The sequence below is a fragment of the Rhopalosiphum padi genome, chromosome 2, assembly GCF_020882245.1.
Source record: "Rhopalosiphum padi isolate XX-2018 chromosome 2, ASM2088224v1, whole genome shotgun sequence".
Taxonomy (NCBI): Eukaryota; Metazoa; Arthropoda; class Insecta; order Hemiptera; family Aphididae; genus Rhopalosiphum; species Rhopalosiphum padi.
In genome coordinates, this window is record NC_083598.1 from 21,591,651 (window position 1) to 21,692,833 (window position 101,183).

Consider the following 101,183-nt stretch of genomic DNA (forward strand, 5'->3'; position numbering starts at 1 on the left):
TAAGGAATTGTAAGAACTTCAATAAATTTATTTTAATTAAATATTATATTATTATTATTTATACATATTTTAATATTTATTTTTATGTTGATACATTGATTGGATTTTATTACGTAACACAATTTTATAGATTATATGTACGACAATGTAAAAATTAAAAGTACTTAAAATTATCGAAAAGTAATGTGAAGTAGTTACCTATATAATATTTAATTTATTTATTCAAGCATAATGTATATACAATTTATCATTGTAAACATATATTTTGCTACGCATAGATTAGGATAAAATTTATCTAGGTTGGTAGTGCTAAGAGAAGTAGGTATTTATTTTAGTGTTTATACTTTAAGTTAAAGCAACTCCTGTTCTGTATAAACCAAAACAAAGGTTAGTTATTTTTTGCTTAAATAATAAAATAAAATACTTTGCTCATATTATGCTATTAATTAGTGGTGCTAAGCAAAAGATTATTTAGATAAACATAATACTTAAACCAAAACGTGAATATAATAATTCATTAATATTTCTCCCTTCCTCTCAGAACATTTCACATCAACCATGATAGTTCAACATCCCCAATTACTTCTTCAATATCCTCAAACACAGTCACATAACATGTCTATTATTTAATATTACATTATTTATTATTTTATATATGTATATTTGAATGTTCAATTAATGTTATCCTATCTTAATATATAAAAAAATCACCTTTATTGTTATTTATTTTTGTTTTTTACCTTTGTGATATTAATCATAAATAATATTATTGAAACACAATAAATTTGAAAATTTCATAGCAAAAAAAATTATTTATTGATTATTGAAATATTAATAAACATTAATTAATTTAGCTACATTTAACTATCTGCCTGGACACGACATCCAGTATCACTACATCCAAATTTTTCATTCCATATCACATAATGGTTTAAATCTTCAGAAGATACACTAGGCATGACAATCTTTAATGCAGATAGAAAATCTTGTAAATTAATTGGACGTACCTATTAATATACATAAATATTATAGCGGCCGAGTTTTAGAATTAGATTTAAATAAACTTACTTGATCGGCTTCAATTTTATTAATCATATCAAAAGTCATTGATCGGATAGGTCCAAGAGATGCTTCTTGGCACAGACTTTTCATATCAGCACCAGAATAACCACTGCTTAGAGAAGCAATTTTTTCTAAGTCATCATCTGATAGAACATGGTTTTCAGAATCCACTAACTTTTTAATCATGTCTTTTCTAGCCTATAATAAAATTAAGTATTATTTTTTTTTGTTTATAAATATTTGTATTAATTACTTGTAGATCGGGCAATCTAATATAAAGTTTTTTTACAAGTCTTCTTCTGGCAGCTTCATCTAATTCTTGGGGTCTATTTGTAGCACCAATTATTAATATTCTATCATCATCACTTGTACCAGCTCCATCCTATAGTATTTTAATGTTTAAATATTGAGATTAGGGTAAAAATTAAATTATATATAATAGAATATAGTATTGACATATTATACAAATTAATTATGAGCAATTATTGATATAAGCTATGTCTTGTGTCTGTTAATATAATAGTGTACATAGTTGTGTTTGTATATGTATGTTATACTTTCCTCAGTATATAACTCAGAATTTTCATATTTCTCCCATAATTTTATAAATTTTGATTTGATCAACACAAAATATTTATATTTGAAAATTTAAAATTATTCATATTGTGTAAACTTTTAATTTTTTTTAAATTTACGGTCCGTTTTATATATTGATATTATTTTCTTTTGGAAAAAATAGAATCTATAATATTTGTAATAAGAATTTATGATAAACTGATAACATATATTTAATAAATTAACAGAGAAAAAGTTACTTGATAATTAGTTTCTTCCTCTGGCATCTGACATTTAAATTTATACATATATTTATATTTTTTGTTACTAGTGTTGCATTTTGTATTTTTAAGGTAACAGGGAGGATTTTTTGACAATGTGAATAATGATAATTTTTTTATGAGTCTGTTTGAATGATTTTAGAGACAGTTGTGGACATTTTTATAGATATATGGCAGGCTGATAAACTGTAGGCATGTTGAGATCCTTATGAGTTATGGACAGTTTCATTAGAAAAGTAAGGAGCAGCATTAGTATGAAGCAAAGGAATTTATTAATGTTTGAAATCTTGGCAGCATTCCAATGTTCAATTTCGTAGGACTACATTTGATCTGGGATTTATAAATTATTAGTTTAGCGTGTAGGTTAGTTTTCAGAAGCATAAATAGACAAAAACATAAAACAGATGTTCATACTAGTTGAATAAGAAACTCAGTTTTAATTTTTCTAGAACTATCATGTTCTTGTTCGCTTCTCTGACATAATAATGAATCAATTTCATCAATAAAAATAACTGCAGGCTGATGACATCTATTCATAAAAAAATTAAAAGTTTTTTTATTGTTTTATTTATAAGTTTTATTTAAAAAATATAATACCTGGCTACTGCAAATAAAGCTCTTACAGATTTCTCCCCTTCTCCAATCCATTTAGATGTAATAGTTGATGCACTTATACTGAAAAATGTTGAGTTGGACTGAGAAGCGATACATTTACCTAAAGTATACACACCAAATTAAAAAAAAAAAAAAAAAAAAAAAAAAAAAAATATTTTAGTAAATAATAATTACAATACCAATTAAAGTTTTTCCAGTGCCAGGTGGACCAAAAAGTAATATGCCTTTAGGTGGTCTTCGAATTCCTTTGAATATATCTGGTCTTAAAAGAGGCCAAATTACAGATTCCTTATAAACCAAAATGTATAATTAAACAAAATTAATTAAAATAAATATTATGCATGATATACTTGAATAGTATTTTTAGCAAATTGTAATCCAGAAATGTCATCCCAGGTTATTAGATTTTTGCATTCAATTATTTCATTTCTAATCATTTCAACCATTTTAGAATCAATATTTTTTAAATATGGATTTTCATCAATAATTGTTGATTCATTTCTTACTTCATCTTTTCTCTGGAGACTAAAGAAAAAAGATATGATACAATTTGATATAACATCTTGTAGCATTTTTTTTTTATATAAAATATTACTGCTGTACACTGTACAATATATTTTGTTAAGAATAAATATAAGCATTGATAATTTACTTTTGATTATCAGTAGACGGATTGACAAATTTGCTAATAACACTACGGGATTTATTCACACCCAGTGATTTTTTAATTAATGTTTCTGAAGTATTAGAATTAACATTGTTTTGTTTTTTAATTTGAATATGCTAGAAATCAAAAGTTGATTAAAATTTAATTTCTATATACCTAAGTAATATTTATTATTATTTAACTTGCCAATTCTGTTTTTGCAGTATGAAAGCCATTAAATTGAGATTGATTACTATAGGAAGGTTCTTCACATTTATTTTTTATGCTTGGGTGTATGTGTGGAGGTGAATCTTCATCATATTTACTAGTATTAAAAATATATATTTTAATAAAATGTCTAAGTATATGTATATATACTATGTAGGTATACAAATTTCATAAAATACCTTCTTTTTCTATTATTAATAGGCTGAATTGTAATAGGTGTCTTATTAAATGTTTTATGATCATCAATCTGAAATGTCTGAGTAGCTAAAAAAAATATGTTATTTAAAAATTAATTATACTAAAAAATATAATGTAATGTAGGATTATTACTTGATTCATTTTTAAATGATTTTGTATGAATAATATGATTATTAGAAATATTTGTATTTTGAGTAACATTGTTATTTTTTGGAAAACTCAAGTATAATTCTTTGCTTGGTTCAATCTTACAATTATGGAGATCTGGACATTTAATTGATTTCTTAAAATCATTAATAGGTTTTATTACATCAAACTTGGTCTTCATCTTCCAATTTTTTGCTTCTATATAAAAAATGTATGAAAAAATATTAAGTAGTTTGGAATAAATTCACTTCAGTTACCAAGAGGATATTTTCTTTTTTTAAATCATAAATATAGATTATTTTAAAGTATTCAAAAATGATGCTGCAAAAAAACAATTACTTTAACCACCTAAGTACAAAGTGTAATGTAATAATATAAAAAAAAAAATAATGTGCTAACCATAGTGAATTTATGCTAGTATTTGTATTAATATATTTTAATTCTGATTATAGTTTTATAACTTAGTATGATAAATTACACTAAGTTTTAAAAAGTAATTTATTTACATTTTTCTAAAAAATTAAAAAAAAATTAATAAATATAAAGTATAAAGTTTATTTAAGTACATACGGTTAGATTTTTTTAAAGTCAAAGACAATGTATCAATAGCTGATATAAAATTATTGACAACATTTTTATTGTCAATAAGATTTGAGTAAGATTTTAATTCAGATCGCATGTGGCTCCATATCCAATCAGTTTCTTTTCTTAAAAATCAAAAATATAATTATTCAAATTCATATATTTATAAATTTATATGATAGATTCAAACATTAAACTGAATATTATTTATTAACATAAAAATTTAAAGATATAAGTATAACTAACTTATGTACATACTAAATATGCACATTTCTCATATAAAAGCACTTACAAAGAGTTGGCCAAAGAATATGCTTGATACAAGCATTTTCTTTTTGAACTAGCTGTTTTCAAATCGTTGTTTAGGTCTTCTTCAAACTTGCTGTGCAAATAAACATCTCTAAATTTGTTTGTCGTTTCATTTATGTCATTGGACATGATGTTCACGATCTCGCTACAAGTCTCAACAGTAAGTGGAAAAATTGTAAGCACGTCCGACAAATGTAAATAAATATAAATTACGAATAATGGGTATTCAAAAATTAAAATAATTAGCTTATTAGTTAATTGTTATCAAGAACCATTGTCTTCGCAAATTTCGCAAATAGAAACTATAATCAAAGTTAGCATAATATCACACCGTACTAACATATTACAAAGCAACAACAACCAGATCATAGAGTACTCTATGTATCAGACTAATACACTGAATACAGTAGATTCAGTTAGTACACATAAACACATTCGATGTCACAGATATATATAGATCTTTTCTAGTATTGCGAGTAGAAAATACCACTTTTATCTTACATTTTTTTTAAAGAAATTTATGGCATATTGGCGGGAAATTCATATTATTATTATTACTATTATCATCAATGATTTGGTTGGATCCGTTGAGTTGGCAGTGACGGTTAGGCGGCCTCAGTGGTGCCATTCTACCGGCGAAATGCGTGGGGACATTGTTTCTATTTTCAATTTTCATTGTTTCATAGCAGCTCCCTACCATCAACTACTCGGAGTGCGTCATTGTGACAGTGTTGTTATTATAGCAGTTGTCCGTGGTTGCCGACGACGTCTTACTGCCGAGTGGTATTTCTTACAACTGCACTGTCTACCGCGGTGTACCAGTGTACCACTACTTCTACTACCGTCGATCGCCGCTGACCCTACAACTACTGTCTACTACCACTACTTCGGTGTATTGCGTAATCCTCGTGTGCGGCTGCTCGTGGGTCTGTGGAAGTGTTCGCGTGTGGTGCAAGGAAGAAAACGATAATAATTAAAACATAATATTAAATTAATTCGCACGGAAAACGCCGTGCGTTAAGGATCCAGCTGCTGCCACCGAGGAGTGTTCTTTTGTCAGGCGAACTACGCGGAGGAGGACTACGATTAGGACGAGGAGGAAGACGACAACGAAGTTCGAACGCCGCGGCAACTGCAGCTCTACCGGCGGAGCACCTCTACTCAACAATTTACTGTACACACTTGCCAAGATGGCTGACAATTGCTGCGTTTCGCAGAATGACAATTTTATTTGTGGTGTTGTTGAAGGTACGTTTTTAGTCTTTTTTTTCTTTACTTAACACTTGGCGGGTGCATTCGTTGTTGCGTGCGAGACCGGGCCCTCCGGTGTCGCGCGATTGTCATAATAATATACTGTTAATCGGTATTAGTGGTATTATACTATTACGTCGTCGAATATTTGACTTATTCTGCGCGCGCGTGTGCGTGTGTGTTTGTGTGATTAGTGTATACCGTGTGGGTGTGCCTTTATAGGATACAGATACAGCAAACTCTTGTCATCGATATGATTATATTATACGAGTTGAGCAGTTAAGCTATCAGAACTCTAAAAGATGCTATGGCGCTCGGCGACATCCCTGGCCCCCTCCCCTCTTCGAGATTTTGATCGCCCGGCTCGTAGTTTTTTCTCGACGGCCTATGATATCGATTTCGGGGGGACATAAATCATAGAAATACCTAGTATTGTTATGTAATTGACCTGAAAAATATTCACGTTATTACTTATTATTGTTATTTTGATCAACGTTTAGCGTTTTCTGTTTTTTTTTTTTTTTTAACGTGTTCAGGTATGAGACCGCGAAAATAAAAGTAATCAACCGATTAATGATTTCACAGACAGTCATTGTATTGTGATTGAGTGATTGTTTAGTTGTTTTCTTGTTGGCTTCACATAAAATATGTTTTTTTTTGTCATAACTAATTTTTTTTATTCATATTTTATTAACATATCTAACCTATAAAAATTGTAACCTAACATAACTGCACACAGGTTCTATTTATTTATGCAACTGAATAAACAGTTGAAGTTCACACAAAATACAAATTTAGATAGTGTGCTCAAATGTTTGCAGATAAAAAATTTGAAAAAAATAAATTGATTGCCTGTAAAGTAGTTTTATACTTTAGGACAGGGGTCGCCAACCTTTTCAAACAAGTGAGCTACATTAAAAATGTTAAGTCCCTGGTGATTGGCATAGAGGAGAATTTAGGTCTTTAGGAAGAGATTTGTTTGATGAGCAAAAAAAAAAAAGGTCTAAGCTTTAAAGAATAATTATTTGAGAATATTTTACATCATGCGATTTTTTATTACGCAATCGACCGATAGTAATAAAATTAATCGACCTATATTCCTAGAAATATTGACCAGTTGATCGCGATCGATTATAAGAAGTATTATTGGTTATTTTTAGTAGTAGTATTAAAATAAATAAGCATACAGGGTCTGGCAATAAAACTTCTATTTCAAAAATTAGTTTTAATCTCAGTTATAACTTACAAAGATACAGAAAAATATCAAATACTATGCAATTTAAAATTGCATGGTTAAATACTATGTCCGATTTGCATGAGACCAAACTTTAAATTTATTTAATGAATAGTTTTATTGAACCGTTAAATATTTTTACAGACGTATTTGGGCTGCACAAATCGTACATTAAAAATATATTGGTATTAAACACGATACCAAGATTTGTGTAGAAGTTTAAGCTTATCACAGAAAAAGTACTATAAGGTCTATGGTGACAATGTACTACTGATACGTACATGTGATTACTGGAAGATTATCGAATGATTAAAATTTAAAGAGCCGAAATCGACCATTAGTTCAATGAGCTGGTAATCTATATTTTAACGGCCCAATAAAACTATTGAACGTTTAAAAATTGTTTAACGAATGAATAAAATTTTAATCGTTCGTTAGGGCGCTAATGGCTTGCTAAACATTTAGTGAACGTTCATGCAACCCGGCATTATGAATATGTGTGATAAATGGTTTCCTCCATTGTTGACACATTGATGAGATACAAAATACGAAAGGTTTTTTCGCTAAATCCTATTAGGTATAATTGTACATACTCAAGATTTTTGTAATACATTTTGAACCATTGTGGAAAAATATTATATATTTAATAAGTGTTTTTAGGCTAAAATATAAAGTTCAGTTTAAATGGATTTTGTGAACAAAATGTATCCATAAGATAGTGCGAGCTATCATAATGAATTTACTTAACTAATAATATGGACTATTACTATTTACTATGAATCATTATAGTCAATATTTATAAAACAAAGTACCATTACATAGTTTTATTATTAATAATAGTGTAGTTATCACTAAAAACAAGGATTTTTTTATGTAATAAATTGTTGCCCACATTAATTATACTTTATTTGGAATTTTTTCATCATTTAGATTTTTTGGTTTGATTTCAAAATTATTTTTAGCTTTAGCTATTTTCTTTTGCATTTTACTTCAGTGTTCAATATATTTGAATACATTATTTATTATAATAACTTATCCTAAAACCTATAATTCTTGCTTTGTTCTAAACATTTTATGTAATAATATAATGCCATGTTGATTATCAAATTATAATTTAATACATTTAAATTCCATTCATATTATGTTATGACAATTTCTTATTTTTATTTTTTGTTAAAATCTGTAATATAAAATCTATTTTAAATTTGTAATTGATAAAACTTCAGAAATTTTATTTTTTAGTTCTTTCTCATGTATTTTTAAACATCATTCTGGCATTAGTATCTGCTGTCACATATGTTAATCAGATGTTTTGTTTTTAGTGCCAAAACATAATTTTTTTATAATATTTTTCAATTTTAAAGCCACCATATTATACCATACATATTATATTTTTAATGTTAATTAATTAAATATTGTTTAATCTTGAACTGAGGGGGTTTGTTTTCATACTGATTCCCCTTGATTATTAACCAATATTAAAAAGTAAAGTATAGAAATTATGTGATTCCAATAATTATGTTTTTATTTATTTTATTTTGTTAACACGAGATGATATTTGATAGAACCTTAGGTAATGGTTCTTTTTTAATTTTTGAAAATTTGTCAAGATTTAATTTTGCTTAACTTATATTATTTTATATAATATATACTAAGACTAACTAAGTATTTAAGTAGTGTATTTAAAACAAATAACATTTTAATTTAATATTATTTGTTTTAGGATTTTATGGAAGACCATGGACTACTGAACAACGTAAAGACTTGTTTCAAAAGTGAGTAGTTTTCCAAGCTGTTTTGTTATAATTCGCTTTGCAAGCTAATTGTGTTTACCTTTATCTTATCTAGTATAAGTAGGTCTACCATAACTCCTTTTTTCATTAGAAATATATACATTTATAAAATTAAGTGATAATTTAGAATAACATTTCTTCAAAACGCTTTTGAAAAACTATAAATTTTAATTTAAATCCTTATGGACAAACAAATCACTAAACTAGTGTCCTTTTAAATTGTTCCTTGGATTTATTGTGAATTTATTAAATTAGATACCTATATATTTAAGTTGCAGTAATTTCTATTTTTAAGAAGTAACATTTGTATATCATACAATCATTTATTAGAGTTTGATTTATAAGACAAAAAATGGCTGTTGTTAACATGAATAGTTTAATGAATGGGAAAGACTCACGGTGGCTGCAACTAGAAGTATGTCGTGAATTTCAACGTAATAAATGTTCGCGTAGTGATACAGAATGTAAATTTGCTCATCCAGCTGCTAATGTGGATGTTCAGAATGGCAAAGTAACTGCTTGTTATGATAGCATTAAAGGGCGGTGTAATAGAACAAAACCACCTTGCAAATATTTTCATCCTCCACAACATTTAAAAGATCAACTTTTAATTAATGGAAGAAATCATTTGGCTCTCAAAAATGCCTTAGTACAGCAAATGGGCTTAGTGGCTAATCAACCAATGGTTCCTGGACAAGTTTCTGCTCCCATGCCAAACCCAGCTTACTTAGCTCAGTTACCCAGTACTCAGATTGGAAATGCATTTAACCCCTATTTCAGTCATACTAATCCACTCATGAATCCTTTGTCACAATTTTTTGCTCCCAACCCTAACAACTTGACAATGGCAATGCAACAAACAGTCGTACAACAAAATCTACAACCACCAGAACGTTTAGATATGGATTTAAGTAAAATTTCTCCTTTTTATTACGAGAATTTGTCATTGCCTGGTTTAATGCCTTTTAAAAGGCCTTCAGGCGATAAAGCAGGTTTACCAATGTTTCAACCAAGTGCAGCAGCAGCAGCGTACCAACAACTATTTCAATTTGTCCCACAACAAGCTGACTATCCTCCTACATCATCTGCAGCAGCTTTATCTGTTATGCCAAAACCACAATCTCAGGCAGTAGCGCAGCAACAACAACAACAACAACAACAACAAACTCAACAGTCTATAGCCCCTCAAAAATCTCAGACTCCTGAATTACCTGCAACACAAACTCAATTACAGTCACAGCAACTTGCTGCATTTCATCAATTGCTTGCTATGTCTCCTCAACAACAATTACAACAACAGCAAATACAACAACAACATCTACAACAACAGCAATCGTTACAACAGCAACACCAATCTTTACAACAGCAACATCAACAACAACAAGCTCAATTAGCTCAAGCTCAAAACCAAGCTCAAGCTCATTTAGTCCAATCACAAGCCCAAGTACAGAATCAATTACAGGATCCTAATCAACAAGCTCAATTGCAACAACATCAAGCATTTGCCGCAGTATTCAACCAATTGATTGCTATGCGACCGCCACCTCCACCATTAGCGTTCCAAGCTCCGCAACTAGCGCCTAATCCAAATTTGATGACATCACCATCTATGAAACAATTTATTGCAGCACAAATACAACATCACATACATAATACTAATTTAAATGGTAATTTAAATCCAGCTGCTATTAATGGTAATATTAATACCAAGAGTGATGAAGAGGTTCAACAACCATTTAAGAAAATGAAAACTGCTTGACAATTTTGGACTTTTCATTCTTAATAATTGATTTTATAGAATCATTGAAATTTTCTTATTAAGGTCAGATTATTGAACCCCAAGATAAATGTTCTTAATTTTTTTGGAACTACATTTTTTCTCCCATTAAGCCTGTTAATCAGGTAAAACATTTTATTTTAAGTATATTAATCCTTATTATTTTGAGTTATTTTAATATTAAGTTATCTTACTTATGCCATCATTAGACTATTTGTGTTTTTAACATTTATTATTAAATTATTATACTTATTTTAATTCTATTGCGCTTAAACTTTAATCTACTCGCTTATAACCAGTTATTGCAATATTTAACCTACCTATATTATTGTTTAATCATTACTATATTATTGTAATTCATAATTATATTTAAACTATTGTATCGTATAGTTCCTTGTATAAGTGCTTTCAAGCCACATTATTTTTTTAAATTAATAACTGCATTTTAATCCGTTAATAATTAGTTTAGTGATTTGAGTCCATTATTGTTTTTACGTGCATTTGCATTTAGCAAATTAAATGTTTGTGTAATTAAGTGATTATGTTAAAATAAATTTTGTAAACTGTAAATCAAATATTATTTTTGAATATGTAGAACATATATGTTCTAATTAATTTTTTACAAATGTTATAAACAATAGATATTAACATTCTATTTTTAATTAAAATTACTAAAAGTATGTTTTTATGTCTTTTATAATCTGTTATAGATTTTGAACTATAATACTGTGTAATTTAAGAATTTTTGAATTGTGATAAAATAGGTATTGCCTTAATCAATGTTATACTTAGATTTAAATCATCTACCTCTTTTTTTTTTTTTTTTTTTTTTTTCACTTAAATAATGTCATTCCAAATTCCAATCCTAATGTAATCTATAGCAACAATAATGTTTCTAATATATTTTTCATACTTATTGTGCATGTGCAATAAATAAAACACTGCTCTGCCAATATAATGCCCACCAAGCTTCCTTTTTTATGGAAACCTTGTGTTTTTTATATATATATAATTTACATATATATTTATTAAATACATTTATTTATTTAAACATACTAACTAAACTGTATTATGAACACTGAAAATTTGGGATTGGAGTTAAGCTTGTGTGGAAATATATTAGTTTAAATAGTATTTACTGTTAAAAAAGGCTATAAAGCTTTTACTAGCCATTATTTATCTTGGTTATTGGCTATTTTCAAATAAATAAAACATTTATCTAGGCCTACATGTATGTTGCAAATACTTATGGTAGAATTAAGGCTATTTTTCTATAGTAAAATGCTTAAAAAAACATTGTGAATAAAGTAGCTTGTACTTAATAAAGGTGGCATACCTAAGCTAGTCTTATTTTTATTTTTTTATCATCGTGTGTACCTACCCTTGCACTGGCTTCAACTATCTGTTTTTTAGCAAAACTCATACATGAACAAACATATAGCTTCTTTTATTGGTTGTCTCCATAACAAGGGTTGAAGTGTCAATGTTTTGCTACAAGCAGCCTACAACTACCATTATCATTTGCAATGCCTGTCATCTTCGTTTGTTTTAAGCGGACAACCTCTTGTTTGGATTGCTAGGTAGCAATATCTTCACAAAAATACAAAAAAAAAAAAAAAAATGAGAGGTCGTTTATTACTGTCTACCCAGCACTTGAGCTATGTTTTGTAAATTGTTTTAAAAATACTAGGCTTTTGAGTTCAAATAACTTGTTTTTATTTGTTTAGTGGTAAGTTGAAATATTGAAATAGTTGAATATATTTCTGATTTCATTATTTAGGCAGTGTTAAAATGCAATAATTTATTTGTAGATAGCACTGTAAAAACTCAACAATCTTTTTGTAAGTAAGCCTATATTTTTTTAGGTACATTTTAAATTCTAATTTATTTCTGTTTGCTTTATCATTAGACCTAGAAATAGTTATATTATATTTTGTTTGATATTAAAATGTTTAAAGTCTATTAAATTGTTAAATAATACTTTTTTTTTTTTTTTTTTTATCAAATAATAAATAAAGACTAAAAATATTTAAATTACGTTTCAATTTTATTACTGTGTACATAGTACTAAGAAAATACTTAAAATAACAAGTCAATTAAAATCATAAATAAAGTTTTACTTTCTAAATATCAATTATTTTTATATTTATTTATGATACTAAATCTTTAAGATCAAATGCCAGATTTCAATTTTTTTTGAACCCTAGTGTCAACTCTATATCGAAGTTTTAAAATAATAGATCAAAAACAAATATGCAAAATTGATTAGTTTCTATGCAACGATTATTATTTAAATACTTAATTTTATGAATTTAAAGTACTAATTAATGTATTTTCTATTGTATAAACTAAATATAGTTGCTTTACTTCTTCAGTATCTACATTCTGTACACCAAATAAAAAATAACTCACTATTTGTTATGCAAAACCACCGCGAAGAGGTCACTGGGTTTTGTACACCAATTTAAGGCCGTAATGTGTAATTACCATCGCTTATATAGTAGTATAATCTGCTGCACGGCCGTGCATAACACTAAAATCGCAAAATTAAAATACATATAACTTTTAAACTACTTATTTTTGCACAACTCTTTGCATATTTGTATTATCACAGATTTTTTTTTAAAAGTTGCCCTGTTAAAAATTTAAGCCATATTTAAAAAATTTATAAATAACTATTGATTTAGGTATCTAAACATTTAATATTTTGCCCTAGAAATATACATATTTATTTTCATGGTCACTAATGTTTTATATTTGATAATTTGTAAATTATAATAAATCTATGAGGACATGCATAATTAAATTTAACCATTAGCAACCACTTAACCTGCTTGTTCTCAAATGTATTTTTTTTTAACAAAGTATGCATGTATACAATAAGTTACATTTTTCAAAAAATATGTTGTAATTCAAATTTCTATAAATTATGATAGTGACCAAGAAAATAGTTTAGTGTATAATTTTTACTTTTCTTTAAAACACATTAAATAATTTTTTAACCCTACCTAGTTATATAAACATATCAAATGTATTGTTATCCTACTATTTTGCATGAATACATGATAATTAATAAAAGGTGAAATGGATACCTGTAATAGTTTGATATTGTTTATACTATTATGAGACTTAAGAATCATTGACCAAGTATAAATGAAAGAAATAACTTAATTTATTATTAGGTATTGTTTTAAAAAGTTATACTGATGGCTCTAGACACATTTGAATGGAGTATTCATCACATTGCAATATATTAATAAATAGTACATACTATTGTGTGTTTGAAAATTAGGTCAATTGCTATAGGTGTGGAAAACTGAGTAATTTATTTAATATTATGTTTGATTACATTTTTATTAATTTATGTCATAATGTAATCTTTAAGCAGTTATATAATATATTGAATCTGAATATGAAAAAATCAACTTAATTTTTAATACATACTTCTGTACATTACTCAGTAAGTTTTTTTTTATTTAATGCTCTTATATTATATAACTGTAAGATCAACATCTTATATTGAAATTAAGTGACATCAAACCAGATATTAAATATTTTTACTTATAATTAAAGTGGTATTCTAAAATAATATGGTTAATTATAAGAATAATATGTTAATTAACCATTTGAGTCAAGTATAATTCTTAATCTTATTTAACAATATTAATACAGAACAGTAAAGTTGATAATTGTATTTTAAGTATGACTGAAAATTTAAATAAATTAGAAGTATCAAATAATCAATTTAAAATTGATTAAATGTGTATGGGAACAGATAAATATATATTTGCATAAACAACAAATATTTAAACATTTTCATATACATGTGTGTGTGATTTGTGTATTGTAACAGCTTGGTTTAAACCAGGTTCTTAAAATGAACACTACTTTTTTGAACGCATGAAAACAATGTTGATTAGTACAGGTAGTTTATTACATTTGATACTAAGTATATTGAAACTACCTTTAATGAATTGTTGACCATCTGCTGCTCTCACTCTTCATTAGAGTATGTATACAAACAATATGTTTGTGCTGTATTTTTACATTGAAAAGTATAATCAGTGTAAGAACAAAAATAAAACAAAAAAATGACAGATTGTATGCAAAGAACGATTCATAAACTTATATTGTGTTTTGGTAATAGATTGTATTGTATTCAGTAACTATAAATTGAAGTACAAAATAATTATAACCTTTCTATTGTAGCTAACAAACTTGGTGAAAACTTGTGCATACAGTCTTAACTCAAATGGTTTATCTTATTTTGTGTCTTATTAGCTGAGCATGTTATTCTGGAGTAAAAATGAAAAATATTCACCCAAGTAATATATATATATGGCTTTGGCCCGTTTGTGCTACAAAAAAAATGTATATTATCAAACCCAGGCTGCTGTTACAAAACTTGTGAATGGATTCAATTCTAACCTGTCACCTCTCACTCGCATCTGCCTCTGTTTCACCCCAGTCTCCAATCCCTATGCACCAATTTCAGCCTGAAACCCTGCGATGTTTTCAATACTATGTATACATAATACATGCTATGGTGATTGTTGTTTACCGGTTACTATGCTGTTTTCTGGTCGCTAACGGTGGATTAAAAATAAATTAAAATAAAATATATAATGCCTCGCATTTACGAAACGCTATATCTGTGCATTTTTTTTTCGCCGTAATATTGTGACAATTGCAATTAAAAAGTGTTTCATAGTGAAAAAAAAATGTACAAGAGTGTCGCAGACGAACAGTCAACAGACAGCTATGTTATGATTTCATATCATTTTGATAGTAGACTCATGCTGTGCTTAGTTTATAATTTTGTTTTCTTTTATATATATATATATTTTTTTTTTTATACATTTAATCACCACCTAAATTAACAGTAGCAGAAAAATAATTGGTGCAGATACAAAAAAATAAACAAATTTTGGGTTGTATTCATTTTATTTAATACGCTTATTTTATATTGCTGTGTTTATATGCTTATTCGTTCAAAATAATTAAATAAATTCAAAGCTTAAATTTAAAAAATTTTTCTTAATATTTTAACATTACTTTATAATTTTTCTATATCAAAATTATATTTTAGGTTAAAAAAATGGGGAGTAGGGTGTTATGTGTATGCGCCCAAAGATGATTACAAACACAGGGCATATTGGAGAGATTTATATACAGTTGAAGAAGCCGAACAATTAGGTGGCTTAATTAGTGCCGCTAGAGACTGTGGTGTTACCCTCTATTATGCCTTGTCTCCAGGGCTTGACATGACTTATAGTAGTCAAAAAGAAATAGCTACTCTCAAACGAAAATTGGATCAAGTTGCTCAATGTGGTTGCAAAGCTTTTGCTCTATTGTTTGACGATATAGAACCAGATATGTCACCAGCTGATAAGGAAGTGTTTCAGTCATTTGCACATGCTCAGGTAATTTAACAATATTTTTTAAATATTTTATCTTTGGTTATTTAAACATATTCAATTTTTAGGTGTCGATTACCAATGAAATATTTCAGCACTTGGGTCAACCTAAATTTTTAGTGTGTCCAACTCAATATTGTTCAGCACGTGCTGTACCAAATGTTCAAAATTCTGATTATTTAAATACTTTGGGATCTAAATTGGCACCTCAAATTGACATAATGTGGACCGGTTAGCTTCTGTAAATTGAATCAAAAGTTCAAAGTTAAAAATTGTATGTATGTTCTTTGACTTATTTGTTTATATTTGTTTCAGGACAAAAAGTTATATCTCGTTCATTGACTACTGAATCTATTAGAGAAATCACTGAAGTATTAAGGCGACCTCCTGTTATATGGGACAATTTGCATGCTAATGACTATGACCAAAAGCGCGTATTCTTGGGACCATATCAGGGACGTTCTCCAGACTTAATATCACAATTAAGAGGAGTATTGACTAATCCAAACTGTGAATATGGTGCTAACTTTGTAGCTATTCATACGTTAGCTCAATGGAGTAAATGCACTTCTGATCCCCCAACAATCACACATGACAGTAAGTACAAATGTTCATATCAGTTTTCATTAATTTTAAGGCAACTGATTAAAATAATAGTCAAGTATATTGAATTTTAGTAAATTATTTATAATATTTTGTTTAATCTATGAAAATTAAAAATAAATATAATTTGTCTTCACTATTTAGTATAAAGTGTAACCAAAGAATTGAGTATTGCATAATTATAATATTTATTGTAATAATTATCTTTGGTATAGTAATTTTTATGAGTTTTTAATATACTATCCACAGTTATAACATAATGATTGTGTATAACTATTCATATACAGTATTTATTTACATACTGTAGTATTTGTCTTCACTATTTAGTATAAAGTGTAACCAAAGAATTGAGTATTGCATAATTATAATATTTATTGTAATAATTATCTTTGGTATAGTAATTTTTATGAGTTTTTAATATACTATCCATAGTCATAACATAATGATTGTGTATAACTATTCATATACAGTATTTATTTACATACTGTAGTATTTGTCTTCACTATTTAGTATAAAGTGTAACCAAAGAATTGAGTATTGCATAATTATAATATTTATTGTAATAATTATCTTTGGTATAGTAATTTTTATGAGTTGTTAATATACTATCCATAGTCATAACATAATGATTGTGTATAACTATTCATATACAGTATTTATTTACATACTGTAGTATTTGTCTTCACTATTTAGTATAAAGTGTAACCAAAGAATTGAGTATTGCATAATTATAATATTTATTGTAATAATTATCTTTGGTATAGTAATTTTTATGAGTTGTTAATATACTATCCATAGTCATAACATAATGATTGTGTATAACTATTCATATACAGTATTCATTTATATATTGTAGTACTCAATAAGTTATAGCATAAAATTTGTATTTTCCTTTCACATAAATTGATTAATGCACATTTTCTAATTTGTTGGTATTTAGTTATTTATATATTAAAAAAAAGTGGAAGGAAAAGGAAAGAGATAAGATCTTTAGTACATTATTTAATTTTTTTGCTACTAACTTAAAATTATATTAAATGTTGTAATAATTACAAATTTTATAATTTTTATACTGCACTTAATCATATAGTTAGTATAATGTATAAACTAACTAAAAGTATTTTTTTTAACTCTTGAGACTTGTATCGAGTTTATAAAAGATTAATTAATTTAACAGATTGCTACAATTTAATGGACCACTAAACCGTTATTTCACTATTGATTTATTAAATAATTAAGGATATTTATGCAACTTGACATTAATTTATTTTTAAAGTACTCACAAAATAAATCTATCTTAACTTATTTTGGTTTTTTTTAGATGAAAGTATGAAATTAGAGACTGAGAGTGATGAAGAAGGTATCATTGATCTTCCAGAGAATATTTACCATTCAAGAAGAGCATTACGTATAGCAATCAAAGAATGGATTCCAGAATTTCGCAGACAGAAACAAGCTCATGGTCCTATCATCAAACCACAACCTACCATATCTATTATGTCTCCTGTGGCCATACCTCTTGCATCGTTTAACACGTGTATGGCGACCTCAACAACTACTATTACAACATCTACATCTACTGCACCATTATCTTTGTCTACAACTAATAATGTTGAATCAATTTCATCAGCCAGTGTGAATGGTTGTCCTACTAATGTCTTACAAACTGCAGTAGCTGTCACCATGAATCCACCCTTAGTAATAATGAATTCTTTGGTATCTGAAAGTAAAGTTATCAGCGAGCCTATGGATTGTAACATATCACCAGCACCATCTCCACAGAGTTCAGATACAGCCATGAACACCGATAATGGATCAGTATGTATATTTTGTTTAAACATGTATGATATTATTTTATTATAAATTTATAACCTTATTTTTAATTGTTTTAGAGTGTTTCAATGCAAGTGGAAACACCTAGTCCTAGTGCAGATATGGTTGTTGATGTGATTCAAGATCAAAAACATTCATATGAAAGGTATAATTGTGTTAGATCGTGAATTTATTGATTTATATTACTATTTTATTTAATTATTTTGTTGATATTAGGGATCTAACAGAAGAAGATTTATTGCTTATGTGTGATTTATTTTATTTACCATTTGAACATGGTCCTCAAAGTGTTCAATATTTGACAGAATTTAATTGGCTAAAGAGCAATGCTTATTTGGTTTCCAATGAAAATCTTCGAAAATCAAAAAAAAAAAATTCAACTGACACTAAACCAGAAGTAAGTTTGATATTATTTATTGAATACATTTTAAATTGAATAGTTTTTCTATAAAATTTAAATAGGTAATATAATAATAATAATAATATTTTTAAAATAACAAATTACTTAAATTAGACTTATAAATTATGATTATATATTTATATTTTATATCAATTTATTTGGTGGACTTTTTTTTTTTTTTTTTCTATAACTAAAAATCTGACTTAACAAACATATTATAAAAGTATAAACCACAGTTACATGTTGGAGCTTGTGGCTTTATCATTTGTCAAAGTGGCTAGAGGAACTAATAGCGCTACCGATATGATAGAACATTTACCAGTTTTGTCACATAATTGTTGGTTTTGTTACAAAATATAACATATTACAGGAAATATCCTGTTAGAACGAATACCAATACAACGAAAAATCCTGTTATAACAAAAGTCATAGAAGTCCCCTGCCGAAAAGCAAGGCTTATAAAGAGCTTATTTGAATTTTCGTTATTACGAAATTTCCGTTATAACGAAAAGAAAAATTCAGTCCCCTGGAGTTTGTTGTAACGGGTTTTTACTGTATATGGTAGATCTAATAAACAACAGTCATATATAATTTTATCCAGAAATAATACAAATACTTAGTAACAGCAATAAAAGAAACAACTTGGTATATAATATATTATAATAAATAAATAAATAATATAATATTTTAATATTATATACTATATAGGATTTTACTATTATAATTATTTTTATAGAAAAATTAATTAATAAAGACTTTAATAAAATAAAACTTAATTTTATTTAAATCAAATAATAAGAGTATATTTATTATTATTAGATCAAGTTACTTTAAGTAAATTGTAATTTAATATTATTTATTATTTAACTTACTCAACAACATTGAACATCTATTCTATTGGACAAATCTTACTGGATTATGTAATGAAAAATTGAATAAATATAGAATTAAATCGAGTTACATTCACCATAATATGACAATAAGATTAAATTTACATAAAGCAATGGTTCCTAAAGTGTATGCTATAGCATCTTAAGTATTTCTTCATTATTGTGTCTTTTAGGGGTACCAAAGAATATTACCTGGCTTAATTAATTAAAAACCCATTAGAGAGTGGTGGCTTTCTTATGATTAGATTGGTTTTGCTTGGAGGCATTGGAAAACATTATTTGAATGATGGTGTTACAAGTTTTCACTAAATTACTTTTTTATTTAATGATATTAGAAAAATTCATACTAGTCATATTGTTTTGGAATTTATTTTGTACACAAATTAATTATTTAATTAATTCTGTTTTATGTTTTTACCAGATTGAAGAATGGTATGAAAGAGCAAAGAGAATGGATGAATTGACTGAACAAGTAAATGAGCTATTTCAAAGACTGACATTTAGTGCCAATAGAGAACTTGTTCATGATCTGTATCCTTATGTTTGGGATGTTAGGTGTGTTATATCATTACTAAACTTCTATGTTAAATGGCTATGTAAGTATATAAGTTTATTGCTTTTTAATATCTTGATGTATTTATATTTACTTAATTCTAGCTGATGGCCACTTTCCACAATCAATCACAAATTATACTCTTGGGTCTTATACATGTAAGTACATTTTAATTAAAATTACCTCAAAGTAGTTAATATTTTTTTTCTTTATTAGTAATTTGTTTTATCTTCAATAGAACTCAATATTGGTCAAATAAAACCAACAACTAATGTTTTCACTGTAAGTTGTATTAGTTAATCCTTTATATTATTGTTAATATTCTTAACCAGATTGCCTTAAAATGTTAAACTTTTAATTAAATGATTGCTTAAATTTTTTTTGTTTGCCTTTATTTTATTCTCCTCAGAAAATAAATTTGTTTTTGTCGCTTGTTGAAGATTTAGATAATTTTAACTGTCCAATAGTTGTTGGCTTGTATTGAACCAGATTGAGCTTTCTATATTAGTCATATTTTTAGCAATTTATTTTAATGAGATGATTAAATTACGATAATTATAATTTTAATGAATACTTATCAAATTTAATTTCTTTTATACGAATTGTTTTTCATGTTTCATTTGAGTTCTGTTAACTATGACTACGGATATAGATACTATGGTTGGACGACAGCCTATATTGGATCATGGCGTTGAGCGGCGCAGAATGTTTTTATCAAATCTGACAAAAAGTTGCGAACTACTAGTGCCCTCTACAGTCATTATTATAGGAATCTTGTACCATGTTACCACAGACTACATTTAGTTTGTGATGTTACCATAACTAATAACAATAATCGAGGCTATAGAGAGCGCTAGTATGACTCGACATTCTATTCATTCTTGATAGGAACATTCAGAGCCATCATATCTGTGCTCGTTGTGCAACCATAGTATCTATATCCGTGCTATTACCAATAATTAAAAACATTTGTAAATTTTAGGGTTTTCAAAAGGTTGGAAAGAAAGCTTTATGAGTGGCGATCAAGAACCCTGGGTTTTTAGAGGTGGTTTAGTTGCTGATTTACAAGTAAGTTAAACATTAATTTTTATTTTTGTATATAAATAAAGTAAATAATGTAGGACTTGATTATTATTGCCCAGCCACTAACACGTATACAATTTATCACTCTACAACCAGGCAATCTTAATCTAAAGTCTAAAATTTAGATATTCATGATCATTTTATTTTGTATCCTTATGATATTCTATGTGAAAGTTAGTCAAGTATGTGATATATTTTTATAAAAAGAGTTAATATTTATAATTTTTGAAATTATGTTTTAATTATATTATACTAACTACTATGATGTTAGTTTATTACTTTATATTGTGTTTAATTATAATTTAAAGTAATTTTAAAATATAATTAAAAAATAATATTGGGATATAATTTTTACAAAAAAAGTTATTACTAAAACAACTAAAATGTGAGATTTAAGAGATTATGCAGACAACTGTTTTATTTATGTGTAATTATTAATTATGCTACTACCATTAAGCTAATTATATGTGTTATTATTATGTATTGTTATTTACCATTATTTGAAATTATGCTATTTATAAAGTTTTGATTATAACTCTTATAAGAAATTCAAAGAAACAAATTATAAACATTTTAAAAATTATAACTAAAAAAAAAAGATGTGTCTACTTAATAAAATAATAATAAATAATAAGTAAATCTGTAACTTTATTTTTATCCTTAGAAAATATAATTTTCTTTGGGCACGTGAAAAATTTTCAAACCCTTGATTGGAAAAATTTGGCACTGACCCCAAAAATGTTTGCCACCTCTGGTATATAAATATATAAAAAATATATTATTATAGATGGTCATTTTATTAGGGGAGGGGGGTGATACATTTTATGTGGTGCGGCGTTACTGTGATAACAAGCAAGTACCAATAATGAAAACAGTTAATATTAAATTATTTAAATTTATGTATAGATTAAAAATGTAAATACTAAGATTGAGTTGTACCTATGACAGTAAAAATTTAATTTTAATTTTTTCTAAAAGTAACTGAAACGAAATATATTAAATATATTATAATTTTTTAACTTTTTATTGCCCATAAAATAGTATTTAAAAATAAGTAATAAATATATAAGTAAAAAGATACCTTCCTGATTTTCTAACTAATTTTAAAGTTATATTAATTATGTTTACATTGTTTTGAGTCTTTATAATATTCTATATTATTTAGTTATATAAATTAATAAAAAAAATATGTATATTTTTAGCGGTTAATGCCAGTTGATGCTGGTTCTGATTTATTTATTTATAAACCTCCTGATATACCCACAAATAAAATGTATAATGTACGGCCATATACTTTTGAAGATGAGTCAGCTGTATACAACATTTGCCGGTGTACTTGTTATACTAGTGTTGATGACCATACTATAAATAAATCTGATCTACCTGACTTAATACCTGACAGGTAATGTTTTATTTAGTTATAGAAAATTAATTTATATTCAAAATACATTTTCTTTCAGGCTTGTTGGTTCATATTTGACACTTAGTCCAGAACTTTGTTTTGTCGTTGAAGATAATGGCACTGTTATAGGTTATGCATTAGCTGCTTTAAATGCAAAAGAATTTTATCAAAAATTACAAGTTTCGTGGTTACCTGAAATATGTACTAAATATCCATTAGATAATTCCAGTGAAGAAATACAGTCAGCTTCGCAAGTAAGTTACCATAAAACAGATCTACTACATTAGATTTCTACTATTATACTAGTGTTTACCTAAATTTAATTTAATTTATTTTTTCAATTAATCATTTGTATTTAATGCATTTTGTTATTACTTCTATATTTTTAAAATATATTACTTTTTTAATGTTGTATATTTTAGTTTGTAAATATAATTAATGTTCAAAATAGAATGTCCACTTCCATGTACATTATAATTAAAAAGGCCACAAAATTGCTAATTTTCTCGATTTTTATGAATTTTGTCAAAATTTTCATTTTAAACATTTTTAAAAAAATATTGTGACTAGATTTTTATTATTATTTTTTTTAGTTAAGAAATTTACTACTTATATAAAGCTTTGTTTTTAATTTTCATATATTTCTATCCAGTAAATATATTTAATCAACATTTATAGAATAAAATTTAAAAATAATTAGAAAATGTTATCTGAAATAGAAATTGATAATATAAACATTTATTGAAAATTTCAATTATTTATTCTTTTTTTCAATTATTTTTACTGTCTCAATAAGTGATAATAAACAGATAAAAAAAACTTACCATTATAAAATTAAACAGTTCCTTTATCACTCTTCTCAGAATCTAAAAATAGAATTCTTTTTATATTTTTGTACTAAAAACAAGCAATTGAAATAAATTTATTTTTACTTAAAGTAAAAAGGTTTCATTGTATTTATATCCTTATTACAATAATTGTTTACTATTTCTAGATTTTTTTTTTTATATTTTGTATACCCAGCTAAAGTATATAATTGTTAATCTATATGTATCTTTAAAAATGTACTATAATATTATGTTTATATTTTTTTTAGGAAATCGTAAATTGGTTTCATTCATTTGATTTAAATAAAGAATTACCAGATTCTAATGCTTTGTCTCAACATCAATCAGTTATGACCTATGCAACATTACCTGTGAATAATGATGCATCAGTATCCAAACGATTAATCATTTGTCTTCTAGCAGCATTAAGAGCTAATGGTATTAATATTGCAATTTATATTAGTTTTATTATTTATAAAATTCACTTTTTTGGTTTATTATTATTAATTATGTAAATCCTCTTATAGGATCATTTGGTGTTCATGTACCTTTAAGAACCAAAGATCAACAAACATTGGAGTTTTACACGAAATTGGGATTTATGGAAATTTCACAAGGGCCTAATCTAAATCCTGGTTTTACATACTTAGGACGTGTTTTTTGAAAATTTTACCGTCTTACATTGCCTGCCAATAAATATTTAATATATTAATGAAAATGCATACATGGTGATACCTTTATAGTAATAATTTTAATTTATTGATGTTAAATACATTATTATACTTGTTATTACTTATTTCAGTATATTCTTATACATAAAATAGTCCAGTTTAGGTTACCCAATTTTTTGAAGGAAATTTAAATTTTCATGAGCTTTAATATTTTTTATTATTTCATATTGATTTGTAAGTGTTAACATTACATAATTGATAATTTTATAGATTATCTCATTTTTCATTATTTAATATTTTAGTTATTTTAAGATCTATTACATTTTGTATGTTGTTTTGTATGAAAATAAAATAAAATAAATTTTCTTTTGTATGTGTCAACAATTTAACAGAATTGTATATATTTTTCCTTGACATCATTTTTAGGATTAAATATTGTATTTTTTGTATAATGGCCCAAAGTATAAAAATTGGTGATTGTAAACACTGACTGGGCATTATATACAATACACATAATATTTGAGTAATGTAAAATTATAAATATATTTTTATTTTATTTTTTATTCTAAAATACAATTCGACAGAAAAAGCCATTAGTTGACATGTCTTAAAAATTAATTACAATTGTGATAAATTACATGATTATTTGGCTATAAATATTTATTTCCAATATAGTTGATCATTGTATATAATACTAACCGACTGGTACGATCATTATGTTTAATACATAGGGTAGTAGGTATTAAATGTATAAGTTTATTTCAGTATCTTATTATTATAAGACAACTTTTATCGATTTGAACTAAAAGAAGTATAATTTAATTATTAGGTACCTAATCTAGACACCAAACACATTATCAGAATATCTTTGGTAAGAAACCAAATTATCTACTATAGACTGTAGTTTATTGTTTAATGCCTTGTTGGTGTGTTCAATTTAACATTTTTATTTTAAAATGGAAATAATTTTAACAAAAATTTAAATAATATTTTAAAAGTGAAGAACCATAATAGTATATACATGACAAAATATATTTTGTCATGAGTATATATTTAGGTAAAATTGAATATGACAAAATTTAATACATTTGAAAGAAATTAAAGAATAATAAAAAAAATATACTAACATTTCAAATGATTATAAATTATAAAGAAATATAAAATGCTATTTTTGAACTCTAATGTGGAAAGAATTGTGCCAATAAATGAAGGTAATCAAATTAAATATTACACACATAATGAAGAACTGTTTCATATTCTGCATGAAACACATTTATCAGTATGACGTAGGAGAAAGGAACATGAGCTTAATAATAAATAAAAAAATACCTATAACAAGAAAAAAGACATACTAGACATTGGACTGATGGTTAATAAAAATAATAAAGAAAAAAAGCCGAGACAATTTGTTGTATTTGAAAAGGTTAAAAAAGGCTTAATGGTTAAGCTTATTATATCTAAGGAAATAAATTCACGTTGTCAAATAGACCTGATTGATATGCAGGCACTTTTTTTTCCGTGTTTCTCTCCTGGGATGTGTAGTCGTGTAGGCACTGCCTGATGATAATTATAAATTTATCTTGGTCTATCATTTAACCAAATTTGTGAACTTACTCATAAAGCTTAAGTACTTAAGACAACACTTTAATTTTAAATTCGTAAATGTGCCTATGAAATTGCGCATGTGTTATTGGATATTTTTACCATTTTCGATGCTCCAGCCATATTACAAAGTAACAACTGTGGAAAATTCGCAAACAAGATAGTAAAAGAACCTACATGCACAATATGGAAAAACTTGAAAATAGTAGGTACATAGAAAACCTCGCCATTCTTAAAGTCAAGGCTCATTAGGACGTACAAAGACATCGAGAATATGTTAGGACTTAGGAGCATGGTTAAATAGTATTTAGCATTGGTTAGGAGTATGGTTGTAAGATAAAACCAAAAAGTGGAGCAAAGAGGTCTGAAATTCATATAATTTATGAAAAATCGATCATTAAATGTTTGCATTATGAGGCTGTTTGGCTCTAAGACCATAATTGGTTTGAATAACTGTATACTCCCAATGCATGTAATAACAAAATTAAAAAGAGATCTAGGAAAAGCCTTGAAAAAAAAAATGAAAAAGGACGAAAAGGAAACGAAGGAAAAAATGATAATAAAGAAATCGTATTAATTCTACTAATTTTAGAAAATTTTCTATACTTACAAAAAGAAGGAAAAATTGGACAATCTTTAAAAATAAAATAATAAAAATACCAAATGTATACAGGGCTCAAAATCAGCTTATGATTGATTATGGAGTAATAATATCAACTCAATCAAGTATTAGGTATAACTTATAAGCAATAAATTTATTGTTACCTATTAACATAATTGTTCACTAATGTATAATTATTAACATTTGTTTGCAGTGGAAAACGAAAATTACAATTTAGGTACAACTAAAGGTAAACGACATCATTATTACAGTAATAATCAGTTTATTCAGTTTACAATTTGCAAGGAACAGTTTATTACTATTGATGATGTACACCGTAGTACCCGCCATTCAGTTATCACTTAAGGAAGTAGCTATAGGCATGATTTCCAACCTAAGAGGCCAAGGTTATAACCATTGCTGCTGGAATTTTATGCATCTCTAAATACCAAAATATAATTTTATTTATTTTAGTTGTTTTATGTAATTTAATTGCTAAATATTTTCCAATGTGTAAAATAAAATACGCAGTAAAAATAAGTATTACATTTAAACCTAATTTTTTTATTATTATTATTAAGTTCAGCTTATTATTAATTTTTTCTAACTGACACTTTCAGTACTGGTCATTGTATACAATGTTTAGTACTCTAGTCTATGATGCATAGGTATAATTATCCATATGGCTTGGAAAACTCGAGCTGTATACAACTGCTGGTCAGTGTTTACAATGACCATTTTCCCATTTTACTAGGTACCTACTGTTAAGGAATTCATACTTAGATATGTTATTTTATTCATTTTCAATAAGTATATATTTTTATTTATACTATTTTCAATTTATTTTTATTTTGCTCTTTGTAACTCTTATTAGTTATTTTCTTGTCATCCTTAATATTTGCTGATGTCATTAATTTCGATTTGATCATTAAAATCGACGTGTATGTTTATTACGATAAGTACCTACCTACTATTTGTCATTTGGACAATTCAAAATATAGAAATATATTTTTTCCTTATATAAAAGAGTAATAGTTGATGTTCAATAAATAACTAAATTTTAATAAAAGTACGTTATTTCTTATGTCCACGTTTTAGTTGAAATTCCTTTGTCGTGCGTGTACTAGTATAATGTTGTAATACAAGGCTTGCATCAAAAAAGATTAATACTGTCTATAAGTATGACACCTCCAAGCGTTTATCAATCATTTCGTCAAATTAATATTATATCCCGAATATTTGGTGTCATGCCGTTGAAAATGGTACCAGGAGACCAGATAAGTGGTCCTATTTGTTTAATATCTACATTTGATTACGTGTATTCAGTTGTTCTACTTATTGTAACCATTGCGCATGGGATATTGGCACCGTTTTATGTGTTGCATACAATCATGCCATACGTATATCAACACTCAATGTTTTCAGTGGAATCAGATGTACGACATCCCATCACTGAGAGTGAGATTCAATCAGAGCTCGACGAAGACGAAATCAGCGAAATGGCTACTGTCATGAAAATCCTTAATCCAATTATGATATCCTTGTCTAGTATTTGTAGCAGATTGGTTGCACTCACTTTTCTCCACCGGAGGTTAAGTGAGTTTATTACTGTTCTACACAATACTGATAGACTGATGGATGTTACCATAAAGTCGAATGTTTCCACTGCAAGCAAAACCTTCATACAAACTCTTGACAAGTATCTGTTATGATATTTTGTCCTGGTTGGCATGCCAGTAAATATTTTTTATCTATATACTGTATCAGCTGCAAATAGCAAGGCCGGTGTCATGTGGTGTGTCATACTTGCTTTCAATAATCTAGCCTGTTTTAGTACTGACATGCAGTTTATCCGTTGTGCATGCATGTTGCACTATCGTTTTAGAGTTATTAACAAAGAGCTTGAGACATTTGCATCCATATGGCATTTCAAACGTGGGTTAGTACCTATATAATAATAATAATAATAATAATAATAATAATAATATTTGTTGATTTTTTAAATTTTAATACTTTTATGAAGTATTAACAAGGGATTATCTTTTATATGAAATATGTACATATTTGTTGTAGGTACTTTGTACAAAAAAAAAATAATAAATCATAAATATTTGAATTTTACCGCGAATCTTTTAAATTTTAAACTAAATACAAAGGTACAGACCTATGTTACCACCTCCCGATTAACATTAAGTAAGAAGATAATTGTATACCATGCGTATTTTTATAAATTTGTATACCATTATTCATGTTTCGTATTTATCATAATTACCAGAAAAAGTGGGTTAATCAACTATATAGGTATATCTGCTCACGTAAAGGTAGTACGTACCTTTTCACAATTCACTAGGTATCGACTGTAGCTGAATTTATTATCATGTATCGTGATAATTAATTAAAAATAGATCATTTTTCAGTGCTTTGGTTGAAAGAAAAAATTGCCAATCATTTTTATGTGAACTATCATACGGCCACAATATATGTGATTCTATCGAAATGTATAGGTATGTATAGTTTATCAATAAAGCATCATACCTAATAGCCAATAGATATATTAAATTTGTTGACTACCTAACTGAATAAATTATAATACTATCCCTGATTTGACATCTCGTGTAATCAGCTTAAAAATAGCTCTATTAAAAGATAAAAGAGTCAATATTTATAGTGCAAACTGCAAAGTATAATTTACCTTTTCCTACTTATATTCGTATTTTTTATAGGAAGATGATTGACTGACAAGTGTATTATTTGTTCTTCTTAGATATTGTTATGGACAATTTTGCAACATGGTATGCCAATTGAATTCTACGTATCAATTGCATCTTTTGGGATGTATTTCAGCGTGTTTTTTAAAAATATTGTTCAATCTTTATTTTTCTATGTTTGGATATGTTATTGGAACTAATGGTCAAAGAGAACAAGATGAACTAATACGAGCTATATTTTGGAATGTATTTTATGGAATGAGATTCTTGACGATAATTTATGTAGCCAATGCTACGAGCAAACAAGTAAGTTCCATTTATGTGAGTGGTCAATAAGACTTGTACTAGGTGACAAATTAACAAGGTCTTTAGCTATTAATATTAAACATTTTTTACATTTTTAACTTCAAACAGATTTTAATCTTGTATAAAAGATTGACAAATTAATATATTCATTTTTCAAGCTTTTTTATCAAGAATAATGTTTTTGACCATTATTCATTGAAGAAAAATAATCTGACAATTTTAAATGCTTAAAACAGTTTAAATTTAGTCTAAATATTTTGAAAATTGTATTAACAGTAGAAAAATGATAATTCAAATAATAGTGGAATGTTAAAAGTTTTTTTTGTTAATATTTTTTAAAATAAAATAAAATATTAAAAATCGTTTAATAGAATAGGTATCGTTATTTTGCGTTAAATATCCAATGTTATCAACGTTTTTTATAATTTTTGTAAGGAGAAATTATGATCAACCTTGTATATTTTTATTTTCTGAAACAATTTCCTTCTAGGAGGCTTATTAATTTTTCTAGGTTTTTTACTTATTATAAAATTTAATAATCAATCGGAAAAATATTCAAATATTTCAAATATATATGTATATGATATTATATATTTATTTATTTATAGAAAATAGCTTATATGAATAATTGATGAACATTTCAAATCAAATATTTTTGAATTGCAAAAAAATATAAATTTGATTTTGTCAAAAACCAGTTTTGCTTTTGTGTACAAATTCACGTTTTCCCTGTTTTTTCTACTTTTTCTGATTAATAAGATATGTACTTACTGGTATTTTTACTATAAAACGTGCAAATATAATTGTAAAATCAATATATTTTCATCGCTTCGCTTAGATGTATTATTAAATACATTTATTAAAGGATTAACATGATGTTGAAATATATTAATCTGATTAAAAATAACTACTTAGGTTATCGTTTTATTATTTTAATTCATAGCTTAACAAAATGCAATCATTCGAGAATGTCCGTGATTAATTATTTTTTTAGATTTTTTAATATTAATTATAAGTATATTGTTAATTATTATAATATATATTGACCACATTGGCATATGAAAAATTGTACTTATATAATACGTTGGTCCTATATTATGTTATTTATGCTTAGTAGACAATATAGGTACCTGTCATAATAAAATGCAATCATTAAAATAGAACCTGAAAATCTATCAGTATAGTAGTATTATACATACACTACGCTTGTTTTTGTTAGGTGTACTTATAAAGAAATTTATAAATATCGGTAAAAATGAAAGTAGTGCAGTTGAACGAGCTTGTTTATTTTAATGAGTAAACAAAATAAGTAGCACATAAGTGATTATTAAAATCGTTGTTTATTTTTATTAAAAAAACTTTTTTGTACTTATAGGTAAATAACTTTAAATACAACGGTCGTTATTGTGTCAAGAAGTGAGTAGGTAGGCACTGTATGAACTTGTATATGAAATTAGAAGTAGTTTTAAGTAATTGTATTAATATATAGTAATGTATAATAGCTAGGTTGGTATGTGGCAAAAGGTGATTGTGGTTGCGATGTTTTATAATGTGTTCGACATAAAATATATATTTCGGTACAATTTTTCTGATAAGTATCAAATTAGTTTTTCTATTTTGATAATAATTACATGTATGTTCAACTTAATCAGTGCACCGTTGGTCGTGCAGTACATGGTGGACGACTGGTCTCATGTGTTGTCGACATCGTTGATGGTATTGCAGTCCAGGGTAGTGGCCGTTGTTTCCTTTATATCTAGAGGAATTGTGTTGTATAACGCACATTTTAACAAGTATCAAAAGTACAGGACGACGATGGAAAGTTTTGATATCTACTCGCCATTGACCGCTGTTGTTTGGAGCCAGTACAAATTGTATTCTGTCGTGACAATATCGCTGTGTCTGACGTTCATGCTGCCAACGAACTTCATAAAACTGTATAACTTGTATTACAAACACCCCGGTGGATCTCTGTTGGCAACACATTTCTTCTTTTTTTACTTACAAAATTTCAGTATGTATTTGATCGAAAATGATTTCACCAATCGGTGTTTTTTAGTCTATGCGACGTTCCGAGATATTAACGACGATTTAAACAAGTTGAAAACGGAATACATTAACCGTGGCAAATTTCCGTTCTTCGAGAAAGCTGCACATGACCTGTGGCCAAATGCTGCGTCGTGTGTCGTCGTTTACTCTAAAGATTTTTACTGTCCAAGGGACAAAATACACCCGTTGGCCAACATTGTAGAGATTTTAAAAATCAGACATTGGTTAACCCGCGAAGCCGTCATCGACATGAACTACTTGTTCGGCAATCATTTGGGACTGTCGATACTCTCTTTGAGTGTTCTTGTATTGTTGGACGTATATACTAACGTGTTCCATTCCTTTGCAGCTAATAACCGCATGGATAATAAAATATTTCTATCGAAGCTGTTATTCTTTGCGTGTGTACTGCAATACTCATATAGGTTCTGTGTAATAACTATTCTCTCAAATTTAACGACAAAACAGGTAAAGAAAAATTTATCAGTACCTAAATTATAGGTCTGCAAATAATATAGTATGATGACCATTTGACGGTCGAATAATGACAATTATTATTAATGACGTATGAGATACATTTGAGCTCAAAACATACTGTTGAATGTTGTCAATGTTGAGTGCTGACTTTGATCTTGAAATTCCTAGATTTATGATCAATATATGCGATTTGAGTGTTAAATAATCAAAGAAAAATCGGAATTTCAAAATATTAAATTATATTAAATTTGATTGTCATTTTAAAAAAGTAAACCTTTATATTTGATTACATTATAAACATTGGTTAGGATTGATTTACATCAACTTAGTGTTGTTAAACTATACTATTGTATTACACCAATATTATCCTATAAACAGTATAAACTATATAAGTAATTTTTTTGTTAGAAAATTATTACCGACCATTACCTATAATTAATGAATTAATCATTTTGTTTTAGGCGGTTAATGCAAAAACATTAATAACTGATATAAACAATAGGTATTTAGATACTAGTACACAGGAAGAGGTGAGGATACATAATACAATAATAGCATTTTTTCATTTATTATTAATTTCTATTAATGACTATTGATTAACTTACTAGCTTCAATTATTCTACTCTCAAATATCTAGTCGCTGCATCCAGTTCACTGCTTGTGATTTGTTCACTTTGAATACCCGTCTAATCACTTCAGTAAGTATACTTTTAATTTATATTAAAAACGAGAAATATGTTCTACAAATTATTTGTTTTTTTTTTATAGGCTATTGCCGCTGGTGCCACATATCTAGTTATTCTAGTGCAATTTCATTCTGGCAAAAATTGAATTTTTTAGCATTTTGCCTAATCAATTAAGAATTAAAATTAAACGTGTTTGATTTATGTAGACGAGCATAATTTAAATATTTAATCAATAATATATATTATAATTTATAGACAATATATATTTATTATAACTAGGAAAGATATTATTTTATTCTAGGTATTTGATACTTTATTCACCTATTTGATGATAGGAAAAAAGATAATCATTAGGCCATTAGGCGATATTTGATATAGGTATAAAATAATAGGTATATAGACTGTAGAGGCCTTTTGCATACGTAAGCATTAATGATTAAAAAATAAAATCTCAATCATATAATTATGTTCCTGATGTAAACAAAATTGAGGCTAAAATCTCTATCCTGAGGAAAATGAAAAAATATTATTAGAAAAAATTATTTATTAATAATTATTAATATTATTCACTATTAATAGTAAAGTACTCTATTTTCAAATAGTGAAAAACTATTGACACAAATTATTATTTTTCATTTAAATGTAAATGGATTGGGAAATTACAACGTGAATATTGTAGAGAACTGAATTTTTTTTTATTGTTTATTACTTAACTTTGATATAAATTGTAATTTAGGTAATATAAAAAGTTATAGCCGTTATAGGTAATAAAAAATAATAGCTAGTAAGAAAATAATTTTATTTTTAAGTATTCTATCAATTGTCTATTGAAAATTTCATCATCACTGGTTCAACGCGTATACCTATGCAATTTGCAATATGGTGCAATTTACATTAGGTGATAAAAAAAAAACGCTGTTTTTAAACGCGTTAGATGTGTGACTTGTAACGATATAGTGATGAGAAATTTATCTATAGACTGATAATAAATGAAAAATTGAAATATTTGTAATAAAGTTATTTTGAATTAATAATATATTTTTATTTTTTATTCATCAAAATCCATAGCGATATCCAAATCTAAAAATGGGATAATAAGTTATGATAGCTAAAGTATAATACATATAAGTTCAAGACTAGAGGTTATCTAAATATATAAAAATACTGTGTCGATAGTTGTTCCTGATCTTGTTCGATCTAACGATCGATTAATCAGCTTCAATTTCAATGTGTTACCTACAAGAAATAAATCAGTGGTTGTGCTTCTTTAGCGTAATTTCTATATTTTCAAATGGTGCTTAAGTTTCAATTGGTATTTTATCCCGATTTTTTTTTTAAATTAAATGCAAAAATATATACAAGCAAAATTTTGAGTATAAAAATCAACGATTCACTAATTTTTATAATTGATGATATATTATACATAATACACAGCCTCAACACTTCAACAGGAATTGTTTGATCACTTTTAACAGTACATGAGCATCGTTCACAGATACGATATCCATGTGTTTGATGTAAGAATCGCAAGATCAATGTATAACTAGTGACAGTAGTGTTCTACTATTAGTGAAATTATGAAACATTGAAACTTCGTGTCTTCGTCAACTCTTCCGTCAGGATTAAATTATTTAATCAAATAATTAGAACCTTATCTCATTTCTTCATTTTGCATTAAGTCTCAGAATGAACCAGCGTCTATTGTTGAATTTTGTGTCATTTCGGTAATTAAACCAGTTGTATGAAAATTTAAATTTTGACAGTTAAATGAATAAACTGGCAATTTAAATTTGTTGAAAGTGAGTACGAAACTCAGCTTACAATGTTATCATGGAACTTAAAATTGTTGATCTATGATAAAAATTGTAATTTTCATTAGTACAAATCCATTTATACTTGGACTCTAGATACAACAATTGCTGCAAATGAATCATTGCATATTTGATTTTGTTGAAGATTATTTTTTGTGTCTTATGTATATACCATAGATATATTTCATAGGTATATAACAAAGATTTTATTTAGCTTCAAAGGATATATTATTAAGAAATAATAAATAGTTGACGTTCTTTATTATCGGTACTGTTATTTTTTGTTTGACTAAAATAATTCTAATATTGTATCTAAGTGCGAACTTTTTCCCTAGTTTTACTCACCAATTTTTGGGGGAGAGTTAGAGAACTATAATCATGCACGTGTCACTTGTCCGACCTCGTTAGAATGTTAGATTTAATATGAATTAATTTACTAATTTCATCATTAGCAAAGTAATTTGACACTTCCACGTTTATTATGGAGTATAATATTATGTCTTGTAAGTTGTAATATTTGTTTAAAATAAATATAATTTTGTATGGAAAATTGCTGTCAATGACTGCCATTTTTCACAACTTTTATTGGAAAAATGTTTTCTATTATATATTTGTAATTTTACTTTCAGCTGAGCTCAAAATAGTTTGGATTTACATACTGGTTTTTAACCGAATTAGTATACCGGTTAGGTCTAACACCATCAAAACAGTTGCATTCCACAAGCCGCGAGGTTTATCAGAAGTCTATCAGCTTTTTATTTTGTGAAAATGATTCCAGAAATTTTAACTCATTTTCTTCTTTTTTCCATTATTCCATTATTCCATTATTCCAAAATTTGGTCATTAAATTTGAAAATATTCGATTTTGATTGTCTTGTAACACGAGTCTCATCATATAGTTCAATTAAAAAAAAATAATAATCTTGCAATAAAGTGGGACCGGATATTTGCTAATTAGGCAGCTAACAAGTTCACAAAAAATATAAATAATTTAGTTCTTCTATCCAGTAAAAATAATTATAATATATAAATATAAGTAAAAAGAAAAATAACATACTTAATACCTATAACCTATATACTCGAAAACTACATTAATATATTTATATAATTAATACGTAAGCCCACATTGGCCAGTTATACTATACCTATCGAAATTGTTACATTATAATAACAATAACATTAACATTCTACGTACATTTGATATTGTTTTATATTTACATAAAAATTAAATTAATAATTAATAAAAAGACACAAAATATGAACGAAAGAGGAAATATATATGTAAAATAATGGTTAATAATAATTAGGTATACGCCTAGTCTACGTGGGTTATTTCCATATAATACGCGTTGTTCTTTTTACTGTGTATTACAACCACTTTTTAGAACACGAAGGAAAGGTGTTTTTCTTAAGAATATATTATAAAGCAAAAAAAATAAAATGTGAAATAAAAATTATTATTATACTCGTCAATTTAATTGTTGACATATTTGAAGTATTCACAGTATGAGCATTGTAAATAACAACAGTCGAGTGTTTTGATCGGCCAAAAACAATTATTACAAACAATACAAACCAAAATTACATTATAATAATATATATTTATATATTATGGGTAAAATATTTATATTTATATTTTTGACAGCGGTTTTAGTTTCTCAATAATCATGCCTTGCTGTTTACACTGCACGTATATAATACTGGCTGCAGTGTCATAATAGGGTAATAATATAATAATGTAATAGGTATATAGTCTTTTTGTTTTAGCAGACACGTCTAAGTGCTTAGAAGCGTATAATACATATTATATTAATACTAAAATATTTTACACCTAAGCAGGTATACACTGCACTGTATGCGTTTCACACGGAATGTGGCTGATCCGAGTGTTTTGGACATTGTTCGGAGTGTTCACCATCGACATGTCGCACAACAAGTTCCAATACGCGTACTCGGCTTTGCTGATGGCCACATGCGTGTACAATTTTGCGAACGCGTCGCAGGTCATATGCAAACTGGACCACTGGTGCATCACATTCTCGTCGACGCTGACGGGCGTGTACGACAGAGTGTTGTCGTCCACTGCGTTTTTGTCTCGGATCGCCGTCGTGTACGAATGCGAGCCGAACATGTCCAGGTATCGGGCGACCATCAGGGCGTTCGAGGCGTATTCTCCACCGTCGCCCGCGGAGCTCCGGCGACACGGGGCGTTTTCGCTGACCGTGGTCGCCACGTGCCTGGCCGTCATCGTCCCCAGCAACGCGATCAGCATGTACTATTTGTGCCGGTACGAGCCCAATTCGGACACGTCGCTTTTCGTCTACCACCTGTTCATGTACGTCCAGAACCTGAGCATGTGTTGCATCGAGACGCAGTTCGTTGTGCAATGTTTCAAGGTGTACACCAAGTTTCGCGGCATCAATGACGATCTGAAGAGTCTGAGGGACGAAAACGTCAACCGCTCCGAGTATCCGTTCATGTCCCCCGCGGGCTCGTCGTCGTCGTCGTCGTCGCCGCTGCCACCGTCGCAATGCCATTTGCAACAGCCATCGTCCGCTATAATTTACGACAAAGACTTTTATCATTCGCAGTTTGCGAGTCACCCGACGGCCAACGCGGTCGAGTTGCTGAGGATCAAACACTGGCTCATTCGTCAGTCGATAGATGCGCTCAATAACCTGTTCGGCGTACACATGGGACTGTCGGTGTTCTATTTGTGGCTCATGGCCCTGTTCGATATTTACTACGAAATGTTCTACAACTCTCGGTCGGAACTACTGGTCTACTGTTGGTTACTACAATACACGCTGAGACTGTTAATGATCATATTGATGGCGCACTTCACGACGAAACAGGTACTTATAGGTATTCTGCATGTCTACAATGTAGGTATATATAATCTCTTTCCCTTTCAACTCTTTTTTCGATTTATAACATATTGTGTTACAGTTAAAGTGTTGAATTCCGTAATTTTATGAACTAGGTGGTTCATGAATTTACCCACGAATGTTAGCTAAAGTATGAAATAATAATACATGAAAATTATACTTTAACTCCATAGAATAGCTAGTTGTTCTGTATAATTTTAGTGCGTAATACTCGTTAAAATATACAGAATACATTGTGACGTCCAATAACGCAAATCACACACACACACTATATACTCGTTATAAATAGAAGGCCTAATTACAGGTGCATTGCGAGCTCGACGTGCGATAAGGCGACTTATCACATGTACCTCGAGTCTCCGCCGATCAATGACCGCACCGCCTGAGCAACCATCGCACCCTCGCATCCCTCCTTACCAATAATAATACCAGTATTATTATTATTATCATTGATTAATCTTCCGCGCGTATGTAACTCCCTATGTCGCCTGTCGTCTGTTCGTGTCAATCACATATCCTGGTATCGGCCGACAACGCAAAGGCACGGCATTTTCTCCCGTCCCAGCAAGATGATTCACCGTGAGTAGAAGCCGTTTTGCTGGTGCGCCGAGGGGCGACACATCCTCACACCTCGCTGGTATTTGGTAATGTTTCTGGTTAACACCATCATTTTTTTACTTACATATATAAATATATCACGGTGACCGGTACTTTACATGTTTTATTATTATTATTAAAAAAAGGTATTATTTATTAATAATAAATTATTATTATTGTCTATTCTGACCGAGTTTTGTGCCAGAGCCGGCACCAACTTACGCTTTTTAAGCAAATATTCAAATAAATATCTAAGCATTTCGTTCTCCTAGATTGGTGTTTTTTTTATTATATTACCGATTACACACATATCACTGTCTAAATGTCCCTATTATAAAACCTATTCCCTCGTGTAACTAAAAAAGAAAAATCACGGCACTCCGACTCCGGTCTTCGGGTCTTGGTCCGTAGTTGACGACTGTAGCAACTATTATGTTCGAGACGGCCACATGACTCTCGATAGAGAACATATGTACACATAACTAGTAATATACTTTACAGCAGGGACATATAATATAATGTATTAGTTATGTCATAAATTTAAGTACACCTTAATGATATTATGTTCACTGTGCAGGCACTTGAAGCGAAATCGCTTATCACGGATACCAATAACGGAATTATGGACAGTAGCACCAAAGAAGAGGTAATATTATGACTGTGCGTTATACTATAAACAACGAATCTGGGGATGATATTTTATTAAATCTAAATAATAAACAAGAAAATTAAAATATAAATATTTATTCAACAATTTGTATTTATATTTTAGATTCTAAGCAAAGTGATAATTTTACATTGATGTTTTTGTTTCTTTTTTTTTTTTATACAAGTTAAAATAGTTGAAAAAACTTCGATATTCCATTTTTGTGAGAGGTTCCTGGAAGAAAATTGAATCTATCTAAAGAAGTTAAAATTGAAAATTTTTATTATTTTTCTAAATAATTGGGAAAAAAAATTATTGTTAATAAAATCAATTTTTGATTAAATCTTTTTTGTTTTTTTTTTTGTGTGTAATTTTGAAAATGAATATCCGTAAAATGTTCATCAAATGTTTGTATGGTCATTTTTTAAACATTATATAATTTTCAAAATAAATTTTAGTTTTTTTAGCTATATTTATGGATGTTTGAAATTTTATTTTTTAATTTTAGTTTTATAAATGTTGATAAAAATAATTCGGTGGATGCTTGAAATGAAAAAGCTTCATTCATCAATTAAAATTAAAAAAAAATTTTTATGGTCATAATATTTTTATATAAGCGTTTAAATCTGTAATTTTGACAAAATCTCGAAAATTACCTATTATTTTGTAATTGAAAATCCATGAACCTTTTTTTATATCAATGATTTTAAATTAATGTAATATAACGTTCTTAATGAGTTTTTCAACCTATATAAAAAAAAAATGTCTATTGGTTATCTTTTATGAACATTTAAAGTTCAAATTTTTACAACATAAAATATTCATCTGTAAAATAACTATTTTTCTTTGAATGATTTTTGATATTGTGTTGTAATTATCAAAAAATTAAAATATTAATATAGCTTTAGATAGTTGAAATTTTCATCAAATGTTTATATGATGATTTTCTATAGGCGATACAGTAACCTAAAATTATGTCTTTTTGAATAATTTATACTTTATAGTCATGAAATTTTCAATTTTTATGATAAATGTCAAGATATTTTTTTTCGCGTAGTCCAAAAACTTAAAAAATTAGTATAAGATCCAACATAAATTATTTTTATAAAATATAAGCATATAAAAATATTTAAAATACATACGCATATTTTCGTATTTCAATTTTTATTTTTAGTTACAGTTGTTCATAAATCAAATATGTAGTTCCTCAACAGAATTTAATGCCTACGATTTCTTCACGTTGAACACACAAGTCATAAAATCGGTAAGTGACTTGTCCTAAAAACTGTACAATATTTTTGAAATTTAAATTTATTGATATACACTGAAAAGCAAATTAATATATTAAATAAACACACTCAAAATGAATACTGTGTGGACATTATATTATACTATTTATGTAATTACAAATTATAGTGTTTCATAAACAATTTAATTATTTTTTCTGCAGGCCATTGCTGCTGGTGCTACATGTCTTGTTATTTTGGTACAATTTCACTCTGGGAAAAATTGAATTAATTCAAATCAAGATATCTACATATTTAATATACACAAAATACCCGTGACAACAAAGTATATAGTTAATACCTCATCGGTATTATATATTTAAATATTTAATCAATTCTGCAAAATCTTTTATTTTTATTCCTACTTCTTTTAACTTATTTCCTTCACCAAAGAATAGTAAATTATTTTCAAGCATGTATCTAATGTAATGTAATACAATCCTATTGAACATTGTTTAATATTGTTATACACTAAAGTGTATTATGGCTATATTTTTTCAACAACATTTAATTTACTAAAATGCCCTTACTTTTTTAGGAATTTGTTTAAACTGCACAATTAATTAATAATTAATATAATTTTTACTCATAACAAAGTCTTAAAATGATGTAACTTTCCAAATTATTTATTGTTAGTTTTATTATATTCTCTACTGTTACGTTAAACTTTTATAAGAATATAAAAGTTTTGTGTATATTCTCTGTATTCTTTATTCCTGTCCTTTTTTTTTTAATTCTCTAATATTATTAATTTCTTTTTGCCGTGATATTAAATACTGAAAAATAATATCATAACCACTTAGTATTTTAAACTTAAAAATAAGATTTATACTTCAAACATAAGTACGTACTAGCTTAAAAGAGGTATGCAAAAAAACAATTATAACCTTAAATAAGTGTGTCTAATTTCTTTGTAATTTCTTTTGCAATAAATAAGTATACGACATTTTAAAAAAATATGCAAGTTACATACAATAACTAATGAGTATATGATATTATGAGTAATACATAGTACAGTTCGGATTTGGTTCAAGTCCGCGCATGGTCACACGTACTCATATCTATGATATACACGTAGATTTTATCTATTCTATAACCTGTCCTTATATTGTCATTATTTTTGAACTATGTAACGGCGTTACGCGCCTATTCGTCGAAAGACTGTTAAAAGTTAGTAGTTACATAAATCAAATATACACAACTCATGTATGTTTAATTCATGGTAATTGGTAATAAAGAACATAAATATCTATATTAGATAACTGTTGTTAGTATTTACCAAATTGAATATTAAATAATAAGATAAACAATAATCTATGAGGAGAGTATTAGCTGTGTCATCCATAAATATATACAGCACTGAGCACAGTCTTATATGTGAAGCCACAGGTATGCAATAATGTATAAATCCGAGTTCACAGCTGTGACGTAGTTATTTGTCGTGACGTTTCAAAAGTTGAACTCTGCCCAACTTACACGGGCGGATTATAGCAGCTAGTTTCATGGCTCTATGTACGCCGCACACACAAGCGTTGAACTGATTTTTTTGACCTTGATAATCGCCGTTAGTCGTTACTATTTAACGGAGAAATACGATTTTTATAATTTTATCCTATTTTAATTAAAATTATGTATTTTCCCAGGGACTTCCCGGCTAGAAACTCTGCTAATAGTTTATAATATATATATTGGATGATGGGTATTGAAATACTATGCACAAACTTAATATTTATAATGTATAAAATGTACACTTTAATGTTATATCGAGTACAGGAAAAATGGATAATGGGTTTTTATTGGTATGGATTTGAATTAATAGACAAGGTTATAATAGATTAACAATAAAAAGTAACTTTTTTATTTACTCCATATTTACCTTATTACTTACCTACATATTTTACCTTAAAATTATGATTTCATAATTATTTCCTTATTTTCTATTATTGTTTCCTAACTATTTGTGCCTACTTATGTAACGATTATTTATACTTTTATTTTTTATTAATTTTATCAATTATAATAATTAGTATATTATAATATTGCCAATTGGCTGCTTATAAGTCATAATGAATATAGCTTATTGGTGACATGATAATGCATATGTATCATAATATTAATAAGATTTAATTATTAAGTATTAAATTTAGTTATACAACAATATTTACATATTTCCACTTACAAGAGTTCACTAAATTAATATAAATTATTAGCAGAAATTTAATTATGATTATTTATAAAAATAACTATAATACAAATAAATAAAATATTATTAAAAGAAATACTGATGATTTATTATCCGTTATTATTATTATTCGTTATTAGATTCATTACCAATTTGATGTGTTATATTAATATTTTGTTTTTCATTTTTCATTATTTAAAAAATACTTAAACGTTAGTTCAGCCTACGGTTAAAATAATAAGAATGATAATAAAAAGCTTTTAAGTAGATAACCGTTCTGCTGTACAGTATAGATGTCGAGAAACACTTCGTCAGTTCGTCATTGAGTAGGTCAATCGTCAATGTAATGTAATGAATATTGTTAGTTGTTACGTCATGCTCAAAATGGTGCCGATTTTACAATATAGTATAACACGTTTTGATATGTTTCAATCACATCTTTCAGCGAACGGAATTATTGCGATGAACTAAAATAGATATAATTAGCGAAAACCTAGAACCAATGATTAAATATATATAATTAATGCTAGAACACTGCAGTAATGTACCTATTTTGCCTATACTATACGCCGGACAACACTTCATGTTTGCATTTAAGTATGTAAAGTAAACAATATATTATTTATATTAATATTTTATCAGTTCTTACAATGATTTTTATTAGCGTAGCTTATAAATGATATGTATAAAGTACTTTATAAGACGTGTTCATTTCAATTTGGAACATTGCAGTATAGTTACAAATTACAATCGTATATCTCGTCAGGCCGTTATTTTACTATCCAGATTGGTATACTTACTTACTTGTGCGATACAAATCGATTGGTCACTCGTACACTTTAGTTGTTAATTTCGTCGTGTTATTGCTAACTTATTAACTACACTATATTACTACGGTAAATATATATTTTAAAACAGAAATACCTACACAATATTTTTTGTTCGACGTTCTAAATAATTCTAATAATACAACAGAATATAGATAATAATCAAACAATAACAAATAGGTAACACTAAAATATGAGTTATTTTTATCATTTTTTATTGCATTACCTACTTTATTTTTATTCTAAAATAACTCTCTAATCACTATAGTCGCACACTCGCACTAGTAACTAGTGTACTATTCAGATGGTTGTCATTAGCTTATGGTTATATTTAATTTTTTACGGTTCAAGACTTCGAGTATCTACAAACTTTAACTGTGATTTTTTTGTTTAAATTTAAAAATTAACTTATAAATGAATACTTTATACTGCTAACGTCTTACATAGATATTCGTTTTTTATGTTACATATTTTTAATTACCAATTAAAAATAACAGCTTTATAAATATATTTGTGCAGTGTTTACTTACTGATAATATCTGCCCTCAATATTTTCGAGAAACAATGATGATAGTTATGGTAAATGAACAATCCCTTTTCAGGGAAATGATATGTTTGCAAACGTATTTAACCCTAATATGACATGACATTACGAAATGGGTGAATAAAAATATATTAAAACGTTGTAATGTTGTAACGTGTTCAACCATAATTTTTTTTATTGAATATTTAACAATACTTTTTATTAATTAATTAGGGTATCATTATTAGTAATTATTTACATAGGTATAGCTAAAACATTGCAGATTTTGCTATTTTTATAAGCTAATGAACTACTTTGTATGATTCAATTTGGAATGCGATGAACTACTAAAATAGAAAAATCAAATCACATAATTCTATAAAAAATCATAATATGATTTATCCATAGACCTTAGATTCAGTATAATTCATTATAAATTATAATTTATTTTTTATCTTTTTTTTATGTGTAAATATAACAATATCTTCTTTCTCGTTGTATGAATGGCGTTGGTGTATTAGGAGAAGCTGATGCATTTTGTTGACTAATAAAGGGATAAACAAAATATCTTAACACTGAAAACAACGTGGATTTTTACTTTTACCTATAATTAAAGGACGTTTTTTATCTACACTTGTCATGATGACGGCGGCATCTCACATCATCGTCTATAAAAACTCATAAACCACACAAAAACGCGCTCAGACGCTCATCCAGTTTTCACTCTACTATTGTTCACTCTACATTAAAATATTATTTCAATATATTTTCTTGTATTTTTTAACTCCTAAAACATCAACCAATTCAATATTCAATAAGATAATTTTGAAGTTCAAATTTTACAAAATGTAAGGTGACACCTGTATTCAATACGTATCACGCTTAGTTCTATTATATAATATATATACAATTATACAAAGGAAAACTCTTGTACTTATCCCTGTACTAAGATTATCATTTAAGTAATAATATTATAGCACCCCCTCCATCATAATGCCGAGCAGGCACGTAAACAAAAAAAAATTCGTGGGGGGGGGGGGGTTACAAAATATAGCAATACAAATTGTGCCGCAACATAATAAAACAATTTTTTCCTCGTTACTCGAAATTATTTCAGGGGGGGGGGGAGGTTGAACCCCCAAAACCCCTCCCCCCACCTGTATACGTGCCTGATGCCGAGTCAGATACGCTTCTGATATGTACATATTATAATGTATTGGGTATATATATATATATATTATATCATGAGTATCAGAGTATGAACTATGAATGCATGATAAGACATTTTATACATCAGATGATGGCGACTGGCGCAGACCGTTCATTTTCATTATAACGCATTGTCACGACACAGTGTGAGAATTTCAATATTAACAAAAAGAAAAATAGCGGGAACGTCAGCTATACGATAAGCAGATCGTTGTAAATAATATTTAGGAGGGGGAAATGATTAAATGCCTCTGTCACTAAGGAAACCGCCGAAACCGGTGTTCATTACACACAATACTACAATAAATTATAGTGCAATACACATACTTTATATTATTACACATGATATTAATATAATATTATTATCTTAAACGTAGACGGTTGAATGTCAAAAAACGACAGAAAATATAAAATGTGCATTTCTTCGTACACTGATATGTACATTTTATATCCCCATTTGTACACGTACACAAGTTTTTTATTGTTCTATGCTCGCAGTTTTCAATTTGTTGAGAAATAAATATATTACACACAATACAACTATAACATAATTTGTTCGAATACATTCTAGAGGTATAATATTCATCACATGTGCAATTATATTGTTATATAGTTTACGGTGTTTTTTAAGAACTCTCTAGTTTGGCTGTTTGGCAACACTGTAATCATTCAAGAGATAAAATATGTTGAGAATGATAAAATGATATAATTTTCGTGCAATTTTTTTCATTTTAAAAAGTAAATAAATAATAATGGTTTATTTTTGTTTAAAGTTACCTAAATCGTATTAATGTATAGTTTTTCCAACTGTCCTGCTACCAAAATTTATTTCATTGATGACGTGTTGTAGCAAAATCGTTTGTAAGTGTATTTACCGTTATTAGTTTTCTAGAATTTCAATTGGTTTTTGTTTGTACACAGTTTTACAGATTTCTATTAAAATATAATGGCAAGTGTCAGGGACAGCGACATTTCATTATGGTTGCACAATAAATTGGGCACCACCAGTGACACATGGATTAGTGGCTCGATATGTACACAATTAACGTCCGATGTGTTGCGCAATATAAAAGATTGCTTCCCCGATTTACAGACCCAAGTTAAACTCAAACTGTTACTATCATTTTTTCATATTCCAAGAAGAAATATTGCAGAAGTATTGATTTATTGGTTGTGTATTATGTGATTTTTTTCTAAACAATGTTTGTTTTATATATAGTGGCGAACAGAGCTCGAAGAGATCTTAGAAGTCGCATGTGTAGATAGTGAACAGTGGGTATCTATGTTAGCCGAAATGATGAAAACATTCCCATCGACCGGCAGTCTCAATGTTACAGAATTTTTTCATAATGAAGACAATAACAGAATATTCAATGATTTAATTACAGATTTAAAAAAATTAGGTATGCGTTTATACAATTCATCTTTAATTTAAATTTGAAAGCAAGTTATGATATTTATGTTATACATTTTATGTTTCTGTAGTACGAAAAAATATGGATTACACAATGTTGCCTTTAGAATGTCTTTATTTGAACAAAAATGCTCTAATTAATGTTGTAGGCCAACCGGTAAGTTATCGTAAATACAAATTATTAAATAAATATTAGTTCAATTTAGCATTTAACTATCAAATGGCATTATTATTAAGATAGTTGTCATTTGTCAGTGTTATTAATACAGTTACACAATTTATTTTATAATTTTAATGTGTCATTAATGTTAATTAAGAGACCAACAGTGATATAATTTTACACTATTTAATAGGATGCTAACCTATAATTAATGTAAAAAAATAGATTACATTGCTGGCTAATTTTTTTACATACTCGTAGTAGGTTTTAGATATTTATAGTATATCAATTGCATAAAAACATGATGCTACTGCCTGAAATCATAGTTAATGCCTACATTATAAGTTTTTACTCTTTACAACTTACTGTATTCAATTATTTTTTTATAAGTATTTCTCAAAACATATTTCTCCAGTTACTTGCTAAAATTATTTTTGCTTGCACCACTAAATCAATTTCAATTTTTTGAGTATTTATATCTTTTGATTAATTATGAATTGTATTTTTTTTTTGGCTGTAGCCTACTGCAATAAAACATTTTAATTTGAAAAGAAAACCTAAAGCAGCGGCTATTAAAGCTGAACTTTTACAAAAAGCTGCCGATGCTGCTAATCATATTAAGAAGCATGCAGCTCCAACTGTTCCAGTAAGATCGAGAGGCATGCCTCGTAAAATGACTGATACAAGTAATTTTTTATTAGTCTATACCTATAGGCTTATCAATATTATTCTTACTAAATATTTATTATATTTGTAGCTCCTTTAAAAGGCATACCAAGCCGCTCAATACCAAGTGGTGGATTCCGTTCTAATCCTATAAATAGCACTATGGCAACTCCCGCTAGACCAGGAGTGCGTAAAGACTGTGGTATTAAAATATTAGAAATAACTGAGCAACCTATAGGTTATGCTCAAGCTAAAAAGCGTAAGAAGGCTGGTAAGTTATTTTGTCAATTTAATTTTATTAAAGTTTATTAATAATTTATTGCTTCTTTCAGAAATGGAAGAAAACAAACGTCTTTTGGAAGCTAACAATGTATCAACTTCTGGAACAACTTGTCAGCCAATTACTAAAACTGAAGTTACATCTACAACACCAGACTATGCTGCTGGCTTAGCTCCTCTAAACCCACCAACTCCAGCACCATCTACACCTCAGCATGTACCTAGTTATATAGCGCCTGCTACGCCTATACCAGCAGAACCTTTAAATGAGCCTACAAGTATGTATAACTATAATAAAAATAATAATAACTTTATTTTCAAAGTATTTTTTTTTATTTCATGGTAAGTTATATTAAAGAGTATTGAAATTCCAAGCATATTAAATAAACAAAATACTCTTTTTTTATTTTATTAATATTTAGATAGTTATCAAAATAACTAATCTTATTAAACCATCTCTAATCAAACTACCTAAATAGTTCGATAATATTAACTTATAATTTTTCTTTTGATGAATTTTAATTATTTTAAAATAAGTTAACAGTTTTTTATTTTATTTATAAGATATTACTTTTTTATTTAATAATTTTTAGGTGTTTCAAGTGCTACTCAACCAGAAGCTGAATCTCCACCTGCTGCCCCTGCTGCATCAAAAGTTATTCATGTAAGCAGTTAATATTTTACTTAATGGATTTTATTTACATTTGCAATTCATTAAATACATTATAACCTTGCACAACTTTTAGATAGATATTTTATAGATAGTGAACAAAGCACATAATTTGTTGATTTAAAAAAAAATGTAATTTTTTTTGTATATAATTTTAGCCACCTATGGTACAAATGCAAGTGCGCTCACAAACTGCCCAAGTCGGAGTATCTACAACAACTACTTCAAATACTGCTGCTCCAACACAGCTTTCTCTAACGGTACACTTAAATTGTTTATCAAAAGTATAATATTGTTAATTTATTTCTATTTTAATCAAATTTTTTATACAGAGGAGTCAAATGGAAGAAGCACAGGACATGTTTAGAAATGCTAATAAAGTAACTCGTCCTGAAAAAGCATTAATATTAGGATTTATGGCAGGGAGTCGAGGTAATTAAAATTAAATTTTAAAAGAAATATATTTACATTTTTTCATTGCATTATTTGTTAATTTAGATAACCCGTGCCCTCAATTGGGCAGTCTAGTAACTGTTAAATTGAGTGAAGATCATGAGACTGTATTGCAAAATGATCACACCTTAGTTAACATGCTAGTTGAAACACACTTCCAAATGAATTATAATACAGGCGAATGGAAAAGAATAAAAAAATATATTGAGCTGGAAAGAACAAGTATGCCAGTAGCCAGTAGTCAACTCGCTGCATTAGCAGCTGCCGCCACTGCATTGCAAAATCAATCCTGACCTCACAATTTATGTCGACTGCTCCAAATTGACTTGATTGTTTTTTAGCTGCTTATTGTTAATTAATTTAAAAAAATACCATTTTTCCATCGTACAAAAAAGACATTTGTTTGTATCAAACAGTAAGTTTACATGATGTTTATTGAATGAGATGACATTTTTTTTTTTTTATACATAACAATCCTAAAATCTACAAACGAATAAATACATTACAAGACTAATGAACGTTATAAATAAATACACCCTAATTTTTTAACCTTTATTGTATAACTTTCCAACTACATATTGCTCTCTGGTCGTCTGGAGCTTCTCCGAATATTTTGTTACCATCAGGTGTTACATAATTATTAATCTGGTAATCATGAAGTATTTTATAACCGAATACGTTGGCTCCAAGTTGCTAAAAAAAAAATAATGCATATATATACATAATAAATAAATAATTTTAAAATGTATTTTTCCTATATTTAATAAATATATATTATCCTCCTTTCAATCTCACTTGTGTTAAAGGATTAGTGTTTGTTGTGAATATGCCTTCAAATCCATTGGTTTTTCCCAACTGTAAGACTTCTTGTTCCATGTAGGTTATGACTTCAACATTAGTTGGTGCGTCTAGGTTTTTGTCCGTGCCCATCATAAAACTATGCAATATACTGCCTTTAGTTTTAGGCAGATGATCTCTCCTGTTCAACGAAAATAGCATTATAATAGGAGTATAATAAATTATAATTTATCAGAAAAATACCTTATGGGACCTTCGAGGAATTCGAGGAACTCAAAAATCACTGTTAAACGGCCGTTAAACTCTATGTCAGGCTCGTCTAGAGCATCGAAATTTAACGCTGCTCCTATTAATCTATTGGACTCTTTGGATTGCACTACAAAACTATATAAATACACACATCGTTTTCGTTATTGCGTAATTATAAAAACTTTTGATATATCAAAAATATCGAGGCTCATTTACCTCAAATTTTTTTCCAGCAGTGGCTCCCATAGTAATTCAAGGACTTCGGTGTACTCGCTGTAGGGCACCTTTGGCACGATCCAGCTTTCGAGATCTGCTTTTTCGTAGAAACTGTCTGCAATTATCCTGCGAAAAATGAGTAGGTACACATAAGTTACCTATACAAGTATACAACCTTTACTTCCCTTAGACTTATCGTTTATATTCAGTAGAATCCGTTAAATTGGGACAAATTGGCATAGTCTTGAACGAATGTATTTAGGCAATTTAAATTCGTTTATTTGTGGCAAACTATCGGTTACAAGGGACAAAGATTAAAATGCCCAACTAGATATTCTATAACCTATATAGGTACCTACATTCATATTTTCTTATCGAAACTGTAGTCAAGTATCTAATCTTTTTATGGCTCAATTATATTTTATATATACGTATGTGTATGTAATAATTTTATTTTTATTAATTAATTCTTTTTCTCCTACTACCGCGTACTTCATTGATAGCTGAAATTAATTTCATGCATAATGGAAATGAAAATGACCCAAAAACTTCGTTAGACATTTGTGTAGACTTTGACCATAAGCAAAGTTTTAATAAATTATAACAAAGCAAAATGGACAATTTTCTGCAGCCAAACAAAGTATGAATTAACTATGAAGTGTGTAGGTATGTATTTTGTAAATAAAGTTTTATTGTGTATATGCACTTAAATAGTTTCAATTTATTAGTAGTTATTATACCTAGTTAATGGAGACATTGGGGACAAATAGGTTCCTGCTCAATGTAGATAATAACTCAATCAAGCGGATTCTACAATACATAAATGAAATGCTGTACGTTGGTATAACTTGGAAACGGATTGACTGATTGGGCTATTTTTCAAAGAAAAACATTCGTAATACTCGGAATATGGTTTTTACAGAAAAATAAACTATAAAATTAATTTGTTCGGAAAATTTGGCAAAAACTGAAAATGGTTTTTTGGATGAAATTTTTGTGCAAGTTTATGAGTGCCTATAAAGAATACCTAACTAATTAAATACTATAATAAGTATAATGTAATACATATTACATATTACATATTACATATTTTTCTCGGTATTTTCTTACTTGATCACATCATTTTTGTGCTTGGGTTCGAGCATTTGCCTGGTATATTTATCAGAGAGCCATTCTTCGTCGTTACAACATGCCTTTCGTTTACCACTAAACCTCATTTTGTTAATGACAATACCAAAATTGGGCGCTGTTATAAAATCACTGACAGCTATAAAAAATAAACACGCAGATATTAGTAATGCCGGTAAATATTTTCACTGTTTGAATTGCATTAGATATTTAAATAATATCAACATTTCGTGCGTACTTCACATTAACACGTTAGGTCGATGCATAAAAAAGGAACTGATTAAGATTTAAATTATTTAATAACAAAATAAAAGAGTTTTATATATAAGTAGATAACTTAATTATAAAATTAACTCATCATTTTTTAACTTAATTTTAAATCTTTAATAACCTAGACTATATCAGATTTTCTAATTTTTCTATGAACATATAACTTATAAGTACCTACCTATATCACACGTTTCGTAAATTATTTATTACATAATATTATAAACTAGCTTCCCGGGAACCCGAACAAACCAGCAGACATCTTAAGCGTGATTCGGACGTTTAAAAATTATAGTTAAGTTTGTTCCAACACGCGGTCAAATTATCATAGCCCATAGGTCTAACAGAAGCATGCACACTAGAGTCGCACAATAAGTCCAGAATAAACTTAATTTAAAGTCATCAGGTGTCTGGTGTCTCAATTGTGTGACTTATTTTTAAATGTTCTTTTTTTGTTTTTCTGATCCTACTTATAGTTTATTATAAATAAAAAAATTTTATTGTACGTTATTTCTACAGTTGTAGAAATCGAAATTTTTCAATAATAAAGATTATCTTTAATAAAATAAAAATATTTTAACTATGTAAATACTTATTGAAATTAAATCAATAAATATTATATTAACCAACTGCGTGATGCGCTCACCTATAAAATATCCTAGGTCGGCTAGTTTACTTATGGTGTAAATGGCGTTCAATGAGTTGCCACCGAGTGCGAAAAAGTTTGCGGCCGGCGAGATGTGTGACCGCAGCGAACTTCCTAGCACGCTGGATACGGTCTCGAACAGGTATTTAGCAGTTTCCATTTGGCTTGCATCGACACCAGTGTAGTCAATTTTCGATTTCTTGCAAATATCCGACACTGCACATTCAAAATATTTTATAAATTAAAAAAAACTCCAAAATATCACAATAATTATAAATATACACATAATATTATATAGGTCTACTACAGTGACGTATTTATTGATGCGCGAGTATGTGTGGTGGATGGGTATTTGGGTATATAGATACTTTTGTCCACTGCAGCAGGATTTTCGAACAAATTCATGTTAATTCAACGCGTTAATGTGCCTATTTACGGGCTTACGGTCGCCATATGACGGTCGTCATAAAAATTAATTTTTCAATTTATCAATTTATTAAAAATTGAAAAAATGTCATATTTTTCAAAGAATATAAGTAGGTACGTATAGATAATTTTATTGTTACTATATTTTGAAAGGCTTATTAAACCTAAGTACCTACCTACCTCCACAAACCCCACTAGGTATAATATATCCGTAAAAATTAAACTCAACAGTTGTCTTAGTGTCTCATACTCTTACCAGATATTTCCGAGTATTGACGCAATAATGTCTGTCGGTCGATTTTTCCGTTCACGAGATACGGCATAGATTCGATTGCAATCACCTAAATCAACAACGTGTAAGTAATGTAGATACTGTAATTAAAACTTTAATGTCGCTGACGTTGGTATCATGTACGCGTCAACGACATTTTCCATGATAGGCACGTACTTGCGGCAAAGCGTATTCCGGCAGTGTGTTTTTCAGCCGATCTTCTACGTCCGTGGCCGTCATTTTGGTGTTATTATCGAACACGACGAACGCCAACAGAGCCTATACATAAAATAAACAAAATGATTACCTTCGCATCATCGTTATTGATCGCCTTGAAGATCACTTTACGTTTTATTATACTATTACAGTGTCGTGTATACATTATACTAAATTAATTTACGCCAAACTAACAACGAATAGGTATTATACATTTAACTAAACGTGAATATTTATATAGTATTTCACTTTAATCGGAGTCTTACAAGCTATACAACTCGAAAATATATACCTATTATAAACAGATTTCGTTGTCATTTTGAAATGTTAGTGCAGATTAATGATTATAAAATAAAATTGTATAACTGTGCAATGATATTACCCATTCATAATATTATAAAATTTGCATTATTTTATATCTATCTATATAATATATGTATCTAATCAATTTATTAGAAGTTAAAACTGTAAATCAGAAATCTACGCTGCAGAGTGCAGATGATAAATGTTGTCCATTCATAAAGCAAACAGAACACTGGAAGTCATTCAAAACTTTTTTGAGACAACAGAAAATATTGATAAAAAGACATGAAATTTGAAAATTTCTCAAATTCTTTTACACGCATCTTGATTTTTTTTTTAGCTTATATTAGATTAGAAATATAAGAGTTAAATTAACTCAATATTCATATAGGTAATATACCTGTTCTGTTTCGCCAGGTTTGTAGCATTGTACGGTCAATTTGTCGATTCCCGAGTCCTGCAGTTGATGAATGGCGGTTTCGACTTCATTCAAATCGACTCGATGTCCTCTGACTTTGATTTGTGAATCGGTTCTGCCCTCATACAACAGCACGCCATTTACTACTTTTCCATAGTCTCCTGTCTGGTACATACGCTCCATGCCCATGCCTAAGTCATATGGACATAACGTTTTCTGTTATGACGATGCGTTTGTATAATTATAGGTAAATATAATATTATATTCTTTATATTATAATACATTATTTTAGTCAAAGTTTTGTTTGGTTATTTTGGATAAATATAATTTTGAAAAGTACATGCCACGGAGATATTAGTATATTACCTTGGTCGTATGGATGACAGTTTTTTACGAATCTGTGTGGGTCACGGTTGTTGACATAACCACTGGCCAAGTTCGCTCCGGCCACGTACAACTCACCCAAACATCCGGGTTCTACTGTCTGGCCTTTATTGTTCAATAAGTATAGGGTCGTATTGTCCACGGGAATGCCTTTAATACGACGATATAAATTATATAGTTGAATAGAAAGGTTATTATAAATTATTTTGGTGACTATAGTGCGATATTGGCGTATTTGTCCACATTTAAAAACTTTATAATGTTAAGGATTCTTCTATACATTTAAGTAGCTATTGGTTATTAGTCTATGTTTAATATAATTATATGTAAAACTATATGTAAATTAATTTAATTTAAGAAGTGCTGGTGTGTAAACTATATTATGCATTATATTATTGTATTATTTTCTAATAGATCATAGGTGAGCATGAGTGTAAGAACAAAAATAAATATAGTGAGACTTGGACTACGTTGTTTTTAAGTGCCCATGCCTCATAGTTAATGTAATGTTTGTATAGTGAGTAATGACTAATGACTTACCGATGGGAATTTTGTCACCAAAACACAAATCTTTGAATGATTTTATGGCATAGTATGACACGTCTGCCATGATTTCCGTACTTCCATAAAAGTTACACAGCGTATGACCAGAAAAAGTATCCAAAAATTGTTTGGCTAATGATACTGGTAGAGGTTCTCCGCTGCACACCCACAACTTCAAACTTGATAGAATTCCCCGTTCGTCGTTCTTAAACGAAAAGATTTATGTCTTAATGAATGGACTATATCAGCGTATCCCAAAGTGTGTTCCGCGGAACCTTAGGGTTCCATGGGACAATCTCAAGGGTTCCGCCAGATGTATGTGATTATTGAGAAAATTATTTTATATTATTAAAATTATTATTTTAAATTATTTAAAGAAGGGGGTTCCGTAAAACACAAATTATTTCTCAAGGGTGCCGTGGTCGTAAAAGTTTGGGAACCGCTGGACTATATAGTATGTAATTATTAGTTATTTTCAGCTTCCTACATCAATGGTAAATATATTATTATTTTAGTTATTTTTCATTGAAAAATAATTATAGATGAATATATTTTTTGATTTTGATGCAGTTATGTATAGTTAAAAAATAACATTGAGCATTGCAACAATTATACTTTATGATGTAAAAAGTTTTAATAACATTAAAACAATAGACGATAGACGAAGAAGATATTTGAATTTAGCACCCGCTTGGATACTAAAAGTGATAATTTTCTAATAAAAATAAGTAATTTTCGTGATTGGTTTAACTGGAAAAAAATAATAAAATTACCTATAGTGACTAGTGACAACTGATAAGTGTTATAGGTAATAGGTAATAATAAAATAATAATAATAGTTTAGGGATATAATACAATTTTAGCTAGGCGAACCTTGCAAGTTATAATTAAGTTTTGATTTGTTGGAAAGCAGTTAATCCTTTCGTTACATGAACAATTTTGCATGGATAAATGATGTTTTTATTATGAAGTAAATTCGACGAAAAAATAAAATCAATCATCAATTTACGTTCTAAAAAAAAAATCTACCAAAATAATACTTACTTGATTTATCATAGAAGATTGTTGTTCGTTGTTGTTAGAAATTCCCAAGTATAATAATATGGCACGTAATAGTGATGGTACCAATACTAAACGTTCAATCTAAAAACCAAGATGTTTTTGTTATAAATAAATATATTGGTATTCTATGAATAGTTAACTGTGGAAGAGAGAAGGATTTTTATTTGAAAAATACGCGAATATTTGGTGTTAAAGAGATAAAATGCATATTAAGTGAGAATGATAATATTCTTCTATATAATATAGAAGAATATACGACGGAAAACTTATCCCATTATTGAAAATTATTTTCCATACAAGGATATGTACCATAATAATTAATTTAAAAGCCGTATTTATATTTTATATACGCCATATCAATATCCAAAATAAGACTAAAGTGAAAACGTTTATGCCATGTAAATCTTGTAAAATCAAAAGATGAAATATATTTTAGACTTATAATCTATGCCAAATATTGAAGTATCATTATTATATATAATATTAATTATTATAGCTACCAGATAAAATTACTTGCGATCAATATATGTATAATTATATACTTTCCTGTTAAAATAAGATATTAAAAAAAAAATCAATACCTAACCGTTATTGCGTTATACTTGTTATATTTATCGAAATTCATTATGAGTAGATTTATATATTAATATCCAATATTACTTGTGTATGGTTATTTCGATCATGATAATATTATAGTAATGTAGTGGGTAGCACTATGGATGATTTATGATTTGTTTTAATCTAAATTTCTTATCGCCTACGTTCACAATTTTTCATTGTCCCTATTGACCGCTATATGTATACACCATGTGTTTTATTTTACCTTGTTTTCGTGAAGTATATTGATCAACCGTTCTGGATCTTTGGTAATGGCCTTGGGAATTACCATTAGGCATCTAGGTGCGTCATGTAACAATGGAGCCCAAATTTCTGCCACCGAATCCACGAATGTCAACGAAGTCTTGAAAACGCACGTATGTTCTGTATCACTGTAAGGGAACCGGTTCCATTGCCAGTTCAATCGATTGAAAATTACACAATGCGGAAGTCTCACGCCTGTAATATTATGCATTTCGTGTTAATATGTTTTCAGTTGTTTAAATAATTTAAGATATATGCATATATATATATAGTATAAAACTAGTTATGTTGGATTTTTAAACACGAATATAGGTACGTACTATGATACCGGACAATGCTCTTAAAAACGTTGAATTAATTTCAACCATAAATTACGATATCATCATATACTATCTACCTAACATTTAATTGAATATAATTTTAATGTGAATTTGTACGTGATATAAATAATATACAAGGTGCTTCACATAATATGCTCACCTCAATTTTTAGATATAATATTTTATACCATTACAAGACCATTTCTAAATGGTAAAAAATCTAAGGATTTAAAAATATGAACTCTAAGTTATCTAAAAGTTCCGAAAATAGGAATTTAAAAAAATGCATTTTCAATAAAAAAAAATACGATTACTGAACATTACAATTTTTATAAGTATCGATATCACTTAAAAACAATAATATTATTAGAAAAATAATTTAAATAAACTAAGTATTGGAGACATAATATATATATATTACAATCTGTTATATTTATTATTCATATCGGAATAGTAATAGTGAAAAGTGAACTGGAATACTGGAGAAATTTCGAGATTTGAATATGATGTATTGAGTTTTTGTTTTCTTAATGAGTTCTAAAAAAGCCTATTTCATAATAATTTTAGTGAAAAAAAATACAACTACTTCCTCCATTCACTGCAGGATCTCCTCAAAATGTAAATTGTATTAATTTAGTATATATTTCCTTTTAAATTTTATTGAAATGTATACGTTACTATTAAAATTTTTTAAATTAATGCAACAATATATAACTGGATAAATATATTAGCTTTTAACGAACATTAATTAATAATTTAACGTTAATAGAAAATCACAATAATCTATTGGGTGTGTACCATTCACATAATGTATACAGTATTTAGGTAATCATTATATTAAATGCATCTAATTAAATTCAATTAGTGTAACATGTATATGCGTAATAAAAATATTATACCTATATTATCTTATTAAAAACATATTTTTGTAGGAAATAAAAAAATAAATAATTATTTGCTGAACAAAAATATTGTCTTATGTCGAAACCAGTTTGATTTATTGTTATATATTACTAATAATAATATTCATAATAATTTGTGTTACTGAGCAGATAAACTTGGATAAGAAAAAAAGAAAAGAAAAAATTATATTATACACACGATTATAAAACTCAAAATAATGGTAAATGTATCCTTGAAGTTCATAAATCCTACATAATGAAACGAATAATAATAATTTTAATAGCCATGAAGAATGTTAGCGTAGAATATTAGAGTGTAATATTATAATAATATTATTTTAGATATTTTATCAAACAGGCAAACAGCTATTATAGTTTATTAATATGTACTTAGTTTGCCTATTCAAGACGCCGTCTAATAAATTATATCGACAAAATATTATACGCCTATTTTAGAAAATGTATAATAATCATTCTACATCTTAATCAATCATACCAATGGTATCAATAGTAAGTTTAAAAATAAATCTGTCGATATTTATTATTGATATATACATAATATTTTATGTTTTAAATTTCATATTTTTTTAAATAAATTATAATTTTAATCAATAAAAATTCAAATTTCTTTTTACAGTATTTACGACCTTGATGAATGTAAATAAATAAATATTTACTTATATTTATCATAATTTAATATATTTAGTGTTTAATAGAAACACTATGAAAATTTTTTTTTGAGTTATCAAGTTATAATAATTGTATTAATTTTGTATCCATTAATAATTGATAATTATTCACATCATATAATATTTGTCAGCGAAATATAGGTGAATGTTATAGGTGAATGATTCACCTATATTTCGCTGACAAATATAATATTTTTATTTATAAATTGCATCATTCTTTGATTAATATGCACAGACTTTGTAAGTAATGTTTGATTTGTAAGGTCCATAATAAATATAAGTACTATTTTTCGAAAAGGCGGATGCAGCTTCAGGCAATATTGCTCAGATAACTGGTTTACATTTTGAAAAATTATCTCCATGAGTAAAATATATGAGAATTATTATTCTTAATATTCTTTGTGTGTAAAACCGTTGGTATTTTAAGACTCTAGAAGAATTAAAAATTAATTGTACCGATTACCGAAAGATTTTTATGAAAAATTACAGATACAAATAATACATTTTGAAACCCGAAGGCCTTGAGGTGTCGAAATTTGTATGGAAGGTGGCCGTTAACCTATTGAAAATCTCATTACCTTTAGGCGTTCCTGTGCTGCCACTCGTGTAAATTATTGTTGCTGGTCTTCTACCATCAACGTAGCCTACTAGTGTTTCACGGTCCTCTAGGTTGGTTGCGGAAAGCGTAACAGACTGGCTCTTCAATTGTTTAAGGCTGTATACGATGTGAGACTTGTTGCCATAAACTTCGGCTATATAATAAAAGATAGTTAATAAAGCACAAGTCAATAAATGTATATAATATGAGCAGAGAAATAATGTCAAAAAAACAAAACCACTTCAATGGTTTAATTAATAATTATTCACAATTATTGTGATAAGTCAAAGGTGATAATAATGAATAATGATCGATAGTAATACGTTTTAACTTATATTCTGTGCACATATACTAGAATGGTTTTATTATACATAATACATACGTACATACAAGTATTATGTGTATATGAATTACCTTCGGGTGTACAGGTGATCACTAAACACGGCTTAGCCTCGTCAATTACGTGTTGGATCCGGTGTTGTGGCGCTGCTACGTCCAATGGCAAATAAGCTGCTCCAGCTTTCCAAATGGCCAACAGGGTAGCAATTAGTCCGTCACCCGGAGGAAGTTGAACGGCTACTACAAAGTCGCCGTCGTTGTTTTTAGGGCCAGCACGTGCGATGATTCCTCTGGCCAATTGATTAGATATGACATTTAGTTCCGTGAAGTTAAGCCGTACGGAAGGTTGTCCAAGTTCTGAAGACAAAAACCTCGTTAAGACATATAACAGATTATGACGCATTTTATTACATAATATAATACATATTAAAAACAAACATACGAAAATGTAGAATTGCGATGTTTAACACGGACATTGTGTCGTGATGAATTATTATAAATTAATAACTATTTACAATTTGAATATAATAATACTATTGTCGTCCTCGTCCACATTCAAAAAACAATATCACAACTTTGAGCATATTCTGCTCATTACTATCAGAAATTGTTTCTAAATTATGTTTTATGTGTTGTCCATATACTTATATATTTGCTATGTTTTTTCCAGGGCCTTGCACCCGAATTAACCCGAACCCCTAACACCCCTAAACACCCTTAAAAAATCAAACACCCGAAACCCATATAACCCGAATGATTCTGTTTTCATAACACCCGTATTAACCAAAACCCGAATAATTTTTTAATTTTTTCAATCTTCATGTGATATATCATTTTGTACGTATTTCTTGTGGCAATTTCAATTTTGTAGAGTTAAATAATTAATAATAATAATAACAGGGACAATCTTACAATCAATCATAGGTAAATTCAATAATTATTTACTTGAAAATAAAACCATTAAAATATTTTATAATTTAATTGATTCTAATTAAAGTATTAAATAAAATCGCCTAATACTAAATTATTTCTTATACCTATTTTATAATATAATTTATTACTTTATTACATTATTATTATAGTATATGAAAAAAATCTAAATATAGCTAATAGCATTATACAATTGACACGGTCTCAACAAAACTGAACGTATTGACAGTCGTGACCAAAATACCAAACGCTAATAATTAATAATACCTAGTATTATTACTTTATTAATGAAATAAGGTATTTTAACAACAGTTGTTTTAATCCAAACTACAAATGTTGCGAATTCGTTTAAAAAATGTATATTTTATTATAAATAACTTAAACACTTTTTTTTGGGGGGGGGGGAGAGGGGGGAGTCATCAAAAGCTATGATTTTTCCAGATAACTCAACACCCGTATTAACCAACATTAACCCGAATAATAACGGTTTTGAAAACCCAAATGTTTGTTTAGATTTTTTATTCCGGCGTTTGAACACCCGAATACATTCAGCACCCGAAACCCGAAACCCGAATAAATGATACGGGTGCTAAGCCCTGGTTTTTTCCTTTTACCGATTTCTAAAAGTCACATGGAAATTTTAAATATGCACTTTCATTAAACCTTTAAAATGCAAATATTGTTAAAATTCCAGTAAGTATTTGAGCGCTATTTTACTGTGTTTAAAATCAATATATTAAAACAAATCTCCATGTACATACCTCCGTGCATTACAGCCATGTGTTCTGGATAAACATTTTCGTTCCGTTCGAACAATCTATGCAGTTGGATGTCATTGTTTATCTGGACAGACGGTCCTTGGAGGATCGAAGATGCTGCTGGGTAAACGCCCATTTCTGCTTGTGCTGAAATAACCGGTAAGACAATCCGATAAGTTCGTATAATATATGAATAAATCAATAAACCATATGCAACAGTATAGCAAGTTGATCGAATTTAAAGTTAATATATATATCGCAAAATATTTTTCAGGACGATACTCGCTGTATATTAGTGTGTTTAACCACGAAGAACGATCGGAATTTAAATCTTGAGTTCAAACCGAACGAGTATATTTGACCAATCTGACCATGCATCTGGTAGACAAAGAAGAGGGGTCGTTTACATGGTCAGAGGATTATTTAACTAACATACAGTATGTTTGTATTTGACTGCGTTTTTGTGTCATGGCTTTTTATCTCACACAAATATATTTTTATTATTTTACATTCACTAAGCAGGTTACTGACATTATATTACATGTTTTTTATCATATTGTTTTATTATCGACAATAATTAGTCTTAATTTCAGCCTCGAAAAATATTGTTGTATATACTTAATACGAAAACGTATGTTTCTTAATAAAGAATTATACGAACGTCGCAGATATGTCAACGGGAGAATATTACGGTGCAATTGTAATATATTATAATTATTATATATTGTTATATCCCCGCGGGAGATTTAAAGTAAAAACATTGTTCGTGCAAAGATAATATTTTTGTATTATACGCGCGTAAATCACATTACAAACATAGTGGGTGCCATTCAAGTTTCTCGACGATTCGTATATAGGTACTATTAATGATCGTCTTCAAAGTTCAATAATAGAACCATTAGAACCTTACACAAAGCAATGTGGTTCGTCATGCAAAATCCTATATCGCAATTGTTCAAATCAAAGGATCGTTAATGTGACGGTGCGCAAATTCGAGACGATAACAATTCAATAATGGCGTACGTCCTTCGCCAAAAATTGAACACAACGCTCAAGTGTTAAATAAATATAATATTATTATTACAATGCGTATACAAGCCGATCTGAAACGATTCTCGAGCGTCTTGATGTTCATTTTAAGAATAATATAATACAGTCATCAATCATAATATTTATATCCACACAGCACGGTGGTGGTCAATGAATCATTCGAGCGCACATATATACTTCCGTGGAACTTATACATACCATATTATCGTCTACTGGTAAACACATTAATTCACTCAGAGTAGGCGTCATTTCATTGTGATGCCACGATGGTTGTGATATATCAGATATAGTATGGGACTTCCGTGGGGACGAAAAGTATTAAACAATTAAATTTGCACGTACGTATTCGTGACGAAATGTGCAGCGGTGAACCCAAGGCTGTGTTTAGAATCGTTGCTTCTCCGCAGGCACACAAATTATGTCATCCTTAAGTATGTAATTATTTATAAAGATCCTTCGAAATTTCTTGAAAATTGTTTATATTTTATTTATTTTTGTAATTGATTAATTAATCAAAGCCATTTAAAAATTAAATTTTTTTTTTTATAAATATTTTACCTCCCTCGAAACATGTAATTAGTGTTTGTCCATTCATTATTATCTCTTAAATATGATACTATAATAATATAAATAATTGATCGTTAATGTCTTATTAACATTTTCGGGACTGTTTTTCGCATTATTTACCGGGTGAAAGCCTTTTTCATATTTTTTTTTCGCTCGAACGTCCTTACGTCTAATGGAAACTATATGAGTGTGCGGTCATGCGCGTGGCACACATTCAAAAATCGTCGAGTCGCGTAGCAGTTATTATGAAATAGGTAAATGACCTTGAACTGTGGAAACCGTCTCACGGCTTACTACACCAACAACACTTTGTTATATATATATATATATATATATAAACGACATCCACATAATATTATTCTCTTTAATTCCCCCAAAAATCAACAAAAATACATAAATGCATATATTATTATTAATATAGTATATGCGCAATGACGCGTTTACACTCGTAAAAAATCAAGTACGTCCACCAAACAAGTACAAGGTAATTTTCCCCGAACCGTTAGGTAGCTTAAATCTAAGGGGTGGGTGTGAACTTGATGTTCAACGATGTATAGCTGTTATAATTTATTATGTGTAATAGATGTAATCGAGTTGTGTGATATAATTGTGTGAGTATGTGACGTAGGTATTAAAAGTTTAATCTTTAATTCCCGTCATGCATTAGAATAACAACGATCTAAAATATTTAAGCGTTATAACTTCTTACACCCAATTTGCGATAAATCGGAAGTAATAGATAGGTACTTATTTAATAAAAAATAACTATAGAAATTTAACTATGATATAGATACATATCACGATTCACGAGGTACGAATTATACAGTCAACATTGTTAATAAAAAATCCTAAAAAGAAAAATCTTAATTTCGTAAAATTACAACAACCCATTTATCCTGTTTGAACCCTTTTTTACATAATATGACACGACAACGTCTTCACGGGAGCGCACAGACACCGTATCTTTATTTTATATAGGTAATATTTCTAACGATAATCGCCAAGTGGTCAAAAAGTTCTATTTGAAAATAGCCGGACAAATTTCTGTGTACATATTTTGAGTCTGACAAAAAGTATATTACTACAAATTATTTAATACGCAAAATTAAAACATAGTTAAAGTTTAATGTTTATATGTTACCATAATATATCAATAACAACATATTCACGAACATAATAATAAGAAAATCGTAAAGAAAACAATACAATATAAATAATAATAATAAGCTACGTATTGTGTGTGTGTCGATGCGTGTGCGTCATGTGGTCGTGCAATTTCATTACAGATCGAATGACTATATTATATTTTATTATAATAATTATATTATATTATATACTATGAAATATTAACACATATCATATTTTATAAACTTTGTAGGTATACGACTTGTCGTCGTCACCTAACTTTTGCTGCCGCCGTCGCATTCTATACGATTTGGAAATTTGTGTAAAACAATATAATAATAATAATTTAATCACAACCGCCATCTCAATGCCAACCACGTATAAGATATAGACTCGTAATCGTATGACTTGGCAGCACGTTGACACCGCGCGCCGTCCCATTAGAAGTGATAACTTCTAAGGCCGCGTCGCGTCGCGTGCGTGACCCACTAGTAGTAGATGCCTACCTATCTGTGGGTAAATATACATTATTATAATACGAATAAGTATACGAAAAATGTACGATCGCCCATAAGTGCAGACTCCCTCGAGATCTGTGCAAATTCAACGAATCAAGTCGTATTTTATTAAGAGGATGTCATCATTAGCGCACTTAATTTGTTTTCTCTTTATTCGACCATCATAGCGAAATCGCGTTCAACAGAACCGACCTCGTGTTGTTCGCTATAGTTTTGGAGTTAATTGACCTATTATAAATCTTAAAATCAAGAATATTATCGATCTGTGGCTATCACTTTGGCTAATTTTAAAACGAGTATGGACATTTTTTCATTGTAACATTTAACATAATCATATACATAATAATTGGCATAAAAATTAAATTCCATTATTACATTAAATTATGCACTCTTCACACATTGTATTATAGTGTTGGTATACGCGGACGTATACACGCGTGTAGTACCGAAGTACTGCGGCAGGCCCGTGCGTCGGAATGGTGATTTTCAATATGATATCGTGGAATTACCAGCTTGTAATGACGGTGAAAGCAATATCGTTAGAATCGTATCGTACTCGACGTCACTGTATTATGAAAGAAAAATTAAAACGCGATTTGAGATCATTAATCGACGCGGTCCGTTAGTCGTTTATAAACTATAATAATATATCGTTAGTCTGTTAATGATGTGTCGAGTGCGTGTTAAAATATAATAATATAATACGGGTAATCGTCGTTTAGGATATTGTGATAAATGCTATTTATATTTGTGTAATTGGTAATAGTGTATTGAGTATAAATTTATCCTTTAAATATACGCGCACGTGTATTTAGTACAATATTATTGGTCCGCCGGCGGAAGACGAAAACGGTCAATCTCGGGCGATAGCCTTCGGGCGGGCCCAGCCACCGCATAAATCACCGGTCTTACAACAATACCGATATTGATTTTAATTAAATAACGAAGACCACGGTGTCGGTAGTAGGTATACTTTCCAAGTCCTTGTATCACGCGGAGTAGTGGACTCGTCAAACCACAAAAAAAAAAATTATCACCAACCAGATATACACGAATAAGTACGTTACGCGCGTGGATCATCAAATCTAATACGTCGTATCGAAGGCATTAACTATACTGAGAACAAAAGTCGATTGGATGTTAATTAATTATCTATCATTTATACATAATGATCTTTTGATATTCCTTGTTTCGTTTTTGTTCAACGATCATTGTAGAGCATATCTGACAACAGTAATAAAATAAATAGGTAATATAATTTTAACTGCTTATACTTGTAGGGTTTTCCTACGCATTACATATTATATGCATACTTGGTATAATAATTTATCATTTTAATAAATTTGGACACGAAAAAAGTTGAAAGTATCTATATTTTTATAATGATATTATAATCGCTTATATATTATGATTAGAATTTATACAGCTATTATTAATAATTAGTAATAATTAGTGTAACAATAACATTAATAACATTATTCTTTGGTTGTCTATGAACGTAAATATTCTACAATCTTTCTAAAAATTGTGTATCTATTAATTCTTGTTGAAAAAATTATTATATGTTTATATGAACCTGACGAATCAATTACATGTTATGTGTTGTTAGATTGTCGTAAAAACGTGCTGATTGACATATAATTGCACTTTATAGTTGATATTATATATTATAATAATTTGAGTACTTTACTGTCGATTACAATAACATAATGTCACACGAATAAAATGTGTACAATTGTATTTATTATTACCCGATAATTATAAACAAAAAAATGATGAGCATATTATTGTTTTTGTTCAAAAATTAGTGTGTTTGACTATTGCCTATTGGGATCAATTGTCTCAAATTTGAAAAGGATGATAACATACACCTGTGTATACTGTTTTGTAACTTTTTAAAGCTGGCTATAATATTTGAATATTAATACAACACTATACCTACCAATCTATATTTTTTTTAAACATCCCCTCGCTTAATTGTTACAACGGTGTCAATTTTTGATTTTCTTATGGTTATGCGTGATTTTTATTTTAAATTGTCTTCATAATTATTTTAATTATTATAAGATTGTTAAAGGTAATATTTAGCTAAAAATATAGAAAAAATTGTGACCATCCCCATTAATCTAGAGGTTAGGTTTAAAATTTAAATTATTACGATTAAACGGTTTATCAACAATTACTATTATAGTGTTAAGATTATGAGATTTGTGTTGTAGGCGTATTAAATGATTTTCTAAACTAAATTATATCTCAGAAAATTGAAAATTTACATTGTACGTTGGTATTTTAAAAATCAAGGGGAATAAGAGTAGAACATTTATGATAATTGTCTATAATATAATATATGGAATAACGATGTAATAAAATATATAAATAAGAGGTTAGACAATTCAGGAACGGGGAAAATACAATAAGAAGCAGTGAATACAGCATATAATAGAACACAAGTATATTATATATACAATATACACACGCATATATATGTATATATAGCATGTGTCATTTACATATTACAATGTAAAATAATATGTTTTCGATGTTATGACTTTATGATAGTTATATGAACCGATTGGTGCACTGTGAACACTTACTGTTTTTCAAGTGAACGCTGTTGGTTTCGGGGAGACTGGTTTCACGATATAATTACAGTAAAATGTTGAAAACAATTGTACTTTTAAAATCACAACAACAAAAAATGATCGATTTATATTTATTTATGCGTGCGTGTATATATATATATTATATGTTTATAAATGTATGTGTAATAAATAAAAACAACCCGGAACGATTTCAGCACCCGCGCCGACGTTAAATGTACCAATGGCCGTACGATTGTTTTTCAATGACCTTTTTATACGGTCCCCACTCGAGTGCTATATGTATTTTTTCGTCCGGCGAGCTCTCCAGCTATCGCCGGAGAGAATCTCCATCTCTCCGTCGTGTCAACATTGCATCGTAGTCATCGCACCATTAATAATTAGTGGCTGTTGCATCTGATGGCCCCCCGTCGTCGGGTGTTTCTATGCCATCTGCTCTATCTCTACATATATTATATATAACGTGCAATAATAATATTAATATTAATATGTCTTTTATTATTATTGTTTTGAATTATTATTATTATTATTATTGGTAGGTACAAGGTCGATGGCGCGCAGTAGTACAAATGATATTATAAACGAGTTTCTTTTAGTCGACACGATTTTATTCTACGGTTTGTTCAAGCAGACGGACGTTTGCACTTCTGCAGTACCTATAAGATAAGTCCCTATAAAAAACATCATTGACTTTATTTGTTCAGGGCGGTGAGGTGTAATCAACACTATACTACTGACTATATTAACTATTATTAACTGTATAATGAGGTGGTAATACGACAGTTGCAGGAATTTTTTACCACTTGAAATGAAAATCGTTGGCTTCCTGGCTGTGGTACATCTGCAGGTAGAATATATTACATAAAATTCATATTATACGATTTTTTTTATTATCGTATTATGACATATGCATATGATATGCATACGTTTGTGAATATCTCAAAGAAAAAAGCCTGTTCACATAATCCAATTACGTCTAAAAGATATCCAATGACCGTGCTAGTATGCATGCATAAATGTGCAAGATAATACGCGTATATTCTATGGTAATTTAATTTGTATTAACAATTTAGCTATTATTTTAAACTAAAGAAATTATTTTATGAATTTGATAATTTTAGGTACGTATATACTCATGTCGTTTATTAATATCTATACACTTTTGTGACTTGCCGTGATTAAGATGTTCGAGTGCATTCGCTCGTAAAAATTAACAAAATACTAAATATCGTTTAATACATTGAATTAAGATTTTAATTTTACTAAAAGTATTAGTAACATACTTTGAAATTGCAAATTTATAAATACGAGTACTCTACAAACTATTTATTTCATCATTATTGTTGGTGAAAAAATTATAAAAATGAATATGAAATAAATACATCTTGACATAACAATTAATTATTAAATCTTAGATTTTAGCAAGAATGAATTCTTTAAAACCTCAATTATTATTATAAATATTATTAACCTATCAAACAAATGGAATTCAAGGATATTTTATAATGAGAATATTCATCTCTGCTGTTATATTAATGTTTTTATTATTCATTTCATACTAAATACTTTAGATTTGAATTAAAAAAATTTTAATAAAATAACATACCTAAGTATAATTATATTGTTATAGACGTTATATAAATTCATGTTTTTGCCAATGTCATTTATTAAATAATATTATAAAAAACTTTTACTAGGGTATCAAAACGAGCATATTATAGAATTTTCCTTGTAAATAACAATAAAAGAATTTATATCAAACATAAAATATAAATAAAAAATACAATTTTTTTAAAGTTGGGAAAATAATAACTAACAAATTATTCTGTTTAATATCAAGGGTACATACTCGATTAAATCTATTAAGTTCATAAATCAAATTGTACACTCATGATGAATTACAACACTTTTACATAATTTTACTTATAATTTTATATTTAATTATATAGAATATTTATTAACTATTAAATTAAAAAAAATTATAAAGTTATAATTGTTGAAATTGTTGATTTAGATAAATATTGCAGTTGGCGTCTATATCTTCGACTAGGAAAGGACTAGGTTGGATGTCCGTATATAATATATACTTTCGGATTGATCTGATTTTGAAACACCCCACTCATTAAAACAAAGGAATAATATATATACATATTAAAATACTTTCATTTAAGGTTTTTTGATAATCCTTGACCCTTAGAAAAATAATGTAGGAAGTGTCAACAATTAGATGACAATAAATTAACGAGACATTAGAAGGGCAAAAAATAAGAGTTACAAAACAATTTCCTATATTTTACAACTGTTCAGAGGTATCTCCTACTTTAGCTCTATATAATATGTATAATATTATATATTGTATGTACATAATTTTCTTCTGAGATGATAATCATAATATGTACTACCATTTATCTTCTTAATGAGACAATACAATAGTCGCATAATATTAATGCTCTACTTACATTAATTTAATGTATTAACATTGATCAGTTAACTAAATGATGTGTTCTTTGATGCGTACATCACGTTTTAATACACATCAATATCCTATGTTCAGATGTTCTATAGTAAATATTATAGGAGCAGACTACTGTTTTTCTCATATAATTCACTAATAATAAACGTCGGCCCACTTGTAAATATGTATCACATAATATAGGTACAAATGGTACAATAGGTAAATATATAATGATATAATTATTTTACCATACCTATATTTCATATACTCGTAATTAATACAGTCTTAAACATATGAAGTTAATAGTGAATCGATGTGATGGTATAACATGTAAAAAATAATAATAAATTCATAAAAATCTGTTATTGACCTTCAAAGTTCAAAAATAGAGGAAATAAAATGAGCATATTAATAATAATAAAAAATCAAATATTATAATTGTAAAATAATTGTATTAATATTTTATATAACCACACCCAGTGGCGTGACGAGAGGGATTTAAGGAGCAGTCGCTCCAATTAAATGTTTGGGTATAATCTGTACTTTACATAGTTATAAAAATGCAGTAATGCAATAATTAAGTTAAATTGATTATTTATCTATTTTTTTTTTAAAAATCTATACGTAAAAGTATAACGAGTAATTTTTATTACAAGGTAAATCATAAATACTACCACAAGAATACAGAATCGTGAAAACGTTTATCATCGCCAGTGTACCACCCGACTTAAACAATTTTAATAGTAGATAACTCTTAATAATTGTATTACAATAGTTTTTTTTGTTAGTATGATAAACATTTTGGTTATACGTAGGTATAGATATTAGCATTAAATTTAGCATCTAATGAATTTACTAAATTCATTTTAGAAGTTTAATTAATTATATTAATCTCTTTATATTGATAATTCTTTAATCGTAATTTTTGGTAGAAATTCACAGAAAATCGAACAACTTATCAGATATTAGGTAGTATTTATACGAATAATATATATTTATATATACATGTAAACTTATGGATTATAACTAATAGAACAATTGCAGAGGAAATATAACTATCTACCACTATAGATATTTAATTAGCTTTTTTAGCTATTTTTCACTATATTTTTCCTTATAGTACTTATACCTATAGTTTAGATTCTAGAGAAAAAAGTCTTTATTTAGTTCTTATTACTATTATATTATATTTCATTAGATACGAGTATTTTTCATAACCTCAATTTCAATTTTCAAATAAATTAAAGTCGTAATTAACATTGTATGTACTTTAATCAATTACAAAAACATCACATAGAAAGTAAACTTCTCTTGTCTAGTGTCAAAGATAATGACCTTAACATAGAATGTTCGAGCTATTAATCGATCGATAGCCAATATGTGATTGGTAACTATGATATAGGTAAGAATACTGTGTGTAGTGTTTGCATTAAATATTCTAGACAACTTCTTACCTACATTAAATATATTATAATAATGTAATAATGACTAATGAGGATGTGAATACATTATATTATATTATAAAGTATAATATATAGTTTTTATAAGTAACTTATTTGCTTAAATAATAACTATGTATATTATTTTTTAATATTATAAAACATTTTCATAATGTTCAAAATTAATAAAAAATTAAATACCCTCATAACTAGCTTTGTAAATGTATACAGATTTTGAGTTCAGGTCTGTTGTAAAAATAGTTATGCAGAGCTTAAAAAATATAAATTTAGTATGTATCTAAATATGAACTATACTTAGTAATATTTCAAACGGAATTTTATTCTATTGCAAGACATAATATTTTAAAATTAATTAAGTCAATGTATCTTTATTATAATTGTTAATTTGAATGTTTTTGTTGTTTTTTTAATATTAATTAAATCACGTGAATATTTCAAAAATTATTTTAGGTGTAATTAATTGGAATTAAGATGACCTTAAATAGCAATAAAGCTTGGTAAAAATAAAAAAAGATATAGCATGTCGAATAATACTATAAATTATTCTTCATTTATGTTCAACTTGAATAAAATACTCGAGACTATTATGCATTGTATATCTATTTGCTGTTTTTGTGCACTGTCCCTTCAACACACGAGTACACTACATTAATTGCATTAATAATAAATTAACGGCCATGAGCAATTTTTCATTATTTATTCAATGATTAAAACTATGTAATATATATATAGATGTTTATAAACACACACGTATAGCCTATGAGTGTATTCATAAATTTACTATACAATTTGTCTGAATAATAATTGGTAATAATAGGTTATAATTTATGCATTGCATGTGTGATTGTTAGTTAAAAATGTAATTAATTGTTTATATTATTATATCCGTAGAATTAAAGGAATACGAATTACTTCGTTTATTACAGTTAATAAGTTTTGACACAAATATTCTATAAATATTATAATATATACCTAATTATGTATCATAAATAATGATTTATTATGATGGTTCATAATAACAGATAACCTATAATCAGCGGATTAGATTTTATTGACATGATAAATTGCTTTTTATTATAAATTAATTAAATATTAGTAAGATATATTTCACTATTTCAAAGATGTACTACAATAATATATGAAGTTATTATATGAATATTGTCAATATAGAATTCAGTAAATTATTCGACCAGCTGCAACTTAACTCTCAGCATGCACTCTCAATTCCCTCGCGTCTTCTTCATTATACACTTCTTTGAAAAAGGCTGCTTAAGATCAGGAAATGTTTGCAAATCAGAAATAATTAAATATTTCATAAAAACTCGACAAATAGCCATATAAGTATTTTGTTTACAAACATAAAACGGTTGATAAAACAATATATTTAATTGGTAAAGTTAAAGAAAATTATAAAAAAAATATTATGATTAGATTGTTAATATTTTATTGTTAACCATGACATTTTACTAAAAATAAATAATATTAGTAAATTATAAACTACAATGTAGGGATTGTGTCAAAAAATTAATTGCTTTCTTTTAACTTCGTTTATAAATACAAACAAACCAATAATGCATTGTAATGAGTTAAAAATAAGAAGTAAAGTTATTGTATGGGAAAGTATTCTAAATATTAATTATTTATTATGTATTTCTAACTCATCACTTCATATAATAAGTTACGGGGGATAGGTACGAGGGTTTTTCCTTCCAAATAAATAAAAGTATTGGAATGTTTGTTATGTAAAATTTTTACTTACCTTTCGAAGAACCCACTGGCAGAAAACTGTATCTTGTATGACTTGAAGTACTGTTGAAGTTGACTGACCAAAATAATGAGAGGTATATTGGAATGTTGTAAATGAATAAATCGGTGAAGATAATTACGGTAAATTGAATTTATTTTTGCTTATAAAAAAAATGAACACATATAAAATTTACAAATTGTTAAAAACATAAAATTGGATGAGCTACTGGATGACTGAGCGCCGTGTTAATTGTCGTAGTGTATGTCGGCTTTTATAAATGTTGATAGCCCCTTGTACTCGAGTTTGCGACTTCGGACCTTACTTATTTCCGTGATACCATGAATGAATTGTTATAATATGTACTAGATAATTTATGTTTATACAGTTGTATAAATAATATTCTATTTATTTTCTTTAATCTAAAATTATTTAATAACTAAAGATATTTTATTTTCCGATTTTATTTGTGCAGCTGTATTGACATTTTATTATAATTCTAAATAATGATATATAATAATGTATATATCATTACAGCATAATATATAAAAATGTTAAGTAATTGAAACATGTGTTGTTTATTTGATATCATAAGATTCACTTAATAATATATTAACTTTATAAATACTAAAAAAGATGTTCAAAATGTTTATAAATATTTTGCTTATTAATTATTATACTTGTTTAAAAAAATCAGTTACTCTTTAAAAAAAGAAATATATATATATATATATACAATGCAATTTGACACTGTTATTATGTAATACTTTTGAGGAACTATATACTAAAGTCCTTGTCCTTTTTTTATTATTTCAATGCTAGTAATCGTTGCATATAGATGTTCAATCCCCCAATCAAATGAATATGATGCAGCACTGCAGTTTGTCTGACATATTTATCACTTAGGTAATGTGTGGCTATTGTGACCTTCAATAGTTAAAATCCATAATATTACCAATATTTTGATACAAAAATGCACTAATAGCTAAATGTTGATCAAATGATCATTTGTCAAGATAATCATTTGTTAGAAAAAAAAAAGGAAAAAAGAAATTAAAATACGATAATAATAATAATTTTTTATTTATTTATTTAAAAAAATATCATTTAAATAATTAAAATTAAGTATATTTACGCATAGTAAGCAAATAATAATAAAGCTTAATATATTTGATGTAAGAAAATATAACTTATTTACGTCAAAATTACAGTGACTTATATATAAAATAGTATCTAATATATGACATAAACATAAGCATTAAAGGAATAAAGGAATAAAAACAAATATCATTTATACATAGATTAATATTAAATAAAATACAAAAAACTATATAAATAATAAGTATAATAACAAAAGTAATATAAATAAATAAATCATATAAGAACGCGTGCATATACGTATGTACTATGTACAAATATTTTTTATATTTTATTGCCAAGAAAGTATAAGCACCATAAATCTTTAATAATCGATTATTTTAAGTAAAATTAAAAATAATATTCATTTAAGTATATTAATCTTATAAACTGAAAATGAATTTTAATCTTATTTCTTTTTAGTGCTCATAGATGTTATGAAACCGAATATCGATTTACAATTAGCTTAAGATAATATGGACAAAAATATTGATATTCTTAAAAATTAAACTTGTGACGAACTGGCATAACAACAACAAAACTTGAGTTTAAGCATAAAAAATGCTAGTAACGTTCATTCAAAATAATGTAATCTCACATTAGGTAAGTAGTTATTTTATAATTAAATTATACGTTTAACATTCTATGATATTTTTTTTAAATATATGTTTCCTCTATGTAAGCAATATATTGAAATTGATGTACAATAGTAGTATAGTAAATATGCAAATAAGGGTGGTGTGGACTCGTAGAGTATAATTTATATTCTACTGTTTATTTTTTTTCAATTTGACAGTAAATATTTCCAAGATCGTGAGGATATCAAAATATGAGTAATTAGATATTACGTATTACCAAATATTACTTCTTAGTGAGTAATGACTCGTTAAGGCCTAATAATAATAGGTAATAACTAAAAAATTAATATATTATTCCGTTAAGTATATAAAAACTAAAATAATTATGTAACTAATAGGCAAATTCTACAATTTATATATAAATACAATATAGTACTTACTCATTTATTAATGAAGGAATTCACAGATAAGGCACGCACCATAAGCCGACATTTTAAAAGAATAATTAGTCTTACCACAATTGTAAATTAGGTAATAATAATAAATAACCTCTGGGCACCTTTTTTTATTACTCTTATTACTTAAGATGTGCATCAAGGTTACGAGGACAGTTGACGGAAATTTGAATACAAATATCGGCAATATTAAATAAAATAATAAAAGAAAATTATGTAATATTTATTTTTTTAAATGAATTAAAGCAGGACTGTATTCAGAACAGGACAAGATGGCATGGGCCAGGGGCGAAATTCTAAGAGGGGCGTAAATTTCAATACTAGTTATGTAATAATTTTTTCACATAATATTTGAAAAATGTATATTTATTTTAACAACTAACTACAATAGAGTCTTGTTCTATTTTTATGGCATAATAGTTGTTTATGTTAAAGCTTTTAGAGCACACAATTTTATATATTAATGGAACCATGAATACACGGAATATCTTAATATCTATGTATTATACGATTCGATATAAGCAAAAAAATTTTTTTTATTTAACTCAAGAACAAATAATTACGGATTATACTTGGTATTTTCATTAGATTGTTATATTAGAATTTTCTATATCTACTTGATAAAATGTCCAAAATATTTTAATTCTTTTTAAGAAAATTATAGACATTTTAAATTTTAAATTATTTTTAGTTTTAAAAAGATTGTGATTTGTCTATATTTGTTTATATCTGTTATCATTTTTTGATATAGTAAAAATGTTTCAATTTTCAACTTTAGGTGTAGTTTTTAGTAGCGCATTGGAATTAGGTAGTTGGTAACTTAAAGAAATCAAAATTAAAACTTTCTAACACTTTTAAAAATAATCGGTTGGACAAGTGAGGCCTATATTGTTTGCGCATCACTATTGTTTATTTCAAGCTTTTTTGTAAAAAAAGTTGCTTATTGTTAAATTTTTGGGATATGTATCGTCTGCGCATTGTGATGGATTATAGAAAGCATACATATGACTACATTTTTTATGTACATACACATAAAAAAAAACACATTGTAAAATCTATACATTCATCGCTCCGCTAAAAAATAAATATTAAAAAAAGAATTACCATATGAAGTTGGGCAATACAAAATTTAAAAAGTAGTAATCAACTTATATAATAAATTAAAATAAAATATGTAGTTAATTTTGAAGAGCTACAGAAATTATACAAAAGACCAAACATTCTAGCCTTTATCAGGAATAAAATACAGGAGTAGTTTTGACACACTTGGAGACGGATGGTCGACTAATAAAAAAAGTACTCGTGGAAAGAATAAACAAAAAAAGACCCCTAGGAAGACCCAGGACCCGGTGGATCGATGGGGATGCCAAGGATTTGAAAGCCATAGACCAGAATGTGACATATGAGTTGACTTACAATAGAGAGAGATGGGGAGACCTGTTGAAGGCAGCAATGGTCCTTAATGAACCGGTAAGCTGAGAAGAAGAAGTTAATTGTGGATTTTTATTCAAATGCATACCAAAAGGTAATATCCAAATGTTATTATTTGTAGCTTTAAAAACTCTAAAACTAAAATATGAAATGCCTATATACCCCACACAAAACGTTGATATATAAATAAAAGGAAAGAAACACAAACGCTGATATCGCATTGTAGGTATATAAGTGGTAAGAAATGATAATATTTTACATTATGGCTTATGAGAACCAGTGGCGCAGCAAAGGTAACTGTGCCTACGCCAGGGGCTCCAATTTGGGCTGCATACGAACTGAGTCCCAGTATAATCTTTTTTGACGAATTGAGTCCCGGGTTGTTTAAGGGTATATACCAATTGAGTCCAGTGAAATTTTAGGTATAATACTAATTGAGTCCATGTTTTAATACTAACTGATCCCGTCAAACTAAAAAAAAAAAACATTTTCCTTCCCATTTTCTGTCTATTTATTAAATTTTCACTCGGTTGTTCATGATTATGACTAATAGATTTCTCAACTATAGTATTAAATTCATTTAATTTAAAAAATGACTTACAGTTATTTTTGCAACAAGTCCAGCGTTGGTGATTATTGGCTAAATTCTTGTGAAAACGAAATTTGTATCCGTCGATTACAAGTATAGTTTTATTTCTTTCACTTAGTATAACTTCATCCATGATGCTTGGTGTACCTCGTAAACTAGAGTGTGTAATATAATAAAAAAAAAATTCAAAGTTGATATGAACAATATCAGTAGATATCGGTAATTATTTTACTAGCGACGATAGAAATAAAATCTAAAATTCCCGGCCTATAGTATAATAATATATTACTATATCATCTGATGAAAGTCATAAAAATGATATGAACGAAATGTATATATAGTATTATATACGTATATTGTACATCCATTTTGACGCCCGGCATGGCTGTGCGGCATAATTTTCGCTTTGTCTGGAATCGGACGGTTGATTTTATATTTTACTCAAAATAATCCTCGGACTCAATTCGTATACTATTAGTTTCCTAACCCCGGACTTAATTAGTATATATCTCGTTAGTACCCAGGACTCAATTAGTATATAATTTTTTTTCCCTTCAGGTATAGGGACTCAATTGGTATACAGCGCAAATTTGTGCTTCAAAGTTGGTATTTATTCTACCTTTAAAACGAAATTTTTTCATTATACATTTTGAAATTTGTATTATTTTGTTTATCTTGTTTATCTCCAGCCATAAAGCAAGAAAAGAAAAATGTTCAAAGTTTGAAATTTACATTGTAATAATAACTGATAATTATATAATGTTTTGCTAAGGTACCTAAAAAATATAATTTCGTCAATTTTTTTAATCGCTAAAAAGGCACTTTTTATTAAGTTTGCCAGGGGTGCTAACGATTCTTTCTACTCCACTGATGAGAACATTATGATTTTATTAATTATAATATTTGTATTATAACGCAGGTCTATAAATTAAATTAATTTCGTAATTTCTTATCCGACGACTTCTATGAATAATCTTGTCTTATACGGATTATCAAATGAATTAAACATTTATACACATAGTTACTCTAATATGTACGACTTAATGTAATAAAATTATGTATAGTGCCATTATATCATATAAAAAACTATTATAAGCAATGCAACGTATTGTTAAGCCTTGATTTTAAATCAATAAAGATCCTCCTCCTTGTATGTATACTAAAATTGTTTTAATTTTAAATCGTTCACTAATATTACTCTATTACCTGAGGCAGAAAGCATAAATTATAATTTATAAATATTATACCTATGTAGTGATTAGTGATATATAAAATACCAGGATATATTTTTAATAGTAAGGACACTTTGAAACACTGTTTTATACATTTAATTAAAATTTGAACTTTATTTATACGTATATAAAACCCGAAACAGAGTGTTTATATTTTTATAATACAAGCAATAGTAAATTGATTTTTATTCTTCAATAAATACATCATAACGTAAAAAAAGAATGCATTCATTTGTCAACTGTTGCACTAAAAATCTTTCAAAATGATCGACTGCAGTGAAGGACAAATGTTAATTTTATTTATGATTAATAACTCTCGTAGTATGTATTGCTAAAAAAAAACATTTAAAATTGCAACAAAATAAAAATCCAAAAAAAAAAAAAAATGATAAATGTAGAAAAATATACTGAATATTTTTAAATTATGAAATTGTATTAAAAATATTATTTTATATTTTAAATACGTAAAAATTTTAAAACTTTGTAAACTTTTTTATAATTATTACATTATCTTATATAATACTATATAATTATTTTTTTATTTTTGTCAGTGCTAAATTTCAATAATCTGTAACGTCTATCCGTCTATGTATCACCTTCAGTATTTAGATCATCAAACTTTTCGGTATGCCTATCGTCTTGTGAATATGTATCCATATTAGTTAATCGTCAAATGTATATGCTTTTCATAGTCTATCACTATTGTGCTTATACCGTAATTCTTTCTTTGATCACTACGACTCTATCTTAAAATTATAGATAACAATGCATTTATGGTTCGATCCGCAGAATTTTAAACAAATAATAAATCGATATCTTTACAACCCATTTGTAAGGTATAATATAGCTGTGTAGCATATAATTTACATTCTAATTAAAAATAAGCAAGTTTTTTAATCCTTGTATCCGTGAATAATTCAAAATTTACCAGTACAAACTCGTAGATATCGTTTTACAAATTCCAACTATAAACATTGGGCGTGAATAATGATAAAGTCAAATGAATTAATTATTGCACGAAACAAAAAAATTTGTATCTATTCAATATCTAAATAATTCATTGTAAATTTATACCTTTTAAACATTTGAAATATTTCAATTTCACCACTGCAATAGTGTTGACACAAATAACTAAACGTGACAACATACACCAACAACAGTGAACTTGCATTTTTCTTTAATATAATAAAGATATCAAATGTATGACCTTGAGGACTTAGGTTAGGTTATAGGAACTTAAAAAAAACGTGAGAGCTGAGATCAAAATGTATAATGTAATATATTTTATTTCCAAACCATAAATAATAATTTAGTGGCGCGCCCAACATATTGTTTGAGGGGGTACAATAAAACGAATTATGTAGTGTAATTGAGATATATTTTTCATAGAACTAATAAATAAAGTACTTACATGTGTTTTATCATTAATAATTTTGTGTATTTAATCTATGATAAATTAATAATAATAATAATAATAGTTTATTGTCAAAATTATGTTTTACATAAAAATAACAAAACTAAAAATAAAACAATTAATAACGCTGCCCCAAAAGCATATAACATGTGGTGGGTGCAGCAAGTTCAATACAACATACTAAAATATTACATTTTATTATTTATAATATACATATAATATTTATATTATTATTTACGTATTACAATATACAACAAACATATTTCCTGTGGGTAAATATAATGGGAAGAAAATACAATTACAAGTTTTTGTTTATAATATAATGTGATTCAGATTCAGATATTTTAAATATATTTTATAATGATATTTATTTTTATATGATATTAAATTAATATTAAGCATAATACATAAACGAATACCAACATTAATAACCGTTTTTCTGCCAGTATTCATTATGAGATAGGTATTAATTAATGATTTCCGTGAGTCTAATTTGGAGTTTATTATATAATTAACATTGAAACCTTTTATCGCGTTTTTAAGTACGATACGATTCCTATCTGTTCCGCAGCCTCGTACATGTATAACAGTATACTTACTAGTATATAATATGCACATATAATATTAAACCTAGTGCTAGTGGCTACTACAAATATCATATTGGCGTACGCAAAGGCTGGTTTTGCAGTTGACCTTCCGTCTTCAACAATCTAATATGCCCTGGAATTAAAATTGTATTGACGTATAGCTGGTACGTATTAATGTGATTGTACAATTATTTGATTTATGAGAACTAATAAAAATAGGGTATTACTTTTAAATTCTAGGCACAACATTTTAATTGTCAATACAACGGAAAGGAAAGAAAATCAATTAGCATTTGAAAGGTTACATGATTCTATACCATAATAACTATTCAGCTACCAGAAGAATAAATTAATTTGGACTAGACCCGCTTCTAGAAAAGAGCCACAAGCTTAATAGTGCCTATATATAGGGGCGGAAAATTCCAAATCCGTCGCTGCTTATGCTTACTCCAATATATGGTCATACACTCAAACGCATGTGCATACATGTTTAGGTATATACCTATAACCTCGAATACCGTGCATGGTCAGTATACAAATCGTAACAATAGTAGCTATATATGTGTAAGCGCGATGGACGTCGGCCCAATCGGATCGTACCGATTAAACAATGTCAGACGCATTAAATTATACCACAACGTGTACCGTGGAAAAAAGATTAAACCGTCTATAGGGTTCACATAACACCTACCGCAACATCCACAGTGAGTAGGGGAACGTCAACTACACAAAAAGGTTAAGGTCTGAAAAAGGTCAGACACCTCAGGCGCGTTTTACATTTTATGTATATAGTATTTCTAATATTTTCCAAGTAGATAATATCATGTATAACCTATACCCAACAATAATTATATATTATGTATAATGAAATTAAATATAAAATCGAAGAAACCCCATAATTTAATGGCTCTTAAAAAGTATGCGTTTAACGTAATAATAACAACTACAATATATAAACACGCCATTACAGTAGAGCCTTGGCGATCATTTTATGTATCGATTGTTTGTTTGACGCTTCCTGATTCTGACAATTATTATTATTAAGTACATTGTTATTATATATTATTGACTAAGTAATTTCGATATTTAATCTAAGACATCTACAAATAAAAACACATTATTTATTGTAACAAATTGACCTCAGCGTTTTATAACAAAATTAACTAGAATAACAAAACAATATGCAAATTATGTAGTTCCAAAAATCCTTGTTTTTACGATCAGTGGGCAGTGGTTTTATGCCTAGTAAGTTGCACCTGATCATGATGTATATATTTTAAGTTGGGCTAGGTTAATAATTTAACAGCCATCAAGGACAAAGAGAGTTGTCATTATTGTAAACAAACACGTCCTCCGAAATATTACAATTTTTATAATAATAACAACAACAAAAAAGTTTTATGAATTATACAAATTCAAATATGTATATGTTTTTAAAAACCCTCCCAAGTGATAAAACATTGACAAAGACTGATAAATTCGTTTCAATGGATAAAGTAATAAAAAAAAAAAATACGTATAACAAAACTTTACATACAATTAAAATACAATTATTCTGTTTAAGTGATTTGACTATATGATATAACAATGTTGATAATTATTTTTAATAATTTTAAATTAAATCAGATCATATTAGTTTATACAACAGACTGTTTAATAGGTGTAGTAGGTTTATGTACTTTTTATATATATAGTATGTACCTACATTTTCGATGGTGAAAATAATTATAGGTTCCACGCCCTACAATCACACGAATACGAATATAAGATAAATTAATACATTAAATTTATATTATACCCATGTATTTTCCAGTCTATTTCGTCGATTAATATTATATAATAAGAATTTTTTAATTATTTTGCGATACAACTCTTACACTACCGTCTACCGATAACCTTTGTTCATCATTATTTTTTTTTTCTGTAGGTTTGTGTATACTATGTGTATAGGCGTGTGTAGATCAGTATCGATGATCGATTATATATTATAATATATCTTAAATATAAATTTGACTAATTTTTTTAAATTATACAGCACGATAGTATACAACTTGTAAGTCAAAGTATTATCGAAAAATTAGCATTTTCAACTCCAAATAAACGGCATTGAACAATATATAATCGTATTTAAAGACTTAGAACAATATCAGTCGGTAACGCTATTAAAAATACTTAGTTACCCTTAAAAATAAACAAAGGTAAATATTTATAATAGAGTAATATGAACTAAGGTTTTAATTTTGATGTGTATAAAATGTATATGTAATTATCATAATTTGTTTTCAAGGACTTCTTTTTATTTTATAGGGTGAGGGCGTGGTTATTACCTTAATCTGTATTATGGTAAAAAAATAAATCAACATTTTGACTAAATATAAGGTTTTTTGATTGTCTTCGGTGTTATAAAATTCCAGTAGCATATATTTATTATAAATAGTACAATCATGATATACTATATGCCACTATATGGTATATATATATATTTATGTATATTGATATATTAGATAATATATAAATTACATATTATTTATTATTATTGCTACTCTATACAAAATAATAAGCTTTGTTCATTTTTTTAGCTAATTTTATGAGCTATACAGTATACCTTTGTCCTACATATATAAAAAGTATATTGCAGTATATGATGTATATTATGTATGTTTGTATGTAGGTAAAAGGCAAATCATAAGTTATTATAATTGTTGATCCCTTCTTCTTAATTAATTATACTTTTGACACATAGTATAATACAATTATAAGATTATGTTGTCCTTTGTGTTATTTTAAAAAATGTATTAGATATTAATTAGAAATCTAAATTTTTACATTAAACTATATATATTCATATATAATTACGGGCACACGCTCGTATTTTAAATAAATAAATTGAATAAAATTTAAATCATTATATTATAATATGATGGTAAATGGTACTTCAAACTTGTTTTAATAACTAAAATATAATTTCGTTTAATAATTCTATTATAAATAGTAATTTAATAGTTAATTTAAATATTAGACAACTGCAATAAAAATTAATAATTATTCATTAGATCAGCTGTGATGGTCAACTAGTTTATTAGACTAGCTATACTAAAGTACCGTTTTTAAAAAACATTAAATGCTCGTTGGTTAGAACGTATCTATGCGTTTAATTATTATACGGTATATTCAATGATAAAAATAATTAGGTAACTTGAATATTTTAAATGCATGGCCTTAAAATCTCAAATATTATCAAAATGCTTAATTTTGAAAAATTCATACTATTTACTTTATTTAACACGCGTTTGCTAATTTTTTAAATTGTATCTTTTTCCTTTTTAAGTGTGAATTTCATGTTTTTTTTTAACAATTTGGTTTTTAAAATTGTATTCTATCTTAAAAATTGACTGATTTGTTTAAATTTGAAAATGATATGAAATCGCATAAAAAATTTTAAAATTATAAATAGACTATTAAAAATTTAAAAACATGATAAATTCATGCAAAATTTGAAACTACAACTCACTGTCAATCAATCAATATTTATGATAAAAAAAATTTCATTCAAACCATTTAGCACTCATTATTCATTAAGTTCGGAGTTCCAATTTAAAAAAAAAATGTTTTTGCTGCACATACCTACACAAAAAAAAGTTAAAAATTCGAATTTTTCAAAATATAATAGTAATAATAAATATTTTATACAGTGAAAAACATGAATCAAATTTAAGACCATACGTTTAAAATATTTTGTATTACCAGAATTATCTTTGAACATAGTTAGATTATTGATAATTATTATTGAATTATACATTCGAGTAATTTTAGAAATCAAATTATTTTTTCTATTAGTAGTAATGGTAATATGCATAAAGGGTAAAACAATTTATATTCAATCAATGTGTTTAATAGTTAGATGAACATTTACACTTTAAGTTTAAATTGTTTCTTATTCATATATAATATGATGTATTAAAAATAATTTAGCTTTTTTAGTTTATGCGCCTTCTATATTTTTCAAAATATAAACATAAAATAATAAAAACAAACAAAATTATTATATTGGATTATTGCATAATATAATATATATATATAGCTATTCGTATAAGTATTTTATGCTCCTACAGCCTTTAATATACACAGTGTAAACAATCTTAAGTATTGGCTCATGTCTGGTTATTAATAACAATTTAATAATTAGCTATTAATAATTTTTCAGAAATGTCTTACTTTAGATAAAAGTTTACTGTTTCATTTAGTGTTTATTGAAACCGAAACATGTAATAAAAAATGTAATTTAAAAAAAATGTTTAATTATTTTTTCGAATGGTCACATAAATAATATAAATAATGGGCTATAAATATTATCTTAAATAATATTAAAATAATTACTCATTTTTAAAATGTATTAAACTTTTTAACCCTTCAGTACCCATTTCAGAAAATAATAGAAATCAAAAATTAAAAAAATTGGGCACTAAGGGGTTAAATTATGTGATAATGGTAAAAAATTAAACCATTTTTATTGGCAAATTACAAATGTAAAATGTATATATTATTATTTATTGTTAATTGCCTAACAGAAAAGTAACATTATTTATAATTTGGTTTTCTATGCCATAGGTAATTACTATATTTATCAATCAACATCTTGAAACTTCACGTAAAGACCATACAATGGTAAAACAAAAAATATAAACTAGGAAATCTGTATCATGACTTTCCAGCAGACCAAGGTCAATTTGCTTTCAAAATTCCTCCCGGCTACGCATAGACTGATCGAAATAAACCAACATGTTTTTTAAGAAAAAAAGATCGTACTTCTTCATGTCAACAATTTCAAATTCATGAAATGATGTCTCCTACTGTTTAACGTCTTCGTCCTTGTATAATGCTTGATATTTTTCTTCTGTAGGTGCTCACTTTAAACTAAGTATATCATATTAAATAACTCCAAGGATTCCAGGAAATAAAACTTAAATCGTGTATAGGTATATACAGACTGTCCCGCAAGGATTTACCCATTACGATTTCTCCTGAAATGATGGAGATATCCATTTTGTAAAGTTTATTTTTCTGAACATTTTGACATTTCAACATTTTATTTTTACTAGAATCGTGATATTTGATATTTTTTTAGTTTTGAGAATATTTTTGCATTATTATACAGGCACATGTTTGATAAAATTAGCGCTTATACATGGTATTAAATAATTTAAATTTTTTTCGAAACTAGAAAAAATATTAAAAATTATGATATTAATGAAAATAAAATGTTGAAATTGAAATTGAATTAACTTTTTTACCATTAACATTTAATTAAAACATGAAATACTTATAGTCCATGTCCCTATAAGGCTTATAAAAAACAGAATCATAATATCTCAATTATTTCAGGAGATAACCCTGTATAGGTTAGGTACGTACATATAATTAAATAATAGTCTAAAAATCTACTTATTATAGTAAATTGAATGTAAAAAATACTCATTAAGTTACTATTTAATCCATAGGGCATAGATATAGTATTAATTTAAATATTGCAGAAGTGTACCTATATAAAATAAAAATCAACTATTATTTAACCATATAGTACAGATTCAATAATTAACCAAGTCAGTATATCCAAATTATGACTTTGACTACATTTCACATATTATATTATAAATATTAAATATTATATTGTAGTTTAAAAATTTTAAAGTTTATTATATAAGATTAAGTTAATTATGGTAAAGTTGCTGTGTATTACGCTATTGATATACTTATACTTATATTTAAAAATTAATATATAATATTCAAATATAGTATATATATATATATTTTATATGTTTATATAAATACGCATAATAAAGAATAGGTATTATATATTATAACAAATATAATATGTTAATGTGATCGTGTACTTAAAATTGAACTAACTCTGCTTAATCTTCTGCTAGTTATAGAACTCGTTCTTCTAGGTTTCTGTGCCTTCACCGACTTATTCCTTCTCCTATTAGATGATTCGTCATTGCCTTGTTTGAACTTGAAAATATTGTACAGTATGCGCATGGTTACTATCATAAATATGAGGAAACCAAAACCTATACACAACATAACAACAATTCCTTGGTAAGTAGATTTGGTGTTAAGATTTTTTTCTACGCTGGGTAAAAACTGCCAAATTGGTGACCAATCATCTTCTTTTGCATCAGTTGTATCTTCTACCGATGAAGTTGTAGCAGTTTTGGTTTGTTTGATCTTATGCGATTGACAAAAAGCTGTACGGTCAGATCTGTTCGAACGAATTGAGGCGGGCAAGAATACATTTTTCATGAAATTCAATCTATCACCATTCATTATTGTAGCGATCTGTATTAATAATTATCTCTAATTTATTATAATCGAAACAGTAAAATATAATTATTTTGTATAAATGGTACTCGTATTACCAAATCAAACTGCCTTGTAACCGTGTTCCACATATATATACTGACATGGTGTGGTATTTCCATTTGAAATCTAACTCTTCTTGGTCCTTCTGGACCATTCATTATTGTTGATTGAGTCCTCAATAATGATGCCCATTCCATTGGTGGCATAGATTGAAGATTACGGCAAATCCCTGAAGAATCTAAATTATACTTACATTTTTGATCTAATGACATTTTCAATGCATTTGCGAATAAATGCACTGCATATGTTATTGGGATAACAGTTGAATCCAATTCATCTTCAAGCGAATCCTAAAATTGTTTATTTTTAAATTAACTTTAAGTATACCAATATTTGTATTATCGTTCATACTAAACACATTGAATTATGATTGCAACTTCTTTTGTATGTTCTGGTTTGCTCGTGGTAACTAATTAACAAAGAGTCGTTAAAATACTGTTTGATATCGTTTTTCACTATAAATTCCCTGCAAATAATTAATGATTAATATAATTTATTGAACCTATACATATATTTTTAAAAAGTAACAACGCCCAAGTAATATAATAATATAACTTTATATATATATATATATATATCAATTAAAATAACATAAAAAAATATATAAATCATAAAAAACAATGTATTCAGAAAAATATATTTTTTTTGTATACAAGTAACAAGTATAAAATAAAAGTACTTACGTGGCTTCTTGCATAACTATAATTTTCAAAGAATCAGACCTTGGAAAATCCCATAGCTTTAAGCCAACAGAAATTATATATATGACAAATGGAGATTTTTGAGAATTAACATTGTTTGATAGAATCTTCAACAGAGGCTTTAAAGCTTCTGGTTTTTCAACAAGTATAAGTATACCGTCAACTGATGAATGAACTTGACCTAAATATTCGTATGGAACATTTAGTACACGTATACCTATTGTATATAACCAGTATTTAATAGGTTAAGATAGTAAAATTATAAGGAATTAATAAAAAAAAAAAAACAATTTTTTCAATGTATGACCTAATTATATGCTAATACTTAGTAAATAAAATAATTGAATTATAATTTCTATATTTTTAGAATTTTTAAAGTATAAAAATTATAATATACTAAAATGTTTGACATAATTATTTAAACATTTATAAAATACAAATTATATTTATAGGTAAATAATTACTAATAATTTTAGAGATTTTTACCGCATTTTATGATATTGCATTATAATCAACATATTATTTATTATTTAGTAATTTCCCGGCCTTGGAAATTAAAAATGCTAATATTATAAATTGTTGTAAAAAAGTTACTTTAACACCAATTTATTCCCCCATTGTACTTAACTAAGTTATTATCCAAAATAATGGAAATAAAAAAACTTTTAATAATTAAAAGCTTAAAAAAGTATGTTAGAATTGTTGGTTCCATTGTTAAATTTATGCATTCACATTTTGACAAACGTATCTAAAATCTATTAAAAACTATCATAATACAAATATCATACTTTCAATTATTTCTTTGTACACTGTAGTATACCCATTTTCCGATTTAGGTAATATGATTGGTTTTCCAACTGGGCAGATTTTTCCGTCCGACAAATCCACAAGTATATCTAATAAATTAGTAGTTTGAAAGGAATCTTCTACTACTGATATATAATTTTCCCATCCTAAATTACTTAACATTGTAAGAATGGCCTATTAAAAACAAAGCAATTTGAACAATATTGATATTAATAATATCTTAAACAAACTATATGACATTTTATTACTTTTGCTCTGACTCCAGTCTGATCTGTCCCAATAAAGAAAACATTTGCAGGTTTTTCTTTCAGGTCAATTTTGTATGGCAAAACATGAGTTTTGTTTAGTAAAAATGTTATTTTATGTACGTCGATAAAAGATTCTAAATCGTCTGGTCCTACGTATCCTATATTATTAAATTTAATATTATTTTTTGAACCTGTATAGAATAGTGGTGTCATTTCGGATTTTTCCATAATATATAACGGAAAATAATGGCAGGTCCGATAATCGTGTAAGTAATAATCATCTTGAAAACCACTTGTTTTGATCGCAAGTCTCTATTAGGTATGCCCTAATAAAATGACACCACTACTTAAAAGTAAATTTACATGCTAGTTTCAAACCTAAAAATAATGGAGATTTAACACACGTTTGATCGGCAGAAACCAGTCCTTTCATAGTGGCTTTTACAGCCCTATTTGAATTAGAACAAGTATCCAAAATCTGTAAGCCTAATAATAATTCAAATATTTAAGAAAAAAATTATTAATGCATATAAATAATTTTACTTACTGATTTTTAAGTCTCCATATTGACTAAGATCTGCATTTACTTTACTGAGTCCATATTCCAAAGCAGCCAACTGTTGTATACCTCTAATTTGTGTTTCGGAACAATCGTCGCCAGAATGCAATGGTAAAAGTGCACTTAGTACCGCATAGTCTTTTATATTCGGTTGATTGGTACATATTGGTAACGCAACCACCCCCTTCAGTAAAAATATAAACAGCCAAATCTGAAATAAATAAATAACACTAGTGATTTAATAAAATTCGTATCTAAAAATTTGAATTGTTTGTATACATACAATCATTATGTCTTATTATACTATTATCTTCAAGTTTTGGTTTATTTATTCTTATATTTTTCCACTATAACAACATTTCTATAAAAATATTCATCATATTACGTGACTCCCGTATGAAAAGAAAAAAAAGAGTGTATTTCGGGGGGGATTTTACAGCGTTGTTCTACATTACAAATTGGATTGTACAGTTGTAATCGTATTAGTATTTGGCTTCCCGGTGCCCTTTGCATTAATAGATCAATATCAAAAGTTAATGACACAATTTAAATGGTAAAAGTAAATTTATTTTTTTGGTAAATTGGTATATTATAATTTGATTGAGATTATATATGAGTAATGCACTACTCTGAACTCGTATTTTATTGATAGTTAATAATATTAATATTTCTTACAGTACGATTTTTAATATAATATCCATTGTATTATAATATACATAGCGTTCATTTTTTGGGTATTGAAAACAATTGAATATTCTGGTAGTTTCGTGTTGTTTCTACTCTTCTAAAAGAGGCTGTATTCTGCGTTTTAGGTTCTGTATTTTGACGCTTATTAGGTTCCAATAAATTGATTTACTTGTCGCTCTAGCCCGCTAACCAGGGAAGAATATGAAGTCCTTGACCCAACCTAAGACCCTAAGTAATAGCTTTTATTTTTCAAATCAACGTAATAAAAATATATGTATTACAATTTACTGTAAAAAAATATTTTAATGAAAAGTATGATTGAAAAAAAAAATTTATATTAAAATAATTAACATAAAAAAATTAATAATTCAATACCATAACAATAGTTAGTATTATATTAAATTATATTTAATTTTTATTGATACTCTTCGAGATTTTGTTGCTAAAAATTTTTCAACCACTTGAAGAAAATCGTATGATCTAAGTATGCCTACTTCAACACTTAAAAGTTCAAGGTCTAATAGTCGAGTTTATGTAATTAATGTTCGTAATTTGTTTTTATCAACTTCATTTTTGAAAATTATCGTTCCTCTATCAAGACCAAATACATACGCAACACTATTTCTATATTAAAAGAAAAATACACTGTAAACTATTTTCGCCAATAATACTGTATAAAAACATTTCTCATTGTTCATTAAAATTAGACGAAAAAACGTCACTTCATGTGGAGGCCTTTATTTCGTGGTGGCCAGAGCACCCTGTCCCTCCCCTAAAATCTGGTCCCAACGCCAGCTATAGCTAAACACGATTATATTTCTTATCTCATATACATATATATAAACATAGCAATATAGCACCAAACACTTGTTTTTATCGTATGTGCCATTAAAGCATATTAAAAGTCAAACAATAGTCATATATATAGACAATTAACTATTTAGGTCAATAGAGCAAATGAGCTGTGACAACAAAATCTACATTATATTTTAAGATAACATAATATATGGAGTCTCTCCAAAATCATGGCACGGGTATAAGTATCACGGTAAGAAGACTTTTATATGTGTTTTTATAAATAAAGTTTTTTAATCATGTTATGAATTGTTTGTGTTTTTAAAGTATCTATAACACCTTAGTGTACGTATAATACAACATACTATACATTCGAAAAGGATTATTTTTTTACTTGCAAAATGCTATCCGATTATTTATCATTACATATTTACATAGGTATTATAAGATTAGAAAACATTAGACTACCAATGATAATGAACTGGTATTTACCAACATTTTTTAAACCAATTTAAACAGATATTTATCAACAAATCATAATTGGTTAGGACATAATATTATTTAATTTTTAAATATTTACTGAAAATGTTTATTTTAAATCGGGTATTGTTTTTTAAGTGATGGAAAAATAGATGAGATGCTACTTTATTCATTATCATCTCATATAGTGTAATATAAATCAAATATTTAAATAAAAATATAATTTTAGGAAGTTTCAAATTATGCAATTACTAATATTTTTAAACTACACCGCTACTTGTAATAAATAACTGCAATAAGATTGCACCCTTATTCCGTTTTTGAACCGATATTTACAAGACGATTGCTCTGTTATTTTTAAGATAGATACTTAAATAGTATATACATCTCTTGCTCTAATTTCATACATAGTTTTAAATTTAAACAATCGTAGTCGATCGTTAGACTTGTATCTTAAAAGTGTTTATCCGATTACTGATTAGTTTGTTTTTATTTAGGTAAATACAATTATGAACCAAGTACGCAATCAGCCTATTCAGTATAATTTTTAAAAATACTGCGGACTTACTCGGGCCATTGAATATAATTTTTTGAAAATTTTGGATTATGAGAAGTATAAAAAAAAACAAAAACTGAACGCACTCGAGATGATATCCCCATAAATTCTAGCACAATTAAGGCTGCATAGAAATTGCGTCCCTGATATAAAAATTGCGATTAGTGATATACTAATTGCGTCCCTGAATTCAGAATTTATAAAAAATAATATTAATGATTAGGTTATTTAAAATTGTTTTAAAATTTAATAGACTTATGGTAGGTGGGGGCAAGTTCATCAATAACCTCTGCCCTAGATATAGGTATATCCTTATGCCTCTATCGATATTCATTAATGTTAAGCCATTCAGCCTGTTTTCTCCAACGGTATTTCTTAAATAACTTTTAAGTCTACGGAGTGTTGAAAAAGAGCGTACCCTCACTCTCAGATGTAGAGTCAAGAATCGTTGCCGATATAACCAACAGCCTGTGAATCGTAGGAAAAATAATAGAACTACAATTTATTATTAATGATTATTTTTTGCACTCGTGTAGAGCAAATTACACTGTAAGTTTGGAATTGGGTCAAATATAACAAAATACGGCTGATGGGGGGTGTTCTAACACCCATATCACCCCCCCCTAAATACGCCATTGATAAAGTGAACAAAATAACAAGTTTTGATTATATCAAAACTGTATCATTCAAATATTTACCAATCTATAAATATTATTATAATAATAGAATAACCTAATCTTACTTATTTATTTTTATTATTTTTATTAGTTTAACGTTTAACGATTAAACGATAAAAAAACAATATTTTTAACCTACCTTTAGCAATATAATATATTAATATGTAATGTTGCTATTGACAGTCCTAAGTCTGTATTAAATGGAAAGGAAAATATAATGTATTTACATCGGATGCAATTAGTATGGTTGATAAATAATATTTTCGGGACGCAATTAGTGTAGTTGTTAAATATTATTGGGACGCAATACGTTTGCTGCGACAAATAATATATTGCATTCCAATCCCTTTTTACCTGATAAAATCATAACATGATTGTACACCAAATTATTTATATACAATATAGTATGTATAATGTATATAGTCCCTATTTTTATTTTTTTGTAAATTTTGCTACTACACACTTAACCATTTTTTTTTTAGCATATCTAGATAAACATATTTTAAGGGTTGTAACTAGTAAACATAGACTTTTTTCGTCTATTTGTCATTTGCTACTGCACACAAAAATAGGGACTGGTACGCATTATTTACAAAAAAAAATATAAAATACATATTTTGCAAATTAAATATTTTCTATACATTTAGTTAATAACTAATTATTAATCCCTAAATACAAAATTTTCCTTCCCGATTGTAGGCTTACCCCCTTAGGTCTGTCAACAAAATATGATCATTGTTAGTTAGGTTAATAATTGTTTACATTTTTTTTTCTAGGTTTTTGTTCTAAATGATTTTAATCATAATAATATTATTTTCTGTAACATTGTAAATTATTATACTGTATCAATCGACAGACACATTCAATGATAGTATTGACTATTATCGTTTTTTTGAACACCTATTATTATTATTATTATTATTATTACCAGATGCAGACTGGTTCGAATGTTTGGATGCTACAACAGCATCCCTCGACCTAAAATATATTTACAATTAATTTGTATGAATGTACGATGTACTTTAATTAAGTTATCTATATAAATTGAATGTGCATTTTTAATGACAAAGTTATAGTTCTCTGGACTCTGATTAAGTCATAGATATATATTATTTACAAAATAACTATAATATAAATAAAGAATACATATAGATATATCGGAATATATATTTTATAGTAGTCAGAAGGGATATATGTAGTGGCGTATTTAGAGATTTGATGCCTTGGGTATATATAATTTGTTGCCCCTAAAATTTAAACATTTATTTACATTTTTTTATGATCATTGAAAAAATATTTTGATATTCAAAAATAGCAACATAGTCATACATAGAAGTATAGAACATAATATAATATGAAGCATATATACATTAAAACATTTAATACTATACAACAGCTATCGTGTTTTATAAATAACCAATTTTTATTTCCGAAATTTCGCGTTATTGATCGAGTATTATTTATATAATAATTGAGGCAGTAAGCACGAACAACATATTATGTAACACTATTATTATTATATTATTACTCTTTCAAATAAAAACTTGATGCCCCTTGAAATTTGATGCCCGGGGCGATTGCCCCTTCTCGCCCCTCCCTAAATACGCCACTGATTATTGTATGTTAATTAATTTGAGCAGCTATTTTTTATGTTTACTTTATTATTATGAATTAATATTATTAATAATTTATGCAATATACCGTGCCCTTTTCCATCTGTCTGCACCTGGTTTTATTACCTATGGGCTATTAATTATTATACAAAATCATTACATAAGTATCGCTTTGAAGTAACGAGTAAGATCAGTCTTCCGCCTGAGGATTTTTCTTGTAGGCTCCACGTAAATTTTTTTTTTACTTTTTTTTTCTAATTTATTTTAATTTCTAACACAAAATAGATGAGATATATTCATATAAAAAAAAAATATGTAAAAAAACTAATAAAATAATTTACTTTGCATAAATATGATGCTTTTTCAAATATTTGTTGAATACTATATTATAAACAATAAAAAATATTTTTTTATTCATATAAAAATAAAACAAATACCATATAAAATAATTCAATTATATATAAATCAAAATATTTTAAACTATTTAAAATCAATGCCAACTTATTTTGTTTCTGAATGAATTCTTATAATGTTAACGTTAAGTTATGTATTTAAAAATATAATATATCATGTATAAATACATTATAATGTACATATATTATATACATTATACATGTATATCTTTTGATGTACTATTAGGTTGTAATTAGTCGGGTTCAAAAAAGGAAAAAGTTTTCAATCATTAACAAAATATATTCATTTAGCTTTTATCAGCAATATAATTTACTTATAGCAAAGGTATTTTTTTTGCAATAAAAAAATAAGAAAATACTTTAAAAAAAATGAATTAAAATAAATTCGTATTTTTAAAATATCTCCAAGCAAAAAATTAGCAATGACTTTATACAGCAATATTTTCACACTTATTTTTTTTAATTTAAAAATAAATTTATTAAAATTCTGATTTTTGGAATTTTCAAATATACTTAAAGACAATATTTTCGCTTATTATAAATTATTTAGCGGATATATTTTTTTAATGTTATTATACCTAATTTAAAATTTAAAGGAGAAGTTTTTTCATTTTTAAAATGTAAGAATAATAGGAATAAAAAATAGCTTTATTACGAAACTATAAAATAAATATAATACTGGATATTATCTACTTGGATACTTGGACTATTATTATAATTTATAAATAATATAAAAATTATTCCAATTTTCTAAATACAATTGCCCTCCGTATCTTCGGATCCTCCGAAATCATTAATATTATTCTTAGTAGGTAAATAAGTTAAATTCAAAAACTACTGATTCGAATTTTGAATTTTTTTTATCTATTAAAATTTCCAGAAAAACATATACCATTAATAATTTATTGTATACAAGTATGATTAGTAAATCGTCCCGTATGAAAACAAAAAAAAATGTTTTTAATTTTACATAATATTTATTTGTATACATCAATACACGTTAAATGATGAATTATAAAGTCGTAATACTAATTATATACACTATAAAAAATAATGGTATATTTTATATAACGTGTTTTTTAAATAACTCATGGCTAGTAATAATGAAAACAACAAATAGCTTATTAACATAAATATAACAAATTTGCTCTATCCATTTTATTTAATAAATTATTAATTATAAAAATTTTGATTTTAAAATGAAAAGTCGTACTGAATGTTCACCGAGAATTATTAAAAGAACAAACATAAAAGCACAGACAGACGATGCAATTAAGTATGGATTTTACCGACAAATTAATCATCTATCTATTGTAAGGCTAGATAATGAAACAGGTATTATAAAGATAAATAATACTAATATACGGAGTATCTATGTTAAAAATATAGTAAGTATATAATATGATGATTTATTCTAGATAAACTGAATTATTCGTCGTGGTTAACTCGATTAGATAATGAAAATTCAGCTTTAAAGATGCATCTTATCAAAATTTTATTTATATCATTAAGAAGTGATAGATCATTTCAAATGTTTTTAAAACCTCCACCCGATGATCTTAACGATTTAGAATTAAATTCTGATAATACAGTAAAATGTTCACATTTTTTCATTTATTTAATCAATTAATTTACAGTTTATTATACATACATGTATAGATGGATATGATTAAATACTTACAAGATAATAATATAGCTGATGAACCGTTAATTAACGAGGATAACCCAGAAGAAATTAAACACAAACGTTCTGCAGCTGTAGCTACAGATATGCGGTCTTATACAACAATTAAAACTTCACCTTACTTCGTACAATCGTTTTATGTGAGGTCAGACTTCCCAATTTATACATGGTATAATCCAACGTCTATTAAATTGCCGAGTAGTTTTGATCATAACCAATGGGAGCTATACCTAAATCGTTTTCAAATTTTAACCGAGTATGTCTTTTAAAAAAATATTTTACATTATCTAAAATCGTTCCTAAATTAAAAATTTTAATTTTTCAGAAGTAAACATTTCAATAGTAAACACAGAAACGAGTAATTATTATAATCAAACTAAAATAATGTAATAAGTATTTAAATTATATTGTTGTATTGATGGCTTTTTTTCTTTTTAGATGTGATGATATCATTCCAATTGACCAGATATCAAAAGAAGTTGCAACCGCTTTTAATTGGCATCCTTATAGTATTCTAAGTAATGAAATTAATAGACCCAAACGAACACCAGGCTATATTGAAATTGATGTGTAAGTAATCCAAATAACTATTAGATTCCAAACTGAGCGATTGATTTTACAATTTCAGTTTCTTTTTTATAAATGTACCATGTATACACGATAAGTAGATGAAAATCCCAACTTTTATAGTTATTTCAATAATAAAGACATTACGTCTGGAAAAACAAATAACAACTTACTAAGGAAAAACGGAAGTTTTTTACTTATATAACTGGAAAACGAATAACCATAAATACTTTAAATTTTCATTGAATGCTTATATGATCATTTTTTATACATAATACATATTTTTTAAATATTTGGAAATCTCCATTTTTTAGTTTTTTCTTATAAATATTAATAAAAATTATTTGAAAATTGAATACAAGGTTTCTCACAAGTTATTTATTTACCAATTCAAAAATACTGAAAATTTAACACAATACATTTTTATAAACGTTTAAATTTAGAATTTAGACAACATTTTAAAATTGTTTTGCAGTTGAAAATGTATTAAATATTTAGTTATCATGGTTAAGATTTAAGAATTTAATACAATATTTCTCTTAAGAAGTTACTGAGATTAAAAACTCTAAAAAATATATTAAATTAAAATTTGGAGAAAATTATATGTTTAAACTATGAAAAACGATAATCATCATTACTTTGTTATAATTCACAAACATAATTCGTTGGAACATAGACTTTTAACGTATATAATTATATTTTATACACATAATAATAATATTTTAAAATACAACTTTATGTTTTCGACAAAATTAATTCTTCCTACTGCATTATTACGAATAGTAAAAAATTACTTCTATAGCAAATTAAAAATATATAACAAATTATATCTGGTGATATTATAGGCTGATAGACAATCTCTGCTTAGAATCGTTTTTTGTATAGGATGATATTATTGTTGAATTCAAATTTAGATCATCCTTCACAGTGACTCACTCGACATCTACTGTACAGCAAAGCAACACCCGCTTACTTTTTTAAATTTTTAAATTTTTAAATTTAAATTTATTTTTTATTTTTCAGAAATATAGCAAACCAACAGTGCAACCAACAACAAATAGATGATGCTGCGTTTGCAGTAGTGTATTGTAAAGTATTCCCTGGTAACAAGGTTTTAGACCCAAAACTGTATTCTATTACTTTAATTCCGGACGCAAAATTTATTTATAAAATGACTGGTGTAACATTAGTTGATTATTCCAATCTTAAGTCAAAAAAAGAAGATCCACAACCAAATGCTTGTAAATTAAGACAAAGAAAACGGATTCCAAAAAATAGCTGTGAAGTTAATGACGGTACACTATGTCAGGGGTCAGCAAAATGTTTGGTGTCAAGGGCCAAAAAATTAAAATAAATTTTTTCATGCAGGGCCATAATTCGAATACACCTTATTTTATTTAAAAAAAAGATTAGTCTTATCAATTTTAGTTTATTTAAGTTCATCACTGTTTAGTATATTAATTATCGAGGTATATACAAACAAAGTTAGAATAATAGTTACACGTCATAATAATAATAAAAAATGCATAGTGAAATATAACATATTGGAACCGTTGAAATAAATAAATAAAAGTTAATATGATTTTCGAATTTGAATAACATCAACAAGTTGATTGATAAAATATTTAATTTTCGTTAGAGAAATTCTGAATATCCCCTTTAAGTGACGATTGGTTACTGTCTAGCATATTTGTTTTTTTCAATATTTCGTTAGTGAAAAAGTTTGCTCACAAATATACGTGCTTCCAAATACCTTATTTTGCTAAATTTTATTTCACAGAAACTCAAATAAAACAGAACTAAATTATGGTCATCACGAAAAGCGGTTTTAAGATATTCGTCACTTTGCAACTCAATAATTTACATTTGTAAACAAATTTCAACGTCATCAATATCAACTACAAATGGGTTTTGAAAAAATTCTATTTTGAAGTCAATATGTTTTAATTTCACTGAAAATGATTTAATATCAGAATACATATCTATAGTAGTAGTTTTACTTTTCTTTATAATTTTACGTTTAATTAATTTAAAAATATGGTTATGTCAATTAAAAAAACAAGGTTGAGTAATCATTTGTTATCAGATAATTGGGGAATATTTTTTTATTTCATTCATAAATACATTTATTTCCACCCAAAGAGCAAAAAAACATTTTAAAGCTAAGTCCCTTCTTATCTAACTAACTTCAGTAAAATAAATAACATCATTAAATTAAGCTTCAATTTCTTCCAAAAATTCTAGGAATATCGACAAGCCAACCCATTTTTTCGTGTTCAGTTTATGGTTGATATTACTGTATCTATTCATAACATTTTTCCAAATTCCAAGCCAAAACTTTGCAACATAGGTATATTGCCTCTTGATATAAGATAGAATAAAAAACCTTGGCATATCGAATTTATTATCAATTATTTTAGTCTTGGTTCTCCTAACAAAACCTTTATTTATACCGCTCATATTTTTTTCCAGGTCAATAGTAATATTTATTATATTTTTCTATTGCATTGCATTTACATGTACCTACACATATCTACTAACTCAGTATACATATATAATGCCTTGTCTTATACCACAACGTATAAATATTAAACGTTTAGCTGTATCAGAATTATCTGTGGTCTCGTCAATAGCTAATAACAAGCAGTCTATAAAGACGGTAATACGGTATGATAAATATTATCTTTTAATTGTGAAAATAAATTATTTCCCAATTATTCAGTTTTTCTCACAAACGTCCGGAGTTGAAAGATTGATTTATTTGAATAGTTTTTTTTTTCTGGACATACTATAACATGTTATAGTGCACTACAACTAATATATGCGTTTTATAAAATAAAAATCAGCGTCAGTAAAAAGGCAATTGTTTTTTGCCAACATTTCAGCAACTAACTAAACTTGCTCATATACAGACGACTCGTTGCGTATATTTTGAGATTTGTAAATATTTTTCTGGCTGCATAGTGATGTTCAAAAATGTTTAATTTTGTTTTTCAGCATTGCCGGAACAACGGTCAGCACCAACGCGAACCGTCACTTCAGGGTTAACGTGTTCGGACATGAGTGCCCCTCAGCACCATCAATCTGCTGGGTGCAACGATAATAGATTCAACGCATCCGCCGCCAACAGTAATCCAGTCGTCATTACAGAAGATCGGCCCAGGACCCTGACGTCGGAGAGGGTGATCAACAACTGTCCAGCAGTAATGCGCGCACGGTCACCGCCATCAACACCGTCACCGCCGCTATCAATGCCGTCACCACCATCACCACCATCGCTGCCGTCGCCGCCATCACCACTATCGCCGCCAACATCAACGCCGTCACACTCGTCACTGCCGTCACCGCCACCATCAACGCCGTCACCGCCATCGCTAATCAACGATTATCGCGCATCTGCCGCCGATTGGAGTCCAGACGTCACTACCTATTCTGCGTTTTCAGACAGGCGTATTACAGAAGACCAATCGCGATTCGTGACGTCCGAGAGGATAGTCAACGACCGTCCGGCTGTAATGTGTGCGCCCCCGTCGCCACCATCTGCGCCCCCGTCGCCGCCATCTGCGCCCCCGTCGCCGCCAACTGCGCCGTCACCACCACCGCCGGCCAACGATTTTTGCGCCGACAACGCTGACCTATCGGACAGCAGCTCTGGCACGCCAAGCTATTACTCCGGACAATCGGGCCAGTTCCGTCGATGTGGCCGGAGTATTATGCAGACCGGCGACCACAATAGGTCGGAGTCTCTGTCCACGTTGACATCGGACGACAGTTCGGTTGTACACAATACGGTGGGACTCGTAGGGAGTCGCTCTCCGCACCGACATGTGAATTACGATCGCCGGGTTAACAATATGATGAGGGAAATGATGGATGACAGCGATTATCAGTTCGAGCCCGAAAATACGAACAACAGCCACGACTACAGCTTCCAGAACGACTTCTACCGTAGCCCCGACGAAAACGCGGGCGCTGTCGTCTGGCCGCCCCCTTACGATAGCGTCAGTGACGTGAGCATGCCAGGCCCGGCGATTATCGGTCCCTGGTCGTTGTCGAATCACACGTCGAGAAGTGACCGAGTTATGGAAAATGGCGACTCGAGGATTTCGGATCGGTACGATACGTCCTGTTCGGAGGATGATATTGCGTCGGGGCCGGACGACTACGACGATCGCCCGGACATATCGCACAACAGCAGCTTCGAATGATTCAAAACTATAATTACAACCACTACGGCACTAGTTCAAAAAAAGGGATTCAACACAAAATATATTCGAAAAATATAAACAAAATTTAAAAACTTTAAAATTTTATTAATCTCATTTACTAACGTTATACGGCGTATTTTATAGCATTATATCGGTACGTCGTACGTATAGGCGTATTTAGGGGGAGCTTGGCGAGGGCCTAGCCATCCAGTTCGAAAAATAGCCACCTCAATAATGTTGGGCCATCTAAATTTTAAAAATATTCAAATCAATATTTTTTACGATATTAATAAAATTAATAATTATTGTCGTTGTTTAAAAAAATGATATCGATAAAAATAATAGTTTATGTTTTATGCCACTTTTTCCATCATTACATTTCTTATAATATTATACAATAGTGCGTTATTTTCGTCTATCAATATTATGTCGTTTAGGTTAAATTGTGCTTATTTTAAATATTTATTTAAATTTAAGAGGACGTCACACCCGCATGTGTTATTTACGACATAGACAAAAACAAAACGTTCTAAAGTAAATATAATATCTATTATAAAATTAAAATTTTGAAAAGTTAAAGGTTATCAAGTTTTTGAAATTTTTGCTATTCCTAAACGATATAATAAACATTATATTAAGAATAATGGAAAAAACTCATTGTCTTGCCTTCCAAAATATTGCAGTTATCCAACTTACTAGCACTTTAGAGTTTAGGGGATATTGTAAGAACGACCCTTTAATGCATAAGTTATTATTTAACTTAATACCCATTTATAATTAAATACCTAGAATCTAGATACACTATATTACTATAATATTGCTATTATTTAAAGTATGAGAATAAGCGTATCCAGCAGTGGCGGCTCGTGCCTAGGTGTGCAGGTGTGCGCACACCACATAGATTAATATAGATATAATAGTAAAAATGTATAATAATAATGTACATATACTAATTTATTAATTTTAATACAATATCTGTTAAACTTAAGTTGTTTATTATATAAAAAAAATTAAATTTTAAAAACAAAAACGACAATTTATTATTATTATACTCCTAAAATTTAATTGAGTTATGTAACAAATACACATCAATTGGTGTGCA

The 101,183-nt window shown here is 27.6% G+C and overlaps 8 protein-coding genes across 11 annotated transcripts; 5 read left to right on the forward strand and 3 right to left on the reverse strand.

Moving 5' to 3' along the window:
- Positions 1 to 792: 792 nt before the first annotated feature.
- On the reverse strand, positions 793 to 5,316 carry LOC132921461 (fidgetin-like protein 1). Of its 2 annotated transcripts, none has more exons than XM_060984502.1 (13): positions 4,607 to 5,316; positions 4,303 to 4,439; positions 3,718 to 3,930; positions 3,567 to 3,651; positions 3,367 to 3,484; positions 3,166 to 3,296; positions 2,864 to 3,038; positions 2,693 to 2,801; positions 2,496 to 2,613; positions 2,313 to 2,427; positions 1,316 to 1,444; positions 1,069 to 1,260; positions 793 to 1,007 (listed from the first exon to the last, which is right to left on the reverse strand). In XM_060984502.1, exons 1-13 carry the CDS (start codon positions 4,750 to 4,752, stop codon positions 861 to 863), a joined length of 1,815 nt encoding a protein of 604 aa, XP_060840485.1. In that variant the 5' UTR covers positions 4,753 to 5,316; the 3' UTR covers positions 793 to 860. The 2 variants fall into 2 exon arrangements, with proteins under 2 accessions (XP_060840485.1, XP_060840486.1); XM_060984503.1 differs by having other exon boundaries at positions 4,303 to 4,434; positions 4,607 to 4,739.
- A 59-nt stretch (positions 5,317 to 5,375) lies between these two features.
- On the forward strand, positions 5,376 to 24,741 carry LOC132921460 (protein O-GlcNAcase-like). Of its 3 annotated transcripts, XM_060984499.1 has the most exons (15): positions 5,386 to 5,871; positions 8,832 to 8,883; positions 15,768 to 16,101; positions 16,164 to 16,326; positions 16,411 to 16,692; positions 18,020 to 18,516; positions 18,591 to 18,676; positions 18,748 to 18,928; positions 20,243 to 20,417; positions 20,479 to 20,532; positions 21,357 to 21,442; positions 22,660 to 22,859; positions 22,918 to 23,113; positions 23,956 to 24,124; positions 24,214 to 24,741. In XM_060984499.1, the coding sequence occupies exons 1-15, from the start codon at positions 5,814 to 5,816 to the stop codon at positions 24,348 to 24,350; spliced, it is 2,670 nt and encodes an 889-aa protein (XP_060840482.1). In that variant the 5' UTR covers positions 5,386 to 5,813; the 3' UTR covers positions 24,351 to 24,741. The 3 variants fall into 3 exon arrangements, with proteins under 3 accessions (XP_060840484.1, XP_060840483.1, XP_060840482.1); XM_060984500.1 differs by lacking the exons at positions 22,660 to 22,859; positions 22,918 to 23,113; positions 23,956 to 24,124; positions 24,214 to 24,741 and adding an exon at positions 20,613 to 20,656 and having other exon boundaries at positions 5,377 to 5,871; positions 21,357 to 21,445; XM_060984501.1 differs by lacking the exons at positions 15,768 to 16,101; positions 16,164 to 16,326; positions 16,411 to 16,692; ... (8 more) ...; positions 23,956 to 24,124; positions 24,214 to 24,741 and having other exon boundaries at positions 5,376 to 5,871; positions 8,832 to 12,018.
- A 2,997-nt stretch (positions 24,742 to 27,738) lies between these two features.
- Positions 27,739 to 32,999, forward strand: LOC132921743 (gustatory receptor for sugar taste 43a-like). Its single transcript, XM_060984923.1, has 6 exons — positions 27,739 to 28,499; positions 28,978 to 29,064; positions 29,325 to 29,574; positions 32,562 to 32,630; positions 32,709 to 32,798; positions 32,869 to 32,999. Exons 1-6 carry the CDS (start codon positions 28,291 to 28,293, stop codon positions 32,929 to 32,931), a joined length of 768 nt encoding a protein of 255 aa, XP_060840906.1. The 5' UTR covers positions 27,739 to 28,290; the 3' UTR covers positions 32,932 to 32,999.
- A 3,469-nt stretch (positions 33,000 to 36,468) lies between these two features.
- On the forward strand, positions 36,469 to 40,560 carry LOC132921939 (uncharacterized). The gene is made up of 4 exons (XM_060985198.1): positions 36,469 to 37,452; positions 38,660 to 38,728; positions 39,903 to 39,992; positions 40,179 to 40,560. The coding sequence occupies exons 1-4, from the start codon at positions 36,469 to 36,471 to the stop codon at positions 40,239 to 40,241; spliced, it is 1,206 nt and encodes a 401-aa protein (XP_060841181.1). The 3' UTR covers positions 40,242 to 40,560.
- A 4,896-nt stretch (positions 40,561 to 45,456) lies between these two features.
- On the forward strand, positions 45,457 to 48,911 carry LOC132919891 (negative elongation factor A-like). Its single transcript, XM_060981804.1, has 11 exons — positions 45,457 to 45,616; positions 45,677 to 45,911; positions 45,975 to 46,158; positions 46,241 to 46,326; positions 46,850 to 47,015; positions 47,087 to 47,266; positions 47,328 to 47,552; positions 47,868 to 47,938; positions 48,103 to 48,204; positions 48,277 to 48,376; positions 48,443 to 48,911. Exons 2-11 carry the CDS (start codon positions 45,702 to 45,704, stop codon positions 48,688 to 48,690), a joined length of 1,572 nt encoding a protein of 523 aa, XP_060837787.1. The 5' UTR covers positions 45,457 to 45,616; positions 45,677 to 45,701; the 3' UTR covers positions 48,691 to 48,911.
- Positions 48,813 to 66,817, reverse strand: LOC132919889 (beta-alanyl-bioamine nonribosomal peptide synthetase ebony). Its single transcript, XM_060981803.1, has 17 exons — positions 66,576 to 66,817; positions 60,725 to 60,868; positions 59,109 to 59,390; positions 58,675 to 58,848; positions 56,148 to 56,380; positions 55,307 to 55,405; positions 54,260 to 54,467; positions 53,702 to 53,869; positions 53,318 to 53,526; positions 52,576 to 52,677; positions 52,384 to 52,468; positions 51,702 to 51,917; positions 50,771 to 50,927; positions 49,661 to 49,786; positions 49,439 to 49,579; positions 49,193 to 49,376; positions 48,813 to 49,090 (listed from the first exon to the last, which is right to left on the reverse strand). Exons 2-17 carry the CDS (start codon positions 60,855 to 60,857, stop codon positions 48,950 to 48,952), a joined length of 2,658 nt encoding a protein of 885 aa, XP_060837786.1. The 5' UTR covers positions 60,858 to 60,868; positions 66,576 to 66,817; the 3' UTR covers positions 48,813 to 48,949.
- An 18,455-nt stretch (positions 66,818 to 85,272) lies between these two features.
- LOC132922419 (uncharacterized) lies at positions 85,273 to 88,824 on the reverse strand. Its single transcript, XM_060985927.1, has 9 exons — positions 88,685 to 88,824; positions 88,390 to 88,612; positions 88,221 to 88,328; positions 87,843 to 88,000; positions 87,576 to 87,768; positions 86,770 to 86,968; positions 86,438 to 86,552; positions 86,083 to 86,376; positions 85,273 to 86,002 (listed from the first exon to the last, which is right to left on the reverse strand). The coding sequence occupies exons 1-9, from the start codon at positions 88,688 to 88,690 to the stop codon at positions 85,538 to 85,540; spliced, it is 1,761 nt and encodes a 586-aa protein (XP_060841910.1). The 5' UTR covers positions 88,691 to 88,824; the 3' UTR covers positions 85,273 to 85,537.
- A 5,997-nt stretch (positions 88,825 to 94,821) lies between these two features.
- Positions 94,822 to 100,257, forward strand: LOC132918913 (uncharacterized). Its single transcript, XM_060980272.1, has 7 exons — positions 94,822 to 94,957; positions 95,041 to 95,213; positions 95,282 to 95,562; positions 95,632 to 95,664; positions 95,745 to 95,876; positions 96,897 to 97,195; positions 98,871 to 100,257. The coding sequence occupies exons 1-7, from the start codon at positions 94,822 to 94,824 to the stop codon at positions 100,079 to 100,081; spliced, it is 2,265 nt and encodes a 754-aa protein (XP_060836255.1). The 3' UTR covers positions 100,082 to 100,257.
- The last annotated feature ends 926 nt before the right edge of the window (positions 100,258 to 101,183 follow it).

Coding starts and splice junctions, on each gene's coding strand:
- LOC132918913 (XM_060980272.1), top strand. CDS start 94,822: ATGAAAAGTCGTACTGAATGTTCACCGAGAATTATTAAAAGAACAAAC. Junction 94,958..95,040: donor AAGGCTAGATAATGAAACAG/GTATTATAAAGA, acceptor GATTTATTCTAG/ATAAACTGAATTATTCGTCG. Junction 95,665..95,744: donor AATAGTAAACACAGAAACGA/GTAATTATTATA, acceptor TTTTCTTTTTAG/ATGTGATGATATCATTCCAA.
- LOC132921461 (XM_060984502.1), bottom strand. CDS start 4,752: ATGTCCAATGACATAAATGAAACGACAAACAAATTTAGAGATGTTTAT. Junction 3,652..3,717: donor ATCATTTAAAAATGAATCAA/GTAATAATCCTA, acceptor TATTTTTTTTAG/CTACTCAGACATTTCAGATT. Junction 1,445..2,312: donor CTGAGTTTCTTATTCAACTA/GTATGAACATCT, acceptor AAAATACTATAG/GATGGAGCTGGTACAAGTGA.
- LOC132919889 (XM_060981803.1), bottom strand. CDS start 60,857: ATGGGCGTTTACCCAGCAGCATCTTCGATCCTCCAAGGACCGTCTGTC. Junction 54,468..55,306: donor AATCTTCTATGATAAATCAA/GTAAGTATTATT, acceptor TTTTCGTTTAAG/AACGACGAACGGGGAATTCT. Junction 49,377..49,438: donor TTCCTCGAAGGTCCCATAAG/GTATTTTTCTGA, acceptor TTCGTTGAACAG/GAGAGATCATCTGCCTAAAA.
- LOC132921939 (XM_060985198.1), top strand. CDS start 36,469: ATGTGGCTGATCCGAGTGTTTTGGACATTGTTCGGAGTGTTCACCATC. Junction 37,453..38,659: donor CGCACTTCACGACGAAACAG/GTACTTATAGGT, acceptor TTCACTGTGCAG/GCACTTGAAGCGAAATCGCT. Junction 39,993..40,178: donor ACACACAAGTCATAAAATCG/GTAAGTGACTTG, acceptor TTTTTTCTGCAG/GCCATTGCTGCTGGTGCTAC.
- LOC132922419 (XM_060985927.1), bottom strand. Junction 87,769..87,842: donor AGACTGGAGTCAGAGCAAAA/GTAATAAAATGT, acceptor TGTTTTTAATAG/GCCATTCTTACAATGTTAAG. Junction 86,969..87,575: donor GTACAAAGAAATAATTGAAA/GTATGATATTTG, acceptor ACGAATATTTAG/GTCAAGTTCATTCATCAGTT.
- LOC132921460 (XM_060984499.1), top strand. CDS start 5,814: ATGGCTGACAATTGCTGCGTTTCGCAGAATGACAATTTTATTTGTGGT. Junction 16,693..18,019: donor CCCAACAATCACACATGACA/GTAAGTACAAAT, acceptor GGTTTTTTTTAG/ATGAAAGTATGAAATTAGAG. Junction 22,860..22,917: donor CCTGACTTAATACCTGACAG/GTAATGTTTTAT, acceptor ATTTTCTTTCAG/GCTTGTTGGTTCATATTTGA.
- LOC132919891 (XM_060981804.1), top strand. CDS start 45,702: ATGGCAAGTGTCAGGGACAGCGACATTTCATTATGGTTGCACAATAAA. Junction 46,327..46,849: donor TTAATGTTGTAGGCCAACCG/GTAAGTTATCGT, acceptor TTTTGGCTGTAG/CCTACTGCAATAAAACATTT. Junction 48,377..48,442: donor ATTTATGGCAGGGAGTCGAG/GTAATTAAAATT, acceptor TTGTTAATTTAG/ATAACCCGTGCCCTCAATTG.
- LOC132921743 (XM_060984923.1), top strand. CDS start 28,291: ATGCCAGTAAATATTTTTTATCTATATACTGTATCAGCTGCAAATAGC. Junction 29,575..32,561: donor CCAATGCTACGAGCAAACAA/GTAAGTTCCATT, acceptor ATTTTGTTTTAG/GCGGTTAATGCAAAAACATT. Junction 32,799..32,868: donor ATACCCGTCTAATCACTTCA/GTAAGTATACTT, acceptor TTTTTTTTATAG/GCTATTGCCGCTGGTGCCAC.